At 38.8% G+C, this 137089-nt stretch overlaps 7 protein-coding genes across 7 annotated transcripts; 6 read left to right on the forward strand and 1 right to left on the reverse strand.

Moving 5' to 3' along the window:
* The first annotated feature begins 461 nt into the window (after nucleotides 1-461).
* On the forward strand, nucleotides 462-1427 carry LOC142858170 (olfactory receptor 6K2-like). The gene has a single exon (XM_075987364.1). It carries the CDS (start codon nucleotides 462-464, stop codon nucleotides 1425-1427), a length of 966 nt encoding a protein of 321 aa, XP_075843479.1.
* Nucleotides 1428-8247: 6820 nt separating this feature from the next.
* On the forward strand, nucleotides 8248-79919 carry Spta1 (spectrin alpha, erythrocytic 1). Its single transcript, XM_075989204.1, has 52 exons — nucleotides 8248-8368; nucleotides 9531-9767; nucleotides 11255-11380; nucleotides 13678-13818; nucleotides 14530-14676; nucleotides 15053-15186; nucleotides 16004-16148; nucleotides 19200-19354; nucleotides 20197-20332; nucleotides 20444-20545; nucleotides 21654-21791; nucleotides 23091-23201; nucleotides 24599-24676; nucleotides 25266-25421; nucleotides 27698-27902; nucleotides 29249-29430; nucleotides 29933-30176; nucleotides 30959-31081; nucleotides 33594-33811; nucleotides 34621-34713; nucleotides 36507-36644; nucleotides 38821-38972; nucleotides 40007-40193; nucleotides 41001-41102; nucleotides 41653-41744; nucleotides 42735-42879; nucleotides 43476-43657; nucleotides 44014-44113; nucleotides 44213-44410; nucleotides 45522-45665; nucleotides 48129-48232; nucleotides 48521-48683; nucleotides 48904-49035; nucleotides 49863-50000; nucleotides 50172-50276; nucleotides 51289-51497; nucleotides 51703-51823; nucleotides 52663-52784; nucleotides 54176-54308; nucleotides 64337-64435; nucleotides 64874-65036; nucleotides 65513-65589; nucleotides 68484-68693; nucleotides 70803-71099; nucleotides 71676-71788; nucleotides 72845-72862; nucleotides 73600-73651; nucleotides 74627-74814; nucleotides 76561-76614; nucleotides 77299-77445; nucleotides 78144-78288; nucleotides 79353-79919. Exons 1-52 carry the CDS (start codon nucleotides 8345-8347, stop codon nucleotides 79476-79478), a joined length of 7251 nt encoding a protein of 2416 aa, XP_075845319.1. The 5' UTR covers nucleotides 8248-8344; the 3' UTR covers nucleotides 79479-79919.
* A 2212-nt stretch (nucleotides 79920-82131) lies between these two features.
* On the reverse strand, nucleotides 82132-83079 carry Or10z1 (olfactory receptor family 10 subfamily Z member 1). The gene has a single exon (XM_075987365.1). It carries the CDS (start codon nucleotides 83077-83079, stop codon nucleotides 82132-82134), a length of 948 nt encoding a protein of 315 aa, XP_075843480.1.
* An 8561-nt stretch (nucleotides 83080-91640) lies between these two features.
* Nucleotides 91641-92597, forward strand: LOC142858172 (olfactory receptor 10X1-like). Its single transcript, XM_075987366.1, has one exon. The coding sequence runs from the start codon at nucleotides 91641-91643 to the stop codon at nucleotides 92595-92597; it is 957 nt and encodes a 318-aa protein (XP_075843481.1).
* Nucleotides 92598-103459: 10862 nt separating this feature from the next.
* LOC142858388 (olfactory receptor 10X1-like) lies at nucleotides 103460-104392 on the forward strand. Its single transcript, XM_075987575.1, has one exon. The coding sequence runs from the start codon at nucleotides 103460-103462 to the stop codon at nucleotides 104390-104392; it is 933 nt and encodes a 310-aa protein (XP_075843690.1).
* Nucleotides 104393-118065: 13673 nt separating this feature from the next.
* On the forward strand, nucleotides 118066-119019 carry Or6p1 (olfactory receptor family 6 subfamily P member 1). The gene has a single exon (XM_075987576.1). The coding sequence runs from the start codon at nucleotides 118066-118068 to the stop codon at nucleotides 119017-119019; it is 954 nt and encodes a 317-aa protein (XP_075843691.1).
* Nucleotides 119020-134834: 15815 nt separating this feature from the next.
* Nucleotides 134835-135812, forward strand: Or6y1 (olfactory receptor family 6 subfamily Y member 1). Its single transcript, XM_075987577.1, has one exon. The coding sequence runs from the start codon at nucleotides 134835-134837 to the stop codon at nucleotides 135810-135812; it is 978 nt and encodes a 325-aa protein (XP_075843692.1).
* The last annotated feature ends 1277 nt before the right edge of the window (nucleotides 135813-137089 follow it).

Raw genomic sequence — 137089 nt, forward strand, 5'->3', positions numbered from 1 at the left:
AATCAGTAAGGTTGGAATTCAGGAATGATCATCATTTTTATTCCTGTTTCTTCAAGTCCTCTTCATGATGGTTTTAAAATATATTTTACTGACCAGTGGATAAGCATTACCTGCAAATCTTCAGGCTCTATCTCGGACCTCCTAAATAAAACTTTCATTGAGGGCACTGGGAATCTAAGCTTTGCCAGCCCACTCACTGATTCTGAGCAGTGCTAGGACTTTGGAATTGCCAGGTATAAATATAGGTTTTGTTTTCTTTTCCCTTATGACAAGCTTAGTTGAAAGCCAGTGTGGAATACATATGATTTCATTCTTCATTTCTCTTCATCCACAGCCACAGTGTAGGTGACTTCTGAAAGGCTGGCGCTTGGTAAGTGTGTGTTCCCTCGGAATATAATATACACTTTCTAAAGAGTTTGAGGCCACTAGGACTTGCTGACACTTGCACTTCTTACTTGGAGATGGAGTTCTCTAATTGGACGGCTGCTCCGGAGTTCATTTTTTCTGCTTTCCCTTGCTCCTGGGGTGATTCTGTCATCTGCTTCATCCTACTGCTCTTCATCTATGCTTTCATTATTGGCGGAAACCTGGTTATCATCACAGTGGTCCAGAGAAATACGCACCTCCACACACCCATGTACTTCTTTATCAGTGCCCTTTCCTTCCTGGAGATTTGGTACACCACAGCTACCATCCCAAAGATGCTCTCTAGCCTGCTTAGTGAGCGAAGGAGTATTACTCTGAATGGTTGTGTCCTGCAGATGTATTTCTTCCACTCTACAGGCATCAGTGAGGTTTGCCTCTTGACAGCTATGGCCTTTGATCGCTACCTGGCCATCTGCAGCCCTCTTCATTATCCCACTATCATGACTCCTAGAATGTGTGCCCAACTGATCCTAGGTTGCTGTGTCTGTGGCTTTCTCACACCCCTCCCTGAGATTGCCTGGATTGCCACGCTGCCATTCTGTGGCTCGAATCACCTTGAGCACATCTTCTGTGACTTCCTCCCAGTGTTGCGCCTGGCCTGCACAGACACCCACACCATTGTCATGATCCAGGTGGTAGATATTATCCATGCTGTTGAGATCATCACAGCAGTCTTGCTCATTGTCATGTCCTATGTTGGTATTGTGGCTGTGATTCTGCGCATCCGGTCAGCTGAAGGCCGCCGCAAAGCATTTTCCACATGTGTCTCCCACCTGACGGTCTTTTTGCTCTTCTTTGGCAGTGTGGCTCTCATGTATCTTCGCTTCTCTGCTACCTACTCCTTGTTCTGGGACACTGCCATTGCTCTGGCCTTTGCTGTTCTATCCCCCTTCTTCAATCCCATCATCTATAGCCTGAGGAACAAGGAGATAAAAGAAGCCATAAAAAAGCACATAGGTCAAGTGAGCATCTTAATTCACAAGAGCAGGAACCTTACGTAACACGGAGTCTTTTGGAGGCCATATTGATTCTCTTTCATTCTCACCTCTCAGAAATCTTTTTATCAGCCTTTTACTGAAACGTGTTTCCCAAATGTCCCTGTTTCATGATACTTACAAACAACTAAATTAGAATTATCATTGATTTTCTTAGGTGCTCATGGATATGTGAACATGTATGGGAATGCATGTGTTCACGTGTGACAAGGCCAGAGGTAGATGTTAGATGTCTTATTCAATTGCTTCTCCACCACCATTTTTTAGACAGGATCTCTAACTGAATCAAGATCTTGCCCATTGGCTGAATTGTCTAGCCAGGAAGCCTAATCATCTCCACATGGCAGTTGATGGGCCCTGATTTGGTTTAATGGCAAGGATTTGACCACCTGAGCCATCTCCACAGCTCCTAAATTTGATAGCTTTTTTTAAATCTTCTCCAACCCTGCATATTTTGGGGTATAGACAGAGGTACCAAGAAAGGTCTTACATTTCAAACATCATCAATTGAACATTATGCCACTCAAGGTATATACAGTAACTTTATGTTGCTGAAGTTATCTTGATAAACACTTTAATTTGAACATAACCTGAACAGTTATTTTATGATTTGAAATGAAACTCTGCTGGTAAAGTGCTGATCTAACATGCATGAGGCCCTGAGGTTTATCCTCAATACAAATAAACAACAAAGAAGACATCAGGGCTGATGGGGTGGTGCACAACATTAACCCCAAAATTTGAGAGGCAGAGGCAGGTGCATCCCTGTGTGTTTGAGGCAAGCTTGTCTACTTAGAGAGTTCCAGAATAGTTGGGGCTACATAGAGAGACCCTGTCAAAAAAATTGCTTGTTGGACATCAAGTGTAGAGTCTTCATAAAATGAAGTGCCACTCTGTATAGAATCGAGGAACAACACTAACCTATAAATTGAGTATTTGAATTTAAATTAAGTTACACACCAAATGATCAGTCTCTCGTAATAAATTAAAATTTATGTTTTCAGTATACTCATGTGTGTCATGAATATTAAGCAATGTATATAATAATGTCTAACTACTAAACCAGCGTCACCACTCTAAGTTTAATGTTACAGCTAACAGGTCAACATACTGAATAGAAATCCATTTATTCTCTAGGCTTTCAAGATCCCATATTCTCTGTGGTTCAGTATTAAAGGCTCCCATTGCTAACATCTTGTGTGTTTCATTAGGAGCCATTTTCTCCAGTACCCATGCTTGAGTTTGGATAGAATAAGACTCATTACTCTGTATATATTGGTAAAACTTTATCCATCTTTCTTCCACTATCACAAATCCTGTAGCTGCCAGCCTACTTTCCTTGCTTCTGTATCACAATCTTTCATCTTCATTCCTAAAATCTGTAGAAAGACAGAGATAACAAGGAAGGTCTTACATTTCAATACCCAGAGCCATTTAATGCTGAGCTTGACTGGGGAAAAGGAGGAAAATGAAAAGAGCTTTATGTTGCGGGTAGAAGAAGTTAAAATAAGACTGCACAGGATACTTTATTTTTGAAATGAGAGAAAAACAACAATGGGATTCAGGCAATGCTGTTGGAACTTGTGATTATTTTTCCATCTGGGAATGTGTGACCTCCCTTAATATTATACATTCTAAGTCTTGAAATTTGCAATTTCACAAAATTTAAAGAAAAATGTTGTATTTTGATGCTCCTTTAGTACTTAACGAACACCATTCCCTTGTTTTTGGTAGTATCGTTATAAAAATGATGCTTATAATTAACTACTGTATGAAAAAATTATCTCATTTCTTTTTCTGACCATGACACCTTTAAATTTTGTATTACATAATTGTTTGTTTTCTAGACACAGTCAATGCCTTTAGAAATTAATATAGCTAATTAATTCTTACCTCCACACTTTCCAACATTGAAGCCAAGACTCCCACTTTCTACAGAATGTTTTTTTCTTGAAATGTAGATCTTAGTTGTACTCTGCCTAGAAACCTTCCACAGTCAAACACAATCACTGCAAATTATTATAGCCCGTTCATTAACTTGCTTGTGCATGTTTGTGTGTGTGTGTGCACATGCATTTGTGTGTGTGTGTGTGTGTGTGTGTGTGTGTGTGTGTTTAGTACAAACTATTCCAAGCTCATGGAAAAAAATAGAGAAAAGGGAGAAGTTAAAACTTGTTGTATGGTGACATTAATGGTACATTTCATTGTAAACATAATCTTCATAAGTATACAGAATTCAAGAAACATGCTTTCTGATTGGATATAATGGGAGCTACTAATACATTCTCTGTTGACTTTAAGTTATTGACATTTTTGTTTAACAAAAATTTCGCTACATTTATTAACCCAATATTATTGCAAAAATAAAATAAAATATGAATTCATACTTGTGTTTGTATTTTTTGAAACTAACAATGCAATTTTCTATTTATTGCACATTTCTATTTTAAGCACTCTATTAATTGTCTCCAATATAGTGTTTTAAAAAGTAATTTGTAATATTCATTTTTGTCATTCCTATTATAAAAGAGAAAATTGGTTTATAGCAGTAAAGTGACTTTTTACAAAAGGCTAAGCTATAATTCAAATCCGGAGGGTAGCCTTCTCCAAAGGCTTTGCTTTAACCATCCAGGAAGTATTTTCTAATACTGTTGCTTTGTGAAAATAGAGAAGTACTATATTACCTGGGCGATTAGTTGATTGGGGTTCTATTTGCTCTATCATCATGCAAATCACAAAAGCCAAGACATGGTTTTCAGAGGATTTTCCTGAGACCCATGATCTTGACTATGAGGTCCAAAGGTTTATAGCTTGCAATCTTAAGAACTAGAAATTTGCAGCTCCAATATCTAGCGTTCAGAATTTACAATACCTACTATTCAAGTTAGAGACTTCCTATAATGGTTCTTGACTGGCAGTGACCTGCACTCACTGAACCCATAGTTCATTAGCAGTTGGTGATGGCCAGTGAAAGAGATTTCAAATACTACATGTCAACTCAACTCTTGGGTTATGTGATGGCTATGCTTCGGCGTCAGTTTGACTTTATCTGAAATGAACTACAATCCAGAAATAGGGGCACACCTGTGGTCTAGAACTTGAGATCTTTAATCTGGATCTCTAGGCTAGAAGACACACCTTTAATCTGGGCCACACCTTTCACTGGAAGCCTATATGAGGGTGATGGAAGAAGGAAGCATTTTTTTCAGTCTCTGCTTGTTTGACTTCTCCTTGTCAATAATCCATTCCTTCACTGGCACTGGAGTCTACTTCTTCTAGATTCCAGCATCTAAAGAAGACCAGCTGAGACACCCAGTTTCGAGGGACTGAGCATCTACTGGATTTTTGGACTTTCGCTTCAGAGCTAGTCATCATTGGACTGCATTATGGAAATCATTCCAACAATCTCCCATATTAGCAGTGGTTAAGAAGAGACCAGCGTCATTGAGGTGAAATCTGGGAAGTGTTTTGAGAGTAGAGAGAAGCTATGTTCCAGCAGTGGCCAAGGTTGTGGGACCTGATAACATGTAAGAATCACCAGGTGGTCCTGGTTTTGAAGGCATGAAATGGCCATGAAGAGTAGCTGAGGCTTGGCACTGTGGGAAGCTAGGAGAGGTCACTGGTGAAGTGTACCCTCAGTGGCAGTAGAAGGTCAGGTACTGAAGGGGTCGTGTGAAGGAGTTGAAGCTTAACACATGAAGAAAGCCTGTGAAGGGCTGCTGAACAATATATTCTATTGTCTTAGCCCACTTAACAGTCAAAAATCAAAGAAAAATTTAAGTATGAAGTAGCTCCAGCAAAATAAAAGGTAAAATCTCAAGAGAATGGCTTAATAATTTTATTCTATTCTATGGGAAAATAGTTCACATTAAATTAGTCTATTTGTCTTTGTTGATGAATGAGTAGAGAAAAATTTGACTTGAAAATGAGTTTACAGAATAGAAAGTGTAAATTTTTGGCTATGAAGCTCTTGGATCCTCTGAGTCGAAGAGCAGAACATCAAACACCTCACTTTGTCCTGACGCCTAAGCCCAGCTGAAGCAAGCTGTTCAGGGCTGATTAATGCTGTATGAATATAGATATGGCCAAGGCTGATAACCAAGACCCAGAAAGATAGTCCTCCAAATTACCCCACCCATGCACCAAAGACTTCTCTTGTAAAAAAATCATTCATTTTATAATTTTCCTAAGGTTTGATTAAAAAATGAGTCAAAACAGTAAACAATTTAAAATTTTTTAATTTTAAAATTTAAAATTTTAAATTTACTTTTTAAATTAAAATCTCCTTTTGAAGTTCAGGTTTAACTTTGACTCTTGATCATTGCAGGTCTTCGAAGTCTGTTTTCTTGTAACTATATCTGAACATACGTGCATTACTCTAATTACTGTTTTTTAATTAGATAATTCCCTTCCTGGGCCTTCTCTTTAACCCAGATGTACATGATCCATTCTCAGTTTTTTATTAAAAATTAATATACCCTTATGTATCTCACTTACTGAACACAGTTTTTGACCATATATTCTTTCTGTGGGATCTGCCAAGCATTACCTTTTTAAAAAGATTTTTATAAATTTTGAGATTATAGTTACAACTTTTCTTCTCCTCCCTTTTCTCACTCCAAATGTTCCCATATCACCTTGATTGCTTATTTTTAAATTAATGGCTTCTTTTATCATTAACTTTTGCTACATGCATATATGTATATACATATTCATACCTAAATATAATCTTGCTCATTTTGTATAATATTACCTGTGTGTATTTTCTGGGAAGACTATTTTTCCCACTCTCAACATTCCTTAGTTGTCTGTAATTCTTTGGTAGGGTGAGGCTTTGTGAGTTTCCCATCCACTTTGGCGTGACTATTGGTACCATTCTTGACCATCTCATGTATAGGCAGTCATATTGGTACGACTTTATGGTTTTGTCAAATATATTTTAATTCATTTCTTTGTTTCCTTTGGATTTTGTTTATTGTTTTCTTGACTGTACAGAGGCTTTTCAACTTGATTACCACTTGTCTTTTGTGGTTCCTGAAGTTTTTTTTTTTTTCAGACTCAAGAAGTCATTACTTAGAAGTTTCACGAAGCCCCTTCATATTTTCTTCTAGGGATTTTATTTAGTTTTAATATATTCAAATAAAAGTTGATAGGAAATACAAAGGCAGCAATTGAGAAAATATGTTGTATCACAATGCTCAGGAACCACTACCTAGAGTTAAAATGAGAAAGAAAATATTTTATTTTTATTCAAGGGGTTTGTTGAGTATCTACCATATATATTGATATGATTAATTCATATTAACTTTATAGGATTCTGGAATGGATGTGTGGAAGCATAATAGGAGACTGAAATATAAAGTTACATCTTGTAGTTATGGTTGAGGTCACTTAATAAGTCATGACCACACCAACATGAATATCATGGCATTCTGCTCCTCCTTGATTTTAGACAGCCTTCTCATAGTTCATCAACATTTATTGTTCTGGTCTCTACATTCTGTGTCCATCTTGCCATAAGTATAAAAAGTTTAATAACTTATAGTGGCACACACATGCACCATGTAGCGTGGCCTAATTGACTGGACTGGGTGTCATTAAAAAACAGTTCTTCAATAGAGAGTGCTATGAAAATTGAATATCAACACAAAAACATTAAAAAAGTGGATGCATATTTCTATATATGTCTAGAAATTTATCCAATTCTTTTAGGCTTTCCAGCCTAATGGGCTATTGCTTTTTAAAATGTCTCCTCTTACTATTTTGAATTTTTTGATGTCTACTTTTTATAAATAAAATTTTTATAAATAAAAAAATTGGATGCATCCTAAATTACATTAAAATTCAGTTCATTATATGAAAGACTTAAGTGTAATATAAAACTGTTAGAAGAAAGCCTAGAGAAAGCTTTATGACACAGGTTTTGACAATGATTTCAAAGAAAAAGAAGCAATAACATGAACAACAAGAGCAAATGGGATAAAGGTGGAGCTGGCTAGCACATTTGTGCTTTGTCATGGAGTAATAAACATTGTATGATCATATTTTGTTTTCTTATTTTTCTTTAGTAAAGTAACCTAAAGGAACTATACATAGGAAGGAAGTTCTACCACCTTAAATATATGTAAAATAATTTGGTTTCTGACTCATTGGCTTGTTTAAATGTGCTATAAATAGTTTCTATATATTTCTCAACAATAATTATTATTTAATTAACTTTAAAATAAACACACTCATAGATCTTACTATCCTGTACTTTCTATTTGAATGATTAAAGGTACATTTAGATCTAATTTTTTAAAGAATCTAATCTGTGAGATCATAAATAAAATTTCTCAATTTTCAGAAAGACCCTAGAGCAAAATTTGAAATAAATTATTTAGTAAAAGGTAGTTAAATACTTGAAGCTGGGTCTTGACAAAGTTGTTTTGTGTACTTCCTAGAAAGATCAGAACAAGAAATCCATGTCTTTGAACTCCCTCAGCTCTCCTCTGTGGAGTCCAAGAAGCAACCTGAAATTCCTTCCTGATTTACAAATTCTCCTACCTTAAAAGATCACTGAATATAACACAGTCCAACACAGCCCCTTGCCTTTCATTGGTCACTCTTGCATCTGTACTTTTGCATCTGAAAACTTTGTTTTCTTTTCTTTTGTAAATTCCTGTTGAGGTCATGAGAGCCACAGCTCCCCAAAACTGCTGAGTCACCTTGTCTGTGGAAGTCAGCCACAGCCTCAACAGAAACTGTCCCCTGGAGATAATGCTGATTGTCTGTGCTTGGCGGGATTCTAAAACTTTTTTTCTCTTGCTCTTTGCCACATTTATGTTTCCAACATTTGTATGTGCGGTGGACTAGACGTTCAAAGAACAATTTTTCTCTCTTCACTACATTTCATATAGCAGAATTTTAGACTTTGGGGAGAGATGGAGCACCCTCCAAAGGAAGCCGTGAGTACAATGAATTCTCATCCCTGATGCAATTAGGAAAGCCATTTCCTCTGAACTTTCTATTCCATCTTTACCATTAAAGGGTCATTAAAAATAACATTTTTTGACTCTACAGGAGGAGAAAAGTTTGATTTTAATTATTTTGTGAATGTTTCACTTTTAAAAATGACCTAGAACTTTACACTTAATAATAATAAAAACTCAACAATTACTTGCTAAAGTCAGATATATCATATACAAAACAACTAGGTAATTTGAAACCAAATGATACCTTTAATAGTTTGTGTCTCTGTGGAATGACTATAATTACTGGCCATGGAAAACTATTTATGAAAAATAAAAAAACATTAAAATATAAACTCTGTGCTGCATGTTTTAGAGCTAAGAAAAAAGGGAAGAAGTGTCTTCTAGAAATGGCCCTATGAAAATTTTCCTGGATATTGTTACACATAAACTTCAGTTCTTTAAATTAAAACATAATTTTGTCTTGATAATAATATAACATTTTATATTCCAAAAACCAATTGCTGAAACAGTAATTATTTACAGTTGTGACAAGTGAGGAGAAAACTGATGGAATTTAGATTTTCTTTTGCTTTTAAAATTTCCTTAGTAAATCAAATAAGAAGAGTATATAATACATAATCTATACTTTTGAATATGAAGAAAAATATTCACGGTTGTGTGTGTGATTCATTAAATTAATTACAAACTATCCCTGACTATTCCTTAAATTTACAGTATGGTTAGTACTTACTAATTATTTATGTTGTTTAGCCTTACAAGGGAACAAAATATTTCTTTTTTTCTATCTGAAATTCTGTGATGTTGCTCCATCAGTCCAAATTTGTTCTTTATATAGGATATTTTGGATGATTAAGAGCTATTAATTTAAGCAATAGCTATTTTTAGTTAAAAATTATAGGTTATATTACAGCCCCTCCAACAGTATAAATTAACAGGCTTAAGAATGTGTAAACAGATTCAATGTGGGTCAATGTCTTGGAATATATAAGAAGGATAGGGTTATAAATATGAGAAGTAGCAGCAGAAGCATTATTATTTTTCTTCTTATAATCTTTATTTGACATAATTACCACACATATGTATCTTGGAATACACAACAATATTTGAAAACATGAAGAGACTTTCTAACTTCTAGGCTGTGGAAAGCAGTGGACCAAAGGTTTTGGAAACAGCAGAAGAAATCCAGCACAGAAGACAGGAGGTGTTAGACCAGTACCACAGGTTCAAGCAGCGTGTTGCTGAGAGGGGTCAGAAGCTTGAAGAGTCCTATCACTATCAAGTTTTCAGGAGAGATGCAGATGACCTGGAGAAATGGATCTTGGAGAAGCTTGACATTGCAAAGGATAAGAGCTATGAACCCACGAACATACAGGTGACTTAGTACCAGGAATGTTCCCCCAAACTGACCCTACGTTCTCTAGAGAATGAAATGAGCTTTTCTTTAGGTTAATGTTGAGGGGTGGGTGTTAGCATTCATAATTCAGGGTCCCAAGGCTGGTCTCAGGAGGGGCAGTGGCAGAAGGCCTGAATCTGCCTGCCTGGGAAACAGACAGCTATGCCATGCCGAGAGAGCTTGGGTATAGAGTTTATTTAATGGGTAAGGGTATTATGGAGTTGGGGTGGGGGTTGGAGAGGAGGCTGGAGATACTCTTGCCTCCTCCATGGGGCTGGCAATTGGGAGTGGGCGGGGCTTGTCTCTTAAAGGGACAGGGTACCTAGGTGGCAGGACAGGACAGAAGATTGCAATGGATAAGCACAACCTAATTCTATGTACAGAACATAGCCAAAGTGGTGGGATGGGAAGTTTACAAATTCAGCTAGGAAAAGGATTTGTATATGTTGGACATATGAGACAGAAGAAAGAAAATAGACACCAAAGAAATGACCGGATATCAGCTGTTGAAAATACAGAATCATACTGCATCACATTGAAGTCTCAAAACTCAGAACTCACATTCTTATAATTAAGCATGTAGATGTCATAGAAAGCTTAGACCACTTACGAGAGACAAAAGTTCTACTTCTACATGATGGCCACTTCTACTTTTTAACTTTTAGAACCCTACCTACAAATAATACTCAAACACATCAGCATTTTTCGAGAGCTTCCTACACAAAATAGTGGCTGAAAGCTCAAGAAACTTGACATACCCTGTGCTTTCAGTATTGTGACATTAATGATGAATCAATTGACTTTCTTTTAAGAGAGTGAAAATTCACTAGTGCTTCGAAAGCATCTGCTGTCCGTTCTCCTCAGCAGTGGGGACTTTTCTAACTTCCCTCAAAATAGTCCTTCATGGCTGTTGTTATGTTCAAACTAAAGGGTGTAGAACAAGTTTGGTGGAAAGTTCCACATTGGTCTACTGACATACTGCAAAGCAAGATCATAACTGGTGATTAGTATTAAAAAGGGAATAATGCAGCAACATCCGGGTTATCTATATGTGCAGCATTAATTCATATAAGACAAGAGCAAAGCTCACTGTGAGCTGTTAATGGATAATTTCATTATCGTGGCTGCACTTTTTAAAAGCGAATGCAGTGACGCCATGTATTACATGGTTTTATTCACATAGGAGTCTATGGAGCCTTGAGTAGAGTATTGTTTTATTGATGACTTTACAAAAGAAAAGACCATCTGTGTGGCCTCTGGTTGAGGGGTTGTGTTCAGCTGTTCTCCCTTGAGTGCATACTTGTTTGTTTCAGGATGTGTGGTTGTTTCTACTATGGCCGAGGGAAATTGCTGAGTACAGGTCTGGGTGTGAGAAGTCTGCTTAAAATAGAGAGGAGGAACAAAAAGTATTTGGTGTTCCCATGAGATTGCATTCCGTTACTCAAATCTCTGATTTATAAATGCAGGGGAAGTATCAGAAGCACGAATCCTTTGTAGCGGAGCTGCAAGCCAAATCAAGGGTGCTTCCTGAACTGGAAGAAATCAGGGAAACCAGATTTGCAGAAGATCATTTTGCCCATGAAGACACCAAGGTAAAGGAGTTGTAGGGTCTCAAAGTCAAGCCACTTGCCACGTGTATCATCAGGGTTTCAGGGGATTATGCTAGGTAAACTTTGATGTAGCTGCCTTAGAAAAAGGGTGCAAAGCATTTGTTTTTTTATTGAAATGGAGGCCGGAGAAATAACAGATCACTCTTGTGTATCATAGGTGGAGAAAGAAATATGATTTGGCAGTTATTATACTTGTCTTTGGGTCAAGATCAAGCCCACTTTACCCTATCCCACATTGAAGGCGTAAGTCACAAAACAATTCCAAATAAGTTTAGAATTATGATTAATAAAAAGGTTATTTATTTAAGGTGAAAAACGTACAGATCACTGCCCTAGACAACAGTACTCTGCGTGAGCAGGAATAGCCGGAAATGGAAGCTGGAAGCAAGAGAGCAAGTGCACAGCCACCACTGCTTTTTAAAGCAAAAGACACCAGGCCCTAGTGGGCTGGTATATTGGCTGAAGGAGCAGAATGTGCTCCCTCCCATAGTACCACATTTCTCAGATAAAATGACTTTCAAAAAGACTCTCATAATTATTAATTCTGACTTCAAAGTGATGTTTTCCCATTTGAATCTTTGAATTCTTATTTGCCAGTGAAGGTTTGCTTTTTCCCACACATCATGCCCCATTTCTGACAGTAAACTTTTTTATACATTCCTTTCTATTTACAAAAAAAAAAACAAAAACCCTTAAAACCTAACAACTTCAGAAAATTTCTTGGTTGTCAAAACGTGAACATCATAGTCACTTAAATAATTACTTACCACTGTGTGCCTTTTCTTAAGGTCGTAGCTACTTTCTGACTAATTCATATTTTTTGTTTTGTGTGCATAAAATTTTATCTTATGCATTTTTAAATTACATCACCAATATGCATTGCATAACTTTCAATTGAGGCTAGTCTTTTTATATGCATTATAAATATTCTAGCCCATGCTAGTGTTAGCAAAATAGAAAAATGATTTTAACTAGAAAAATAATCTGATTAGAAAGTATTAACAAGAAAATCTCAGGTCTTGTCGTTTTACTTAAAATAGAACTTTTCTATTACAATGTTCTTGCTAAATGCTTAAATTATTTAAAATATTTAAAACTGGATATGATGTATATGTCTATAACCCCAGAGAGAAGAGGTGAAGGCAGAAGTGTGGTAAGTTCAAGCCTAGTCTGGGCTACATAGTGAGATTCTGTTTTCCAAAAACCTATAATGCTAAACAAAATCAAAATGCCTGAGGTGTTTAAAACAACTGTCCATTATCAACACTGAGGTGATACTGGACACTACAGTAGGGCTCAGAGAAAAGTGTTTTATAGCAAAAATTTTTTTGTTTGTTTTTGTTTATTTGTTTGAGACAGGGTTTCTCTGTGAAGCTTTGGAGCCTATACTGGAACTAGCTCTTGTAGACCAGGCTGGCCTTGAACTCACAGAGATCTACCTGCCTCTGCCTCCTGAGTTCTGGAATTAAAGGTGTGTGCCACCACTGTAGGGCTGAAAGTACGAGATTTTTGAAGGGTGGTACAATGCTAACCAGTTTCCCATGATTGGTCGAACATGATGTTCTAGTCTAATCTGGCATTTGAATTCTTCTACGTGTTGTCAAAACTATATAGTCTCCAAATAACCTTTCTGTTTTAATGAAAGAGTTTGCCAGTTACTCAGCAGAATTGTAGCTTTTAAACTTTCTGAAAAGAGTTCAAATGTTTCTCCTATGATGTTATTATGGCTATTTGATGTACGTAGAACATTCTCTACTTTTTGTCTATACACCAGGAATCTTTCTGTCCTCAAGACTCGTCAAAATGAGTACTCTTCTGTTCACCCTTTTCCTCTTTGTCAAGACATTTTAACAAAATTTCCTCCCATGGAAGATTATACCTGGTTTAGCTTAGTAATTATGTGTGTGGTGTGTGTATTCTCTTGTTAGATATTTGTTGAAAAATTAGTATTTGAATGAATAGGAGGGGCTATTATCAATCCAGTCATTTTTCTACAAAAGTGTCTTATTCTTCACCTATTCCATATTTCTGCACTTCATTGATTATTTTTAAATCATATTTTATTTATCACTGTATGTGGGCATACTTTTGTGTGTGTGTGTGTGTGTGTGGTGTGTGTGTTTATGGTATGTAGCATGGCGTGCTTGCAGAGAAATCAGAGGGTTCTCTCATTCCACCATGGTTTTCAGGACTCAAACTCGCTGCAGGTTTGCAAGGCAAATGCTTTTCCCCCACTGAGTTATTTGCCAGTCCAGCTACTTTGCCTCTCTCCCTTAAAGGCCCATCTGAAGCAACTTCACCACCTGTGGGATTTGCTCTGGGAGCTGACTCAAGAGAAGAGCAATGTTCTGCTTCAGGCATTGAAATTCTACCAATACTCACAAGACTGTGAAGATATCTTGGAGTGGATCAAAGAAAAGGTAATGGCACACATACTCTTGGGTGTTCTGATGGCTGTGTCCAAGCACTCCATAGTAACTCTTTACAGTGCCCTAGGTAGTCTTGAATAGTTGAAGAATCTGTTTCTGAACTTCATTCTTTGGGGGAAAAGTAAATTTTGGCAAAGATTTGGGAGAAATTCTGAAGATCAATGCCGTAACCTAAATCTATGGGTGTGTTTATGGCGAAGACAAGACCTAACACTGTGCTTCCAGTATGCTCTAGACTCATTCCCCTTCTCTCCCCATGCTGCTGAACTGCCCCACTTCAAAGACACTCTGGGGCTTGGCTCAATTAATTTCCACTCTTGCTTCTCAGTACCTACAACTATTTCAAGCATAGTCCACATTTGGGGCTGAAGTCTGATATACACAAGAGCTCAGTGCTGGGCTTTTGGCAGATGCTTGATTCAAAAGGAGGCAGAGTAGGAAGAATTGTCCACTTGTCTTCTAACACATAGGAAGAACTTTCAGAGACTCTCCCAACAATCTCACCAAGAGATTATTCCAGAAGGCACTAATCCCCAGATCAAGTTGTCATCCCCAGACTTACTCCTGCTTCTGGCTTTTTTCAGAAAGGGTCTCCATATGAGTTATCCTGAAAAATCAACAGGGTCCTGGGACTTTGGATCTTCAAAAATAACTTTGGATTATTTTTACTGGTGAATCTGTGTATGTTTTTCATACTTACAGGAAGCTATTGTGACATTAGTGGAGCTGGGCGATGACTGGGAAAGAACTGAAGTCCTGCATAAGAAGTTCGAAGAGTTCCAGGAAGAACTGACAGCTCGGAAGGGAAAAGTGGACAAAGTGAACCAGTATGCTAATGAGTGTGTCCAGGTGAGGTGGAAACAAAAGAGACATTCCAAGAAAAAAGATTGTGGTCTGAAAGAACTCATGCTCACTCATGGTGGGTTATGAGAGGAATGTGACATTGTAAGAAAATAAAGGGATGCACCTGCATGCACTAACATGCCATGAGCAGCTTTTTCTCTCCTCTGATTACATTCTCCCCTTTCTGATCCATGAAAATGGTAGTGTGTGTGTGTGTGTGTGTGTGTGTGTGTGTGTGCGCACACACACGTCATGGCAATGGTCCGTCATTGCTTATGAAGCCATGCTTCTTTATATGACAGTGTGACAGGGTGTGATGTCTAACTTTGGTGTTAAAGTAATTTTTTGGTATGATATCATCTCTGTTGGTTTCTTTTCTTAGGAGAAACATCCTAAGTTACCTGAGATCGAGGCAAAACAGGATGAGGTCAATGCTGCCTGGGATCGTCTCTGGAACCTGGCTCTCAAGAGACGAGAAAATCTGTCAAAGGCTGCAGACCTCCAAAGGTTCAAAAGGTAGGATGTTGGAGGTATAGCCCAGTGGGAAAGGCATGTGCACCAGAGGCCCTAGCTGGGGTCCCCATCGCCATCTAAAGTAAGGTAGCAGAGGCAAACAGACTATAATCCTAGTCATTTCTCAAGTGGAAACTGCTGAATAAGTACTTCAAAAAGTATGAGCTTGGGCCCTGTTGATGGCCATGCATCAGATTTATTTGTATTAGCCTCTGTCTACTCCTGTCAGCAATTACTTATGAACATCTCAAAGGCCAAAGATCTTCCTTTCATTGCCTTTGAGGTAGCAAATGACTTAAGAACACAAAGATCAACTTGATATCCAATATTTAGACTTTGGTATTTAAACAATAAAAAAATATAGCACTACTGTATAGGTACTACAGAAGCTGAAAGGGTATGTAAGAATTAGATGAGTTGGAGAGGAAGAATTTGTGAATAGCTTCTCATGGGAAGTGTCTCTGACAGCTCAATAGCCATGAACCCCTAGAGTTGAACGTGTCATTGAAAAAAAAATATCTGAGCCAGGCGTTGGTGGCGCATGCCTTTAATCCCAGCACTCGGGAGGCAGAGGCAGGCCTCTGAGTTCAAGGCCAGCCTGGTCTACAAAGGGAGTTCCAGGACAGGCTCCCAAGCTACAGAGAAACCCTGTCTCGAAAAAAAAAAATCTGACAAGCAAGTGCTTTTTAAATCAATTTATGCTCGCCTCTTGAAAAATAGAGCAGTAGCTACTTTAGAAAAGTATGTTGGTCCTGTGGGTCTGTTTGCCCTGTCATTCCCGCCATCTTGGATTCTTGATGCTCATGACACTGTCTGGTAGGGATGTCACCGAAGCCATCCAGTGGATGGAAGAGAAAGAGCCTCTACTCACCTCTGAGGACTATGGCAAAGATCTTGTTAGTTCTGAGGCACTATTTCACAGTCACAAGGGGCTTGAGAGGAATCTCGCTGTCATGGATGACAAGGTAAGCCTTTGATGGAGAAATGGCTGGCTTTTGGCTTATAAAAGGTACGTGGTGATCCTCCTGCCTAGCACAATACTCAAGAAGACACAGTAATGTCACATTTTCAATAAAAGATGGATTCTTCTGTGGCATTACAGTCTGTCTCCTCATTCTAATTCATATTTGTTCAGTGGTCCCGCAAGTCCTTATTTTTTATTCATACTACTTTTATTTAAACATACACATCTGTTTCATATGCTTTCATATTTTGTCATATATTTTGGAACTAAATAAAATGCCTCCAAGAATAATTTATTATCCTCTCCTCAGTAAAATACCTTGGGACTAGAGTTATCCCTCTTAACACATTTTCTTCTGTGGCAGTTGGCTCCTAGATTGGCCCTTTATACTGTAAATCAGGGAAAGAATTTTCTTTTTTCACAACAAACTGAGAGATTTTAAAATCTAAATCTATCTTCTTACTCCCTTCTTTTTAAAAAAATGTTTTTAACAATTTTACATACCAGCCACAGTTTCCCTCTCTCCCCTCCTTCCACCCTCTTACCTTCCCTACTCACCACTCATTAACTCCTCATAAAGGATAAGATCTCCCATGGGTAGTCAACAAAGTCTGGCATATCAAGTTGAGGCATGACTAAGCCCCTCCCTGCTTCATCAAGGCTGATATAGGCATCCCACCATAGGGAATGGGCTCCAAAAAGCCAGATCATGCACAATGGAGAGATCCTGGTCCCGCTCTCATCAACTGGACTCTCAGAGCTTAGTCCAGTGCTTGGTTGTGGATCTCTGTATCTGCTTCTATCAGTTACTGAAAGAAGGTTCTATAATGACATTTAGGGTGGTTATCACCTGATTATAGAAGGTCACTTAAGGCACCCTCTTCACTATTGCTAGGAGTCTTAGCTGGAGTTATCCTTGTGGTTTGGGAGGCATTTCCCTAGCACCGGGTTTCTTCCTAACCCCATAATAGCTCCCTCGATCAAGATATCTCTTATTATTCCTCTTCTCTGCCGGTTCCCCACTCTCCCATCTCTTCTTTCATGCTCTCATTCCCAGTCCCCTCTTCTGTACCCCCTTGCCCCCAGTTTACCCAAGAGATCTCATCTCTTTCCCCCTTCCCAGGGCGATCCATGTGTCCTTCTTAGGTTCCTCCTTGTTATCTAGGTTCTCTGGAGCTTTGGAGTGTATCCTTTGCTTTACATCTGGTATCCACTTATGAGTGAATACATACCATGGTTGTCTTTCTGGGTCTGTGCTACCTCACTTAAGATGATTTTTTTCTAATTCTATCCATTTACCAGTAAATTTCATGATATCATATTGTTTTTTTTTTTACAGCTGAGTAAATACTCCATTGTGTAAATGTACCACATTGTTTTTATCTTTTCTTCTTTTAAGGTTCATCTGGGTTGTTTCCAGGTTCTTTTTATTATGAATATTGCTACTACGAACATAGTTGAGCAAGTTTCCTTGTGGTATGATTGAGCATCCTTTGGGTACATTCCCATGTTCACTCCCTTCTAAAATCTGAAAAAGCTCTCATTTCTATGTCTAGAGAAACAAACCCAGACACACTAGAACTCAGAGCAAGCCTACATTCCTGGACAGTTTCCATCCTTTGTTTTTTCCACTGTTATTGATATTCCTGCCACTGTGGCCACAGTATTCAGCAGAAACTATTTAAGGGTAGACACACTTTGGCTTACAATTCTGGAGATTTCAGTCTATTGGTCCTCCGACTCATGTGTTTTGGAAGAACTTCATAGTGATGGAAAATCAGTGGAGGACAGTTGTTCACTTCATGACTGATTAAGAAGTAGAGAGGAGAATACAGGAAAAGAATAGAGCTAAATAGAATTCCCAAGAACATGCCTTCTTTGAACTGCTTCCTCAAACTAGACCCAACTTCCTACCTTTTATGACCCTACAAGACACACACACACGGTACCAGATTATAAATCCATCGAGAGATTGATTCACTGACGAGTTAGAGCTCTAGTTGTCTCTAGAATCACTTTGTTCTCACAGACACCAGAGAAGTGCTTTATTAGGTTAGGCATTTGTTAGTTGATCATGTTGGTAATCAAAACTTACCATAATATTCTATTTCACAACTTCAGTTTCAACTAAGGCAGACACCCATAGGTTTTTAAAAAAGAGGCAGCGTACAAAAAGATCAAATCTGCTTGCTCTGAATAAAGCCTGTCCCTGGGACAATTTCCACTGTCCCACTTCCATTGTTCTTCATTTCTTGTTTTGTTGTTGGTCTATTTCCACTATAGGATTTAATCTGTCATGGTAACCAGATCTCAAACTCTCAACAATATCTGGTTACGTTTGAGAATAACTAAAGAAATACCAATGGCATGTGAAAAGTTACTGTTGTCTGCATTTTACTATAGTATCCCTGGCCTAAAACGCTAAAGGAGTTCTGTGGTTTTCTTAAGGTTTGGGGCAAACGGGTCCTTTCTGACTTTATAGATTTATAACATCTACAGAGGTATCATAGAGAGATGGTGAGGGATAACCATTGTTCCAAATTTTGCTTCAGACATGAACAGAATGACTGCATGAGTAAAACAGTACTTCTCTTTTGTCACTCATATAACATAGAAATAAGAATAATTTCTCCAAAAAAGAAAAGAATGTTTCATATGATATGATTAAATGAACAACATAATATGAAAAATGCTTGTAGAGTGTGAAACATAGTATGGATAATAAGGATTTAAAAATTGTCATTAACATAGGATATATTTGTATTATATATTGTTAATATGAATATACATATTAATTATTACTATTCATGTGATTGTTTTTATTACCTTCTCTCCAATAAAGCTTTGCCAGGAGTCACAGTGCTTGAACTTTTTTTTTTTTTTAAAGTTTTTTATTGATAAAAGGAGGATAAAGAAAAGAAAAAAAAAACAAATTTCCACCTCCTCCCACCAGCCTCCCATTTCCCTCCCCCTCCTCCCACTCTTCTCCCCCTCCTCCCACCCCTCTCCCACAGTGCTTGAACTTTTAAAAGGTTCCCTTCTTATTCCACAGGTGAAGGAACTGGGTGCCAAAGCAGACAAGCTGATGATTTCCCATCCTGCAGATGCAGCTCAGATCCAGCAGATGAAAGTGGAGCTGGTCTCCAACTGGGAACGCATCCGTGCCTTGGCCACTAACAGATATGCAAAGCTGAAGGCTTCTTATGGGTCAGAAATTGCTCCTCTTCTTCTACTTCTTCCAGGGAGTCCCAAAGCAGAAGAGGGTTGAAAGGACTCTCAGTTAATCTGCCTGCTCTGTAGAGGCAAAGGAAATTTTAATTTGGCAAAGGAAGCCCTTTTGCAAACTGGTATAATATTCAGTATCAAACATCCCCTCAATTACACCCTTTTTCTTTCCTGTCTGGGTAGTTGTAAGATATTATAAAGTAGCCTATAAAACTGGAAAGATCTTGACTCCAGCAAAAGTTGTAAATAAAGTTTTAAGCTAAAGAGTCAAAATGACCCCAGAATTGTATCCTGGCTACCAGCTAAAAGTTTTAAAAATCTGTGATAAGAAGGCTTAAATTTAACATTTAATTATCAGAGATAGTAATCCAACCATCAGGAGATAGAATATAGTATTCAAGTTATCATTATGATTTACAACCAAATGATGAATATTTAACTTTTTGAATAGATAATGATCTTACAAGTTTTCTTGATTAGTAAAGTAGATATTAGCTAAGATACTTTTGAGAAAAACCAATTCTATTTCCACTGATACTTGCATGATATGTATCCATTTTCTGACTGCATCATGAGACTTCACTCTGAGATAGGTATGACCTTAAGGTGACAGAATTGTAACCCACACAAGGACACACCTACTTTAGGATCTACCACCCTGAGTAGAAATGCTTCATAACCTATTCCACTGAAGGGGTAGGGAACACATGGTATTAGGACAAAGTGAGCCTTACATTTCATTGGTTATGCCACCCATAACCTTTGATCATAGTCGTTACAAATCAGACATCTACTCCCTGTCTTTTATCCTATTTTTCTCACAGATACCATCGGTTCCTATCTGACTATGATGAGCTCTCAGGCTGGATGAAGGAAAAGACTGCTCTGATCAATGCTGATGAGCTGCCCACAGATGTAGCCAGCGGTGAAGCCCTACTAGCCAGACACCAACAACATAAGGTAAGGATCTAAGGCTTCCCAAGTATGAGAAAGGATAGTGGGATTTTGTTCAACATTGAGAAGTCCTGGCAGTTCTTGCTGCATTTGGGACATTCTGTTTTGTGACCACAGCATGAGATTGACTCCTATGATGACCGATTTCAATCCGCGGATGTAACTGGTCAAGATCTGCTGGATGGCAATCACGAAGCTTCTGAAGAAATTCGTGAGAAGGTAAACTGCTTACATGCAGTGTGTGAAATTTCAATAATATATTCCGTCTTCATCTACCTTATGCTTATATGGTAATCTCTCTTTGGAAAGGAGACACTTAAGCCTGTTAATGGTGTGTCTGGAGTCCACCTAGTCCTTATCACATTGACTGTGCTGAGTCGCATGAAATCCTTAAGCAATTGCTCTGCTTTGGGCATGACTTCATCAATTCTCTGACTTACACCTAATTTGAAACCTTTATACCATCTTACGTCATTGCTTTATTTTATCACATCTTGACACTCAATTCTAGATGGTAAATTCAGTGACGCATGTTCTTTGATAATTGTTGGGTCTCCTAAATGCCTAGACCAGTGATACCATTTTTGCTCTCCTCTATACAACCTCAAATTAAGTTGATTTTTCAACACTGATGAGGATCATCAAAAGTCCACCTATTTTAGCCATTCCATTTTTCTTCAAAGTGCAAAGTATAACCTAAGTGTTCATGTCCTGACAATATAATTTTCTTATGGTCTAATGTAATTTTTTTATTTTATGATTCTTTTTATATGTTTAAAACAATCATATTTTACATACCAATCCCAGTCACCACTCTCTCCTGTCATTCCCGCTCCTCCCATCTTTGCTCCACCCCATCCCACATCTACTCCTCAGAGAGGGTGAGGTCTCCGGTGGAAAGTCAACAAAGTCTGTCACATCTCTTGAGGCAAGAGCAAGCCCACACCCCCCATATCTAGGTGGAGCAATGTATCCCTCCATAGGGAATGCTATTCTTCATCTCTGATGCTGCTCATTAACTCTGCAAATTTCTTAGTATAGCAGTCCTTATACCTCCTGTACTTTCATTCCCTAGCTCTCCCTATCTGAATTAATACCTTCTTTTTGTTTTAACCATATAAAGCACGATACATCTCTTTTATGGTATTTATCCTATTTTTCCTATACTGCACTTATCTGCTTGAATCTTGGGACCTTAGAAAAGTAGCTTACTTCTTACTCACTTTTGCAATTTTCTAATGGCATTGCATTTATTGACTGCTCAGTAAATGAAGGATAAAATGTATTAGCTAATTTTTTCTGATCCAACGTCCCTACCTTTTCTAAGATGACAAGACTAGCCAATGACTGGGCCGCCCTGCTGGAACTGTGGGACAAATGTCAGCATCAGTACCGTCAGTCCCTGGATTTCCACCTCTTCTACCGAGACAGTGAACAAGTGGATAGTTGGATGAGCAGACAGGAGGTAACAGGAGGCACCGGATCTGTCTTCAGATATCACTTCTTCCATTCTTTATCTACCTCTTTGACTACTATGAGCACCCTCAAAGTCATTTCTTTAGTACAAAGTTTTCTTAGGAACTGGAGGATGATCCATGGCAAAAAGTGAGCAAGCTGTCTAAGATTGCTGCTCCAATCCTATTTCATGTGCAAAGGTGTATAAAAATATTTTAGTACAAGCTGGGTATAGTGGGCACACATGTGAAGGCGTAAGTCACAAACAATCCCACACCAGTTTGGAATTATGATTAATAAAATGGTTCTTTATTTAAAGGGAAAAAACTTACAGATCACCCTCCCAGAAAACAGCCCTCTGTGCGATCAGGAAAGGAGTCTAGTAGCTGGAAGAGAAAGTGAGAGGGAGAGAGAGAGAGAGAGAGAGAGAGAGAGAGAGAGAGAGAGAGAGAGAGAGAACACAGCTACCACTGCTTTTTAAAGCAAATGAGACCACGCCCAAGTGAGCTGGTATCTTAAAGGCTATTGGTTGAAGGAGCAAAAGGAGCTCCCACAACACACATGCAATCCCAACCCTCAGGATGCTGAGTATGCAGGAGAATCAGATGTTTAAAAACTTCTGACGCTATCTCAAAAGCTGCATTTAAGTATGTGGCACAGAGATTTTGACTTTTATAGTTAAAGAAAAATAAAACTGGCTTTGTGGGAGCCTAGCCAGTTTGGATGTTCACCTTCTTAGACCACGATGGAGGGGGGAGGACTTTGGACTTTCCACAGGGCAGGGAACCCTGACTGCTCTTCAGATTGGAGAGGGAGGGGGAGAGGAGTGGGGGGAGGGGGAGAGGAATGGGAGGAGGGGGAGGGAAATGGGAGGCTGGGAGGAGGCGGAATTTTTTTTTCAATAAAAAAATAAAAAAAAAGAAAAAGAAAATAATTATCAAATTGGTACTGGCTTAGAAAGAAAAATTTATAATAAGTCAGACAGTGTTAATGAGCAACTTCTTAAAGGAAGAAATTAGTCCTCTTGAGGTAGTTTTGAGAACTCTTAATAATATTTAGTTAGTTGACAGATTTCATGTAAACAGACTTAGAGATAAAGGTGAGAAAGTTGAGTGCAAGTATTAAAGATGATGAGTCTAAGTTCAGTGTATTTGAAGTTAACTTCTGCATAATATTCTTATCTGTGCTGATTCTCACCTTGCTCTCCAGTTCCCTAGACTCCTCTCTTTGTCCTTGTCTCTAAGAAGTTCTGAAAAGAAAGGGTCTTGCCAATGAGGAAATCTGAGAAGTGTCTTTCTGTCTTCTACAGGCCTTCCTGGAAAACGAGGACCTGGGGAACTCAGTGGGCAGTGTAGATGCCCTGCTTGAGAAGCATGATGACTTCGAAGAAGCATTTGTTGCCCAGGAAGAAAAGATTATAGTAAGTAATGGCTCTGGTTGGACACGTGTTTCCTATTTACATGTACTGTTTCTGTGTATGCCTCTAAACAGAATCTCTGTTGTTACTATAGGACCTAATATCAGGGCCATTCCTTGTAAATGGCCACCCCTTCCTTTGTTATTGATAATATCTGCTCACATGTCTTCAAACACTATGCTTATAATGTAAAAGTGAAAACCAAATCAAGATTTATCTTTTGAAAAAATACAGGGAGAATATCCAAAGAAATAATAATAATACCCATTTTATCATTAAATTTCTTGATCTACAAAGTATATTTAGAAAGAGGTTTCAAGGTGATAGAATATCATTTCTTCTAATGGAGTACATACTTTGTATTATGTATTTTGACACAAATAAAAACAGTAGGTCTATTTTTAATATAGACTCTACATTTAAATGTTTAAAATGTGTTTTTTCTTTTCAATAATATTTTAATGTACTTTCTTCTTGGAAAGTTTATGTGTTTGATCATATTCATTTTTTCCCAAAGGAATAATTTGTTATAATATATTTTAATTTTAATTTTTACCTAATGCTATTATAAATTTTCTGTGAAACTTATAATATTATATAAATTTATCAATATAGGAGAAGGAATTCAAGAGCATGATGAAATACACTGTATTTTTAATTGTCTCTTAGGGTAGTATACATATAGATGCACACACACACACTATCTATATATATATGTATATATATATATATACATATATATATATATACCCTCAACACTAGCACATAAAACAATAGTTGAATTATAAGTTTTCTAAGTCTCCTCTATTAATATCACACATAAAGTGACACTTTATTAATTCATGTACTTGGTGTAGGTACTCACTGGTAAAAAGTTGCATATAGGGTAATTCATTTTCTTGTTTTATCACATGTTCTATAGCTTCCTATCCCAATTAATAAATCCATTCTAAGATTTAGCAGTTTGAGGGAGGGATGAATGAATATGGATAAAATTTCATTTCAGCACTTCTTGTCTCCTTATCCCAGTGTAACTATAAACAGAGATGTAGCTACAGAAGAATATAATAGATTACAGGATGGGATAGACAGAAGAGCTGGTAAGAAAATGATATTGGCTCTATCCTTGGGAGTACCTTCTTCTGTGTTTACTTACAGTGATGTCTGAATTCATGTACTGTAACATAGACTGGTAAAATTATAGTGCAGAAAAAATTATCATCAAGCCTAAGTATACATTTGGAAGTACAGGTCTATCAGAATTCACCACTAAGATCCAGGCCTTCTGACTGTAAGCTTGTTGGACTTACTCATTGGTATTCTTTATCTTAAAGGGATACTCAAACTGGGGCCACTCATTTAGGTGTTGCTGAGGAAAAGTCAATGTATTCTTTTTCCAGACCTTGGATGAGACTGCAACCAAGCTTATCGACAATGACCACTATGACTCTGAGAACATTGCTACTATTCGTGATGGGGTATGCCCAAGGCCCAGAGCCTTTGTCTGTCTGTCCTTCTCTGATGCTGCGATGAAACGGTGACAAACAGCAACTTAGGGGAGGAAAGGGTTTATTTGGTTTTCAAGTTTCAATACACTGGAAAGGAAAACCAAGGTAGGAACCTGGAGGCAGGAAGAGAAGCAGAGATCATTGCAAAATGCTTCTTACTCACTTACTCTTTCTGGCTTGCTCAGGCCGCTTATTTACAACACTGAAGATCACTTGACCAAGGGTGGCCCTGCCCACAATAGGCACATGAATTATTAATCAAGAAAATGTCTTTACAAATATGCTCACAGGGTCAGTCTTATAGAGGTAATTCCTAAAGTTTGAACTTCCCAGATGACTCTAATAACTCTAGTTTGTACAAATTGACCAAAACTAGCAATATTTTGCTTGGGCACTGGGATCCAGAAAAGCTTGGGGGGAAAGATAGTCAGAGTGGGCAATAATCTCACGTTTCTATGTATGCTTTTGTTGACTGTGAGTTTGTTCCCAGATTAAAGGGTGTGTGTGTGTGTGTGTGTGTGTGTGTGTGTGTGTGTGTGTGTGTGTGTGTGCTTTTCAGCTGCTGGCTAGGCGAGACGCTCTGCGTGAAAGGGCTGCCACTCGACGAAAATTGCTGGTAGATTCCCTGAATCTCCAACAACTGTACCAAGACTCGGATGACCTAAAGACCTGGATCAATAAGAAGAAAAAGTTGGCTGATGATGAAGATTACAAGGTAGGGAGATTTGTTCAACCTTGTTTATACATATTGACAGTTTGTTTCTTAGACTGTAGGTTAGAGCCAAAGGCAACTGACTTTTCATTTACAAATGACAAACAGAGCTTGAAAAAAAGTGATGGCTCCCTGGAAATGTACACTTATGGTATGGGAGGTCCTTCTGTCTATGTGTTGGTTTTTTTTTGGTTAATGGATAAAGAACCTGTTTGGGGCCTATAGAGGAGCTATAGGGGAACAGAGCTAGGTAGAGGAAAACTAAACAGAATTCTGGGAGAAAGAAGGGTGATCAGAGAGATACACCATGTAGCCCTGCTGGAGAAAGATGCTGGAACTTTAGCCGGTAAACCACAGCCACATGGCCATATGCAGATTAATAGAAATGAGTAGAATTAATATGTAAGAGTTAGCCAATATGAAGCTAGAGCTAATGGGCTAAGCAGTGATTTAATTAATACTGTTTCTGTGTGATTATTTTGGGGGTCTGGGTGGCCAGGAAATGAACAAGCGACCAAACAGCCTCCTTCAACACACTTAGATAAAATCCAAAGGTCAGGATTCTGGTTTATCTCATACCATATTTCTTTCTCTTTTCTCAACTGGACCTCCTTCTAGTGTCCTTAACAGGATGAGGGACAGGGATGCTCCTTACTTCGATGCTCATAGTTCCTCTAGGACACCTTCTGCTTCTCTCCACACCTCTCTCATTTGTAATAATTTAAGATAAAGTCAGCTCAGAAGTAACTTAAGCATTTGGGTAATGTAGACTTATGACCTCAGCTCTGTGACTAGAAGGAATGAACCCTTTATTGCACGAATGAAGAAGACAGCTTCTGAACTGGAATGTGTCCAAAGATAGCTAGTTATTTAGAGCATGTTACCACAAAGATTGAAAGCATTTGGACTCTCAAGTGCAACATGGGCTTGAAATTTTGACCTGTAGTCTTAGTTTCTGTGACTGTGAAAATTGCTGGGGAATCTTTGGGCTGCTGATTTCTCTTCCTTAGGGTTGTGCCATGGATGCTTTCACTCACATATGTAATTAAATAACTTTTATTGAATTTGTTCTTCAACAATTCATAGATGGATAAAATGCATTTTCCTTATTTTATTATTATAAATTCCACCCTCCCTTATCTTCTCCCACCACTATTAGTCCACCTCTTTCCCCTACAAACTCCTGAGGTTTATGTTCCTTAGATGTGTGTGTGTGTGTGTGTGTGTGTGTGTGTGTGTGTGTGTGTGTGTGTGTACATGTACGTGCACATGCACACACATGCAGACATGTGCCACTGAGTTTATTAACCTGGATCGTCTGTGTGAACATGGATTTGGAACTATGTATTCATTGGAGACTAGTAAACTCCTCACTAGATGAACTACTGAAGACAATAAATAATCTTCCCCTAGGACCCATCAGTAGCCAGTAGTTAAGCAGTGAACGGTAAGGCCCCATATGTCCCTGCTGATCTGCGACTGATTGTTGATTGGCTCTGTTTAATGCAGCCCCATTACAGTCAGTCACACTTTCTGTCAGATCATGGCTGCATTGGTTGTGTCATGCCCAGCATTTCACAGCCCCTCTCCCTATCCTTCAGTTCATATATTCTTTCTACTTTCTCTTTTGAGATGGTCCCTGAGCCTTATAGGCAGTTTAGGGCTAAACTCTCAAAATGTATTTGTTATCCACATCTTCAATAACTATCTATATCTATATTCACCATCATTTATTGCACAGATATGCTTCTCTGTTTAATGCTGGGAATAACATTTGTCTACAGGTATAAACATAAGTATATATAGATATATGTATGTTTAATGTATATTTATATCAAGACAGTTTGACACCATAGCAATTTACAAGAATACTAAATATACACCTAGCGACTGAGACTCCCTCTGCCAAGAGCTTTGGATTAGCTTTACAGCACCAAATGTGAGTTCCTTTTGGGAGAACAATCTTCAGGTCCAAACAGAGAGTAGTTGTTTACCCCTATGGCAGTCCTCCCTCTAGTTCACTATTAGGAACATTTATCTTGCAGGTTAGTGTTATTTGTTGTGGGATTTATAGCTGAGTAAGACCGTCAGTGCCTTCTCTCTATTAGGCTGATTGGTACCTTCTGGTGCAGTGAAAGATCGTGAACATGGAGATAATCTTCCAGTTCAGTTCCACCTTGATTTTTATAGCATCTCATCATCTAGTTCTGGTTTTCCTAAAACTCTCTGTCCCTCCTTCCTCAAGAAATGATATCCTTTATTTTCTTGTCTTTTCTCAGGATGTGCAGAACTTGAAGAGCCGGGTTCAGAAGCAAATGGACTTTGAAGAGGAACTGGCAGCTAATAGGATTATGCTCAACAACCTGGAGAAAACTGGCCAGGAGATGATCGAGAATGGTCACTACGCCTCTGAAGCTGTGGCTGCCCGCATGAGTGAGGTTGCCAACCTCTGGAAGGAGTTGTTGGAGGCAACAGCACAAAAAGGTTAGAAACAAACCTTTGGATAAAAGATAATTAAATTCTTAAATTATAAAATCTACTAATTCTGTCCTTACCTTGTTGTTTGGTGAACTGTTTGAAATGGGACCCTAGCCATTTGCTTCCCTGTGTCATGTGATCATCAACATTTAAAATCTAGTCTAAATATATCACATTATATATTTAATTTTTTAAATGCTTCCTTTATTTAAATTGGAATTTTGTTGTCATTGAAACTTCTTTTTTTCGTTCAATTTTCTCCTAGATTTTTTTCTTACATAAATGTTGAAATATTGAAAGCCATGAATTCAGTTTTGGCTTTGTATCTAACCCTAGTATACTTGAGTTATTTTTAACATATTTTGATTATATAAACTAGACTATAAATGGGTCATAATATAAAATCTTAAAATGGACATTAAGGGTTTAGAAATGAAAATATTATTGATATCACACCCAATGGTTCTATGTATTTTGTTCTTATAGAGTTTGATAAAATGCTTCTTTTTTGCCTATGAAAACTGATCAGACCCTATTATAAGTTTTCAAATACATATCTCTCACCTATTTTTATCTTGCCTCTTACATTTGGAAATTAAGCTTTTGTCTGTCAGTAATTTTTACGAGTGATGTTTTCTCTGTTGGTATGTTATTGGTACTTTTTATGACTCTCATCTGAAGACAGGATTTTGACCTGGGTACAAAAAAAGGGTATAGAAGAAGTCATATTGATTTTGGGGGATGTCATCCTGATTAAGGGAAAAATATAATCTTCCTTAATAATAAGCTGTCATGGCTACTATTATGCTTTGAAGAATAATAATGCAGATAGCTACAAGGTAATAGAATAAAGAATTGGCCAAACATAATGGGAATCACCAAGGTATTCTAGAAAATAAAATGATGAACTATGGTGTGCGATGAAAGACATTCACTAATTACAAGGCCAGCCATACTACAAACAACCTCAGAATTTCACACATACCAGCTCCATGACTGAGCAAATGTGATGTCTGAATTTAAATCTCATCCAAAGAAGGGTCTGTACACTGTTTACCAAATGGCACTTGAAAATACTCAAAAGAGTTGAAAACTAGCAAGTAGAACTACATTCACCAGAGAATGTAACTTATCGTTTGTGCTTTGTTAGCAAGTCTGTATTTAAAACCAAATACCACCAGAATTCCAACATATGATGGCTTCTTCTATAGTTGAATGTGAGCTGGTTTTCTTAATTTTTTTTCTCTTTGGAATATCCAAATATATTCCTCCTTAAACTGAGGGATGGGTCTTACATTGTGCAGAGAAAAAGCCTTAGTTTTCTCTGTCTTCCGCCCAATGCCCTCCCCTAGGGACCGAGCTGCATGAAGCTAACCAGCTGCTGCAGTTTGATAACAACGCAGAAGACTTGAAGAACTGGCTAGAGGACATGGAATGGCAGGTTACCTCTGAGGACTATGGGAAAGGCCTGGCAGATGTGCAGAATCTCCTGAGGAAACACAGCCTTCTGGAGTCAGCTGTGGCCGCTCGTCAGGTTCGTTTTTAGCTTTTTTGCTAATTATAGAATACCGAACATATACTCAGCAGATATTTATAATCTGTAATTATTATTATTCCTATTAAGTGATCAGGAAACCAAAGGATATTTTTCAAATATTTAGTTGGCAAACTGCCTCTCCCCATTACCTCCCGAGTCCTCTCATTCTTCTGAGCAAGTCATACTGGAAACTGATGACTAGCGTAAACAATTATTAACTCTTCTAAATATCACACCACTCTCTCAGTCTAGAATCCTAGGATGTTTTAGACACCCTTGACATCTACTTTGCATTTGCTCAATTGTAGCTAATCTCACATTACTCTGTATCAATACTAACTATCGCGTATAACTAAGAGCTTCCTATTTTGATATTCTCCATCCAAGCGATCTTACCAGTCCTTTTAAAAAATATCACAGGGATATTCAGCACATGGGAATCTCATCTAATTCTTAACAAATTCTATAATTTCCTAACACACATTGTTTTCTCCAACAGAATCAAGTGGATACCCTCACAGACATGGCTGCACATTTTGAAGAAATAGGTCATCCCGACTCTGGGAACATACGTGCAAGGCAGGAGTCTTTGGTGACCCGCTTTGAAGCTCTGAAAGAGCCGCTGACCACCAGGAAGAAGAAACTCATAGACCTACTCAAGTTACAGCAGATTTGCAGGGACTCAGAAGATGAGGAGGCCTGGATCCAGGAGACTGAGCCCTCAGCAGCTTCCACCCAACTCGGTCAGTTCTGCATCATCAGAGTGAGCAGGCAGGAAAGGACCAAGGTCTCCAGGTTGAGAGAACAAGATGCAACAGTGAGGGGATAGAAGGTTCCTCTTGGTTCTTTCATACCAAACTCATGAATTTTTTTCTGGCCTCCAGCAAGCTTTAATACTTAAAAATTGTGTCAACAAATTTGCCTTATAAGATAGCCATGAACCATGACATGAATTCAGTCCTATAGAAAGATCTGGGGTGCTTAGCTTTCTAAAGATTGAGCTAAAATTTATTTGCTGATACTTTTTTTCTAAGAAGTAATGATTAATGTTTGAAGTAGTGAATGTATTTGTCTGGGTGATCCTTTAAGAACTATGTGACCTACTACAGAGATTCAAAAGTGAAATATAGCTGTACAATTGTTTTATACTTTAGAACTTATTAATTCATAAGTGTAACTTCCAGGATAGTTGCCTTGATGTACAAGAAAAAGCACACACAAATATTACACAACTTTATCAGATATACTGGGAGCTTCAATGAAAGGCCATAGAGAGATTTGTCTACAAAACCTTCAGAAATAGCATGGAGAGTGCCTGGAGAGTAGCTTAGTGCCAACTACAGGAAAGAGAGTCTGGAAACTAGAGGGTTTAAGCATGTTGAGTATTCAGGGATGGTAGAGATGGATTAAATTCTCAGTGGTCATATTTGTGTGATATTACTACTGGGCAACAGATAAAACATGTATTATGAGTAAGATCTATTCACAAGGACAATATTAAACCTTGAATTATTTTTCTCTGTAGGCAAGGATTTGGTTGCAGCCAAGAATCTTCTGAACAGACATGAAGTCATCTTGGCAGACATTTCTAGCCATGAGCCACGCATTCGAGTGATAACAGAGAGGGGGAACAAAATGGTAGAGGAAGGTACGTGTGACACTGACTGATTTGCCCAAACTCCACGATGATAGACTTTGGAAAGAAGTTTAGATAATCTTAGTACCTAAAGTGAGTTTAAAACTAGATTACATCACTTTCCAATTTAATGAAGAAATTCCCTTTGAGTGTTTGTGACAAAGCAGTATACATTATGTTTTTTATAATCCTGCTGTAGCAGAAGATGTTCAAATACATTATTAAATCTTTACTGCTGTAAATCCAAAATCATTAAAATAAATCAAGGTTAGCCTAATTATCAATGCGCTTCTTTGGAGAAGATACAGAATTCAAATCTATGTTTCAAAGCCTTATAAAACACAAGACTCTTCCCTATGTAAGACTTTCCAAATATCTAAAAGCCTTGCTTCTCATTATATGAATATAGTAGAAAGGTCATTCCTTTAAATTTCTCTTTTTATGAAACTTTACTGACTATTTGTGTGCTTATTGTCCATACATAGAAAGCTCTACTCTCTAAATAAGATGTTAGATTTGAGCATCTTATGCCAGGTATGGACAAGCAATCCAGGTTACACTAAAATATTTTCTCTCTGTTAACTAATCAATTATTAGTATCTAGTTTTAAAAAGTTTAGGTTGAATTAAATTTTGCTGAAAATTTTCAGTTGTGAACTAAGTTATGTAGACCAATGAAATTTATTTTCCTTTTTTGTTGCTTAATCATTTGTTTGTTTTTTAATTATATCTTTCCATGGACAGTAAATTTTTGTTTCTCTAATTCTCTGACTACAGGTGTTAATATTTTTCTATATCTTATTATAAGATCATCAATTTTGTTTTAGAATGTTTGAAAGCTTACTAGGATATGCAAATATAGCTGAGGTATTTGTCCTTTTGATCAATTGTTATTTCTACAAAATGAAATATCCATCTTTGTTCCCAGAAATATTACTTTTTCTGAAATCTATTCATGTTTTTAATGTAATCATTTGGTTTGTCTTTTAATTAGTTTTTACCTCAAAATTTCATGTTTACCTTCTTGTATGGTAACTACTAGTAAATATAATCATATGTATGGCAGCTTATTAGGGGTACTACACGTTGTTTAAGTTTTTATAGATATTCTGAGAGCAAAGCACAGGGAGCTATTATTCTAGGGTTTAAAATACATATTTTAATTTATGACATTTAACCTCAGATAGTATAGCATTTCATTTGTAAAGAAACATCCTTTAGTGCATTCTTCCTATTCTCTCTTTTTCCTACTATTATGCATTTTAATTTTGTTACATCATAAATCTTTCAATGTTATAACATCATTTTTACTTTAGATTTCAATTATCTTTGAATAACATTGAGAAATACGAAAGTTCTCTCCATATATTTACTGCTTCTGCTGTTCTTTGTTTCTTTGTGCTGATTGGGATTACTATCTGTACTGCTTTCTTCCTACTTGATGAGCTTCCTCTGTCGGTCCTTGCAGCTAACCATAAATCCCTTTGCTTCTGTTCATATGACTATCTTAATTTATTTTACATTCATTTTTTCAAGTGTATTTTCATTACATGTCAAAGTAGCTTCCTTAAAGATGCAAGTACGCTACCCTCAGATTCACAGTTTCTGATCTGAAATCTGATGTTGTCCACTGTCTGCCATGAATCTTCTTTTCCAAACTCCTTAAACTTTCCTCTTTATTACTCATACTTGTTTCTTCAGTTTGATAGTCATAGCACTTCTTGGGTCTTCATTGTGATTTCTCAGACAGACTGTATTATTGGACTATTTTAGAGATAATCTAGTACTACAATACTGTTCTAATGACCCTACTTTGTGTTTATCCTTTCTGTTTATCGGGTCCTAGTTTTAACTATCTGCAATTTAGATGAGTCCTAAGGATGGTATTATGGCTGCCTTCGAATCATTTTTCATCATTTCTTTGCATGTGTACAAATGAGGCATCAATCCAACATCCAAATGGACCTGAATGTCTTTGAAGCCACGACTCTGTGAAGACCTTATCTCTTGTGTTCTCTTTCTCACATATTCTTGAATTTCCCATTCTCTATCTCAACAACTCAGGTTTAGCTTAGATTAGTGTTCTAGCAAAGAATCTCCAAATGATTCAGGGTATAAGCTATATCCTTAGGGCATGTCTCAGCTTTTTCCTTTTCTTTTATTAATGCTCTAAAAATCATTATACTCCCCATATTGGCCTGTTTTCTACTTTTAAAGGAGAGTGGAGATCTGCTAGTCCGTCTGCTGAATTTAGAGAAGAAATGGTTTTCACCCTGAGTCTTACAGCACTTGTGGGTGTTTTGTTTTTGTGTCTGTATTTGTCAGCTCATACCTACTCACTCCCCATCACATACATACATCGATACCCCACCTATAAGACATCCCAGATCCCAGAAATTCTATTGTGATCCTGACTAAATTCAGCATCATCTTGCCTATTTTCTTTTCTCCAAGGTTTGATGAGGATTAGAACATGGCAGCTATGAACGAGGGTCATACTCACTATATCTGTACCTACTCCATAGGACACTTTGCTGCAGAAGACATAGCATCTAGGGTTGAGAGCTTGAACAAAAATATGGAGTCTCTCCATGCACGAGCTGTTAGACGGGAGAATGATCTCAAGGCCAATGTCCAGCTCCAACAGTACCTGGCGGATCTGCATGAAGCAGAAGCATGGATTAAGGAGAAAGAACCAATCGTAGACAACAAAAACTATGGAGCTGATGAGGAAGCAGCTGGGGTAAGGAGGGGTGGAATGGCCATGGTTTAGTGAAAGCTCATCAAATTCCATCAAATGCTAGATTATCTGATGTTTCGGCAGCGATTATTTTCCTTTTGCCTTGATCTGCTGTGATATACCCAAAGTTAGCAAAGATACCAAAGGAACATCACATTTTTCCCTAATGTCATAGAAATTTATAGATCCTATAAAGAGTACCTAAATCCAAAGTCTGTGATCAAAGATCTACACCTGTCTTGGTCCTATTCTGAACTTTTCAAAGTCACCCTGAACTTCTGTAAGTTAACTAGTCCTTTAAAATGGAAATATGAATTTCTTTATTGAAATGAATTCAGACAGACAAGTTGGGATAGGAAAAATCTAAAGGATCATAAATTACTTTCTGTCCATCTTACATCCACCACTATGATTTGTTCAGTTTCATATAGAAAGCCTTTATAGACTTCATTAGCCTTAGAAACAGTGTGTGTTTTAAGTTTTTCTGATATGAGTCCTGCAAAGCAACATTACCCATATATTATTGTCCACAGTTGCACCCTGTAACCATTGTGATATGTCTTGGTTAAAAAGTATGTAAATCTTAGTTAATTTCGACTTGATCAAATACATTGAAATTGTTATTCACTTGTTTGCTGAAATTTCCTTGAGTCTTGCAAATGCTATATGAAAAGGCGTTTTCTAGTATAGAAGTAAGCGATTTAACCCAATCACATAATCCATTAACAAATAATAGTAGTGGAAGCACCTCCCTGGCAATCTTGCTGTTTCTCTGATATTTGCTCTAATTATTTTTCCATCAAAAAATGCAGGCCCTTCTCAAGAAGCATGAGGCCTTCCTGGTGGATCTCAATGCATTTGGGAACAGCATAACGGCTCTGAGGGATCAGGCAGAAGCCTGCCAGGTAAGAAGTGCTGGGTTCTTATGGTAGCCACCTCCCTCACTGTAAATGGAAAGGAATTCTCTTCTAACTATAGATGTAAAGGAGTTCGCTTTTCACTATAGATGTAAAGGAATTTTCTTACTATATATGTAAAGGAATTCTCTTCTTACTATAGAGTAAAGCAATTCTCTTCTTACTATGATGAAAAGGAATTCTCTTGCTTACTCCTCTTATTTTTTCCCTTTCAACAAGTCAGGAAAGAATGGCAAAGAAAATACTAGCTCTGTAATTATTTTAGGTAAGAATTCTAAACTCTGTGTAGCATCTCTAAAGATATATGCCAAAAGAACTTTTCAGTAACTATGAAGTTTGGTCAATATACATCTTGACTTTCTCTTTCACTCCTTTTGATCTTCTTTATCCGTACCTTTCATTTGCATCCTCTTAATCTCCTTGCTTTGTGACTTGGCATTTATTTGAACATCAAGAGTTATTAAATATAAAGATGCAGGTTTTGATTAAAATAATCATATCAGAAAATTAGTTTGTTAAGGGGTATTTTTAAAGCCTATGTAATACATGCCTAAGCAGAAAATGAAAATGGGACCACAGTAGAAAAGAACCTCTGTTCACATGGAACGTATGTGCCAGGAAAAGAATATTGTTTTATAATCAAGATATGGAAAGGCTACTTTATAGCCTATAATCTATGAGAATTGATGCTCTACAACACAGGCCATTCAAGTATATGTGAGAAATGAGATGAAAGAGGTGATCAAAAGTGATAAGCTTGGAATTAACTAAATAATAAAAACAGCTTGCTGTGTACAAGGAAAAGAGAAATATATATTCCATATATACATGGATATGGAATTATTCTAAGGAGAGATTGAGAGTTCACACGCTCAGACTCCACACACTGAGCATGGCAAGTCAACATAGGTTTACAGCCCTCCTGCTTGCCCCTGTATCTGGCTATATCCAGTGGGTGCCTGGATATAAACAGATAGATGTGTCATATATCATGAGGAAATGCAACAGGTAAGGGGCAATAAGTCAAAGAATCTATAACAGGAGATTCGCCTTTAACATCAACCCGCAGGGAACATGCTCAGGAGACAACAACACTGAACAGAATTTAAAACAGAATATGTATCCTGGAACAGAGTGATCTCTGTAAAGATAGAGACATTTTAATAATATGCTATGCTTATATTCACAGTTTTTAAATTTCTGTCAATTTCTGTGTGCTGCAGGTTATAAATCTCTAAAGTAAAAATTTCGTGATTCCTTAACAAAATGAATGCAAGACCAAGCAGGTGGGGAAACCTGTTAGTGAAGATTAAGGGAAAGTAGGAAGTGAGAAGGGTTTGTCATGTTCTCAGGCTTCTGATATGTGGTCATGTGTGGTCCTTTTGAATCTGCACAGAGAAATACATTGTCCCTCCCACTAAAGAACAATTGTACATTGCTGTTCCCAATAAAGAACAGTATACTGCTCCTCCCAATAAGAACAGTAGTATATTCCCCTCCCATTAAAGAGCAGTCATTTATTGCCCCTCCCACTAAGGGAGTGCTTCTGACAGCATGCCTATGTACTGGTGATTGTGTCCGTGTTTTCCAATCTTCCAGTTTTCTGATAGGTGCTTCAGTGGCGCAGCGTCCCTGAGGATCACCTATGTCAGATTGAGCAGCCACATCAGAACTCCAGCTACCCTCTCATGGGAGGGGCTGGGAACTGCCCACTACTGGTGAGCTGTATGGGAAAAGACTTTGAGTGTGTAAATGATGTCTGGTTTGTTTATTTACTCCAGGAACTGCAGGCAGCACCAGTGGATGAGGCTGGTCGAGAAGCTAGAGTCATAGCTCTATATGACTTCGAAGCCCGAAGCCGTAGAGAGGTCAGCATGAAGAAGAATGATGTCTTAACTCTGCTCAGTTCCATCAACAAGGTGATTTTTTATTTTAACTTTTTACCATGTGCAACATGGCTTTGACTCTTCTGTAGCTCTCTCCTAATTCCACCAGATAGGTGGGGTTTTGTTTGTTTGTTTGTTTGTTTATTTGGTGGGTTTTGTGGTTTTGTTTGTTTGGCCTTTTGCCTTTTGGTTTTTAAAGACAAGTTTTCTCTTATAACCTTGGTTGTTCTAGAACTTGCTCTGTAGACCAGGCTGTCCTCCTAGGCACAAAGATCCATCTCTGCCTCCGCCTCCTAAGGGCTGGTATTAAAGGCATGTGCCACCAGCACATGGCTCAGAGAGGTATTTTAATGCCCAACATTTAATCCTCTTTCTCTTAATAATTTATTAAGTAGTATTTTTCTTAAAGTACTGTGCAAGAACAGAGAGATGATTAGATAGATAGATAGATAGATAGATAGATAGATAGATAGATAGATAGATAGATAGATATTAGATATACCTTTGGAAATTTTTAAATTCTAATCTTAATTTTAGCATTAATGAAACAATGAATCAAAAAAACTTAGGGAGTTAACATAAAGATCTATAAGGGTTAAGCAACCTTATGTTGTAGGAGCCCACTTATTTGTCCCTGGCTGCTCAGTCCCAAAATAATCACACAAAAACTGTATTAATTAAATCACTGCTTGGCCCCTTAGTTCTAGCTTCTTTTTTTTTTTTTTTTTTTTTTTGGTTTTTCGAGACAGGGTTTCCCTGTGGCTTTGGAGCCTATCCTGGAACTAGCTCTGTAGACCAGGCTGGTCTTGAACTCCCAGAGATCTGCCCCGCCTGCCTCTGCCTCCCAAGTGCTGGGATTAAAGGCATGCACCACCATCACCCAGCTAGTTCTAGCTTCTTATTGGCTAACTCTTACATCTTAGTTTAACCCATATCTATTAATCTGTGTATCGCCATGAGACTGTGTCTTACCAAGTAAAGTTCCAGTGTCTATCTCCGACAGGGTTACATGGCCTCTCTCTGACTCTGCCCTTCTTTCTCCCAGCATTCAGTTTAGTTTTCCCCACCTACCTCTGTTCTACCATATCAGGCCAAGCCAGTTTCTTTATTAACCAATGGTATTTACAGCATACAGAGGGGAATCCCACATCAACCTTATGTTATTATTGTCCTTGCAGAACTAAGTTAATCTTTTCTTTCCATATCCTTGCTCATTCCTCTTCTGTGACAGGATTTCTATTTGATAAAACAACATCTTTAGGGTTGGGAGAAGTCCTGATAAAAGATGATGTGCACCTTAGTCCTAGGCACCTGTAGGAATGAGACAGAAGACTCACTCAAACACAAACATTTGAGGTCAGCCTGAGCAACAAAGAGATACACCATGTTTAAAGAGGAAGAAGAAAGAAATAAACGAAGGAAGAAAGAAAGGAAGGAAGGAAGGAGAAAGAAAGAAAAAGAAAGGAAGGAGAAAGATGGAAGGAAGGAAAGAGAAAGAAAGAAATTTATCTTTAATTGACTTGAATTCTTATATGCATATAAAGTCAGTGCTAAAACAATGAATGGAATTTTACAGTATGTGTCTCTTATAAAAATATTCAACATGTAACCATTTTCCTAAAGATCTTTATAAGAAAAGCAGAACTTTTATTTTTGTTACAATTATCAAAAATAAATAAACGTTTTAGAGAGGCAAGATATTTTCATATCAGAAACTCTAAGTAAATTCCACTTCCTCTTCGCCTGGGTCACAGTTCAGAGCATTTTCTCTAAGAAACGAGACTTCAGAGTGGTTAGTGCGCAAGTACTTGAAGAACTTGTATTAATGAATTTCGGTGAAATTGCTATATTTTAGTGCCTTGGAAGTGGGATGTGAGGAATCAGCTCCTATGCACTGCTATCAAACATAGAGGCCATCACCCCAAGAAGGCCCAATTCCTGAGGAGCAGAGTGGCCCAGCCCTGGCTTTTGCGAGCCATGCCCATCTGACATCATTAGATATGTTAAGTTCAGGAGCAGACCTTCAAATTCCTGCAACTCCTCCTCGACCCTTTCTGTAATACATGGAAATTATGTGCCATCTATGAGTGATATTTAGCCCTTAACAGCCAGCTGATCCTGTTCCTGGGGATGTGGTGAGAGTTGAAGCCTCTATGGTTTGTGACTTTGGAAGGATTAAGAAAGGAGTGTGAATCTTTTTTCCCTTTAGGACTGGTGGAAGGTTGAAGCTGATGATCACCAGGGATTTGTGCCAGCAGTCTACGTCAGGAAACTGGCCCACGATGAACTACCAGGGTTCCCGCAGCAAAGACGAGAAGAGCCAATCAACATCCCCCAGCTCCAGCAGCAGATAGAGGACCAGTAAGTTTGTGGGATGGAGGCTTTCATGGAGGCCGACAAATATTCCCTGCTTTTCTCTCATGGTCCTGCCGCTTTCAGTTTAGAGATGTAAATTCACACTTTAGTTTGTATATGAAGAAAGGAAACCCCAGGAGCATTAATTGTCTCAGTATCAGACCTTTAATGAAGCCATGTCTTCCGACTCCTCTGTCAGCTTCCTTCTAAGTCTCCAGACATCCATAAGAATGTTGTATACTCCCATATCTATCTAGCTGGCATGTAAAACTTCTCTCTTCTATAACAAGAAAGTGATGGCAAAAGACATTTTCCTCATCCATCGATATTTTAAAGATACACAATTAAAATATAATTACACAGTTTCTTTCCCTTTCCCCTCTACCTCTCCCATGTCTCCTCCCTCTAACTTCTCTATGTCCTCCTATTCGCCCCTCAAATTGATGGCCTCTCTTTCTTTGATTATTGATATATAGATGATAGATAGATGTGAAGGCTTGTAAGTAAAATCTGTTGCATATATTTTTGCCGTGTGTGTATGATTTCATGGCCAATCATTTTGGACTGAATAGCCGATGAAGAGGCTTTTCCCTGGAAGAGGCTAATTCTTCCTCTCTAAGTTGTCATGAGTTGATGTGGTTCTTTGTCTAAGGGTGTGTGACTCCATGGGTTTTTTTTTCCTTTCTGTATTAGCTTGTCTGTTGATAGTGTCATTGTTCTAGAATGCAATTTCTAGAAGATACATTCTCAGAGAAGGCTTCCAAGACCTCTGACTCTTACAGTGTTTCTGCCATCTCTTCCAGGATGTTCCCTGAGCCTTGGGTGCAGGAGACACTTCTATTTTTAAGTATAATATTCTTCATCTTAATGTCTGTTTTACTCCCATTTTATTTCTCTGCTGTTTTACTGACCTCATTTTGATTTGGTCTTCTTTTCCTTTCTATCCATTTCCTCTTCTAGTTTTCTCACCCTGACTCTCATTTGTTATGCTTTCTGTATTTTTCAACCCATTATTTTCCCTTCTTAATTCCTCCACTCAGATATGACTCCCTCCTGGACCGAGCAGAAGAACGAAGACGACGCCTGCTGCAACGCTACAATGAATTTCTGCTGGCCTATGAGGCAGGAGACATGCTGGAGTGGATCCTAGAGAAAAAGGCGGAGAACACTGGGGTGGAAATGGATGATGTCTGGGAGCTGCAGAAGAAATTTGACGAGTTTCAGAGAGTAAGCAAGAGGACTTAGTTTAAATGGTTTATTTATTTATTTTTTGGAGGTTTTTGCATCATTTTTGTTAGATATCCTCCATGGTGTTTGAGACCTCCACAGTTAATACTCTCACTGATTGTTAATAACTAGAAAGCAAGGGCATCTGAAACTACTCAAGTTAACTTTTCAGCCCCAGTTCCTGGCTCTCCAAAATTTCCTAGGGAGTGCAGAGACCTCCCATGGTTCTTCAAAATTTGCCCTGTGACATACTGTACTAATGAATCCCAGACTGAGATGGGATGTCACAAGACTCATGTGGAGTTGAGGTAAAAAGAGATGTGACCTAATTTCACAGCCAGAAAATTACTATTTACCTCCTGAGAACCCTTTCATCGATTTTTCTTCACTCATATTTATTCTATTATCTCAAATAGCATAAGTATAAATCATCTTCTTCCTGTCTCTTTCTTTTGTTATTCTTCATGTGGAGATATGCATATATATTGGCATGTAGGCATATACCTGGGGTTTAAAATGTTTTGATAATAGAAATTAATATATGGAAAATAACTTAAGGAAGTTAAGATAAATATATACACTTCATACTCCAAAAACTAAAGGTTCTGGCAAGTATTGGAAAGCTGCCTGGTATCAGAGTGTTTATGGGCACAGTGCGGTGCCAAATGACAGAGTAGTATGTGTATCACAAATGATGTTAATCATTTGCTTTAGTAGCATTTAATTAAATGTGAGCCCAGGTAGCAGGCATGAATGGCAAGTTGAAGAAAAAGAGTTCTAGTACTTTGGATGCATTTTCTTCTCCAGGATCTAAAGAGCAATGAGCCTCGGCTAAACGATATCAACAAGGTAGCTGATGAACTGCTGATTGAAAAGCTCCTGACACCAGAAGGTGCTCACATACGACAGGTAATCACAGGCTCCCTCCATTCCTGCTCAAGGCCAGACTGCGTTCTGGAGTCCTCGTTTTACATTGGTCGATTTAATTTCTTATTCCAAAGACCAGAGTGTAAAGGCAGTGTGAAACTGGTTGTAGAAAAGACCAATGAGAGGAGACCATAAATGGTCCATTATTTTTATTTGTCTCAGAGAACTTTAATAACGCAGATCTACTTAGTGTTTACTTCTTTGTTTTCACACATAGTTGTTGGAGTGTGAAGGACAAAAATTCTGAAATAATAAACTCTTAGTATCTTCAAAAGGCAGTATCAGCATACTTAGAGGCTACAGAGGTGTTCTGTTGGTAATGGGTTATTGAACAAATTATGAAGAGCTAATTTTGGATCCCCAGAACACATTTAACAAGCAAGCACCAAAGAACATGGTTTTCTATCTTAAAACCATGCAAGGGAGAAACAGAGCTGTGTGCATTCTAAAGGGCTAACAGGAAAGCTGGAAGTGACTTGTCAGCACTAAGCTGTCTGAAGAAGCTCTCTGACTAAAGCCACATGTCTTTAAGGAGCTGAACACCCGCTGGGATTCCTTGAAGAGGCTGGCGGATGAGCAGCATCAGCTGCTAAGCAGTGCCCATGCTGTTGAGATGTTCCACAGGTAAGATCCTTCACACGTGGACGGTACTGCTCTGCTGCAGCCCCCGCAGCGTGCCTTTAAGTCTGGTCCCTGTGGGGAAGAGCTGGTAGTAGATAGGTCTCTTCTTCCAAAAGAGATAGTCTGCTAATAGACCAGATTTGTCTTCAGCAAATTTTCCTCACTGGACACACTAGACACCTCAAGATAATCGAGTTCAGTATTCAATTGGGCATAACATATAATTTGAGATTTAGCTATCATTCCATAATAGAGAATCAAGTTTGAAGGATAAATTGGGTTTAAGTCATTATGTTCTTGAGAAACGGAAAGAGAATGGCAGAAGATATAACACCTCTTTTGCTATATTTTTCTTTTTATTTACTCCTCTCTCATTCAGTACATTATGACATCAGCCTCGCTTCCCTCCACTCCTCCCAGCTCCTCCCACCTCCCTTCCTCCTCAGATCTATGGCTCCACCATTTTTCCTTCAAAAAAACAGCAGGTCTCGTCAACCACTCAAGCTACTCCTGCAACTTTTGTAATGCTTTGTTCTCACATCCACATCTGTACTAAGAAACACACACTTACAAGTAAATGATAAAGCAAACTAAAAAGAAAACAAATACTTTCATGCATATGAATGTGATTTTGATGATGCCAAAAGAAAACAGAGACAAGGATGGTTATGGCTATTTAAAATGGCTTACAATGCAAAAGTATGAAATGTATTGTTTAACCATGTGGTTCTGCAGTTAGTATACTAGGTTCAAACTTGCGCTCCACCATCTGGTAGTGATAGCATCTTGAGAAATCTTTAAACTCCTGTGTTCTGATACATAGAATGGAAATAACAACAGCATCTATGTCTCTTGATCAAAGCAGCCTAAGTGCCAGTATGTCACGAAGGAAGAGAATGATTTGAAGGTGGTGGTGGTACTGGCTTCCTTGTGAGCCAGCCCTCTAGGAGAAGTACATCATTCTCCTATGTCCTTCCCTCTTTTGTGTTCCAGAGAAGCAGATGATATCAAGGAACAGATTGATAAGAAGTGTCAGGCTCTTAGTGCTGCTGACCCTGGTTCTGACCTGCTCAGTGTCCAGGCCCTTCAAAGGCAGCATGAGGTCTTTGAGAGAGACATCATCCCCCTGGGAGAAAAGGTGATATATATGTTTTCAATCCTTCTCGATACTTTCTCCAAGTTGATACCTGTAGCAATGTGCCTTTCTTTGGCTCTCTTGACAAATCCATTATACTTATACACTTTTAAAATCTTGCATTATACTAATTTTTGTACACTCTCCCTCAGGGAAAAACATTAAAATATCATGCCCTCTGTGCATCAACACAGGAAAAACTATTGAACTTTTACTGTCTAAATGAAAACTTTAGAGAATGTTGAGTGAATAGACTTGCAACCAACCGTGGAAACAAATGCCAAGGAGAAAATGAATATTCGTACCTAGTAGAATCAGACTATGTCTAGGTATTAGGGAGTTTTTCCTCGGTCATTAATTAAATAGGATTATTGCTACCTCAGAGCTGAAGAGGGAAGATTGAAACTTTCCATATACATTGGAGGCAACCTATAACTTGGCATCATCATACAGAGCACAAATGTTTTCATATGAAGAATTAAGACCCAGAAGTTTGCAGAATTGATTTAAAAGGCAACAACAATGACAGAACAGCGAAAGCAATTTTGTGTGGTTCAGAGAACCACCATGCTGCTATCAAAATTCTTCTGTTTGTCCAGGTGACCACACTGGGGGAGACAGCTGAGCGTCTCTGTGAGTCTCACCCAGATGCTACTGAGGACCTGCAGAAGCAGAGAAGAGAGCTGAATGAGGCCTGGGAGACCCTACAAGGTCTAACAAATGATCGAAAGGAGAGTCTGAATGAGGCCCATAAATTCTTCCTCTTCCTCAGCAAGGCCAGGTAAAGCTCAAAAGGCTGACATCCACCAGGCAAGACGGGCAGTTTCTACACATTGCCCTGTGTAGAGACCCTAGGAATAACCTGGATACACGTGTTATTCACTGATGGGTTACGAAGACTGTATCTAAGTGTCATCTCCAGTGAGGCACAGAAAAATCAGCTTTAATGCTTCAAGCCCTAAAATACCATTTTCTTTAAGGATGTGAGGTAAGCAGGCCAACTGAGTAACCATCTGTAAAGTGTATAATATATACTAGGTGTTGCCAGGAGATGAGTTTGGGGCATAGAGTTTCTTTCTGCTGAGGCAGAGAAAAATAAGGACAACCACAATTGATCCTAATTCTTTCCTTCTTCAGTGATCTGGAGAATTGGATCAAAGGCATTGGTGGCGTAATATCATCACCTGAGCTGGCTGAGGACCTAACTGGTACAGAGATCTTACTGGAACGTCACCAGGTACGGCTATTGACCACTGATGTAAAACTCTCTTCTTGCTTCAGAATTTCCTACAGTCTTCTCCATCACCTTCCCTCACATTTCCTCCTTTCCCCATAGGAGCATCACGATGACATGAAGGGAGAAGACCCCACCTTCCAGGCCTTAGAGGACTTCGGCACAGAACTTATAGATGGAGGCCACCGAAACAGCCCTGAAATTGAAAATACTCTTCATGATATTAAGTTAAAAAGAGACGAGTTGGAGAAGGGTTGGGAAAACCGCAAGAAGATGCTAGACCAGTGCTTAGAACTTCAGGTATAGAATTCTCCATATAGTGAGTGGTTTCCGATGCTGATTGCAGACATTCATTGTATTAGACTCTGTGAGCTGGAGACGCCAGCGTTTCTTGGTTGCACTCTGTGCTGTAGAACTGAGCATCCTTATGTTCTAGGCTCTTGTTTCTGTTAAAAGAGACAAACAAGTGTCTATGCAATAGCTCAGTGGGTAAAGCTATTTGCTGAACAACCTGATTAGCTGAATGACATTCTAGAAGACACGTAGAGGAGGAGCTACTCCACAAAATTGTCCACTGACTTTCCCATGCACAACCTCCCACAACCCTCTCTCTCATACATGCACAGATGCATTACGACTAATAATAATAAATAACTGAAGTTTTAAAAATTAAAAGCTTTTTTAAAAGAGTGTGCAAAAGAAAGCAATCAGTCTTGTACATAAAAGAGGTTATTGTCATTAAATACAATTAAGTAACTAGCTGAAGGATTAGTTTTCAATAAGAACTTCTGTGTTCAGGTCCTAGAACTACAAATATCCTTAGAGTGTGTTTCTTTACGTAAGAAGTACCGATAATTCTAATATAGGGGATTTTTACTAATAAAATAATGTATGAATATTTTGAGGATAAAGAGGAAGGGGTGATCATAATGTTTGAGGCAGTGTTTGGAAATATCGGACACATCTATGGGTAATATTTGACAAAGTTTTGAAGAAGTAACCAGCTGAAAGTTAGACACATGGGAAATCTCAGAACTTAGATCCTTCCTTCAAGGTTAATTTCAGCCGCATACTGAGTTCGATGATATCTGAGGCTACCGAAGAGTCTGTCTCCAATTTTAAGAGGTGGGGGGAGATAAAGGAGAGAGCCAGTCAGTAGTTACTAGATGTACCATATAGCGACAGTATTCTCACATGTACTTCATTTGCTATGACTTATAAAACATGTAAGCAAATAGTAAAGTAACAGTATATTTAAGACTCATTAAAAGAATGCTTCAAGGGGATATACCAGGTCTGGCAAAGATGCTCTGTGTCATCACCACTGAGGAGGAATAAAGTCACTTCCTTGGCCCCTGTAGAGTAACCAACCGTATGTTTGCCTATGATTTCACCTATTCACCCCCTATAGTTGTTCCGAGGGAACTGTGAGCAGCTGGAGAGCTGGATGGTGGCACGTGAGAATTCCCTAAGGTCCGACGACAGGGATCATTTAAGCAGTCTCCAAGCTTTGATGAAGAAACGGGATGATTTGGACAAAGCAATCGCTGCCCAGGTAATAATCAATATTAAAATTCCAGTACCAGGGGCTGGAGAGATGGCTCAGCGATGAAGAGCGCTGGCTGTTCTTTCAGAGGGCCTGGGTTCAGTTCCTGGCGCCTACATGGCAGCTCACAACTGCCTGTAACTCTGCCTCCAGGGGATCTGGCACCTTCACACAGACATGCACGTAGGCAAAATATCAACATGCATAAAATAAAAATAAATAAATCATTTTTAAAATTTCCAGTTCCAACTATTGTTGGGAGCCATGTGGCCTTGTTACAGATCAGCATATAAATGCTTGTCCAACAGGTCTCCAAGAGGCAAAGTCCGTGGAGATGGTCTCTCATTTAGCAAAGACCGGTAGCCCAAAACAGCACCGAATACTGCTAAGACCCCGCAGCCTGCAGCCATTCTTACGCCTCATAATGTTGGTGATGCTCTTGGCAGATTTTAGTTTTTCGTCAGTCGCTCATGGGACACAGATGGAAACATTCCCAGAAACCCCACTTTTTTTCTCAAATATTTTCCCTAAAATTCTTTGGTTACTGATTGTTCTCAGGTTCCTTATAGAAAGGCTTAAGCATTCATGACCCTTTTATATAAATAGGGAACAGTTAGAGAATTGCAACCCAGCTGTATGCAAGTAGTTCGTGGCAAATCACCCTCATGTCTGTAAACATGCTTTGTTGAGATTTGAATATTGTTGTTCTTGAAAATGCATGCCTATGTTTATCACCTTTTAGTTTTGTAAGGACAGGAGATGCTTGGCCCAATATTTAGCCAAGCTAACAAAATATTGAGCATTGTTTTTAGTTTAAAAGTTATTTTGATGTAAAAGTAAGAAAAAAAACATATTTATTTTTACCAGAGGTTAACCATAGAGGGTGAGGAAAACATGCATTTTTTTGAAGTAAAAGTAAATACGACTTGAGGTATTCATAGCCAGTCATTTGTGGGAAATTCATCTAATGGGCAGACACAATTGTTTTGCTGACACTCTTTCCCACTCTCAAGGAACCCAGACTGTAGTGAGACCACAGCAAACTATTATAATAATAACAACAGATACTATATGCCCTTACCTAGTTTTCTGATTTTTAAGGCATTTTACTTTGCATTTGTTTCTCTTTAAGCATTGTTTTTAGGCATGTTAATGGTATGTCATAGTGGGTTTCCTATGACGATCCATACATACACCACGTTTTGAGCATAGTCATCTCCTGTTACCTGTCCTTGTCCCCTGCCCACTCCTACACTTGCTGTCTTCCCGCTCAGCTCGCCCTTGTTCATTCTACTTCCATTTCTTTTTTTCTTTTCTTCTTTAATGGCCCGTGACATCCATGAGGTTGTTGACTGGAACATGGTGTAAGCTTGTTTATACGAAGAAGAGGCCCTCACCAGTAACTACACTATAGAAGCAGATACCTCTCCTTCACCCACAAAACTGTACACAAATCCTTAGGGATGGGCTGGGCTCCATCAGTCCTGTCTTAGACAAACGTCCTTTAGCAGCTTCTTCTCCTTCACCTTCTCCTCCTTCTCCTTCTCCTTCTCCTTCTCTTTCTCCTTCTCCTTCTTCTCTCCTTCTCCTCCTTCTCCTTCTCCTTCTCCTTCTCCTTCTCCTTCTTCTTTGGTTTTTTGAGACAGGGTTTCTCTGTAGCTTTGGAGCTTGTCATTGAACTAGCTCTTGTAGACCAGGCTGGCCTCGAACTCACAGAGATCCACCTGCTTCTGCCTCCAAAGTGCTGGGATTAAAGGAGTGAACCACCAGCGCCCAGCTGGGGACCCTAGCTTCTAGCTTTTGTACATGTGCTTTTGCATGGGTGTTGAACATTGCAGAACCAGAAAAGTAGAATGATGCCTATCAGAAAGGAAGGAAGATTCCTTAGGCACATGTAGATCACATGTGATGTGAAAGTAAGCAGGAATAAATACTGGGGGTAGAAAGCCTGAAAGACACAGAGAAATTACAGGGATATGTGAAAGAGAAAGGGATTAGAATAAGCGTCAACCAAAACTAAACATGTATAAAACAGCCACAGGAAAATTTGATACTTGATAAGCTGATCAAAAACTAAAGTAAAATAAAATAGTTTGAATGGGTGTCACCTGTGTGGGTAGATGGCATTAATCTCAGCAGTCTCGTAATCCCCAAGTCACCCTTGATTCTTACATACAATGATGGAGCAGGAAGAAGAGGTTGAAAAATTATGTCTGGACATTTGGCTTTCTCATATTAAGGTCTCCATTATTATAAAACACAGGTTTTAGAATTAAAGGTGACTTCATGTTACTCTCTATTTTAGCATCTTACATAACACAGGATTCATCTTTACAATAACCATGAGAAAAGTTTGGTATATAGGGAAGTTAGTACTACACACACACAATGTTTATCTTTAGGGTAGATCCTGGAATTATATAAAAAACCTACTCACCAGGCACCTGTGTTTTTTCACTTCCTTTTTTGCAGGAAGGAAAGATTGATGACCTAGAGCATGTTGCCACAAGGCTCATAGATGATGACCACTATGCCAAAAAAGAGATTGCTGCTCGCCTCCAAAGAGTGCTAGACAGGTCCGGCCTGCAAAGTCCCCGCTCGGCATCAGCATCATGATAAGGAGATACCTTTAAATTCTTGTCCTCTGGGCATTTATTTCTTAGGAAACCTCCTGTTCTAGACTTGCAGCATGAAAAGCATAAAAGATATTTGATAGGTTACTTTACTTAACCACTGGGTTATATGCCTGAAAAAGTGAGTCTATGAAAGGTCAAGGGTCAGGTTGGAAGATGGAAAATGTTATATATGTAGCATTGGAGCAAAAATAAATGCTGGGTAAAAAATGATCTGACCTCAACTTTTAGATGGAAATCTCTCAAAGAACAGCTGCTTGCTGAACTGGGAAAGCTCGGGAACTATGCTGACCTGAAACAGTTCTATCGTGACTATGAGGATATAGAGGAATGGATTGATGAGATGCTGCCCACAGCATGTGATGAATCCTATAAAGACGCAACTAACATTCAGGCAAGTTCAAAATAGAAATCGTGAAAAATCTCTTCACTCTCACTGATGTTTGAATGATCACACATAGTAGGTGGCTGGTTTAGTTGTATTGTTTGCTGTTGTTGAGGAGGGAGGCACAGTAGTTGTTTTGTCCCATTGGTCTAATCATGCTTTTCTTGATGAGTCTCCAATAATGCTTCTCTAGATGAGCAGCTGATGTAGTTTTTCCCTTTGCCTTTAGAGGAAGTATCTGAAACATCAGGCCTTCGAAAATGAAGTCAATGGTCGTGCAGAGCAGGTTGATGGGGTCATCAGTCTTGGGAACTCCCTGATTGAGCGGGGCGTATGTGATGGGGATGAAGAGAACATGAAGGTAAAGTGTGTGCTGAGCTAAGTTTGGTCTTCAGAGGCCTGTGAAGAGAAGTCCTTCACGCCTTCAGTATTTCCTGGGTAGAAGTAGAAATATAGGCACATTTCCTGGAATTCCAACAAGGGTTCCGGCTTAACCATGCCTGTTTGACATTTTCTCTTTTCTGCCAAGTACCTTTTGGCATTCAAACACCAGCCAATGAATGAAGTTCAGCATCCTGGTTTCTAACTTCTCCTTTCACCTCACACCGGCTGTTTCCCAGATTCATATTACTAGTCTGAAATGGATGACATTCAACTATCACCATTGCACTTAGACTCTCCCCTACATTATCCCTGTTGGCAGAGGCCAATAGTTCATTTTCTGACTGCCCTGGCTCAAAATAATCACACGGAAACTATATTATTTGCAATACTGTTTGGCCAATAGCTTAAGCTTATTTTTAGCTAGCTCTTATATCCTAAACTAACCCATCTCCACTAATCTGTGCATCACCATGAGGTTGTGGCCTACCAGTAAAGCTTCAGCAGACTCTGGCAGAGGCATCTGTCTCCTGATGTGGCTATATGGCTTCTTCCTGACTCTGCCTACTCGATAGATAGATAGATAGATAGATAGATAGATAGATAGATAGATAGATAGATATAGAGATAGAGATCTCTTTCTCTACGTTACTCCATTAAGCCATTGGATGAAAGCAGCTTCTTTATTAACCCATGGTAATAAAACATATTCACAGCAAACACCACTTCCCACATCAAATCCCTTCAAGTTCTTATAGGGTCCAGAATTCCAAGGACTATAATGAGTTCTCACTCTCTTGGACCTAGGAGCAACTGGACAAGCTAAAAGAAAAATGGGACCTTCTCCTAGAGAGAACAACTGACAAAGGGCAGAAGCTCAATGAGGCTAGTCGCCAGCAAAGGTTCAACACCAGCATCCGGGACTTTGAGTTCTGGCTTTCAGAGGTAACTGTACCTGAGAATGATATGAACATTAGAACTTAATAAATATCCTTTAAGTAATTTAATTTATATGTGAATTATTTTCTTGACCCTTCTTGGTAAATATCTGAGAACATTCCTTAAATAAACATAGTTTTCACCTAGAATCTTTGCTTCCCATTTCTCTGGTCCCAGGCAGAAGGCTTGTTGGCCATGAAAGACCAGGCCAGGGACTTAACCTCAGCAGGAAACCTACTTAAGAAGCATCAGCTACTGGAAGCAGAGATGTTGGCGCGAGAGGTAAGAAGCGGTGGAATCTCACTCCTCTGGACAGGGTGGAAATATTTACGACCTCCTATCTTAGGAGAGTACTTGAGAATACAGCCTTGACATCACTGACCAGCAGCCATTGCAGTCAGGTTAAATCCATGGGAGGCAGAGTCATCGTGACAGTCATTATCACCTACCACTGAAGCCACTGAAATATAGGCTTCAGACTCTGGGAAGTGGATCCTGAAAGTTATCTTATTTATCATTTTGCTAATGAATAAACTTACTACTTTCTGAAATTACACACTTGAGCTGAAGGAAAAGAGAAGTCAGCATTATAAAGGAAAGGAAAGAAATAAAGCCAGATGAGAGAATGCAATAAGAATGAAACACATCAATAAATACATATGTATATTCTATGGAGGATTCCAGTTACAGCCTGACCTGTGGCAGTAAAAAAAATTCTGACAAGATTAACTATTGACTACATGCCAGATACTTATATAAAATTAGTTTTACTTAGTAACAAAGATACACATTAAGAAGTCAAAAAGCCAAAAGTTTTCTGGTTTTGTTGTGTCAGAACCTTGTAATATTTTCCATTACATAATTATTGGGCTGCACTAGCATGAACACACGCATAAAGGCATTGGATGTATTGTGGGGTCAGCCCAAAAATACTACAAAAGAGGGCACTGTTGAATACTTTGACCAGTTGCTTAGTAACTATCAAGTGTAGCACTGTGAAGACGGTTGTGTGTGGGGAAGATTATTCTTGGTGGTGAGAACAGGAGAGAATATAGATAAGCTAGTTTGACTAGAAATAAATGTGACCTGGAGTAATATAGGCATGATATCTATATTGATGATGCACCTCTTACCCAATTACTTTGTGTGAAACCCTTAGTCAGGTATATCAAAATCAGTGTCTTCAAAAGCCATCTTTTCAATCTAGTTTAGGAAATAGAACCACTATTGACTGAAGTATAGAGTCTATATAATTACATACTCCTTCATTCACTAAGCATGCTGGATTTTCTAGGACCCTCTCAAAGATCTGAATAATCTGGCTAAGGAGCTGATCTCCAGTGGGACTTTCAACATTGACCAGATAGAAGAGAAAATTAATGGTGTCAATGAGCGCTTCAAAAATGTCCAGAGCTTGGCAGCTGCACACCATGAAAAGCTGAAAGAGACCTATGCCTTGTTCCAGTTCTTCCAGGACCTGGATGATGAGGAAGCCTGGATAGAGTATGTATCGCCTCTTCCCTGGGTAATCCCCAAACAGATTTAATTTATTCTAAAGTCAATACATAATTAATTTTTATGTCAATAATTCTTTTAAACCTTTGCCTCACTGAAAATAAACATTAGTTTCAGTTTTCATCTTCAGTGTGTGCAGGCAAGAAATCCAGTGCAGAGGGAGATTTTTTTCCATTTTCTTTCTGGATCTCAGGGAGAAGTTGTTGCGAGTGAGCTCCCAAGACTATGGGAGAGACCTTCAGAGTGTTCAGAACTTACTGAAGAAACACAAACGCCTAGAGGGAGAGCTCGTGGCACATGAACCTGCTGTCCAGGTAGGAATTGAATGTCAGACCTAAAGAGACACAAATCACTTAAATGAAGTTCTTCATATCATAGTTAGATAAATCCATACAGTAAAATGCAAAAGCAGTGTTCAGACATAGCTATTCCTTATTCAGTTCATAGAAATTCTTCTCTTGGGCATATTTTATGTTCTCTGAATAGAAGATTCTAGACAGGATGCCAAGATCTTGCATAGAATGTTTAATTCTGACACTGATAAACAGTCACTGACATTTGGGATGTGGATTGAGAAGCCTGTAAAAGATAACTCTGATTCTGAACTGTCAAGCAGAGTCCCACGTGACTGTGAATAACAATGGCACTGGGTTTTGATTCTACTGCATGGACGGCCTTTGTGGGAACCTAGTCTGTTTGGATGCTCACCTTCCTGAACCTAGGGGAGGGGGAAGGACCTTAGACTTCCCATAGGGTAGGGAACCCTGACTGCTCTTTGGACTGGAGAGGGAGGGGGATAGGGAGTGGGGGGAAGGGAGGGAAGTGAGAGGAGGGGAGGAGGTAGAAATTTTTTATTTAAAAAAAAAAGAATTGTAATAAAAAAAAGAGAAAGAAAAAATAACCCATAAGGAATAACAAGTAGAGTAGCCTACTGGGTTTCTTGGATGTTTGTCAATATATTTGGAAACATTTAGCATAGAAGATATTGCTTTAGCTTTCTTCATTTTACCAGTATCCCAGGACCAAATCAATCCCCAGGAGCACATGGATAATCTGGCATTAGGAAAGAAAGACTAGATCCCTTGCCATGAATTATGACCAAATGAGAGGAGGAGATTATGGGATAACATAGTGTGGAATATGTGTTCTTTAGAATGTCCTGGATACAGCAGAGAGCCTGAGAGACAAGGCTGCTGTGGGGAAGGAGGAGATCCAGGAGCGGCTGGCTCAGTTTGTTCAACATTGGGAAAAGCTCAAAGAGTTGGCCAAGACCAGGTAAGGTGGACCATAGATATCCCAGTGAGGCTCCTGTGTTGGGGGAATTAGACTGGTGTTTGGAAGACACTTATGTTCCAGCCCAACATGGTCTATAGACCCAAATCTATTTTATTAATTCTGGAACAAACACCAAGTTCCTCATGAACCTGTCCTCTGGTGGCTATGGGCAGACATTTCTTTCTGGGGAATAAGAGGAATTTACCAGAATGGAGAGATGGCTCAGCGGTTAAGAACACTTGATGCTCCTGCAGACAACCCAAATTCATTCTCAGCACCTATAATTGGATGCTTGACAACCATTTGTAATTCCAGTTCCAGGGACTACAAAACTGTCTACTGGCTGACAGTCACCAGCATGTGTGTGGTGACTTAGTTAATATTTCTACTGCCATCATAAAGCAAAGCAACTTGGAGTAGAAAGAGTTTATTTTGGCTTGCAGTTCCATGTCACATTCCATCACTAAGGGAAATAAAAGCAGGAACTCAAGCAGTGCAGGAACCTGATGCAGAGGCTATAGGAGATGCGGCTTACTAGCTTTCTCCTCATGATTTGCTCAGCATGCTTTTCTATAGCACCTTGAACCACCAGCCTAGCATTAGTACTCAGGCATATATGTTGCGCTGAGTCCACTTGTTGGTTCGCGGCTGCTCAACCCTGAAATAATCACACAGAAACCATATCATTTAAATCACTGCTTGACCCATTATCTCTAGCTTCATATTTGCTAACTCTTACTATTAATTTAACCCATCTCCATTAATCTGTACATCACCATGAGGTCTTGGCCTACCAGCAAAGTTTCAGCACATCTGTCTCTGGCAACAGCTCCATGACTTCTCTTCACTCTGCCTCCTTTCTCCCAGCATTCAGCTTAGTTTTTCCTGTCTAGCTCTGTTCCCCTACAGTTCTGCTATAGGCCCAAAGCAGTTCCTTTATTTATAAATGATAATCACAGCATACACAGGGAAATCCCACATCACATATACACATGCATATAACTTTTAAAAAAAATACGTATTTTTAAAAGCAAGGATCTTTTCTGGATCTTATCCTTCATCAAATAAGAGGAAAGATGGTGCTTGATATAGAGCCACTGCCTCACTGTGGAGTGTTCATGGTCCTGAAACTTTTGTTTGGGTGGAATTTCCTTCTTTTTGTCAAAGTTTCAATGCTATTGCAAAATAAAATTCAAGAGCACTAGTCTCTCCTGTGTCATGGGAGATCAGCACCACTGACCAATAGGGATGTAGACTGTGTTCTTGTCCAGTTAAACTGTGTCTGTCCTTAGAACCAGTGATTTTTCTGGAGTGGAATTATGCTACCCCACTGTAGCTCCACAGTTTACCTGTCCCTTCCTACTTCTGTTGGGATGACCACCTTGTTACAGAGGGGCCCAGTTGGAAGAGTCTCTTCAGTATCTGCAATTCATGGAGAACGCAGAGGAAGAGGAAGCATGGCTGAGTGAAAAGGATGCCATGGTCAGCAGAGGGGATTCTGGAGACACACTGGCTGCTACTCAGGTAAAGAAGAGGCAGAATGAGTCAACTGTTTCATCTCTTTCATTTGGATCTCTCCTTAAGAAGATGGCATTTTCACCTGTAAAAATTAGAGCCTGTGTCCTGGGTTAGAGAAATGTGAAGGCTTCTGTTAATTTTAAATATGATAGAGTAAGATCTGATTTGTCTCAAGTTATGGAGCCAAACAGGGATGAAAATAGAATTCAGAACTTAGCCTGTGAACTGTCTACATAGAAGATATGGTGAAAGACCTTTCCTTATAGGCATGAGTCTTTACAGTGAGTCCATAGAAAGATAGATAGATGATAGATAGATAGATAGATAGATAGATAGATAGATAGATAGATAGATAGATAGATGATAGACAGGTAGATATATAAATGATAGATAGATAGAGATAGTAGATATATAGATGATAGATAGATAGATAGATAGATAGATAAAAGATAGATGATAGATAGATAGATAGATAATAGGTAGATAGATAGATAGATAGATAGATAGATAGATAGATAGATAGATAATAGGTAGATAGATTCTAAAGTTTCTCTCAGATAGCAATGCTCCATTAATCTGAAAAAAAATTAATACTCATTTGTCTGGAATTGGTTACAGATTCCAAAATATATAATTTTAGGGGAAGAAGAATTTTAGAATGCTTCTTAACAGAATAGTTCCACGTTTAGAGACATCCTTTTAAGTTACGTTTATTGAGCTTTTTGAATAAAGAAATTAATGAGTTCTGGGTGTGATCTTTAGTGAATGTATATTTTGGCAACTGTAGAGAAAGCCTTCACAGAACAATAAGGTTCTCATGATTTTGAGTGTGTTTCATAGCCTTACGTACACAGACTTTGCTAAAAGCTCTGTGTGCAGATGTTCACGTCTACGTGAGGTCATAAAGGAAGACTTAGAATTGCAGGAAAGCATTTAAATTCTGAGGGGCAAATGAGTCAAATTATCAGCATTTTAGTTCAAAACATATTTTGTAACATGTTTTGTGCAAGCTCTAGCATTTTAATGTTCCATATCCAATACTCCCAAAGGCTTCTCTTTTTAAAACTTAAGCTTTATTAATTGTTTTGGGGTTTGGGTTCTGTGAGACAGAGACTGTTCATGTAACAGTGGCTGCCCCAAACTCACGTCAGTCTTCTACACTGCCTCCCAAGTGCTTAGCGCCTGACTGTGCACTGTCAAAGTCTGATATTGAAAACCAAAGATTGACATACTCTAGAATTAATAATTCAGAGAAACTATATATTGTTTTTTGAACATCATCTAATTGTGTATAACATTTTAAAATAGCTGCAATATAGTATCATAATATTTACATTTTCAAGATGACCATCACAAAGTTCCCTCTTCTATAACTCTTACCAATTCTTTCCACCTCAAACTGCTATTCTTGTTGTTTTGGTTATGAGTCTAGCTTTTAATAGCTGACCTATCTCTTCACCCCTCAAACTGATATTCTTAACTCTTTCGATCTTCTCTCTAGAAAAACAGGTGGGTAGATAGCTACATAAATGATAGATGGATAGATAGCTAGAGAAATAATAGATATAGATGATATCGATGTAGATAACTTTTTCATCTTGGAAATTAAAAATAGGGCCTAACACTTACTTGGAATGTGCTCTATCACAACTGTAGTCCCAAACATTTTATTTTAATTTTGAGACAAGTTTTTATAAAGTTGCCCATGTTGGTATTAAATTCACTGTTAGCCCAAGAAGGCCTTCAACATATAATCGACCTGCCTAGACTTCCAAGTAGCTGGAAGAACAGTCTCATGACACCATATCTGACCCTCTATTACATTTGCATAGTTTTGTCATTTCAAGAATGCCTCAACATTGTGGTTCACATCTGCAATTTCAGCTCTTGGAAGGCTGAGGCATAATAAGCATGATGAGTTCAAATCCATCTCGGGCTAGGTGAGCTGCTGTTTTGATACAGCAACAAAAGGATGGATGTGGAGCCATAGGCTGAAGAGTTGCTGTTTTAAAACAAGAACAGAATGGATGTGAAAACATAGGAGATACATATTCATAACTTTTGAAGATGTTTGAAGTTTTTATACAGCATATTTTAGAGATTAGTTCAGGTTGCTATGTGCAACAAATCTCATTCCTTTTATTCCTGAGTAGCTTTAATATAGCAATGTACTACAGCTTAACCACTCTTCTGGGCTGTTGTACTTTTTGCCTATTTTGAAAAGCTCTATTTTAAAAACTGTTGCACAATTTTTGAGCACATCTAAGTAAATGTTTTCAGAGACAAATGTTCAGGGGTTGGATGGCTGGACTCTGTGAGTGTCAACACCTGCTTAGTTTTGCAACAACAACAAATTAAGCTCAGCTGTTTTCCAGCATGGTTGATCATTTAACACTCTTATCACCCATACATAAGTGAGGCAGCATCTCCATGTACTCACCAGCATTGTATGTCGTCATTGTTTTTACTTTACTCTAGGCAGTGGACAATGATATCGTGCTGAGGTTTTAATGGGCATTTCCTTAACGGTAGTTTTTTGTTTGAGAACTACGTATTTTCCACAGTGAAATGTCTCTTCCCACCTGTATCCATTTCTACATGGATGACTTCCTTGTTTTGGTAATAGCATTTCATATGAAATATGTCATCTTAATAAAACTATACAGACACAAAATATTATTGGAGAATATAGGTGCAGTGTGTATCAAAACTCTTATTCTCTTTGTTTGATGGGAAGTTGTGATGAATCATTAGCAGCAGGATATTTTACCTTCCTAGCTCCTGGTAACTGCCATCCTACTCTGAGTCTGGCATTTTCCCCTACACATTAAGTCATGCAGAACGCCTTTAAATAACTGGCTGACTTATCTTACTTGGCACAATTACACAATGTTGATCTTTTGCCATTATGAATTATAAAGACTTCTCTCTCATAATTTCATAAGGATAAACTGTTTTATATGTATATCAAAATCTGTACTACATTTTTATGTCTACATCGAACTTGTGGTTCTCAATCTTCCTAATGCTGCCACCCTTTAATGCAATTTTTCATTTTGTGATGACGCCAACCATAAAATTATTTTTATTTCGTTGCTATTTTGTAACTATAATTTTGCTACTGTTACAAATCATGATGTAATTATTTTATTATGCAGGATATCTGATATGCAACCTCTGTGGAAGGGTTGTTCGGCTTCAAGGCGGTTGCCACCCACAGGTTGAGAATCACTACTCTAGACATTCAGATTGCTTTTCACACATAAATGTGTGAGTTGCGATGAACGCTGCACCAAACATAAAAAGGCCAATGTCTTTTCAAAGTCCTGGTGATATACAATAAATGTACTTCTGAATGATATGGACATTTTACTTAAATTTTCTTGAGTAGTATCAATAACATTTCTCAAAGCAGTTTAGTCTACATCTCTGCCAATATCATATCATGGCTCCAAGGCTCCAAATCCTTGGTAACACGTGTTGCCTTTTGCTTTTGTCAGTCACCATCCTCCTAGGCATGAGGCAATAGATACCCCATGTGCTTTAAATTCCATTCCTTCCTGAACAGTCATCATGAATAGATATGCTATACACCTGTGAGCTGTTTATGTCTTCTTTGAAGATCTTTTATTCAGATTGTTATCTTATTTTTAAACCATTGAGCATTTCTTTTTAATATTCCTGTCATTTTATTTCTCTACTTACTTATTTCAGTGGGGAGTTAAAGCAGTTCGTTGGATATTTTGGAAATTAACCCCCATAAGATAAATGGTTTATCATCATTCTGCAGGTGTTGCTTAAGCTCTGTTGATTGGTCCCTTGGCTGCACAGAGCTTTGGAGTTTGATGAGGTTTTTCATACTTCTCTACGTGTGGCTCCTGTGTCTCTGCTTTTGTTGTAAAACGCATGCAGCAACTGCCAAAGCAAGTGTTTGTATGTGTTTTCTCGGGTGTGGGTGAAGTTCTTTTCATCATTATATTTAAGTCTTTAATAGATTTGACCTAAATTTTTAAGAATATTATTTAAAATAATGAACTGATCTATTTCTTTTTTACTGTGAAAATGGGTTTTTTAGGGCTTACAAATATAAGTACATTACCATTAATATTCTGTCTTAAAAGTGGAATTTCTTTTTTTCCCTGGAACTAGCTCTTGTAGACCAGGCTGGCCTCGAACTCACAGAGATCCACCTGCCTCTGCCTCCTGAGTGCTGGGATTAAAGGCATGCACCACCACCGCCCAGCAAAAAGTGGATTTTTCCAGTTAGAATCTTTTAGAGCTTATCTGTTTCTTATGCAGTGGTAGATACTGGATTACAATTAACATTTGTTGAAGAGACTATACTTTCTTTGTGGTGTATTTTTGAGACTACTACAGACTAGTTGACTGCATGTTTTATTTCTGTTCTGCGGACTTATGTCTTTCCTCTTGCCAGTATCATATTGTTTTCATTACTATAGTTTTGTGACATGCTTTTGAATCATGGCATTTGATCTCCAGTACTAGTCTTCTTCTGAGGCTTGGTTTGAATCTTGCTAGTCTTTACTAGTTCCATCTGAGTGTTAGAATTGATTTTATTATTTCTGTAAAACCAGAATTCCTAAGAATTTTGATAAGGATTATATTGAATCTGTAGATCTCCTCATATTATATGTGGATTTAACAATTTTTATTCTTCTAATGTAAAAAAAAGTGGGAATTTAATTTATTTATTTTCATTGTTTATAAGTTTTTCATCAGTGTTATCTAAATTTCAATGTATACATTTTTGATTTTATTGGTTCAATTTATGATCAGGAATTTCCTTGTTTTTCTATGAGATTTATATAAGAAATAATTTCTAAATTCATCTTTCATGTAGTTCATTATTAATATATAGAAATGAGGTGTTTGTGTGTTACTTTCTATTTTGATTTTTTCTATTAGATTTGTTGGTTTCACAGTTTCTATGAAGTGTAGAGTTTTTAACATATTACAGCTTCTGAGTTTTCAAACAAACTATTTTCATTATTCTCTTCTTATTTAGATCATCTTATTTCTTTTTGTAGTAATAGGGGGCAGCGGGCTATTTTCCCGGCACCCGGCCGCCCCCACGGCTAGCTTATGCCCCAAATAATTACACGGACACTGTATTCTTTTAAACACTGCTCTGGCCCATTTCTAATAATCTATGTAGCGCCCCTAGGTGCGCTTACCGGGAAGATTCTAGCCTAAGTCCATCCTGGGTCGGAGCTGGGGCATGGTGTGCGTCTTCCCTGGAGCAGGTAGCATGGCGTCTCTCCTGCGTCTGCTCCGGAGAGCAGAGCTGCGGAGTCTGACCTCACTTCCTCTTCCTCCCGGCATTCTGTTCTGTTTACTCCACCCACCTAAGGGTGGGCCTATCCAATGGGCCTAGCAGTTTCTTTATTGCTTAACCAAGGAAATCAACAGATTGATATATGACACTCCCCCATCACTTCCCCTTTTTCTGTTTAAACAAAAAAGAAAGGCTTTAACTTTAACATAGTAAAATTACATATAGCAAAACAGTTATCAAGCAAGAATTACATCAGAAACATTCATACATATAACAAAATTGACCGTAAATCTCTATCAATAAAGCAAAATCTATACTAATACAAATTATTCATATCTATATCATATCCCCCTTTAAATGTAAAAGAACATTTATAAACTATATTTGGGAACATGGGCGCAGTTTTTTCTCTCCAAACTGCTTCCTGCTGAATGGGGGCGTCGTTAATGATTTTAGGGTGTAACCTGTGTGCCAGGTTTATCTCAGTTGGCAGTTGAGCAAGGCAATTTTCTGAAGATGTTCACAGCAACCCTTCAGGAGGACGTGGTCCATCATACCAAATCGGAATAGAAGAAATCCATAGAGTCTCATCCTCTGTGAAAACAAAAGAAGAATCTCTTTTCCAAAGTATCATATCCTTAGATCCAAATTCTGAAATCATACCCTCATGATATCCGTTCTGGTTCCACTTGGCAGCCCATATAATGAAATGTCTCTCTGTACTTAGCTCCTTCACAGTCAAAAATTTTAAAGAAAACACAATGTACATAATCCAGACTCTTTGTGAAATTTTCATTTTTACGCGGCTTAGTTTTACTCTATCACTTTACTTTATTCTGTCTCTTTAAAGACTTTACTTTTACTTTTTTTTTTTTAACCATTAACTTTATTCTCTATATTCTTTTTCTTCTCTCTCCCAAGCCAACGTACATTCATCCAACAGTGTGACTCGTTTAGCGGTCTGAATCTGTCCTATTGTGAATCTGCAATTTTTTACTATTCAGGAGCACTTTTGATTTGTGCCTTTAAATCACTAGGCGCTTAAGAATCTAAGATGTGACATTCCTAGGTTAACTTTTGCTTTTTGAGCGTACATCTGTAGACCAGGCTGTCTTTGAACTCTCAGAGATCCGCCTGTCTCTGCCTCCCAGGCATTGGGATTAAAGGCGTACACTACTACACCTTGAACTCACAGAGATCTGTTTGTCTCTGCCTTCTAGGCATTGGGATTAAAGGCGTGTGCTGCCACACCTTGAAGTCACAGAGGTTTACTTTAAGAATTTTAACTTTTAGTCTGCATATATTTTTAACACACTTTAAACCATTCAGAAATTTTCTTTGTCTTTGAATCTCTCTTTACTGTATATCACTCTTTTTCTGACCACATGAGTCCTTAAATTACTGAGCAATATCAGTAGGACTAAAGGCGTGGCTTTGCCGGCTGGATCCTTAGCTTTCCAGCCTCATGGCTGAGGTACTGGCTGCAAGGTCCCTGCCAGCCAGCAAGCTACAACAGACAACACTCAAGTCCTCTCTCAGTAGCCGGCCCTCCTGCCTCAAACAGTCAGAGTTTTCCCTGGCAGGATGGCCCAGAAAGCTGGCATTTTTAAACAGCGCAGCTTTTTTCCTGCTACGGCTGAAAACCGAAAAGCATGCGTTCAGCTTTTCGCCAACACCGTTTAAGTGTTTCGTGGCAGGACCTCTTAATGAGCTGCAGGGTTTTGCAGCTGAAGCTGAGTCAGGAAGCCTCTTGGGGCTACCAGGTAGGAGCGGCACTCAGCACTTTAATTCTGAGACTGAGCGTGCAGCACAGAAATTCTTTTCATCCAAGTAACATCCAAATCTGACAGGCAGAGCACTGCGCAGTCTAAAAACACGTCTCTGTATGGCGGCAGGAATCCGCCATGCTCTTCCGCCTGCCTAAGCCTGATTCTGCCTTCTGCCCAGGAGCAGGCGGGAAGCTCTGAGTCATCGCACCGTCTCAGAGCACTCTCCTTCCGATCCCAAGTGGGAACACAAACATAAAGCCAGAGTTTGCACTGGCGGCAAAGCCCCAGGAAGCCGCGCTTTAAAATAACGCAGCTTTTTTTTTCTGCTGCTGTCGCTGAATCAGGAAATCTCTCTACAGCACGCCACCAACAAACAGCAAAAATCTGTGTTAAACGCTCTCTTCCTTATTTTTAAGCCTTCTCAGGTTTTTTAAGTAGGTTTAGTTAGCCACACGTCTGGGCGTCATTTGTAGTAATAGGGGGGCGGCGGGGCTGCGTCCCCAAACACCCCAGCCGCCTGCCCTGCCCGGCTAGCTTATGCCCCGAAATAATTACACGGACACTGTATTCTTTTAAACACTGCTCTGGCCCATTTCTAATAATCTATGTAGCGCCCCTAGGTGCACTTACCGGGAAGATTCTAGCCTAAGTCCATCCTGGGTCGGAGCTGGGGCATGGTGTGCGTCTTCCCTGGAGCAGGTAGCATGGCGTCTCTCCTGCGTCTGCTCCGGAGAGCAGAGCTGCGGAGTCTGACCTCACTTCCTCTTCCTCCCGGCATTCTGTTCTGTTTACTCCACCCACCTAAGGGTGGGCCTATCCAATGGGCCTAGCAGTTTCTTTATTGCTTAACCAAGGAAATCAACAGATTGATATATGACACTCCCCCATCACTTTTTCCTAATTGTATTGGTTATTACTTCCAGAATTGTGTTGGATAAAAGTACCACAAGTGAATATTCTTATCTTGTTCCTGATCTTAAAGGGAAAGTTTGTTTTGATTTTTATAAACTCTTTGGTACAATATTAGCTGTGTACACTTTAATATGTGGAATTTATTGTGTTGAGGTAATACATTGTTTCTATTTTGTCAAAAATTTTTATAGTGGAAAATTGTGGAATTTTGTCAAGAAAGGTTTTTTGGCACTGATTGAGATCTGATGTGATTTTTCATTTCTTTTCTTAATATGATGTATCCATTTGTTTATCTGTGTACCTGAGACATTGACATCTAAGGCGTGAATTCCACTTGTCCTCCTGTAAAAGCCTTTTGATTCCCCAGCATATTCAGTTTGCAGGCATTCTTTTGAAGAGTCTGCCTCTCAGTTAATCAAGAGTGTGCACGACATCTCATAGGTGGATGGATTACTAGAGATGTAAACCTACCGGGAGTAAGTCATTAAGAAATACAAAGTCTGGTCAGTAGTCAGAAATGGGAAAACGTCAGCACAGCAAAAGCCTCTCGGTTCTTCAAGAACCTTGGCCTGTAACTTTCTTTTGTTGTGGTGTTTTCATCTGACCCTGACAGCTGTAAGGCCTTCCTCATAGAAGAGGGGGAGACGTCCTTTTTCCTTAAATTTTCAACAGTTTAGGAATGGTTTGCATTATTTATTTTAGTGTTTGGTTGAATTAGTCAGTGAAGACATCTGGTCCCAGGATTTGCAATGCTGACATTTTCTGATTTCTGACTGCTGTCCAGACTTTGTATTTCTTAATGTCTTACTCCCGGTAGGTTTACATTCCAAGGAATCATCTATCTATTCAATGGTTTGTGTTTTATTTTCATCTAATTGTTGGTAGTTATTTTGGAGATCCTTTCTCTTTTGTGACATCAGTTTTATTTTTCTTTATTGTATTTATATTTTAGTTTCTTACATGTCATTTGGAAATAGAAATGAAAATGTTAAAGAGTCTTTATTTGAAGCAATATTCATGGTATACACACACACAATTCAAAGTTAAAAAAGCATTCAGTTTTACAATATGAGTTAACTTTCAAATCTCCATTATATTTTTTTATAAATGATATAAAAATCACAATGTAACCTATATTATTTGAAAAGGAATAAGCATCTATTCTGATGTATAAGCACTTCATATGTTGAAATTTATTTTGAGGTTAGGAAATAGAAAAAGTATAGACATTATGTTTGTTTAATTAGCTTGCATTACTATGCTATATAGGAAAAATAAGTATTAATAAGTTGCCTATATGACAAGAGGTAGAAGTGGTAAATGGAGGTGATGAGGGCCAGCATGAATATTTTGAGGAAATTTCATAAGAAGATAGAAGCACTATTCAGGCCCCCATCCTCACTTCTCTTTCTGTAATTTCTGAGAGAACTGTGTTCTCTTTAACTCCTGCCTTTAGGAAGAATTCTTAGTTTAAGATGTTCTTAATATTTAATATTTTTCAAAGCTGGAGAGCTGTGTGAATCTAAATGTAGAGAAATCCTCATTTTTCACCCCAATCATTTGATTCCAAAATAAAAAGAGAACAATTCTTAGAACCATGTGGGATATGAGAAACAGTATCCCTGAAATCAGTCACTCCTTCCAGTGAGATTACCCTGTTTGACAGGGAAGAGTTTTTTGTTTTGTTGGTTTTTTTTGTTTTTGTTTTTGTTTTTGTTTTTGTTTTTTTTTTTTGGTTTTTCCAGACAGGGTTTCTCTGTGGCTTTGGAGCCTGTCCTGGAACTAGCTCTTGTAGACCAGGCTGGTCTCGAACTCACAGAGATTCACCTGCCTCTGCCTCCCAAGTGCTGGGATTAAAGGCGTGCACCACCACCGCCCAGCTGACAGGGAAGAGTTTTTAAGAGGAACTTAATAGAGCTGTTGCAGAGGAAGTGCACCCTCAACAAATTTATTAATTGAACTGGGCCAGCTCCATCGAATAACATACTGTGGACTTGCATATGAATGGAGGTTGGCCATTCTTGAACATTATTGTCTTTGCTGATTTGTTCATGCAGAGTTTGCTAAAGAAGCATGAAGCTGTGGAGAACGATTTTGCTGTGCATAAGACCCGAGTACAAAATGTGTGTGCACAAGGAGAGGATATCATTAGTAAGGTGAGTTCTGAGGGGTTTGCGACCTTTTCTCAAAGCACTTGGTCCAAATACAGAAACAAGAATAGTGATGAAATTACCTATAGAAAGTAATAAGAAAAGAATTATATAGAGATTCTTTTGAAATTACGTGTAACTGTGTAGCTCATGGATGGCTTTGCACATGCTGTGTAGACCAGGATGGCCTTAAACCCACAGAGCTCTGCCTGGCTCTGTTTCTGTCTCTGCCTCTGCTTCCTAAATGCTGGACTTGTGCAAATGCTAGAATGGAAATATCATTCTTGAATACATACCAGGGATGGAATAATTGCAATAGACCTAGAGTATAGTAATTGGGTATTTTGGAAAAGGAATTGAGAGCTTTTTACTGGTACCAAAGAATCACGTTTCTAGCCCCTCAGCATGTCTGCCTAACTCCTTCTTTCAACCTTGGTATCGCAGGAAGAAACTCAAAACAAGGATAAGGTTTCTACTAAGATCCAAATTTTGAATGAAAACACAACTTCTCTGGCCAAGGCATTAGATGCTTGGAAGTCACAACTGGACGATGACCATGCCTTCCAGCAGTTTAACTGGAAGGCAGATGTGGTGGAATCATGGATAGGTATGAGATGCTGGGGCTATCATCCTTGGTTCAAAGAATACTATTTGAAGAATGGTCTCTGGATTTTTTCTTTATCTCTGGAAATGAGATAAATTACTCATTTTTAGTTGTTTTGGACACAATTACAAATACACAGTGATGTTAGAGAATTAAGTGTTATAAACCCAGAGAACACAGTTGTTAGGGAATGGTAAATTCATGTATGATTCAAGAAGGAAAATCCTCCACAAAATCTCCTAGGAAAGAAATGGCAGTATATGTTGATTTGTTAGTAATTCATGTTCAGTCTTCAACTTTTCTTCATTCCATGATTCAGTGTTTCTTCTGCACTTAGCAGTCTCAGTTTTATCCTAAGGACAGAAGCCATTCTTCCCACTGCTTGTGTATTCCAGAGTCACCTGTTCTGAGGAGAGAGCATTCTCACTGACTACTACAAATAATCATTTAATATTCACTCCTGACTCCCTGTTTTCTAGGTGAGAAGGAAGCATTTCTGAAGACCAAGAGCAACGGTGCAGACCTCACTGCCTTCCTCACACTCCTGGCAAAGCATGTAAGAGAAAGATGCTATGTCAATGGGGCCAGAGGGGGGCCAATATTTATAATTCAATTTGCATATAATATGCTCTATCTATCTATCTATCTATCTATCTATCTATCTATCATCTATCTATCTCCATCCCCTCGAGGCCTTGCTCAAGGTGTTTGTCATCTTGAATTTTGTCAAGAGTCAACTTTTGACTTTTCTGATTATCTCCATTTGTGTATCCTACTAATTTCTGTAATTAGGCCATTTTGTTGCCATAATTAACTGTTCGATTAGGGCTGAGGTGATGTCTCAGTGGGTAAAGTACTTGCTTCACAAACATGAAGACCTGAGATCAGACCCAGCACCAGCCATGGGAGGCAGAAAGAAAGATCTAGGAAATGTATGCTTCTGCATTCAACAAGAGAATCTTCTCTCAGAAAAGACAATGTAGAGAAACGAGGAAAACACCTAATGCCAACCTATAGCCTCAGCATGGACACAGGCACACACACATATAAACACTCCCACACAGACAGAAAACAAGAGTTCAACCTTCCAATAAGTGCACATATAGCTTGTTTTAAAAAGAGTATTTTGTTCATAGTATAATGCTGTTAGTTCAAACAGTACAAGAAACAACAAGGTTTCTTGGCAAATGGGAAGATCATGGGAGGAAGGATGAGGTCATAAAGGAAGTAGGAAAGATACTGGAGCAATGCAAATCTCTCCAGTGCACATTGGTTCAAGTGGTCTAAGGACCTCTTGTTCAGTACTATCTCTTAAAGAACCCACAACATCATTATTGCATAGAGGATGAAGCCTTTCACATGGTGTCTTTAATAAATACTATATTTTTGAATACCATGCTACTTTCTGATTTATTGCTTTCTTGGAAAGGTAAATCTGATTACATTCAAGGGAATTAATTCACAAATTTCATTTGATGCTTAACACCTGCTCCACCAAACTCTCTACTTTTTGATCATGAATTAAAAGGATACAAAATATATCCTCTGAGTAAAGATTTCCACACCTCATTTGCTCCTTTTCCTAAGCACTTTAAGTAGAACATCTGCTTGGTAGATCCTGAAGTCAGCTCTCGGACATCACAAGAAATCATGCCTAGCATCTGAGGTTATTCATATAATTTCTGCTTGACTTCTAGGACACCACCTGCTCAGTTTTGGAATCTAAAGTGCTTTGAAATTAAAATGCAAAAGAATAATGACTCTACAATCTTGCAGTTCTCTTTCTATAGCATCTGCCAAACTGGATGCCCCAATTCCCCAGAATGGCTATTTCTGTCCTTTTAATGGCATGTGATTGCCAAAGGCTCAGAGGTGCTGTCCTCTGAATGTCTCACCCTGCTCAGATTATTCATGGCAGGGAAAAGTGGAGTGAATATTGGCATCGCTGCAATACTCTTCCTTTCAGGTATCATAAGCCCTCCATTTGTAACTACTTCAGTTGCATTCTGAATCTACTCAAACAATAAATGTATTGATAATTTTAAAATTGTTCTCAGAAGGGCTGGAGAGATGGCTCAGCAGTTAAAAGTACTGACTACCCTTCCAGATGACCTGGGTTTAATTGCCAGCACCCACATGGTGGTAACAATTATTTGAAATTCCAGTTCAAAAAGACCTAATGTCTTTTTCAGGTCTCTGCAGGCATCCATGCAGATAAAATACCACACACATAAATAATAAAATCAAATTTTTAATTATTCTCAAAGGGGGAATTAGTCTAAGATGCTAGGCTTTAATCCCAGCACTTGAGAGACATAGACAGAAATAGGCAGAGGGAGGCAGATGAGGGCACATTGTTGACAGAGATTTCTGTCCCACTCAGTCCCGCAGCCATTCAATCCCAAAGAAACACACAGAGGCTTACCTTAATTATAAACTGGTTGGCCTATTAGCTCAAGCTTCCTATTAACTCTTATATCTTACATTAACTCATAATTCTTTCCTGTGTTAGCTACATGGCTTGGTACTTTTTGTCAGGGTGCCATCCTCATCATGCTTCCTCTGTGTCTCGACTGCAGACTGACTCTTTCCTCTTCCCAGAATTCTCCTGTTCTCTTTGTCCCACCTCTACTTCCTGCCTGGTTGTCCTGCCTATACTTCCTGCCTGGCTACTGGCCAATTGCCGTTTTAGTAAAACAATACAACTCACAGGGTACAAGACCACTGTTCCACAGCAGCACATGTCTGTTAGTTTGAGGCCAGCCTGATATTCATAGTGACACACTCCAGCCAATAAGTGCTGCCTAGTGAGAACTTGTATAAAAAAAGAGACAAGAAGAGGAGGAGGAGGAGAAGGAGGAGGAAGATAGAAGTGTTCTGATGCAAGTCACTCTGTTAAAACTCACTTAGCAGTCCTGAATTTCGTAACTTTGATATTAACATTTCTGCAAAAATTTAATTTCTGTAACCAGTACGTACAGAGCTTTTTTGAGTTTATGTACCCAAGGCCCCTAACAGAGTACTGCCTCTACTCTAAGAGTAGAGTGTGACAATGTAAGAAATTCTTAGAACATATGTGTGTTATAAGAAGAATCTCATTATTTTAATTGTAAATATTTGAAATATCTCATCATGTTCCATCCCCTTAACAATTTTATTCCTACTATATAATCATACATATGTATATATATACACACATGTGTGCATACACACACACACACACACACACACACACACACTAGTACTTAACCATAATTCCAAATTCAGATATTTATTCTCAAAATTACAATTTTTCTCCTCAGACCACTTTCTAACCACATTTTTTTAAACATACCCTATTAAGTTAACAATTGCCATTAACCATGATAAAAGTCTGTTAGGACACAGATGTGTGTGGTCCTTTGGATGCATCACTGAGCCTGTTCATTGCTTCTGTTTTTATCTTCTAAGGACACGCTGGATGCCAGTCTTCAGAGCTTCCAGCAAGAACGACTTTCTGAAATCACCGATCTGAAGGACCAGCTTGTGGCTGTTGAGCACAGCCAAAGCAAAGCCATTGAGGAGCGACACGAAGCCTTGGTGAAGCGCTGGGAGCAACTGCTGGAAGCCTCTAAAGTTCACAGGCAGAAACTACTAGAAAAGCAACTGCCTTTACAGAACGTGAGAAAGGGGGGAAGGGAACAAAAACAGAGTAAGGTGAAAAGGAAGTGCAATAAAGTTTGATAGGGTCTCAATTATCTGGTTATTAGCCAGAGAATTCAGACATGATGACTAGAAACTTAATTTGAAAAATTTATAAACATTTCAGGACAAAGAAAACGATCAACAAAACATTATTATTGAGCCAAAAGGAATTAATTTTCTTAGAATGAATAGAAGGTCTTTTTGTTTGGTTTTCAATGGGTTAAGAGATTTTATAGTTGACTTAGGCTGGAAGCCAGCCACATACAGTGGGAGAGGTGGATAGAACCAGAGTGTGGAAAGCCTTTATACACAAAACTAAAACTATCACAAAACCAAGTTCTGTATGTTTGTCTAACCTAGATAAAAGGGTCACTGGAAAGGTAGCTGTAAAACATGTTCTCAGGGTATCTCCTTGACTAGGAGGGCGTCCTTGAGTGTGTTACCTTGTTCTGCCCTTTTAAAAGACAGGAAGATGTTTTCATCCCCATCTGCTTTTCTGAGTTCTTCCTATTAGATGAGATAATGGATCTAGGAATGCAGTGGTCTGGTAGATCTGAGTCTATAAAGTGTTCTTTCCAATGGTAACTTCCAAGGCATATTAAATGACAATCATAAGGCATATCAACAATAAAAAAAATGCCGAGCTGGATGTGGTTGTGCATGCCGAAAATTCCAGATTTCTTACTCAGGCAGAAGCAAAAGGATCAAGAGTTCTAGGCCAAACTGGATTGTATAGCAAGATTCTGTCAAAGAATTTAAAGACTGGTAGTGAATTCCAGTGCATAAGTCAGTGGTAGGACACTAGCCCAGTATGCACAAACCCCTGGTTTTGATCTTCAGCACCACAGAAAAACTGGTTCAGAAGAGTCAGTGATGTTACTAGTTCTAGATGAGAGAAGCAACTGGACTTAAATAATTTAATGCAGGGAAACTCACGAAGTCTCAACCTCTAGTTAATCCCTACTCTATTAAACAATATACATACAGCAGAAATAAATCCTAGGTGAAAATATAAAACAATTATATTGGCATCTTTCTGTGCATATATACATTCAACAAAGAAAGTTACTTGACTTTCTTACTCAGTTTTCCTTAATTTTGAATAACAAAACATGTTTTAAGTTTTTATTATAAATATTCAATCAATCTATACTACTCCTAATAAAATATGAAATGGTCTATAAATCTTATTCATTTTCTTTGTGTTTACTTTAACATATGAATTACTGAAATTAGTTCAGGATAATCACCTTCTCTAGTTAGAAAATTTTTTTTCTAACTAGTTTAAATTGAAAGAAAAAAATTTATTTTCATAATTGCTCAGACAAGTCATGCAGACAATTCAATCACTTGAGTTAAAAACCCATAGTGTACTTTTGATCTGGAATTATTCCTTATCATTTCTTGTTAGGAGCTGTCTATGATTTTTCTGTCTCCCAGTCATATAAATTTAGTATCCTTTGAGCATGTGGGTAACTCTGGGCAACAGTGTAGGAGCATGGAGGTCATGCATGGGGCATAGGTCAATGTGTAGAAGATGGGTTTAATCCATGACTTTTAAAATTTAAAGGCATCATATGAGATCACAAGGTTTGGAAAGGAATGTGGGAAAGGGACTTGGTGCTGTCAAAGAATTGTATTGGTAAACCATCTACAAAAGTTGAAGGGAAGAAGAGGGAGTGGGTAAAGGATAGAACAGAGATGTTTGGTTTGTGTCATTCATTCTCTTTGATTCTCATTTATCACTTGTTTCTAAGAGTGATAAAGACTTTCAAAAAGAAATAAGGTGATTGAAACTACCATTGCTTCCCTCAGAGTCACGAAGGTAAAAGAACATTGTGAGCCAGCCACTCTCTTCATCTGTACATTGTGGGAAGATTAGAGAATTTCACAATGAGAAAAGGCTAAACCCTGGTAGTTCCTCTAACTTATATTCATCTCACCTTATCACAGCATCCCTGCTAATTTCAGTCTCACAAGTTCAGATTGCTGCCTGCAAGTATTTAAAGACACTATTTTTATCCTCAATAGTCTCTTCTCTTGAGGGACACTATCAGAAGCAATGAGGGTGTCTTTTTTCTGCAGGCTGAGGAGCTATTCATGGAATTTGCACACAAGGCTTCAGCCTTCAACAACTGGTGTGAGAATGCTGAAGAGGACTTGTCAGAGCCTGTGCACTGTGTCTCCCTGAATGAGATTCGGCAGTTGCAAAAGGAACACGAGGCCTTCTTGGCCTCTCTAGCTGGGGCTCAAGAAGACTTCAACCATTTAGTGAAGCTAGACCAGCAGATTAAAGCCTTAAATCAACCAAGCAGTCCTTATACCTGGTTAACAGTGGAGGTGCTGGACAGGATCTGGAAGCACCTGCCTGACATCATCAAGGTATCTTGGGGGACAACCCAGGCTTCTTCTGCTATAGGAAACATGACCAGTGAACCCATATGGAAGTTGGGGGGTCTTAGGGGAAAGAGGGGAATGGTTTCATTAATTACACTGTGGCAGAAGTCAAGAATCAAAACTATCTAAGGAAAACTGGGAAGTATATATATATACATATCTCTGTCACAATAAATATATCTTATGGTTTGTTGTCTTGGAGTTTGTGGAAAAATGACTGAAGTAAACAAAGAATAATAGATAGATAGATAGATAGATAGATAGATAGATAGATAGATAGATAGATAGATAGATAGATGTGTATAAATAGATGATTGAAAGATAGATGACATAGAGATAAATGATAGATAGATAGATAGATAGATAGATAGATAGATAGATAGATAGATAGATAGATAGATAGATAGACAGACAGACAGACAGTTAGGGCACGTCAATGTGCACCTGTGGAAGACAGGTTCACTTTGGGATAGAGATGTGTACCTATACCTACAAAGTGATTCTATTATAATAAAAATTATTCCTTCCATGTGAATCGGCTCTGTTCTTTGTTGCTTGTAGGAGCGGGAACAGGAGTTAAAGAAAGAAGAGGCTAGGCAGATCCAGAACTTTGAAATGTGCCAGGAGTTTGAGCAGAGAGCCAGTGACTTCCTTAAGTGGATCCAGGAGACCAGGTCTGCTGTGCTTTCTTCAAACCAAGACCCCCACATATACTGTTTTCAACAGGGATAACATATGTGGCAGAAGGAAGTAGTATGACCCCTGTCCCTATGGCCATATTTTGATTCTGTTTATCTGCTTTTCATAATCCCATATTTTGTCCATTATTCTCACCCACCCTTTTTATTTTCTTCTTGATACTCATACTTCCCCTCCTATTGTGTATGCTTATTCTTCAACACAATAGTATGCCACATTGCACTTTATAAAGTACTTCAAGAGCCATTATGTACTTAACTGTCAGACCAACCTTGAAAAGTGCAGAATGTATCTTATTTCCTCTGTTTAAAGTGTGGAAAGTTCAAGTAGAAAAATTGTCTCACTCAAGGTCACCGATGTACTTATTGACAAGACCAAAAACAGAACCTACGGTGAACATCTAATACCAAGCCATTACTTTGCCTGCCAACTAAAGCCATAATGAAAATGGAGTAGTATAATATAGCCTAATTTCATTTATTATGTGCAAGATGTATGTAAAGATGATGTGTATCACATCTTTTGAGTAAATGACCTGGAAAAGGGGATACATAAAAAAGTACACTATGCTAGAACAAATGGCCAAAGTACGAAGACTGTGCCCATTAAGTAGGTCAGTAATGTGATATTTTGAGGTATAGTGTTTTGGATGGATGATCCATAATTAATGCTTCTACACAAAAGAAGAAGAAAAACTGCATTTTATCTAAAAAACATACATCTGGCTGAGGCTGTATGAATCAAAGCATCCCCCTTTGCTCCTGGTTTTGGTTCCTACATTACCCTGTAGTGTGTGCTAGAGATTTAGCATACTGATTGCTTTGTCCCAAAAGGGAGAACTTTACAAAGTCTCTGAGTTTCCCAAAGTACCAGAGGTTTTGGAAGCAGCATATAGATGGATGGGTTCCTATTATGTGACCAAAACAGACCTAAAATGTTTCATCAACATGAAGAAATAGAATTATTATGTGTGCTAATGTATGTTTTCCTTCTTTCTTCTCATGATTCATCCTCCGGTCCATCATGTCCAGGGCTTACTTTCTGGATGGGTCAGTATTTTTCTGTAATTGTGTTTATTTTATTATGTTGTCCTACAATAATTAGTTAGGGAAACTTGGGGCTGAAGTATCCTATCTCATCATAATCTGGCAGTTCCTAGTTAAAGATGGAGGGGCAGAATAAAAAGTCATATTTTCTCCTAGTCCTGCACCCATAGTAGGTGGTACCTCTCTCACACGTCTTACATGTAAAACCTTCATATCCATGGAGAACTGTGTCTATATGTTCAACCAACTATGGACTGAAAATGCTCAGAAAAACTCTCTCTACTGAATATATAAACATTATTTTTTGTCATCTTTCTCTTTAAAGTACATAACAACTATTTAAATTGCAGCAAGTATTATAAGCTATAAAGATTATATACACATACTGCATGCCACATTTCCATTTTGTAACTGCAACATCCATTATGTTGATCACCATAGAGCCCCCTCAAGGATACCAAGGGATAAGTACATTTGAGAGCAGAACTAAGAAAGACATGTGACACCTTCTTGTAAACCCAGAAAACTAGGGCTGGCTTTACGTTCCTTTTCAACTATCTAGAAAGATAGACAGATAGAGGCTTGTTTATTAAAATCGAGCTCCGTGAAACTTTATTTTATGGAGCCTGTGTAATTTTAAAGAAACAGAAGCAATGAACTGCAGAGGCTTTGAGCTAATGGGTCTGTGAATTATGGATTTCTGTTATAACAAATAATGTTTTCTTTTGATTCTTAATTAGATCATTGCTCAAGGAAACAGGAACTCTGGAATCCCAGCTCGAGGCAAATAAAGTGAGTAATGTTTTGCTAGCTAGCAGAAGACATGGCTTGAATTGTAAAAAGCACAGGGAAAAGCACGTAGAAGCAACCCGGTGATATTTTAGGTAGAGGTTACCTAAGGTTAAAACCAAGGTTCGAGTCCTACTCATGCCCATTTGCATTTTAACTCTAGGCCACCACATTATTGATACAGAGTGTCAATTTCTGCAACAATAAAACCGAGCTAATATATACATTAAATATTGCGGATATACTTATCTAAACGAGCAAATGTACATCTTTCTAGCCCATAACCTGGCACATCAATACATTTCTGTTATTTGATGTAGCCAGATGATATAACTAAATGTAAATCTCCCCCCTTCCAACTGAGGGAAGCAGTGATTTTAAAGAGTATTTCTCAGTCTTGTATGCTTTATTGCCTCTTTCCAGAATAAAAAATAGTTAAATATGACTTTTTCGCAATGAGAGAAAAATAAGATGTCAGGTAGCATTGATCTGCTTTATAACATTGAAGTTTTCACCCATCCCTGGGAGTCACTTTTTTCATTGACTCCTTGCTGAACATTTCCCCTTTGTTAGAATGCTCTGGGAAAATGTAGAAAATTTTTACATAATGTGCTTAGATGGTAACATCAAGCCATCATCGCTGATGATGAGGGAGTCTAGGAAGAGGATACACTGAGAGCATTAGATGAACCAGAGAGCTCAGCCCCAGTGAATGATGGAGAGAATTCATAGTACAGTGACTAGACCTGGTGGTGTCTGAGTTCCAGGATGACAGACATCATCTCTTATAGATTCCCTACTGTTTAACAAAGGGATGATTGTGGACGTGAAGCAGTTTTTCTGAGTTGCTCATGCTTCATAGAGAATAAGAAGAACTTTGAAGACGAACAAATTTGGGAAATTCAGTCCCTTTTCCCTACCTTTTAGGTTGTAACTGCTGGCATGATTGACTGCCTCCCTTCTTTGTCTTTTTCCCAGAGGAAGCAAAAAGAGATCCAGGCAATGAAGCGACATCTGACTACGATTGAAAATCTCGGGGACAACATGGAAGAGGCCTTGATCCTTGACATCAAATACAGCACCATTGGTCTGGCCCAGCAGTGGGATCAGCTGCACCAGCTGGGGATGCGAATGCAACACAATCTGGAGCAACAGATCCAGGCCAAGTAATTAATGATGGTTTGAACCCAGGGCAAGGCGAGGGGCAGGTGGTTTTAGATGCTGCAGCTTAACTAGGTTGGGCTTAGGACACTTCCGAGATGCTAGGCTTACCTACCATCCCAATATTCTCTCTTTTCTGTTCCACAACTGGGCCAATTGTCTTTGTACCAGGCTCTACTATGAAATAAGAGATGTACCCCTCCCTGCATGTGTACACATTGTCTTTCTAGACGTTCATGTCCTCCATCCAGTTTTCAGGGTTCCTTTAACATCTTATGATCTTTCAAAAACCATTCCGTTTTATAAACTTATGCTGAAGATATAATATCTGGGATGGAAGTTTCAAATTGTGAACTAATGGACGCAAGGGAAGAAATTAATCTTTCCTAGATAAATTAAACCTATCATCACAGGTTTATGTCTGAATAGTTTTTGGAATTTTTTTTTGTACATTAGAAATTGACAGTCATTTTCTGTAAATTGCCTCATTATAAATAATTAAGTCTTTTCGAACTATTAAATTTCTGTTGAAGCTTTTCAATTTTGCTAATGTACTGAAAAGCAGCCAAAGAAAATTCGTAACTGAATTAGCATGGCTGTATTCCAATAAAACTTTATTTGTAGATATTGAAATTTGAATTTTACCTGTTTTTCATGCTTCATGAAATATTTTTGTTTTGATTGCGTTCAACTATAAAGAAATGCTAAAAACATTCTTTTTTTAAAAGAAAAACTATCATTTTTCATTTTACATACCAATCCCAGTTCCCACTCCCCTCTTCTCATCCCCTCAAACTTCCTCCCCCAACCCCACCCCATTCACTCCTCAGAGTGAATATTGCTCCAAGGAAGGACCAAGGCCCTTCCCACTATATCCAGACTGAGTAATGTGTACATCCAAAGAGAATGGGTTCCGAAAAGCCAGTACAAGCAGCAGGGACAAGTTCTGATGCCACTTCCAGTGGCCCCGCAGTCTGGCCCAGTTATACAACTGTCACCTACATTCAGAAGATCTAGCTTGGTCCTATCCTAGTTCCTTCCCTGTCTGACAGGAGCTGATGAGCTCCCATTAGCTCCATCATGGACTTGACCTCTTTGCTCATATTCTTAGTCCTCCCATTCCTCAATTGTACTTCGGAAGCTCAGCCCAGTGCTCCTATGCAGGTCTCTGTCCCTATCTCCATCAGTTGTCGGATGAAGGTTCTATGGTGACATTTAAGATAGTCATCAATCTGACTATGGGGCAAGGCCAGTTTGGGCACCTTCTCCACTATTGCTTAGGGTCTTAACTGGGGTCATTCTTGTGGATTCCTGGGAATTTATCTAGTGCCAGATTTCTTAGCCCCGTAATGGCTCCCTCAATCAAACTATGTCTTTCCTTTTTCTCAATTTCTGTCCTTCCCCCATCTCAAATATCCCAGTCCTTCAAGTTCTCCTCCCCTTCCTTTTCTTTCCTCCTCCTCCCTTTCTGCACTCTCCTCTTCCCCACCCTCATGCTCCTAATTTTGTCTGTAGATATTGTCTATTTCTCCTTCCCAGGGGGAACTATATATAATTAAAGTAGTTCTAGATATATAGATTGTTTATAAACAAGAGGAGGCCAAACTTGGCTCCTGGAGCATAGCTTGGCAACCCCTGAACTAGATCACTCAAATGATACATTGCTCATTACAATCCCTCTACCTTTCATATGGCAGTCCTTTGACATTTCCTGTTTCATTTCCAGAGTTAACTTATATTTTTCCTTCTAGGGACACCATAGGTGTGAGTGAAGAGACACTGAAAGAATTTAGCACCACATATAAGTGAGTATAAATTCATAGTTGGTTGATCTTTTGTATTCTAGAAAGTTCAGAGTAAGTTTGCAAATAATAACTTCCCCCTCTATGTGTCTTGATGGTATCTTCAGTAAAGATCTAGTCTAGGTACATTAATTAGCATCAGTATTAGTTTTTAATATCTGATTTTAATAATCTGTGAGATCCTGGATTTTGAAAGTAAAACATATCTTTAAAACATTATTCAACTAGTGAATACATTTTCTCTGTGAATTTGAGTTGTTTATAGGGGTAAAACTTGAGAGATGACTATTCAATGGTTTATGTTAGTACTTCCTTTACTGGGTTTAACAAAACACTCAGAAACAGATAGATTCTCTGCTCTGTGTTACAGCAATCTTATGGCATGCATTAAAGATCTAGTCAATAGGGGCTGGAGAGATGGCTCAGAGGTTAAGAACACTGATTGTTCTTCCAGAGGTCGTGAGTTCAAGTCCCAGCAACCACATGGTGGCTCACAACCACCTGTAATGAAATCTGGTGCCCTCTTCTGGCCTGCAGGCATACATGCAGACAGAACACTGTAAACAAAAACTAAATAAATAAATCTTTAAAAAAAAAAAAAGATCTAGTCAATATAACAGGACTTGATCTTTTTTGTTCTATTGTGGATCTTTTTAGAGCTTGAAAAAAAATGTTTTTGTTCTTTAGACACTTTGATGAGAATTTGACAGGGCGTTTGACTCATAAAGAGTTCAGGTCCTGCTTGAGAGGACTCAATTACTACCTGCCTATGGTAGAGGAAGGTGAACCGGAGCCCAAGTTTGAGAAATTCCTGAATGCTGTGGATCCAGGGAGGTAAGAAGAAGAGGTTAAGGGTTGGGTTGGGACTTGACTGGAGATGAACAAAGAGTGAAATGGTCTATGGAACACTAAATTAATTTACTTGAAAATAAGCAAATAAGACAACTGGAAAGCTTGCTTGCTTTGTTTGTTTGTTTATTTATTTACTTACTTACTTACTTATTGGGGTAGCTCAGAAGTAAATGGCGCTGACCTCAACTTAGTCCCAAGCTCTACTCTTTTCTCAACTGATGATTATGTTTATTCTGTAAATCCCAGCTGTTTCTGAGAGAGGGTCTAGAAAATAATTATCCTCTCTTTTCTGTAAGGAGAAATTAGTAATTCGAAGCCCACAGTTTATGGTGGAGCAAGGGTGCCAATGGTAGATGTAACAGAACCAGCTTGCAGTAAGAAGCTAATTCTTTCTGATTCTAAAGATGGAAGTGGAAAGGGGATTATTATTTGGGCACTGATAGGAAATGAAACAAAAACCATGGCTGATAAGCCGTGTAGACACTTCTGGGGTCTCAGAGATTTTGTAGAAGGTAATAAGAGATCAAAGTGGAGACAAGAACCCATGTGTCAGGGAGACTGCTTGAAAGAGAACTACAGAGGCTCTGACTTCCCTCTGGCCCTGAAATACTGCACAGGATGGAAGGAATACACATGGCTTGCCTTCAGAAGGCTCAGCTCCTGCTCTCTTTCTCCTACAGGAAAGGCTATGTCTCTCTGGAGGACTATACATCATTCCTGATTGACAAGGAGTCAGAAAACATCAAGACCAGTGATGACATAGAAAGTGGATTCCAAGCCCTGGCAGAGGGCAAGGCCTATATTACCAAAGAGGACATGAAACAGGTGAGATTTCTGCTTCTTCTTTGCTAACCCTGTAACCTTGGTTTGAGTCACCTTAGCCTTGGCTATTTCCTCTATAAACTCCCACCCACATACCCACTACATTGCCACAGACCTTCTCTTTAACAAAGTAGCACTTGTTTCAGTTAAATCTTTTACCTTACTCCAGATCAAAAACCACTAAAGGTTTTCTACTGACTATTATAGTCAGTTCAAATCCTGCAACTCAATTTTTCAACAAGTTATTATCATTTCTACCTAATAAGCCTAACTTAGATAATAGAAAGATTTAAGTTTCTGATGCCCATGGATTATTGAATAGATAATGAGAAAATATGATATATATGTATTTATGTACTTACCTTTATCTATTATCCATTTTCAGATATAGATATAGTAGAGTGTGTGTGTGTGTGTGTGTGTATGTGTGTGTGCGTGAAATTTATTGGGTCATATGGGTCATAAGAAAAAATCCAAAGCTTGCAAGAAAATTAATGTATTTAAAAATTATTGTGTTAAGTGTGGCAATCAGGAGTCAGAAAGGCTAGTCTGAGTAATAGTCTGTCTCACCCTGGAGCCCTAGATGATGTTGTCTGTAAGCATGTTTATAGATGGGTATGAATAGAAATAGACCAAGAAACTAGAAGGAGAACCACAGAGGGGAAAAGAGGGTTTGAGGCAGAATTGGGGCCTGACAGAGCACATGCGACATGTAAAATGAACAGAGGACTTCTGAGAATAGAAGGGCACTGGACAGGCAGGAAGGTAGAGGAAAAGAATGGGGGATGAGATCAACAATATTAAACTGTGTTTGAAAGACCATAATGAAATACAATGCAGCATATATTCATTTTTATCAAAAACGATTAAAGAAGGAGATAAGAAAAAGACTCAGGTAGAAATATGAATCATTTTTATTCATTGGAGGTAATAAATTTATGAGAGAGGGGAGTGATCGGAACAAGGCTACTTCTCCTGAAGACTCTCCATCTCCTGTGTTTAGGATTGTTCTGGAGCCCACACAGAGAACTAGTGTTGGATTTCTGTAACTGTCTTTCTCTTTCCAGGCTCTCACACCAGAACAAGTGTCATTCTGCACCATACATATGCAGCAATATATGGATCCACGAGGTCGAAGTCAACCTGCTGGCTACGACTATGTCGGCTTCACCAATTCATTCTTTGGCAACTGATAGAGATATTTTTATGCTTCATAAATCATAGTGCATCAGGAAATGTTGTGGGAGAAGAAGCAGACAAGTGTGGAAGGAAAGAAGATGATGCTCTGTGTGCATGTGTGTTTTGTGTGTATGTGTGTGTATGTGTGTTTTACATTTATTAAAATATCTAAAATTTTGTCAAATTGAAGAGGATGTTGCAGAGAGAGGACAGACACCTACCTATATGATTATTTGAATGTGCCTAGCCTCTAACTAGGGTGATAAGGTTTTAGTGTGTGTGTATGTGTGTTCTGCACACCTTTAGGATTTTTCTGCATTCTGATTAGAGAAGTATTTCTTTTTAAAGAGGAAATTTAACTAAAATTGTGCTTCTGCATTTGGGGAACATATTATTATTAAATACAAATAGTTAATTATACATGAAGAAAGATGATAATAAAGTAGCAAATAAAATTCAAGGTGATTTAAAGTTTGGAGCTTTGGAGTATGTGTAAATTCTTACAGTTTGAAAATAAAAATATGTATCATTATATCTTTTTCTGTGAAGCAGAACCACATAAAGATAACACAAAACTTCCCTTCCTGTTTTCACATTTTACCCTTAGAGTGGGTGTTTCTGCTCTGAGAAAGACACAATTCTGGCATATCAGGATATCCTCTTGTTTTCTAAGTTCCCGAATACTCTCTTACACTTTCATATGATACAAATAATGCTTGTATTTATTTATTTCTATCTTCTCCTAAGAGTAAGGGAAATTGTTCAGAATTTATGAATTAAGGAGAAGGAAAATCCAAGAGCATATGGTACTATATGTAGATATTTTCAGGACAGATAAATTTTTTAGGAAACTTTTATGTAAAACTGTTACATTTTATTCAAAGAGTCCCTCACCCATGAATATTGACCCTTAATTACCATAATAAGTCTCAATTCTTTTACGTGCATAGAAATTAACCCCTCCTCAATCTTTAGAAAAACATCTTACCATAAGAGCCAGTTAAAATAATCTTGGTTACAAGCCCTAGGCCAAGCTCTGGGAGTCCAGTTGAAAAGAGGGAGGAGAGAATGTATGAGCAAGGGGGTTTCAAGATCATAGCAGGGGAACTCACAGACACAGCTGACCTGAGCTTATGGGAGTACACGGACTCTAGACTGACAGCTGAGGTGTCTGCATGGGGCTGACGTAGGCCCTACACATGTGGGTGACAGTTGTATAGCTTGATCTATTTGTGGGGCCCCCAGCAATGGGATCAGGACCTGTTCCTGGTGCATGAGCTGCCTTTTTGGAACCTGTTCCCCACACTGGGATGCTTGGCTCAGCCTTGATACAGGGGGAGGAGCTTGGTCCTGCCTCAGCTTGATAAGCCATGCTTAACTCCCATGGGAGGCCTACCCCTTTCTTAACAGAGGAGTGGATGTAGAGGTAGATGGGAGGTGGGAAGGGAACAGAAAAGGATGAGGGCTGATAGGGTAGAACAGAACCAGGTGAGGAAAATGAAACTGAATGCTGGGAGAAAGTAGGTGGAATCAAGAGAAGCCATAGAGCTGCCTCCTGAGACAGATGTGCTGAAACTTTGCTGGTAGGCCATGACCTCGTGGTGATGCACAGATTAGTGGGGATGGGTTAAATTATGATGTAAGAGTTAGCCAGTAAAAAACTAGAGCTAATGGGCCAAGCAGTGATTTAATTAATACAATATCTGTGTGATTAGCAGCCAGGAACCAACAAGTGGCCCTCTTACAACGCAGGGTCATGTGCTTCCTTAGGCATGAAGCCTTCGCAGGTCCTTACCTAGAGAAACATTTCCATGGACCAAAAACCAACATTCCTCTCCATACTACATTACTAAAATTGACAGTTTACATTTATTAAAAAATGACTATAACTTGAGCATATTGATAAATTTTTTATCTATGTGTAACATGTTTAGCCACCAACAAAAAAGTATGAGGATGCCAAAGCTGAAAACATTAAGTGACTTACCCAGCTAGGTGAGAGGCTTGTGTTCACACTCCTGCCGGGGCACCATGAGAAGTCACTTTTATTTATCCCTAACAACCCCCAGCAGAACATGTAGCATATATATAATGCTACAGGTAGAAGGTAGAGCAGGCAAAATAAACAGTTCAAGAACAAAGTCAGAAAGATGATGGCTAGGTTGAGGGGTGAGAAACAAATCCAACAGCAGGGCTTCTGTCTGCCTTGAAGTTCCTGGACTGTTGCATGCTGAGTTTCAGACATTAGAAGAACATTATTGGTCAAATACTCTCATTGTGTAATTATGTTAAAGTTCTCTCCAATGTACCTGGATTCTGACAATTCAGCCTTGAACTTAAACACTCTGAAGTTCCCTCGCCTTTTTAGCTCAGCTGGGAAATTTGTAATTATCTTAATGAATAAATAAAATTCATATGTCTTGTTGAATTTTGATAATTGGGAGTGACGTTCATGAGACGGAAGGTGAATATTAAGATTTTGAGCTCATCAAGTCGAGCACAGTGACCAGAGCAGGAAATCCTGTCTTATTCTTTCAGGTATCCTAGGAGGAAAGGCAGAGGAGAGATGCGGGCTTTGAGATACAGTGGTTTTGCCAAAATTTTGGAATATCTGGCCCCTTGGATTGAACCTGGTCTAGGACTTGCTTACACAAAGGGCAGTGTCTTTTATTTTCTTCCTTTACCTAGTAAACTCCCTCGGAGAGCATTTTTCAGAGCTGATTGCACAGCTCGGTTCCTCAGACTATAAACAATAGGATTGAGGAGAGGAGTTGCCACAGTGTAGGTGACGGCAATAAGCTGGTCCCTCTCAAGAGAGTAGCTGGCTTTGGGCCTCAGGTACATGAAGGAGGCACAGCCATAGTGAATAACGACCACTGTGAGATGTGAGGCACAAGTAGAGAAAGCTTTCCTCCGCCCCTCCGCGGAAGGGATCCTCAGGATGGCCACCAGAATGTAAGCATAGGAGACGGTAATTAAGAAGAAGGAAACCAAGAGCACCAGCAGGCTAAGAATGAGGATTCCCAGCTCGCTAAGTCTTGTATCCCCACAGGCGAGGCTTAGCACCGGGGGTGTATCACAGAAAAAGTGCTGGATCGCATGCGAGCTACAGAACGAGAGGCGAAAAATGACTAGTGTCATTCCTAATCCAAAAAGGTATCCACTCAAGAAGGAGGTGCCCACTAGCTGGCCACAGAGGGTGGGGTTCATACGGCTGGTATAATGTAGTGGGGCACAAATGGCCACATACCTGTCAAAGCCCATAACAGACAGGAGGAAGCAGTTGGTACAAGCCCATGAAGCAGAGAAAAACATCTGGGTAGCACATCCCATAAAGGAAATAGCCTGTCCCCCCATAACCAGACCAGAGAGCATCCTCGGGATGATTCCCAGTGTGTAACAGGTCTCAGAGAAGGACAGGAAAGAAAGGAAGAGATACATGGGTGTGTGCAGATGGCTGTCCAGCCTGATCACTATGATGATGAAGATGTTGCTGGTGATGGTGACAAGATACAAAGAGAGGAATAAGACAAACAGCAGAACTTGAAGGTCCCCAAAGCTAGAGAAGCCCAGGAAGACAAAGCCCCTCCAGCAGGTGACATTGTGCTGTGCCATTCTGACTGATAGTCCTGCTATTTCTGTTGATTTCTTCCACCATGCCAGAAGATGTCTGGCCTCTTTAGATGTAGGTGAGATGGATTCTTTCCTCTCTGTGCCTATTGGGAACACACACACAAAAGAATCTCTGATTTATACTGTAATTAAACTTCAGAAAAATATGTACTGCACTAGACACAAACATATATAGGTACAGCCTATGCATGCCTGTGTATGTTATGGATAGCCAATCATTACATTCAAATTAACATAATATCCTATATGTCTAAGTACATTTAGGCAAATATAGGAAAACACACACACACATATATGCACTTCACACTCAAACTATGTTATGTCTCTTCAATTAATTACCACACTGCAAATAAATTGTACTTTTTTGTAATGAATGCACATGTATTCACATATAGGAACATTTGAAAATACATGCATCATGTATTCATTCATCCTGACCGTCTACCTGGGAATATACATTTAGACAAACACAAATATTTTGCCTACTAAAGTGTACAATAAAGGGGAAAGGATTTTAAATGTTCTTTATATTCAGCAAGAAAGGTTAACAGAGGTAACTTTTTTGAAGTCAAAGCAAAGCAGAACTAGAAAACAGATTTTCTGTTTTATACTTCAACATTGCTATCTCACACAATGATTGATCTCTTCAGACACAGTGGGATAATTATGTTTAGTAAGTGTAGATTAAGTAACTTGCACACTCTAAATTGATTGTATCTATACAATTACTCCCCCCAAGACATTCTGCTCCTGTGCAACCCCCCCCCTGAGTGGAGCAGGTTTCTTTTTCATGTCACCAACATGCAAAGCACTGGAGGAAGAACGGGGTAAAGCCAAGGTTGTGCATCAGTCGTCTATCAACCGAAGATCAGCCATCATCAGCCGTCTATCAACCGATGATCAGCCATCAAGCACCACTTCATTTCCCACCCCCAGATTTGCTGTGAGCCAAGGCATGAATGAGAGCAGGCTGTGTTGTGGGAGAAAGGGGGGTCTTCACTCACATGAAGAAGTTCACAGTGGGACCGAATCCTGCTTTTTGGTAGCCATGCCATAGACAGCTCTCAGAAGACTGCTCTTCAAGAATAAGACTTGTGGTCCAGCTCAGAAGTTCCTACTCTGAGCATCGTGATGTCTCCAAGTGATACCAGGAAGCTTCTTTCCTCAACTTCAGCCCCAGGTGGTGAATTGTATCTGCTTCTCTCCAAAGAGCTTGTCTCGGAGGGTTCTAAGGTCCCAGTGGTTGCTGTTTCAGGAAACACATCTAATTGTGCTGCTTATTATCATTTGGGGTGATCCTTTCTGGGAAAGCTGTGAAGGGCGATGTGAACAAAGAAGAGTTAGGTCATGATTCAAGCCACAATAATTTGTGTATCTAGGATACAATAAATATATTATTTTTTACATACTAAAACTCTTTTAAAATTTAGAATAATGAAGAGAAGGTTAAGTTATATTTTCTGGACAGGAAAATGAGTCCTGTAAAGTTGAAATGACTCATCCAAGATCCAAGTACTTGGAAATTGTGCTTTCAAATTCACAGATAAAATGTATAATTTATAAAAATATAAGAAAACAGAAATTCACATTTTCTTATTGTGGACTGCGGAGTTTGTTTCAACTGTGTCATACTGTGTTCAGCCTCTAGGCCATTGGGAAGATGACCCTGATCTCTAAGTGTTAATACATTCCTTTACCCCCATCTTTCCCTTGCTCATTGCTACTCTTTTTTTTAAAAGTAACATTGCCTATTTTCATCTTCTTTCTTTTTCTACAAAGCTGAAAGGTCTATATCCAGATTTCAACATAATAAAGATATTTTTTAAAAAGTATTCTTTCTACTTCAGTTCTATTCCTGATAACCTTCCACCAGTTATAAACATGCAAAAGATGAGAAATATTTGAAATGAAGTTAAGTATTAGCATAAATTCAAGTTTTATGACTGTTTTTCTTGACAGTTTTAGTTGGTGATCTTGGAATTTTAGCAAGCATTTTAATCCCATGCCAGTTGAAGTTATTATGGAATTATTTATAGCAATGTTTATAAACATGAATCATTACAAACAAAATAAGAGAGAATATATAATTGCACACAATGCCCATCATTTCTGCAGTCTACACGCCTTTCTGTAACAAGTTCTCATGGGCGAGCTCCTCTCTGGCTCAAAGAATATATTTTAGCATTTCTTTGCTTTTTTGAATTATATTTTCATTTTTTGATATTCTATTCTTAATGAAAATATAATCATTAAGAAGAAAACAGAGCTGGACAGTGGTGGTGTGCGCCTTTAATCCTAGTACTCAGGAGGCAAGAGGCAGAGAGATCTCCGAGTTAGCGACCAACCTGATCTGCATAGTGAGTTCCAGGACAGCCAGGGCTGTTACACAGAGAAAGCCTGTCTCAAAACAAACAAACAAATAAACTTCGTTGCTTTTCTTATGGCTTATTTTTATATATGGGTGTAAGTATACTTGAATGAATGGCACGAATATGCAGGTGACTATGGAGGCTGGAAGAGGGCATCACATCCTTTAGAGCTAGAGCTATGAGCAGTTGTGAGCCCTCTAGTGTGGGTGATGACAACTGAACTCTGGTCCTGAGCAAGCACTCTCCACCAGCAAATCAATCCTGTTCCCCTCATTTTGCTGTATGCAAATAAAAACTGAACTTTAAAACAGTATTGATTTAATGATGCAAAATGTACATAATGAAGCTCAACAATGTCTTCTTGGATCACTGAAGAGAGAATGGAAGAAATCCTTGCAGTTTAGAGACAATATACGTTATAAAATTAACATTATCGAGTTATTATTTTACATTTTAATGTGGTATCCAGTTTGACTGAGTGTTAAGTCTCCTTACTTCTGTTTTATGATGAATAAGTTTTTAACCAAACAAAACATTAGATTTGGCAGTTCTAAAATAAGACAGGCTTTTTAAGACAAGACAATTGTGTTGTGCTGTGGTGTCAGTAATCTTCCACTGATGTGTTCATTATCTCCACTATTAAAAGCTTAAAATGAAATCAGTGTCAAAGTTAAACTATTTATATCTAATATTAAAGGAATTAGTAAGATGAAGATGTTTCTTAATTTAAAAATCCAAATTTTCTATAATGATCATGCCTTATTAATCTGAAAATATGTCACTTATCAATTGAAAAAACAATTATCTCTGCAAAATCAGATCACATCCTTAGTTCTTTATGAGAAATCTGTGATGCTTCAATTTAGTTTATCTCTTATGTTATTTCTCTTGTAGCTGAGACAAAAAAAAAACATTCCTGGGAAAGTCTACTGAAAGAAGGGGTTATTTCAGCTACAGTTTGAAGGTGCAGTCCATTGAAGGTGGAAAGGCATAGAGGCACATGCCTGGAATTGCTGTCATATTGTACCCAAAGTCATGAAACACATAATAGACAAGAAGTGAGGTTGTGCTATTAAACCAAGCCCTGCCAACACTCACTTCCTCCAGCAGTGCTCTGTCTCCACTAGGTTCCACAAACTTTCCTAACAGCCCCAGCAACAGTGAACCGGTACTCAGACACAAAGACCTGTGGGCACATTCTACAGTCGAACCACAATCCTGTCTTTTTCTTCGTGATTTTAAGGTGATTGTGTTTGGTTCCAATGTGTTAGGGGGTGTTTCTTTAGGTTTATGCATTTGAGATATACTCAGCAAATAAAAAATGTCACCAAAGAAATGGGAGATTTAAAACAGTGACTGAAGATTTTCTGGTTCATATTATGAGTGACTGGAAACCTGATAATCATATCATGACAATTCCAATTTTACTTAAATCTCTCATTTTATCTCACACCCCCCCCCCGTACCACTCCATGGGAACGTGGGAAATCAGAATTTCACTACCAGTTGATCCTGGAAGTCTAGTTCCACACTCAAGCTCTGTTCACACTGGAGGTGGAAAGAGACTTCTCCTCAGAATCTCCTCAGAATTTCCGTTTCCCATCGTGTTTCTGTTTATAGCATCCTAGCCATCCTGGAAGTGTTCTTATGTGAGACTCCAAAAGCCTCCAGTTCACCAGGCACTTCTGGGAGTGGGGAATTCCAACTTCCCTTGAGCAACTTATGACAAGAAAAGGCCACATAAGGAGGCTAACCCACCCCTATGAGTCTGTAACTAAGTGCTACAAGGCTCTTGTTGGAGTAGTATTAAGTACAGATTACTATGAACTGAAGATTCCTGCAGGTAAGTCATTTCTCTTTCTGATTTTCTCTACAAGAAGTCTGGTGGAAACTGGTATTCCATTTAAACTTGGAAAGACTCAAGGCTCTACCGGCAGTCATTTAGGGTGGAGAGGGATGAGCTCAGGCTACTTCACCACTCATCCCTCATATCACACAACTCAGGAGCCACAGAAAAAGTAAAGCTACACCAACTCAGAAAACTCCATCCTTGCCAACTGCAGATATTCAAATGCAAAAGGTACAGCAACTTTTCTTAAGGTCACTAAACAAACAGCAATAAAAGAATCCAGACTCTTCAACCAGTGGTTTTTATAACTCAGTCTTTATTTCTTAGGAGTGGAGGCAACAGATGATGACACAGAAACTGTGAAGAATATCTTCCAGAAGAATACATCCATGGCAGTGACTTCACTTTGGAATTTAATTAAATGAAAGGTAGAAAAGTATTTTAGATCTGCTGGCTCTCTTTGATTCATAATTACTTGTAACCACAGAAAGAAAGTATCCGTGGGACAGCACTAAGTCCCTCCTCATTACTTCCGTTTGTCATTGAAGAGTGTATGTAATTCTCTTCACCGCAGACTGATAACCCAAACTGAACTGTGGACAGTAGATTTAGTGAAGACTTCAAAATATGAAGATGAGGTGGGATCCAATAACTGGAGCTGGAGTTAGTGTCGTTTGTGGGCTTTCTTATGTGGCTGGGGAGTTCGAGCTACGGTCCCTAGGAAATGCACCAAGTGTTCTTAACTTCTGAGTGATCTTCCCAGGTTTTCCAAAAAGAAATAATAATAAACAATACATGATATTATACATTAACCAATGTTGGCCTCCAACTTACTGTTTAGCCCGGGGAGATGTTGAGCTCATACAACCCTCCTGCTTCAACCTTTTTTGTGCTAAAATTACAGGATAAGAGGCCTGAGCCAACACACCAGTGTTAGCAATTGAAAATGCTTCTAATAGTAATGACAAATTTGCAAACAACCCCTATTCTGTGGTTGTTTTTTTAGGGACCTAACTTCTCTGGGAGGAAAGAGTGAAAGCCCAGAATGCTATAGAAAAGTAATCCTATCAGTAAATGGAGAAATACTGTGTAGGTAAATTTTGAGACCTGGAAGACTTAGGGTGTACTCAGATCCTAAGAGGCATACACTGAAAGACTCATGAAGAAGGCCAGGGTTTCAATACAAGCCTCTGTAAAATATCTATGAGGAGAACATGAACTCCCTACCTTCCAACTGAGAAACGATTATTTATAGATAGGAAGGTACTGAGATGGCAAGACGAAGGGAAAACAGGAGGGAAAAGATTAGGGAATGTTGTTCATACATGGCATGGGAAGAAAGATAACTGAAGCAGGTGTAATAAGACAAAAGAATGAAAGAAACATGTGAGGTGGAGTCCACAGGGTTGCATATCATCACTGGATAACTTAGACGTTTACATTATTTTTCTGTGCCTCTTCTGACAATGGTAAGACAGATTCTGCCATAAGAAGCTTAATCTGAACTGAACAAATGTAAAGACTATGGAAACTCTGTGTTTTACATGTTCAAAACTCACAGTACTGAAAAAGTAAAATAGACACTTTCTGATTCTTAATTTATCCATCCAACACTCACTAAGAATTCCTGTCTTCTTAAAGTGTTCTGCAGAATCACCTTGAGAAACACAGAAATGATGACCATGTCACATCCTTGAAAGGAAAACAATAGGGGGTGGAAAGAATGGAGAGTTGGAGTCAAAACAGTGTGTTTCCTGTTACAAATATGCCTCTTCCTAGATACAATTATTTCCAAAGTAAGGTCATCTCGGCTGTCCTACACAGATCACAGCTGTCTTATGCACTTCATATTTATGCAGTGAAGTGAAAAAACAATGAACATTTGAAAATATTTGGAAAATGGAGACTCTGTAAATGCTACTTATAAAATACATTGACGTGCAAGACAGGAAAATGAGCTCTGCGTAATAGAAAAGTTGAATATATTAATAATATAGACAGGCATCATGTTGGGGAAGTCAGGGGAGAATAAGATTAAGTACATCAGAGTTACTGAAGAATCCACACAGAGACTCCACAGCATCTCTCTCATTCTTTTTAGTGATGATACGAGCACTCAGAAAGTGAGCACAATCTCATTATCTTCTGTGTTGGACTTACATACTGAGTTTGTCAATATCACATAATCTAATCATTAATCCCGAATACCCTGGGTGTTCTTTTTATTTCCTTTCTCATTTCTTGAAAATTGCATATATATATATATATATATATATATATATATATATATGTGTGTGTGTGTGTGTGTGTGTGTGTGTGTGTAATATATATGTAATATGTATGTATATATATGCAATGAAGTATAATGAAGTATGAATATGAACACTGTCCCACATCTTCCTTTTTTTATAGTTTAATAAGCCTAATTAGAGCTACCCATATGAGCATGCGTGTTTCCACTAGAGTATGGGTAACCTACTAGTGGCCAAATAATCATCGAAGGTTAATTTTTTTCTCTCTTCCAGAAACAATCCACTGCCAATGGACAATCAGAATGTAAACAGGTCTGGAGACCATCAGGTCTACATGCTAGGATTTGGGCTGCCTCAGTCCTGTGCAGGTGTAAGATTATGATTGGAGTCACCAGATAATGTCCCTAAGACATTGAGTTGCTACTCAAAACATCCTCCCCATCGTCCGGCTCTTGCATTATTTCTGCCTCCTTTTCTGTGCTGTATCTAGAGTCTTGACGGTGGGGCAATGCTAACTATATATGTATATATCTCCTATATAGAACTGCGCTGTTTTATGATAAATAACTCTTTTCAAATCGAATGCTAAGATACTTTTTAATAAATTTACTTTTATTTTACATCCCAGGGAAACTTCCCCACCCTCCTTTCCTCCCAGTCCCTCACCCAAATCCCCTCTCTATCTCCATCCTAACCACTCCCCCGCCATTTCTGTTTACAAAAGGGCAGATCTCCCACATTGAAACCTTAGGCAGAGTTCAGGAAGTCTTGCAGAAAAGGAGGAGAAAGAATTGTAGGAGCCAAAGGCCTCAAGGACACCACAAGAAAACTTTCAGAATCAAATAAGCTGGGCTCGTAGGGGCTCATAGTGAGTGAACCAACAACCAGGGAGCTGGCATGGGACTGACCTAGGCTGTTGCATATATGTTACACTCGTGTAGCTTAGTCCTCTTGTGGGACTCTTAACAGTGGGAATGGGGACTGTTTCCAACACTTTTACATGTTTTGAGACCTACCCCTCCTACTCGGTCTCCTTGCCCAGCCTTAATACATAGGAAGGTACTTAGTGCAACTTGATATGCCATGTTTTGTTGAATGCTGTGATATTTTAACTTCCATGCTTCCTTCCTCTCAGAGTATCAAAGGCAAAACAACTTTTAAAGCATTTTTTAATAATTTATGACCTAGGTGACTTCTTCAAAAAGAAAGATCACTTCAGGTTTCTCCAACAGCTGTAACCCACAGCACTTAGAAATCCCTCTCAGTCTCTATTCAGTCAATGCTTAGAGGGTATTTATTATTTATGAGTGTCTGTGTTATACCTAAATGTCCCTTTATCTTTCAGTATGTTTTTTTATTTTATATCACTACTTTTATGTTTATGTGTGAGTATGCATTTTTGCATACATTTACGGGTACACATGAGTGCCCATATACAAGAAGGCCCAAAGTTGACACTGTGTGTCTTCTCATTTATTCTCTTCTTCAATTGCTGAGGCGGGTCTCTGCTGAAGTCAGAGATTCCCAGCTCCATATACCCTGATGTCCAATTACCCCAGATATTCTGTCTCTGCATCTCCAGTGCTGGGATACAGGCTTGCCCAATTTTTATTTGGATGCTGTATTTTGAACTACCATCCTCGTGATTGTTCAGCAAATGCATTATCCACTGAGTAGGTTTCCCAGGCTGAGTCCTCACTCACTCAGCATTTTTTTTATTGTCGAGAGTTTTACCTAAATATAGCTCAGCTAATGTATCTGAGCAACTTTTGTCTGAATACCAATTGGACTATTTAACCTATGTTAAATTACCAGGCAACGAAGTACTTTAACAGACCAAAATGATCCCACAGGACATAGTCATATCATTAATAATTTATTGATCAAGAAATGACTGGATGATTAGAAAATCATGGCATCTACATGCATAGCTAAGTTTTTACTGAACAGGTTATATGTTGTAAGTCTAAAGATTTTTCTTATACACATCATTTATTTCATTTGAAAATATTAAAGAATGAGGAGGATTGAAGGTTTGTCCATTCCTTCTTTCACATTTCAGGAACCCAAGCAATGGCGATCAACCAAACAATCCTGACGGAATTCATTCTCATAGGCTTCTCCGCTTACCCACATATACAGACCTTCCTCTTTGTGATCTTCTTCTGCCTCTATCTTCTCACTCTTGCGGGCAACCTGACCATCATGGGATTGACGTGGGTGGACAGATCTCTCCACACCCCTATGTACCTCTTCCTCAGTGCACTCTCCTTCTCTGAGACCTGCTACACCCTGACTATCATCCCCAAGATGCTGGCAGACCTCCTGGACAGGGACAGACGCATTTCGGTCACTGGCTGCGGCTTGCAGATGTGCTTTTTCCTGGGCCTTGGTGGAACAAATTGTGTCATTCTCACCTTGATGGGGTATGACCGCTTCCTGGCCATCTGCAACCCCCTCCGATATCCTCTTCTTATGACCAATGTTGCATGTGGACAGCTTGTGGCCTCTGCTTGGGCTGGAGGCTTCTTGGTCTCTTTTATACAAATTGCACTAACATTCAGGTTGTCTTTCTGCATACCCAACCTCATCAGACACTTCTTCTGCAACATGAGGGCAGTTGTGCGATTGTCCTGCATAGACAGTGACCTCACAGAATTCATTGTAACGCTAATGTCGATGTTAGGCTTAGTGGGTACATTCTTGCTCATCTCCTTGACTTATGTCTTCATCCTTTCTTCTGTACTCAAGATCCCTTCAGCTGAGGGTAAGCAAAAGGCATTTTCCACCTGTGCCTCACACCTCACTGTGGTCATCATTCACTTTGGTTTTGCATCCATTGCTTATCTGAAGCCAGAAGCCTCTGGGGGAGATGATTCCCTTATCGCAGTTCCTTACACCATCATTACCCCTTTCCTCAGTCCCATCATATTCAGCCTCAGGAATAAGGATATGAAGAATGCTTTTAGAAAGATCACGAGAAAGACAGTATTCTTGAAAAATAACCTTGGACTATTGTTTCTGGTTTAATGTATGTTTAGCTTCCTCCAGGAGTCAATGAAGCATTCACTCTGTGACTTCTATGGAAAGGTGAAATCCAGGAGCACACAACTCAGACTTTCACCTATCCTGTCCCGGGCATTTTTCTAAGCATAATCAGGACATTATCCAATCCCTCTTCTTTCCACTACCATGAGAAGAATAATGTCCTGGATAAGAAGACTCTGCCAATTTCTGGGCATTCTGTACCTCTCATAAGTGAGGAAAGAGCAGAAGCAAAAGCAGTAGTGTGACCACTGCACTGAGTGATGTTTTTAATTTCTAAAGATGCAAATAGTAAATATTTCTGAAATGATTTTCATGCACCTGCCACGCACCGCGCCCCCGTGTCTGCGCTCTATGCGATGTTACCCAGTTCGCGAGCTTCGGGCAAGGGGGCTGGAGGTTAAAATACACAGACAGAGAGACAGCGACAGGGGCCTTCCTTGAATTTCCCAAGAATGCCCCCTTTATTGTGTTCAGGGGCAGATTATATAGAGACAGCCACGCCCCAGCCAAACCCACCAGAAACCACTCTCCTGCCTCCCGAACTCCTGAAGGTCTCGAGCTCAGAGCAGCTGTAGGCACTCAGATCAGGGGATTACAAGAAATTCAGGATCTGGGGTCTCACTGTTCCCAACATGTACCAAGTTGGACTTCCCATGATAAAAGCTATTTCTAAATTCCTGATGGGAGATATATATTGTAAAAAATCAACGGCTGTTTGTTTGTGAAAGCACACACACACATATATGTATATGTGCACATACACACACATATACATACACAAACAAAAAACCCATTTGTTAAATATTCACACCATACTAATCACTGTTTACTAATTTATTTTTGCATTTTAACTTCATTTTTCAAGAACTTGTAGAATTAGCAGTTTGTTGCGTTGTATTTTTATCATACTTAGCCTTTACCCCACTACTGATTGTTTTAACAATAACATATGTGTTGCTTCTCAATGATTTCAACCTTTGGAGAATAGAGGAAACCATTCAACACCTTTCATATAAATAAACAAGCAATTAATAACTATACATTTTATCATTTTGTTAAAGTTGAATATAAAGAATGTGCTTCTGTTATCTTCGTAGTGAGAATATTCAAAAGCAAGTGTTGATGGCTTATGGAATTTCACCAAAAATGCACTTAGCAAAGATTTTTAAGAGTAAGCAAAATGTAAAACAGGAAATAAGATGAACATACCTTCATTTGTTTAACACCAAGAACAAAACAGAAATACTGTGTAATGTATGTAAAAGAAGAATAGTGACAGATCTTGCAAAATATTCAGTCATGAAAATCTAGAAAATTTTCTGAAACTTTTCCTCAGTTATTTTCTGTCAAAGAGCTCTGTGACTTCCAGGTAAAGACTCAACACAAACGGGAAATAGTTCTCCCTTTTTTGGCAGTTACCTGAAGTTTTTTCTCTGGTCATAGAGTCTATGAGATTCCCCTTTCTGAAGTAGCAGGCTTATTGGTATTGTCATTGTTCAGTTCTTGTTTAGGCAGCCATAGAGTTGAGGTACCATAGGTAAGTTTCCCTGTCATTTCTAGGAGACACAGTCTAACTATGGACTTCCTGCTCTTCTGGATCTTACAGTCTTTCCCCTCCCTTTTCAATGAAGTACCCTGAGCCTCAGGAGCAGGACTGGTGTTGTAGATAGCCCCAACTGTGGCTACCCCAAATTCATTGACACAGCAACAATAATAAATACATTTATCAGGCTGTTTTTATACATTTATGTGTTTATATACAATATGTAACAATAATGCTCAAAGAAAAGGGGGCTATGAATTTGAGAGGTAAGTTTTGGAAATGGAAACACTGAGAGAGTGGGCCTGAGAGGTTATGGAGGAAGAAAAGTGGAGGGGGAATGTGACATAAATATATTTTGATTAAATTTCTAATAATTTAAAAAGACAACCATAGGTCATACCACTAACATAGATGAAAATAATTTTCCACAAAATACTCACAAATTAGGAGCTGAAGAAATGGCTCAGAGGTTAAGAACTCTTGCTCTCACAGAGTTCCTGGGTTTAGTTCCCAGATCCCAAAGTGCCTCACAAAGATCCCCTCCAGTCACAATGCCTCTTCTAACCTCAGCAGTCACCAAGTATACATGCAGTGACTATAAGTACATGAAGGCAAAGGATTCATACACATAAAATAAGTAACACATTGAAAACTAGTTAAAATAGTTGTAAACAAAAGGCACACATATATAAAAGGATCACCTACAACAATCAAGATATATGTAACAATGACCTGAAGATAGAAAGCATATGATCTTACTAATAGATGCAGAAAAGGACATTAGTAAGATTCAATATAGCATCATGATAAAAGTATTAGACAAAATTGGGCCGAAGGGAACATACTTCAATATAACAATGATTATATATGACAAAAGCACAACCAACAATATCATAAGTAGTAAAAAACGTGAAATAAACCTATTAAAATGAGGTGTAAGACAGGGCTGTCCATGGTGTCTACTCCTTTTCGGTCAGTGCTTGAAACCTTCCACAGAGTAACAAAATGAGAGAAAGGACTTAAAGAAATAAAACTGGAAAAGAAGAACTCAAATTACCTTTATTTGCAAACAAAATGGTATTATATAAAAGATTCCAAAAATTCTACCAGAAAAAAATTCTAAATATGATCAACAATTTCATCAAAGTGTCAGAATTCAATATCAACTTAGAGGAAAAAACATGGTAGCTTTTCTATAAACCCAGAACAAAAATGCCGAGAAAGAGATCATGGAAACACTGCCATTCACAGCCTCAAAATACATCCAAGAATGAACCTAACAAAGAAAATGACAGAGTTCTCCAAAGAAAACTTTAAATTCGTGACTAAAGAAATTGAGATAAATACTAGAAGACAGAAATGTAACCTATGCTTGTGCATTGGAAGAATTAATATTGGGGAAACTATCATCTTACCCAAAGCAGTTTACAGATTCAATGCAATCCCAATCAAATTATATGTGACATCATTCAAAGACTGGGGGCAAACTGAAATTCTTAAGGAAGAACAAAATTTCTAGGTCAGCTTCAGCAATCCTAACCAAAAAAAAATAGTGCTGAAAGGAGCGGCATGCTACTGATCTGGAAAAAAACTTCTCAAAATAAGAAGTAAAAATGGCTAAATTATTTATTTTAATGTGTTCCACATCCTTAGCAACCAGGGAAACTTAAGTTAAATTTTTCAGAAATTTTGTAAATGTGCTACATTGTCTTTATTGTTCTTCAGCTATACTAATTTCTGAACTGGCTGCACAAGTTTGTACTCCCACCAGAGTGGAGGAGTGTTCCCAGACTCCACATCCTCTCCAACATAAACTGTTCTCGGTCCTTTTGATCTTAGTCATTCTGACAGGTTTACGATGGTCTCTCAGAGTTGTTTGATTTGCATTTCCCTGATGATTAAGGATGTTGAGTGATTCCTTAAATCTCTTTTGACCATTTGAAATCCTTCTGCTGAGAATTCTCTGTTTAGCTCTATATCCCATTTTATTAGTTGGATTGTTTTGTATTTTAGTATCTAGTTTATTGAGTTCTTCATATATTTTGAATATTAGCCCTTTGTCAGATGTGGATATTTTCCCTCTCTGTAGGCTGTTGTTTTGTTTTATTTACCATCTCCTTTACCTTACAGAATTTTTCAGTTTCAGGAAGTTCCATTTATTGATTGTTATTCTCAATTTCTGTGCTACTGGTGTTATATGTAGGAAGTGTCCTCCTGTACTAATATGTTCAAGGCTACTTCCCACTTTCTCTTCTATCAGGTTCAATGTAACTGGGATTTATTTTGAGGTCCTTTGATCCATTTGAACTTGAGTTTTGTGCATGGTGATACCGAAAAACAAACAAACAAAAACAAAACAGGGACATCATGAAATTTGCAGGCAAATGAATGGAACTAGAAAAATAAACATCCTGAGTGAGATAACCCAGACTCAAAAACACAAGCACAGTATGTGCTCAGTAACAAGTGGATATTAGACATAAAGCAAAGGAAAACCAGACAATAATTCACAGCTTCAGAGAAACTAGGTAGCAAGGAAGACCCTAAGAAAGACACATGGATCCTGAGAAAGGGAAATAGATAAGATCTCTTAGGTAAACTGGAGGCAAGTGGGCCCATAAAAGGAAGGGGATGGGAGATGGGAACATGAAGGAATGGGATGGTCAAGAGGGGAGAAGAACAGAGTGAAGAGTAATGAAAGAGAGATCTTGATAAAGGGAATCACTATGGGTTTAGGGAGAAACCTAGTGCTAGGGAAATTTCCAAGAATCTACAAGGATGACCCCAGCTAAGACTCGTAGCAACTGTAGAGAAGGTACCTGGACTGGCCTTTCCCTGTAATCAGATTAGGGAATACCCCAACTATCATCATAGAGTCTTCATCTAGCAACTAACAGAACCAGATAGAAAAATGTACTACCAAGCACCAGGCTAAACTTTGGGATTCCAATTAAAGAGAGGGAATAAGGAATATATGAGCAAGGGAGGTCAAGATCATGATAGAGAAATCTATAGAAACAGCTGAACCAAGCTTGTGGAAACTCATGAACTGTAGACAAACAGCTGTGGAGTCTCCATGGGACGAACTAGGTCCTCCATATGTGGTGAAGCTTGGACTACAGGAGGGGCCCCTGGCAGTAGGAGCAGAATCTATCACTAGTGCATGAGCTGCTTGTTGGGGCCCCTTCCCTACAGAGATAGACCATACTCAGCCTTAATGCAGGGAGAAGGTGCTTGAACCTGTCCCAACTTAATGTGCCAGACTTTGTTGACTCTCCTTGAGAGCCCTTTCGCATTGGGAAGAGTGGATAGGTTGGGGCGGAGGCAGGTGGGAAGTCGGTGGAGGGATGGAAAAGAAAACTCTAGTTAAAATGTAAAATAAAATTTTTATTTTTTTTAAGTTTCTGCATTTTCTTTTTTTTTATTGAGAAAAGGAAAAAAAACAAGCTTCCCCCTCCTCCCAGCCTCCCATTTCCCTCCCCCTCCTCCCACCCTTCTCCCCCTTCCCCCACTACTCTCCCCCTCCCTCTCCAGTCCAAAGAGCAGTCAGGGTTCCCTGCCCTGTGGTAAGTCCTAGGTCCTCCCCCCTCCGTCCATGTCTAGGAAGGTGAACATCCAAACTGGTTAGCCTCCCACAAAGCCAGCACATTAAGTAGGATCAAAACCCCATGCCATTGTCCTTGGCTTCTCATCAGCCCTCATTGTCCGCCATGTTCAGAGAGTCCAGTTTTATCCCATGCTTTTTCAGTCACAGTCCAGCTGGCTTTGGTGAGCTCCCAATAGATCAGCCCCACTGTCTCCGTGGGTGGGTGCACCCCTCGTGGTCCTGACTTCTTTGCTAATCTTCTCCCTCCTTCTGCTCCTCATTGGGACCTTGGGAGCTCAGTCCAGTGCTCCAGTGTGGGTCTCTGTCTCTATCTCCATCCATCACCAGATGAAGGTTCTTGGGTTCACCTTCTTACTTAGCTTCTAAAAAATGAGTAAATAAAAGTTAATATTTCTTAGAAATTTTATCTTACTCCAGTCAGAAAGGCTAAGACTAAGGAAACAACTGACAACAGGTACTGATGAGGCGGTGGGCAAAGGGAAGCCTGATTCACTGTTTATGCTACAATACTGGTGCAGTCGCTATGGAAACAGGTATGAACGCTCAAAAAACTAAAAAATAGATCTACCATATGACAAGATTGTATCACTCTTTGGCCTATACCCAAAGGACTCAACACCCTACAGCAGAGATAGCTACTCTCGTCACAATTGCAAGAAATGGAAGCAGCCTAGAGAGCCTTCAACTGAGGAACAGATGGTTAAAATGTGTGCACACCATTTTATTTACCTTAGCCATTCACATAGTCATTTAGTACAGTCACATTGTTAAATTTTCATTTAGCTAGTGGATGATAATGCTGAAGGTCCTTTCAAGGACTTACATTCCGGAAGTGTTTTTAAAGTCTTGTCATAAAGTTTGGTTCAGGGCAGCATTTTTTTTTTTTGCAATCTAATCACCTTAATTGAATCAGAGAAACAAATTTTTACATAGCAACTTGTGTATTGCTTATAGATATCAAATCTAATCATAACCAGTCAGGGCAGCATTTTTGTCAATGAAAGTGAACTCAGTTAGAACGAACATTCTACCTCTCATTTAGGCTTTCTGCCAAAACAAAATTTACAGGCAGCTGAAAGTTTATTTTTTATGAGCATGATGAATTCTGCATACCTTAAACCCCAGAGGATTTGCAGAAATATTTCAGAAGTTGCATGTTACACAAAGCCCTAAAACTAATGAGATCAAATTATAAAGTTGAGGAAGAAAAGTTTACTTCCTTCTCTGATGAAAAGCAACAGGGATCTCCAGGGCTCTCCTAACCAGAACCACACAAACCTCAAGAGCTGGGGAGCCTCAACCTTTGATAATAATCACACAGCGACAGAAAGCAAGGCTCTACCCGCAGTCATTTAGTGGGTGGAGAGGGATGAGCTCAGGCTACTTTACCACTCGGCCCTCATATCACACAACTCGGGAGCCACAGAAAAAGTAAAGCTGCACCAACTCAGAAAACTCCATCCTTGCCAAGTGCAGATATTCAAATGCAAAAGGTACAGCAACTTTCTTAAGGTCACCAAACAATTGGTAATAAAAGAATCCAGAGCCTGAGATCAGTTTTTATAACTCAGTTTTTCTTTCTTTTGAGTGAAGAACAGCGTGTGTTTCTACAAATGCCATGAAGTGGAAGTGACTTGCTTAGTAACCTAATGAAGCACCAAGGTAGGACACGACTCACATCCTGTGCCTCTCTTTTGTTAATAATGCCTCTTTGAAGCTGGAAAAAAAAATATGTGATTCTTTTGTCTATAGATTGGTAACACAATTAAAATGGGCACATGTTGATTAACTTCAGAGAGAGATGAAGATGAGGTGGGAACCAGCAGCCACATCCTAATTCGACTATGCCTGGAGTCGAGAACAAATCTGAAAGCCACACTGCAGTATCAATGATTTGCGCAGAAAACATCTAGCATGAAGTTAGATAATGACCAGATATGGAAAACACCTTTGTGGAATATGTATCCGTCATTCTTTACATTGCAAAATATTTCAAAATACTTATTTTTCTTTCTTATTTCTTATTTTTCAGATTTTTTTATTTTTATTTTATTTATATGTAATGTGTTGTACCATGGTATGTGACTTGCCCTGAGGGAGACAGAAGTAAGAATAAGATCTCCTGAAGAAAGAGTTACAGGAATTTGTGAGCTGTATTGTATGGACGATAGAAACATAACTCTGGTCCCTTGGAATAGCAGCAAATGCCCATAAGCACTGAGCAGTCTATTAAGCTACAGTTAGAAAGGAAAAAAAGAAAAGGAAAGGAAAAAAAGAAAAGTCTGGACAATGATGTTGCATTCCTTTAATCCCAGCACTCGGGAGGCAGAGGCAGGTGAATCTCTGTGAGTTCGAGGCCAACTGGTGTACAGAGTGAATTCTAGGATAGCCAAGGTTACACAAAGAAATCCTGTCTTAAAAAACAAAAAGAAAGAAAGGAGGGATGGAGGGAGGGGGGAGAGCGAGAGGAAGGGATGGAGGGAGGAAAGGCAGGATTTCATACTGCAGTGCTTTCTATCCATTCTACCCTGGAATTTACTTTGTAACCCAAGTTGGCACTGAACTCATGTAACCCCTGGGTTGGTTTCCTAAGTTCTATGATTAGTGGCACATACTACCATGCCTGGCTTTTCATCTCAAAATTCTAAAATTAATGATGGCTTTGCAAACAACACCCATCCCCTGATTGTGTTGGAAGGGAATTATATATGTTGAATGAAATCTAACATTTACTTGTACATAGTATGTTATAGAATAATCACAGAGTTTGTCCTAAATACACAAGAAACTAAATCAGATTCTTGTTCTGTTAATACATTCTCGTATATCTTCTGTACTTCGTATTTATGCAACGAAGTGAAAAATCAATAAACATTTGAAAGAATTTGGGGAAATGTAGACTCCATAAATGCTAGTTATCAAGTATGTTGACATGTGAGACAGGAAAAATATCTCTGCCTAATAAGAAGCTGAATATCTTAATTGTATAGACCGGAAGCTTGTTGTGGAAGTTAGGAAATGAGAGTAAATAGATGAAGAGTTATTGAAAAATCCACACAGTGACATCACAACATTTGTCTTTGGGCTTATCTTACTGTTAGAAAATCAGCATAATCTCTGTTGCCTCCTATTTTACATATAGTCTTTATCAATAAGTCTTACACATTCAGCTAATTACTATGAATCCTAAAAATACTAGGGTCCTCTAATGTCTACCCTTCTCTCCCCTCAAAGAATCAAAAGAAATGTGCTTTGTTTGGTTTTCATTTTTTTTTTTTGGTGTTTTAGTGCCTGGTTGCTAAAGAATGATGATTGATGAAGAATGATGATTTCAGGTTTCTCCAACAATTTTAAGTCATTATCCAAGATTAGTCCTAAAATTACCAGGAAACGGTTACAATGTTTCCTCAACAGACATAGGATTATATAGCACACAGGAATGGCTATCTTAGACTACTTCTGTCTTTTTCACTGTTTAGGTTGGTGTTTGTTAACTTGACATAAACCTACATGTATCTGGGAAGAGAGAATTTTAATTGAGAAAAACGCCTTCGTAAGACTAGCCTGTGGGTAAATGTGTTTGATATTTTCTTGGGTAGTGATTGATGTGGGAAGAGCCACCTCACAGTGGTATGATGTATTTGTGCATTGTGTGGTGTAGTGTGATGTGTGATGTATGTGTACATGTGTTTGACATGTTCTATTTTGTATCTGTATACATGTATGGTATGTTGTGTATTGTATGTGTACATGTGTGTGATAAGTTGTGTGTCATATGTATACAGGTGTGGTATGTTGTATGTGTCTATATGTGTGGTATGGTGTGTATTGTGTGTAGTGTTTTGGTATGTTGTGTTGCCTGGGTATGAGTGTGTGGTATGTTGACATACCTGTGGGCACATGTGTGTGCATCCATGTGGAGATCTGAAATTGACACTGAGTGTCTTTATCCATTTCTTTTTTTTTTAAAGAAGGCTATCTGTCAAATCAAGTGCTTGCCAATTCCAAATGGTCTTACTAGACAGTTGTCCTCATGATCCCCATCTCTGATTCCTGAGTGCTGGAATAACAGACAGACAATAATGCCTTCACAACCTGCATGCAGGTGCTGGAATCTGAACTCAGGTCTTCATGCCTGTGAGGCAAATGCTTTATTCACTGAGCTATCTCCCCAGGCTCCCACAGTTCAGTGCTGAGAGTTTTATCCAAAGGTGGATCCATTAATGTATCTAAGTCTACTTCTTCTGACCACCAGTAGCAGTATCACATTGTTAATACATGAAATGAATTCTGCAATTTGAAATGTATGCCCTGGCAATGCTGAAGTATGCATGAGCAGCCCGTACATGGCAGTTCTCCTGAACTTGTGTTTATTGGGTTTCAAGGTCTAAGTTGATAAGGATGACTGACAAGGCCTTTTCCTCAAGAGGGCACCAAATCTCATTACAGATGGTTATGAGTCACCATGTGGTTTCTGGAAATTGAACACAGGACCTTCAGAAGAGCAGGCAGTGCTCTTAACCACTGAGCCATCTCTACATGACCAGTCAATAAAATCCCCTTTTAGGTAAATTACTCTCCTTTTAAGAAAGATAAATATTTTTATTTACGTATCCCACATATTTTTCTTTACTTTTATTAATGTTTATTGTTAGAGAATCTCCATTCATATGTTCAAACAATGATTTGATCAAGTCTCCTATCCCCCTATGACTACTTTTCCATCCCAACACCTGTCAACTGCCACTAGCTTCTCAGCTTAAGAAGGCACTTCATGAGCACAAACCATGTCCACCCTGGGATTTTTGGTTGGCTTGATCTTGTCAACCTTGTGCTTGCAGTAGCCACTATGAGGTCAAGTCGAGCAAATACTTCTTCTCTTGTTGCACACATCTCCAACCTCCAGCTCTTAAAGGCTTATAACCCGCTCTTCTTCAATGATCCCTGAACCCTCTGGGGAAGCAGTGTGACACAGATGTCTCAATTAGAGCTGCGCATGCCACAGACTCTAACTCTCTGCATATTGACCAGTCTTTGTATTAACCACAATCTGTGACAGTAAGAAGCCTCTCCTTTGAGGGTTAAGAGATGCACTAAGCTATGGGTATAAAGACTAGAACTTAGGGAGTAGGCACTTACCATGCCTTCATGCCGGAATTCAATTTTCCCTTATTGTCTATAACTCATCCTGTCAATGAGTTTGGGCCTACTTACTGGTACCAGGCATAAATTTCATCTTGTGAAGCAAGATTTAAATCTCATTTATGTGGTGTTTTTAGCAATAGGGTCTTGCCGTCAAGTTCTGGATGTTCACCAAGAGCAATGGCGATAGCCTGCAATGTTTTGGAGGTCTCTGTGTCCCCAGGAACCAACGGCTCAAGAGAGGTCACCCATACATGGCTTTAGGCTTTTTAATTGATATTCAACCTTCTTTAAGGTCAGAATAAATAAACGTTCTGATGACATAGTAAGTCATAATTAAGATATTGTTGAAGACATAAATGAATGCATAATTAGGAAATCACATCTTCTACATACATGGCTGAGTTTTACTAAACTAAATGGAAAATTGGTTGTATGTTGTAAGTCTGATGGATTCTCTTATCCACACTGTGCATTTCATTTGAAAATAATAATGAATAAGGAGGATTAAGGTTTTGTCTGTTTCCTTTTTATATTTCAGTAACCAAAGAAATGACAATCAACCAAACAATCCTGAAGGAATTCATTCTTGTAGGCTTCTCCGCTTACCCACATATACAGACCTTCCTCTTTGTGGCCTTCTTCTGCCTCTATCTTCTCACTCTTGCGGGCAACCTGACCATCATGGGATTGACGTGGGCGGACAGATCTCTCCACACCCCTATGTACCTCTTCCTCAGTGCACTCTCCTTCTCTGAGACCTGCTACACCCTGACTATCATCCCCAAGATGCTAGCAGACCTCCTGGACAGGGACAGACGCATTTCGGTCACTGGCTGTGGCTTGCAGATGTGCTTTTTCCTGGGCCTTGGTGGAACAAACTGCATCATTCTCACCTTGATGGGGTATGACCGCTTCCTGGCCATCTGCAACCCCCTCCGATATCCTCTTCTTATGACCAATGTTGCATGTGGACAGCTTGTGGCCTCTGCTTGGGCTGGAGGCTTCTTGATTTCTCTAATAGAGACTGCACTGATATTCAGGGTGTCTTTCTGCATACCCAACCTCATCAGACACTTCTTTTGCCACATGAGGGCAGTTGTGCGACTGTCCTGCACAGATAGTGACCTCACAGAATTCATTGTAACACTAATGTCAGTGTCAGGTTTGCTGGGTACATTCTTGCTCATCTCCTTGACTTATGTCTTCATCCTCTCTTCTGTACTCAAGATCCCTTCAGCTGAGGGTAAGCAAAAGGCATTTTCCACCTGTGCCTCACACCTCACTGTGGTCATCATCCACTTTGGGTTTGCATCTATTGTTTATCTGAAGCCAGAAACCTCCGGGGGAGATGATACACTCATAGCAGTTCCTTATACCATCATTACCCCTTTCCTCAGTCCCATCATATTCAGCCTCAGGAATAAGGATATGAAGAATGCTTTTAGAAAGATCATTAGGAAGATAGTAGTACTGAAAAAATAATCTTATTATTGTTAAAATATGGTTGTTCATTAATCCATGGAGCATTTGCTCTGTGACGGCCATAGAATGGCTTGGATATAGGAGCAAGTGATTGGGACTTTCACCTAGGGTTTCCCAGGTATTTTCTAAGTTTGTTCAGGAAGCTCTCTATCCCTGGCCCTGCTGCTCTGAGTATTCTGCCAATCAATTTCTGGGTATACAGTATCTTTCCCAAGTGAGAAAGGAAATGCAGCAACATGCTAAGCAGCAATATGATCACTGCACAAACAGGTGTATTTATTATCTAATGATTAAGTCTTAATTTTTTTCTGGCACAGTAAGACATTTGGTTAGACTTTCCAGTAGAACAGCTATTTCTAGTAGGAGATATATGTTGTAAAACCCAACAACTGGCCATTTGTGCAAACATAGATATGCATATGGACACACACATTCTCAAATACACAAACCCACTTGTTGAGTGTCACACCACACTGATCACAGATTGATTAATAAATACTTTGTTTGTTGGTGTGGAAGGTCCTTCTGTCTAGGTGTTGTTTTTATTGGTTAATGAATAAAGAACTTGATTGGACTGTAACATGGGAGGAGGAAGGTGGTGTTAGAGAGGATGCCATGGAGCCACTGACAGAATCAGACATGCTGAAACTTTGCCGGTAAGTCACTGCCAAATGGCAATAACAGATTTTTGGAAATGGGTTAAAAAATATAAGAGTTAGCCAATAAGAAGTTAGAACTAATGGGCCAAGCCGTGGTTTAAATAATACAGTTTCTGTGTGATTATTTCAGGGGTCTGGGTGGCCAGAAAACAAACAAGCAGCCAAGTGGCCTTCTCCAACTGTGGCATCACAACTTCCAAATAATAACTTTTAAGTATGGGAGAACTCTTTTAATACATTTAATGTGAATAAATATGATACCAGTACCTGGATATTCTGTCACTTGAAAAACATTTGATATTTAAATGTATTTTTATTCTCTATTGCCAAAATAAATAAATGTTCAAATAAAGTTTCTGTGATACTGAGATATTTGATGCCCCCCAAAAATTTTGATAATATCAACAAGGTAATAAATGCATAAAACTTCTAATATGAGGTAAAGCTAGTCAGGAATAAAAAAAGAAACCCTGTACAAATTGTGCAATGGAAGAATAGTGAGACCTCTTACTCACAATTCAGGCCCAAAAATCTACAAAATTCCTTGAAAGCTTTTCTCAGCTTTTCAGTTAATTGACTGTGATGCCTATAAAATATATAAGTTATGTATAAGGACATGGTACATATATGATGTTTTAAGAAGACAAATGAAATAATGAATAAAAATCGTCACACATATAGGGTCATTGAGGTTGCTACTTGCCATGATGACTCTTCCTTTGCTTTGCGTGAACTGGTGTTTAGAACATATCTGCAGCCAGTCTGTGTTACCATCAATCTGCTAAAAACATTTAAGTATAAGTAATGTTCTTTTAATTTATCTCTACTTTTGAAACTATGTTTTCTCAATCCAAGGAAGGCAGATGTCTTGAAATAAATAGTATTTGTTCACTCATGATGTGGGTAGATGATGTTACATTTAAATATAGAATTGAAGCTGCAGGATTCTATTTTAAGTAAAATAGTATGCAAAAGACCAAAATGTGTATATTTACTCTTGTGTGTGGAAACTAAAAAAGATAATCTGAACCAGGGTCAGTTTTTACTAGAGCCTGAGAAAATTTAGCAAATAAGTAAAAAAAAAATTATATGCTATAATACTTAACTAAGAGGCAAGCTGTACCCACTGGTGCATTCTGCTGTGTGATAACTATGGGGCAACCAAGAACTTTCTAATTGGATTGAATTGGATTAGAGACTCATTGCAAAGGAGAGATTTCATTTTTAGTACTTTAAATCTTGCTAAAATGTGTTTTTAAGGAGGAGGTCATAGGACTTGGAAGGTGAAGGTTTACACTGTTGTTTGGCTAAATGCCCATGTTGCCAAACTGCTTTCTAAGTATTATGTTTACACCCATCGATAGAGATGCTCACTACCTTAATCAAAGAAGTTCCTTTTTAGAGTGAATAGTAGTTAATGTAGCGATTTACAATTGAGCAAATTTCTGAAACTGGAACTACAGCCAGGGAATCTGGTAGGCTAGCTGCAGATCTTCAGCTATTCCTTACAACACAATTCCCCAGTGTTATCTCCAGTGCTGTAGCAGACCATCTACTATAGCCTCCCTTCCACTCCCCTGCCTCCTTCTTCAGTGAATCATATAGATCTTCTCCCCAAAACTTCCCTTGCCTCACACATCGCTTTAATCCCATCCACTGACTCCAGCTGGTATTCCCTGGGAACCCACAGGTTATTCTGGCCAGTAAATCAGGTAAGCTAACTGCAAATATCCCTCCATCCTCCAAACCCAGTCCCCTAGTCTCATCCCCATCTCTTTAGAAGACCATCTGTTTTGGCCTCTCCCCACTCTCTGCCCTCATTTCCAGGGGACTAAGCATATACTGTTCTAAAAATAAGTAAATAAAAAGTCACAATAAAATGACTCCTGATGAGATTCTGCTATACTCACAGATCTGTGCATTGTGCAACTATCAACAGAGAAGCTTCCTCCTGCAGCAGATGGGAACAAATACAAAGACCCACGGCCAGATAATATTCAGAGAATGAGACACCTTGAAACACAAAACTCTAAAAGTGATGTCTCCATCAAATCCCTCCAGTCAGGATCCAGAGAACCCTGCTGAAAAGGAGGCAGAAAGACTGGAAAATCCAGAGGAGATGGAGAATCAAGCAAACAAAAAACCAACATGATCAAAACTTATATGAACTCACGAAGGTTGAGGGAGCATGTACAGTTGCTGGCATGGATCTGCCCCTGGTCCTTGGTTTGTATTTTATGCCTTCCACTTAGTATTTTTATGGGACTCCTGAATGTGAACGTGTGGGTCTCTGTTTCTTGTGCCCTCTCTAGGGCTCTTTCATTTCTGTTTACTAGTTTTGTCCAACCCTTATGTGTTATTTTTGTTTTAACTTATTATATTTTAACTTTATTATTATCTCTTAGAAGCCTATTTATTTTCTAATGTGAGACAGAAATAGAGTGGGTCTGGATGAGAAGGAAGATAGGGAAGAGTTGGGAGGAGTAGAAGAGGAAACTATTTAATCCAAATACATTATGTGAGAAAATGTGTTTTCAATAAAAGGAAGAAACAAACTACAGAAACTATATGGCGCTATTTGTTCAAGTTTAGATGGGTCATCTAACAACCTCCCTGATCCAAGGCTCGGAGTACATTGCAGAAGAGGAAACAAAATTAATTCAACAGCAAGGATGGGGAAACATGTTGTGAAATGCTACTATCTTGACATGGCATAGATATTGCACACATGAACTTTTAGGAGCTTGGTTTACCAGCACAAGATCAGAAGGCCTGCTCAAGACCAAGCCAATCAAAATTCCAACACAGATGGGTCAGGGCCTTCCAGGGCCTTACCTTTAACTAAGAAGTTGTCAGCTTATGGCTGCTAAGAGAAGGGTCACATTCCTTTAGGAGTGTCACCTCTTGTAGCTTGTTCAATTCCCAGTGGATAGCCCCCACCACACCCATGCCTATGTGGGCAGCACTAATTGGACATAATAGGTTATTAATTTAAAAGTGAAGGAAGGCATGATGTTTGGAGGGAAGACATGTTAGGAGGTCCCAGACAGCCTGGGAGGGAGTTAGTGGGAGGTGATATCAACATACATGGAATACATGTATGGAATTTTTAATAACCAATAAAATATCATTCAAAACTTACATAAAAGATATTATAGATAAAGACAACTATGAAAATTCAAAACACAAATATGGATAAATGCTTTATGTGTTTACTTCCATTTGCTGATCTTAAGGAGTGACTATATTAAAAATGTAAATCCAAAATAAAAAAGAGAATTAAATGCCCTGATGAAACAGTCTCCTATTATTTGGAAAAGACTTAGACCAATAGATTTATGCTCTAAAAGTTTATTCCCCTTTTTCAATATGTCAGAATTGATATGGAGGGATTTGCAGAGTTGTAACCTAGTGTAAATTAATTTAATCATGGAAGTTCTACTCCCATGAATGGATGAATCCTTTATCTTGCCAGAGTCATGTCCTATTGCAGTACAATAGTTCCATAAGCATAGTATAGCAATACCAATAGCAGTATCAGCTTCTCTCTAGTTTCCTATTTTCTGTATGTCCATGTGGCATCTATCTCTCTCTTTCATCCCTCACTTCACATATGTTCCTTCCATAGTGCTAGCCACCTTGGGGCAAATTTGATGGACCCTTCAATGCTGTTGTTATAGCCTCCAAAATGTGATGCTAGTACCCTCTTTACTTTATATGGTGATCATATAAAAGGTGGCCCGCCTTCCAGAAGTCCAGGCAGCGTGGCTAATGGTGAGTAGCTGACCACTGCAGTTATGTGAAAGAAAATAAAAATCTACCTTGCTTAAGCTATTGCCTACTGTCTTGTTATTTCAGACTGTAGATACGCTGTGTGGCAAAGGTTTACTTTTTTCTGGCCTCCTCTGGTACCAGGAACATATGTGGTATACACAAACATGCACACAGGCAAAATACCCATGCACATCAAAGAAAATAAAAGTAAATGAAAAATAATAAAATAAAGGCAATTAAAATTTAAAAAGAAATTTTCAGGAAAGAGCAGTCAAATAATATACATAGCAATAAATACCTTAAAATACAAATTTAAAACAATTTAGACTGATGACTGCATATTGCTTACATTATGTTAGAATTATAATCTTAGATGATTTTAATCATACAGGAAGGTGAGGAGAGGTCTATGGCAGACCACTAACACTATTTATTATATATAGGATCTAGGTAAGTACACATAGGTAATCTCTGGAAATCCTAGACTGAATCCAACAGTGGGAATCACAGAGCGGCATCATGAATGTCGAGTAAAATGGATCTGTGTGTTTTTTCCACCTCCAGGAAGAAGCTTCAAGTAGTTCTGCTGCTCCATTACTGAAGGCACTTTCTGCCATTTGCACACACTCCCACCTCTTGAAACATGTCGTTCCTTAACCTCCAGAGCACTGGACGGTTGTCCCTTCCTGAGTCTTGTGATCCCCCTCTTGGATAAATTCTGATCTTTTAATAATCCTTTGTGTCAGCCAAAATAGCTTTTTCAAAGTTTTCTTATTCATCCTTCACTGGTCCATTATCCCTCTTTCCTTTGTCCTCCTCATCTCCCTATCCTCTGTCATTGACTCTGTTCCTCTGTTAATCATATCAAACACGATCCTTTACATTTATTAAGGGATCAGAATTACATTATGAAATCTAAGACCCAAGTCAACATTTCTAAGCAACGATGGTGTGCATCAACCTCTTCCTCACACTCATGTCAGTACTGATTTTCTCTTGTGCTTTACCTGTGCCTTCCTGGAGTTATCATCATCTTTTCACATTTCTCAATCTGTGCGTCAAATCTCAATTTGAGGGTCAAATGACCCTTTGACAGGGGTCTTCTAAAGCAATCAGAAATCACAGGTATTTACATTACAGTTCATAGCATCAGCAATATTGCATTTATAAAGTAGCAACAAAAATAATTTTATGGCTGTAGGGTCACCACAAGACAAAGAACTGTATTAAAGGGCCACGGCATTGGGAAGGTTGTAAACCATTGGGCTATAGGCTCAGATAAAACTCTAAAGCTTTGGTTCTGTATAGTCCCATCTAATCTGTCGAAAAGTATGTAGTTGTGTATGATTTAACAAGGCCTTCATATTCTGATAAACATTCTATTAGGTAACTGTAAGTGTCTATGCAGGCCTAAATGGTATAGATCAATCAAAGACATTGTAAATACAAGCTATCTGGGGCTGCTGCAGATGCAATATGCATATTATTTATATAAAACTTGCTTTATTCACAAGTATAAAAAAAATCAAAAATAATAATGACTGGGGTGTAGCTTGGTGGTATAATGCAAGCTTAACATGTCTCAGGCCCTGAGTTCAATCTCCAGCACTGAAAATAAAATTGACAAAAAGTACAATATAAAACCACACAAACTCCACTGGCATGGTTGTTTATTATCATTATTAGCTTTAAAAGCATATAAAAGAAATATACTCTAGAGTTATGCTGAAGTAAATAATCCAGTAAGTCATTTATTGCCATTAAGAAGTATGCAATGCACACAATTTATGTTTCAGAATTTTGTGGAACTAGCAATGCCTTAAGATCACTTACACCAGCATCATAATAAACTCCCGAATAACACTGCTTCACTTCGCTTAACGATAAGAATTTTTCAGCTTCCTTATCATCAATGAGACCAATAGTGTATATGATTGTGTTAGCATCTCTACTGCATCTCTACCGTTCTGCAGTCACAGGAAGATCTCTTTTCTGCAGGGAAGATCAAGAACATGTGTTTATTGCAACTGACTCATCCCTTACTATGGCTTGATAAATGATTTTTACTTTTAGCATGAAAAGAGGTAACCTGTTTCATCTGGGACAGCCTAAACAGACCAAAAAACAAAAACAAGAAGCCACCTGCCTGTGAAGCCAGTGAGGACATCCAGATTGTGAGAGAGAAAGAATTCATAACATTCTTAAACTGTCTTGGCTGGGATCCGGGCATCAGCAGTCTGCAATTGCCCTTCTGCACCCTCACCACAGTTATTCTCAGGTCCATACCATGTGTCATCCTAGCACCGTTTCCTCTAGAAACAGGTCTGGGGGAAAGAGAAATATAATCAGGAAAGGACATCTTTTGTGTGAAGCTTATAACTATGGAAGGAAAAAAACGTGCATCTCCAACCAATAGGCACAAAAATGGTAAAGTGCAAAGACGGATGAGTTTGACAAACCATCATCTCCTTAAAAACCCAAACAGAGTTTCTGAGATATCATTCATCCGCAGCTCTGACTTCTTTATTCATTTCCTCAACAGAATTCTAGTCTTGAGTTTTCATATCGATTTGCCTCTCCAACCCCTTTGAGATCAGAGTTGGAAAAGCAGTACACTGGAAGGTTGTGCTCTATTTCACTGCACTTCTGTCTTCCTTTAGGTCTTACATTATCACCTGTTCCCTAGGAAAACAATTCTCCCTGAGGCATGAGACTTGGATCATCTTGAAGAAACATGGGTCACCATGACAATATGTCTTACGGGGCCATGTCCCTGATGAGGGACAGTTCTGCTGATAAGAGCTGGCTACTATCGCCCCTGTTGGCTTTGGGGCCCGAACTGCTCACGCTCTGCCCTATCCTGCCACAAACTATTCTAATTTCATCATTAATTGTCAGGTCTGCTGAAGGGGATGTGGAATAGGCCATGCCTGCCAAGAAGCAACAGGAAAACAGACTTAACGGATACCCAAAGATGAGAAGAAAGTGACTGTGGAACAGGGAACTGAAGGACCAGGTGAGCATCTCAAAGAAAACATGTCATTATGCAGGCCCCTCTTCATTCCTTACAGTAATCAGACCATTCATAAGGTTGCAAAGCTCTTGACTCTCCCTGGGTGTCCAGGTTGCTTAAGTTCTGGCAAATCTTAATTATTCAGCATCTCATAGTGAATGCCCTGCTGTGATTTCTTAGATCTATGTTTTACGATTATGAAAATGGTAAGCAATAAATGTTTTTTAAATGTTTGCTAGTGTAAGTATATTCTCAGGCATAGAAAAGCTTTCATCTCTTTTCTTTACAATTGAATACAATGGTGACATACGATGGAATATGGGGTGATACTTTAACCCATGTTTAAATGTGTTAAAAATTGACAAAAGAGGGATAATTAGCCTTTCCTTACCATGTCTTTGGGTCTGGAGACTTTGACCTCCTTTCTATAGTTTTTCATTAAATAAGAAATAAGTTGTTGCAAATGATAGTCAATTGTTCTGTAGAACATGAGATCCTAGTGCTTCTGTTAAACCACATTGGGTCCTCATCCAAACTCTCTCCTTCCCCCTTTCCCCTATACTTTCTCATCTCCAGCAAACACTATTTCATTCTCTTCTACTTTGGGATCAACATTTTTAGCTCCACATATGAAGGGGCACATACAGTGTCTGTCTTTCAGTGCTAGCTAATTTCTTCCATTTTGCTGAACTGGTAGTTTCCCTGTTTTATATAATTTAACAATATGCCATTGTGTGTGTGTGTGTGTGTGTGTGTGTGTGTGTGTGTGTGTGTATAAATGATTACATATATTATATATAGTCATAATTTCTCAGTCAATTATTACTTATATGCATGTGTGTGTGTGTGTACGCTTGTGCTTGTGTGTGTGTGACTATGAACGTAAGTATGCCAAAGGAAACCTCCTCTCTGATGCTGGTCCTCACCTTCCGCCTTGTTTGAGACAGAATTTGTCTCTCACTGCTGCAAACCCCGAACTAGCTCACCTATGAGCTTCTGGGGTGGTCCCTGTCTGCACTCACCTCTCTGAAGACACACCACTGAGATTGCAGAAGCACAGTGCTCTCCCAGCCTTCCATGGATCCTAGCGATTTGAACTTAAGTCCTTCTTCAAAAGCATGGTGCTCTCTCAGCTCTACATGGATCCTAGAGATTGAAACTCACATCCTTCTACTTGCTCCACATACACTTTACTCAGTGATCCATGTCCCTGTTCCCTATAGTCCTGTCTTGAAGAACAAAGGAACTGATTAAACACCGCAAATATTGTGTATATTTCAGCAAGAAACAAAAAGTATGCAAGCATGTCTTTCTGATGTGAACTTTATTTGCTTTTGAATATCCCCATGTAAGTCAGATAGCCTAATACATGGTGAATCTAGTTTTATCGCGATAAAGATCTCCACACTGTCTACCACAGTGGCTATACTATTTCTCATCCCAAAAACCACAATAAGATTTATTTCTTCCACATTATTGCCAGCATTTCTGGCTCAATACTGGATGTTCTAAGTGTAGTCATATGATACCTTATCATGGTTCCACATTCATTTCATAGAAATATGTTTAAGTAGGAATGTAATAAAACTCTGGAGGTCTGCAAATATATTGGACAGGGCAGAAATTTAAGGAAAAACTTAAAAAGCTAAGAAGTGGTAAGAGGTAGGAAATGACCTTGTTATGCTTAAGGGAAAACATTCCTGGGCCTAAAGCCAAAGCTACTATGTCTATATATGAACAGACGAAATTGAATGTGATTTTGAAATATAAACTGATAAACTCTGCCTTTCATCAGCTGTCAACACTTAACTTTTTGTCTCATTTCCCTGGATGATCTACAAGACAGAAGTAAAGCTTGCTACTACAGCAGGATTATTTGTGTTTAAACCAGGCCCACCATATCTCAGATGCATGCTCTTTAAAAGAAAATATTATCTTTCTATATTTGCTGTAAATAGAGATAAAGGTACTTTTGTTCATTGTGCTGTTGTGAGCACTGTCAGCACTCAACAAATATTCAGAGCCTGCTACAGGCTACCATGTTCCACTGGAATGTCTTCCTTACATGCCAGTGACTTCAGTCGTCCCCACATAAGGAACTACTATATCATTTGCTAGGGAGTTAATGTTCCTTTTGTGTTTATCCAAAGAAGAACTGAAAAAACCAGAACAAAGAGAACCAGGTGATCTTAGCTTTCTCTGGAAACTTTCTGTTGGAGAGCTTTGATAGTGTGTCTTCAGATGAAGGCCCTGTTACTTCCTGTGCAACAGCATCCTCACAGTCCCAGACATGGGGTGTGCAAGTTTCCCATCCGTAGCATGCAGGAATTTGGAGCTGATTAGGAATTCAGGCAGGTTTGCTGATGTAAATAACCAAATTGGATCAAGAGACACTTTTATATTTTCAGGTCCATATGCCCATGGAATCACAAAGTTATTACAAAATAATAAATTGTTTCACTCTGTGGACAAATTACCTTCAACAAGAAAATGTATTTGGAGGATTTCTCAAGACATACACACACACACACCACAATTCATTTCTACTTAAAATTTAAGTCACCAAGTAAGAAGAGTGCATTTTAAGATATTGTCAACATGTCGGTTAAAATGTCAGGCTCCTCTATCCTGTCACGTTCTGACAGCATGGTGAAGCCTAGATATCATGAAAGTTCTGGAGTACAAGCAGGAAGAAATAACGGGTTCCCAGAAGCGAGAGCAAACAGATTCGAAAAAAAAAAAAGCACAGCTAAACATGAGGTCAGCACCCATGGGGCCCAAACAGCCTGAAGCAAATGAAGCAAATTGAATCCTGTACTGGGGAGTCCACGTCGGGCAGTCTCATCACAAAGCAGGTTGCAGAGAAGGGAGGAAAACATGACCCAACTCATATCATGGGTCAGACTTGCCTTGACTGGAAGAAATGTCCTTGACCACGCTGGATAGCAGCAGGATTTTGTTGTCAGCCTCAGGAGAGGGTGAGGAGAAGTGACTCCAGGGAGGGGTGGGGAGTTGGGATGATAGCCACCTTTGAGCTCTGGATATGTAGATAATTTCAGTCATCGTGGGCTTCAGGGGGAAAGTGGCGTCAACCCATCTGAAGTGAAGGAGGGAATGGGTTTGCTGTGTCCCTTCCCACTCTCCTTTTAGTTCCAATGTTTCTGTTCCTTTGTGTTTTAAGAATAGCCTTGGACAAGTTGGAATTTTAATTCGGTTTCATATAGTGCCGCCACCAAATGTAATAAAAATTACATTTGTGTTTGCTTCAGTTTTTTTAATTTTATAAAACATATATCTGAATGAAGCTATGTAAGATGACTATAGATCCTCACATACAAACAAGACTGAGATCTACTGTACTGATGTGTGGTGGGAGCTTATTGCATCTTAGCCACTGCTACGTACAGTGTCTAACTGTCCACAGGGAACAGTGTGCGATGTTACATGGGGATGGGGCAATAACAGCGTGTTTTTGGTAAACCTCTCATCACTCCGGCTTCTTCAGCATCTGAGCTTACCCACCTCGCTCTGGAGGGCCTGCCAGCCTGTCCTAACTCTCGGGCAAGTATCTAGTTCATTATTTCACTGATTCCCGAATTGAGTTTAATGGATATTTGGGGGTACATTTTACCTCCAAGATTGAGGTAGGAATTAGTATGAACCTCATCATCCAACTTCCTCCGCAGTACTTCCTAAAATCAATCTGCTTCAGGAAGAGCTTTTTTTTTTCTTTCCAACTTTCCTGTTCAAAATCGATTTCTTCTTCTTGATTAGGACAGGCATAGCTTGAGTATTACAGTCTGAAAGGGCCCCAGAGTGTAAATTAGTGTCAGGGTCAATCAGAATTGAAACAATGAAGGACAGATAAGGAGGTAGCAAATTCTCCTGTGAGCTAATCGAGTTGTCAGCTAATAGATCAATACAAATAGTTCTGATGATAGATTACTGTGTAATTTCTGCATATAACTAATAAAAAGTTGAAACAATTTGGTGCTGTTCCCATAGCAAAGCAAATTTTATTCTCAGAGCCATTGGTGTCACTTTGGGGGATTTAATTTTTCTCAGTGTTTAGAGTTCCACAGTGAGATGCAAGAATAGAATTGTTGCTGGAATCTTTCTCATTTGGGATAGTATGTAGCCATGGTTGCATATAAGAATAAAAATATTCAATCCACATTAAAAGAAGATAGCTTTTCAATAAAATTTTAATATTGTAACAATACAATTTTCCAAACTTTAAAAGATATTATACTGTTAGGGCTAAATGTATACTAATTATGCAATATGTAGAGAAAATCTTTTATGAAGCGCTTGTAATTCTAAAAGCTCAAAAACAAACAAAAGAGCACATAGATAGATACAGAGAAATCAATAAAGGAATTGCACACACACAGACACATATATATAATCATGGATTGCCAATCCTGTGATATACTGGGTGTTGATATTACTATTTGCATTAATTTACATAATTTAAAGCAGGTATTAATGGATACCATAGCATCAATATTTAGATGCCTCAAATAGATGGAGAGGTGACATAGTGGTTTCATTTAGATTAGTATTTCCTGTGCGCTAGGATTAGGGTCCTTTATGTAAGTGTCTGGTTAAAATGTTTAGCAACCTGATGTATCACATTTTCAAATTTATTTGAAGAAGAAATGTGACACGCACAAATCCCTCTGATCACAGAAATGATTGTGTCAAGTATATGATGCTAACATAATCCAAATTTGTAACATTTCCAGCAGTCTCTTGGAGAAGTCAGGTCTCTGGCAGTGTTGATATGAGACCAGGGAAGCACAGTAGCATGGTTAACTTGAGCAAAATGAACTCTTACCTTGTAGGCTACCATTCTATTACATAGATTTGGTGGCTCAGGGTGATATTTATTTCTCAGAGTCCTTCATGTTAGAAGTCTGAAACCTGCACTACTTTTCTAAACACCAAGGTACTAGGAGAGTTGTGATCCTTTCAGAAGCTCTGGGACGATAGTTCCTTTGTCAGGTCTTCCAGCTTCTGGTAGCTGCTGCTGTTCCTTGGTCTTTAAGGCCAGTCACATCTTCAAATTCCTGAGTTCTGTCTTCATGCTATCTTCTCATCTGTAGGTCGGCCTCAGATTTCCTGCTTGTCTTCTTTAAAAGTCTCTTGTGATTGGATGTAAGGGCACCTAGTTAATTCAGAACAGTCTCTATATCTGGTAATTATTAATTTAAGTTATTTATTTCAATCACACGCTCAACACCTTTCAGTCGCAGGGAGCAAAGATTAGAACAGGAAAAGCATTTTTGTTTCAGTTTCCTAACAAGCTTAGCTATAGCAGTATTTCAGGGAGTGTGTGCACACTTGTGTATTCATGTATGTGTATTCATGTGTGTGTATGTGTGTGTGTGTTCATGTGGCCATGTGGATAGAACATGCAGAGTCGAAACATTTTTTGACACAAAATCTATGTTTTCTAACACAGTTTCTTGAACTCTTGACTTCAAGCTTCCTGCCTCACCCTCTTGCGTAGCTGGGAGAACAGGTATCGCCACTCTGTTTGGCATGGGCATCCAGTCACATTAGCTCTAGAAATGACAGACGATGATGCTGGCACAGGAAAGAAAGACTTTTTTTTTTTAACTGAAGCTCTTTCTAAAGATGCCTCGTCTGAAAACTGGGCTATTTTTCCATTTGCAGTGAATACATTTCAAACCACTACTTCCTGCTGTGCTGTCTTGAAATGCAGCTCCAGCAATCACTGAGTTCTCTCGACCTCCTAGTCACCTTCTCTTCAGTGACAAGCCCCAAGGATTCACCTTGGTGTCCTTTTATTATTCATTCATCAAACATTGTGAATCATTGTGTAAAGTGCTCTGGGGCTTGAGATCTTGCAATTTTTCCTGAGGAAAGACAAATAAGAGCATCTCATAGATTTTAAGTATTGTTGAAAACCAATATCCAAAATACCAAAGCTCCTTCTGAAGTCTCTCAGCAAGCCTTCGCTGAACACCTGATGTCGTTGAGCTCATTAGTTACCAACTAGTATCTTCAAGTCTGAGAACTTTTTCCTTGACACTCAGGAGTAAAGTAAGGTGGGAAATATATAACAAGAATTGGTGGTATGGGGAATTATTGAACGTCAGTGGGTTTATAATATTTTTGAGGATGTTCTGCGTTTGACACATCTATGCTTTAGTCTTGTTTTCCTGTTGCTTTTGCAGGCATCCAAGTGGACAGGCACTATGAGAAATTTAAGTGGAAGCCCTGTGGGGGAGTTTGTCTTGGTGGGCTTTCCTACCTCGCCACCCTTCCAGCTACTCCTCTTTGTCTTCTTCTTTGCAATTTATCTGTTGACATTGCTGGAGAATATACTCATTGTTTCTACAATCTGGCTCACCCCAAGCCTTCATCGCCCCATGTACTTCTTCCTTGGTCACCTCTCCTTCCTGGAACTATGGTATATCAACGTTACTATTCCCAGACTCTTGGGAGCCTTTCTTACCCAGGACGGCAGAGTCTCATACATAGGTTGCATGACCCAGCTCTACTTCTTTATTGCCTTAGCCTGCACTGAATGTGTCCTGTTGGCAGTAATGGCCTATGACCGCTACCTGGCCATCTGTGAACCCCTTCGTTATCCCAGCCTCATGCCTCCCAGCCTGTCCACTCGCCTTGCAGCTGCTTCCTGGGCAAGTGGTTTCTTCAGTTCCATGATGAAGCTACTTTTCATTTCTCGACTATCCTACTGTGGGCCCAATGTCATCAACCACTTTTTCTGTGATATTTCCCCACTGCTCAACCTCACCTGCTCAGACAAAGAACAAGCAGAGCTAGTAGACTTCCTGCTAGCACTGGTGATGATTCTGCTACCTCTGGTGGCTGTGGCTTCCTCATATGCTGCCATCATTGTAGCCATTCTGAGGATCCCTACTGCTCAGGGACGCCACAAAGCCTTCTCCACCTGTACCTCCCATCTGACAGTGGTTGTCATCTACTACTCCTCCACTCTCTTCACCTACGCACGGCCTCGAGCCATGTACACCTTCAACTATAACAAGATCATCTCTGTGCTCTACACTGTCATTGTACCGTTCCTCAACCCAGCCATCTACTGTTTAAGAAACAAAGAGGTGAAAGATGCCTTCAGGAAGACCATGCTGGAAAGATGCCACCATCCTAGGGAAGTTCCAGATTGACGCATGACAGATCCCAACAGAGGGGGAAAGAAGTCTTATTGAGGATTTGACTAGTCATCGCAGAATGGCCTTATAGGAAAGATCAACATCAATTAGTAAACACTTTAAATACTATCTGGGATTCTCCTAATACATGTGAAAATTAATAAATTATTGATTTTGTTCATCCATTTCCAAACTGTTCGGATTAAATATACAAGAGTTACTTAGATGGAAGGTTTCAAAGGGAGATTTCCTAATACCATGCTTTTCCATTTTGAATTTTTGTTTGGTTGGTTTGTTTTTTTTTCTTTTTCTCTTACCAGTTTTTGTATATTTTAATTTTGATTTTGTTTTGTTTTGTTTGGGAGACTTTTTAGAGAAAGACAGAGAAAAAGAGCATGAAGTTAGAGATGGTAGGGAAGTAGTAAGAATCTGAAGGAGGTTGGAGAGGGAAATTCATAATTAAAGCACATTGTATAAAAACTTTTTAACTAGTTCTTTTGTTTTTTATTGATTGTATTGAGCTATACTTTTTCTCTGCTCCCCTCCCTGCCTGTACCCTCCCCTTCAGTCCTCTCCCATGGTTCCCGTGCTCTCAATTTACTCAGGAGATCTTGTCTTTTTCTGCTTTCCATGTAGATTAGATGCATGTATGTCTCTCTTATGTTCCTCATTGTTTTCTAGGTTGTCTGGGATTGCAGATTGTAGGCTGGTTTTCTTTGCTTTATGTCTAAAAGCCACTTATTAGTGGGTATATATGATATTTGTCTTTCTGTGTCTGGCTTACCTCACTCAATATAAAGTATTCTAGATCCACCCATTTGCCTGCAAATTTCAACACGTCATTTTTTTCTGCTGTATAGTACTCCATTGTGTAAATATACCACATTTTTCTTATCCATTCTTCAGTTGAGGGGCATTTAGGTTGTTGCCAGGTTCTGGCTATGACATACAATGCTGCTATGACCATAGTTGAGCACATGTCCTTGTTGTACAATTGAGCATCAATGTATATACTCAAAAGTGGTATTGCTGGGTCTTGAGGAAGGTTGTTTCCTAATTATCAGAGAGATTACCATAATGATATCCAAGGGGGCTGTACCAGCTTGCATTCCCACCAGCAATGCATGAGTATTCCCTTTATCCCACATCCTCTCCAGCATAAGTTGGCATCAGTGTCTTTGATCTTGGCCATTCTTACGGGTGTAAGATGGAATCTCAGAGTTGTTTTGATTTGCATTTCTCTGATGACTAAGGATGTCGAGCATTTTCTTAAGTGTCTTTCAGTCATTTTTAGATTCCTCTGTTTAGAGTTCTATGTTTAGGTCTACACACCATTTTTATTGGATTATTTGTTATTTTGATGACCAATTTTTAGAGTTCTTTGTATATTTTGGAAGTCAGACCTCTGTCTGATGTGGGGTTTGTGAAGACCTTTTCCTATTCTGTAGGCTGTCGTTTTGTCTTGTTGACTGTGTCCTTTACTTTACAGAAGCTTTTCAGTTTCAAGAGGTCACATTTATTAATTGTTTCTCTCAGTGTCTGTGCTACTAGGGTTATATTTAGGAAGTTGTATCCTTTACCAATGAGTTCAAGTGTACTTCCCACTTTCTCTTCTATGAGGTTTAGTGTGGCTGACTTTATGTTGAGGTTTTTGATCCATTTGGACCTGAGTTTCATGCATGAATAGACATTAATCTATTTTTAATAAATTTTATTTAAAAACTGAAGATTCCCTAAAAATATGTGAAGATCCTGATCAAGTATATCTGAGTCATAATCCTGCCAACAATAATTTTAAGGTTTTCTAGGAATATTTATTTCACAACCAGTCTAAGATTCCTCCTTTAAGCCAGTTCATTATTTTAGAAGTACAAACATCTAAAATAATAGGACATTCAAAGATCTATATTCCCAAATTATAATTCTACACCAACAACAAAATATGTATCAAGAATAAATTTTATGAACTCATATCCTTAATTTCTACAGTTCTCAAACCCATCGAAAGTCAAGATCTATAGTGTAATTTTGGTATTCATTTAGTCATTCATATCAAGATGGCTAAACGTCCTTCTTATCTCTCCTTTTGAACTTCATGAGAATATGAAATTGATTTTCTCTGTGAATGCCAATTAAGTAGTAAACAAAATGTGTTAGGAAACCTTTACTTAAGGTCATCTAGTTACCACCTTTTTTTGTCCAACACTCTTAACTTCACCCCTAGACAAAGGATGAAAACAAAAAACAATATAATACAAGGAAATATTTGCTATCTAGAGACTAGATGAAAACGTTTCTGTTCTGAAAGGGCAGCACCTTAAATTGTAGATATTCTACCAAATTCCCTCAAATTTCAGAAAGCTGTTTGAACTACTTATAGATAATATCACAACTGTCTGCTTCCTATATCTGTTTACTCAAACTTCTGCACATCAAAGCAAATAAGTAACATAAGAAAGTATACTATAAATATGAAAGTGAACAAAGCCCAATAGAAGACAGATTATCCTTATACATTTCCCTATACTAGGTAAGGCTACGTTTGCTCAGGTAGGGGTAGGGATTGTCATTCATCAACAAAAACTACTTATGGGTTTTCTATTACATAAACTGAAAACAGCAAAGTAATAATAATAATAATAAAATGACCTTCCTGAAATAGCAGAATTGTCTCTATTTTATAAAAATTTGAAAGTAGTGTTTAACTCTTTTTTACATGTGACAGTCCCTTTTTCTGTCATAGAGTTACAGAATGTACAGAGTTTATGGTGAAGATTCCAGACCCTCGAAACAACAAATACAAGTTTGATGCGGGAGTTGCAATCCTAAGTAAAGAAATCTAATTCCCTGTCCATAGTTACTCTCCTTCATAATGAAAACAGCACCAACGACCTTTTGTGTTTGTTGTGAAAAAATAAATATATGTGGTATGTCTAAGTAATGTGTAAAAAATCAAACTTCTCTGTGGATAGGTTTCTTTATGGATACTAAGGATTAATTTTCTACCTGTGAAGGCTTGAAACCTGAGAAATATTGCTAGACAACACTCTTCATGGTACAGATCCATAAATGTCCTCCAGCTGGAGATGTGGTGATAGTTTGCTTATGCTTTAACGAATAAAGTTTGCCTGAAGATCAGAGTGCAGTGTTAGCCACACTAGTTAGCCATAGAGGCCAGGCAGTGATGGCACACACCTTTAATTCCAAGCTCAGGAAACAGAGGCAGAAGAATATCTGTGATTTTAAGGCCACCCTAGGCTTCATGAGATTGAATCAGCCTAACAGAAAAACAGAGTCAAGATGGGGTGACTACCACCTTTAATCCCAGCACTAGGGAGGTAGAGACTGGGAGTGATATGGCTGGGCAGAGACAGGAGTGCAAGGCAGGAGGGGACACGAGCCCAGGATTCAGTCTGAGGTTTCATAGAGGTGGCATTCAGTCTGAGGACTTGTAGAGACAGGATACCCCATTCTGTTTGAGGATTTCATAGAAGTAAGAACTAGTGGATAGCTGCACTGCTTCTCTGATCTTTTGGGTGTCACCCCCTAATATCTGACTCCGATTTTTATTATTAAGACCAATTATATTTGAGCTACAGGGGAGATTAAAACGAAAGAAAGAAATCCCAGCTTTTACTCTTGTCACTTTTTCTGTCATTTCTACGGAGGTCTGAAAGCTCTGCCTACACACGGATCTGTTCCTTAGCAGTGTTGGCTACTAAGTAGTTGAGGGTCTCAGGTCAAAGTGGATTCTACACTCCTTTGGACAGATCTTATATTTTCATTGCAAGATTTGAGTAGAAGTTTTGTCTGCTGGCTGCTTTCATTGCTCTTTATCTACAGGACAAACTCTTCCTCCTCCTCCTACTAGTACTGTGTTGAGTAGTTTGGTTTACTATTCTCTATGTTTCTCCAGGTATTCTTGATGCCAAGCCCAGGATTGTGTGTATATTGGGATATGTTGCAGATACTAAAAAGATTGGAGATTTATCAGAGTTTACAGTAAACACTCACTAGATATTTAAGGTTCATTATTATCACAATTTTATCATTATTAATACCAATATATGTTTTTAACAGATATTCCTGTCTTGTTACCTGTGTACTAAACTCACTCAAACATAAAAAAGTTGGGCTTTTGTAAGAAATTTGTGCACAGAAAAGATCCAGGAATCCTTGTAACTATTTGTAAGGGTAACAAGATGATTAGAAAGTTTAGTATTTCCAGTTATAGAAAACGCCGTTGTGGCAAGGTGTCATTGATTCGAGTAAAGGAGGTTTTCCCTCTTTATTTTTTCTGTTATTGAAAACAGATTTTGTTTTATAAATAACAAATATAATTTGTTACTGTTTCCCCTTCTACTCCTTTAAGTTTCTCCTCACCCCCCTCCCATCTGGTTCTACTCCCTTTCTGTCTCTCATTAGGGAATAAAGAGGCATCTAAGGGATAATAACTAATAAGATAAAACAAAAACACACCAGAATAGGATAACACAAACAGGGATTAGAAAACAGTGCATCTAGCTACATCCAAAAAAAATACAGCTTAACATCAGTGATAGAAATCACCTCTGCCTAAAAGGATAGAAAAATATATTCCAAGTGAATGGGCCTAAGAAGAAAACCGATGTAGCTGTTTTAATATCTGAAAATATCGACTTCAAACTCAAACTAATTGGAAGAGACAGAGAAGGACACTACATACTCATCAAGGAAAAATCCACCATTGTAATTCTTAACATCTATGTACCAAACACAAGGACAACCAAGTTCACAAAATATAAAAAATAAATCATAAGTCTTTGTTAGAATATCAAACACAAAACATGATTCTTTCCTTAGCCATTTTAGCCTAGTTTCCATACTTGCTACTCATATATATTTGCTCTCATTAAACAAGAGGAAGAGCCAGACAATGTGATCTGATATAAAACTGCTCTTCTCGTGTGATTATTCATTCCTATTGTCTGATGAGAATATTCTCATTACTTTGCTTCAGCAATGAGAGGTTTTTACCATGTATTAATTGGTGTTAATAGGCTTCTTACTATTTTTTCAGGTTTTTTTCCAAATAGTCTATGTTATTTTACCAATTGTACATTTAACTGAAATGTACCGTGCAAATGGCTTGCTGTTAATTCCCTTTCAATTTATAAAAGAAATAACGAACAGAAATATGGCTCAGGAGAGGACCCAAGTTCAATACCCAGAATGCACACACACAGCTCAATCTTGTCTTTTAACTAAGTTGTGAATACCTTCTGGGCTAGGGGTGGAACCTTGTATGCACTTCTCCTTCTCGATGCTGAGTTTTTTGTTTTCGTTCTCTGTCTTGTCCAAACCTTGGGCATGCTGTCATATCTTCTGTGCATTCATATGTGCATTTTCCCTGTTATGGCTGGAAAATGCTGTTTCCTGGAAGTCATATGCCACATCTCTGATTCTTATGAAATTTCCACATGTTCTGCATAGATCTCTGAGCCTTGATGAGAGGAGTATAATGTAGACACCCCATTTAGAACAGATCACTCAAGTGACCGACTCCTGGTATGGAGGTTTTATTTAACAGTGTACATTGTATAGCACATGCACACACACACACACACACACACACACACATACACACACACTATAGGTAAAACCATTTAAACTCCTTTTTTATAAGTACACATTCTAAGAAGCTTCTACAGTAGTAGATTCACATGTAACTTTTTGTTCTTATAAATTAAATGCTTGCCAAGCTCCCAAGAGAAACCTGTGAAATTTGCAAACCTCAGGTCCCGTTTTCCTGGTCACTGTCTAAGTCTGCAATTCACAAGAGGAGACAGACACGGGTGTGACTTCCATAGGACACTGTGCTTGCAGCTCCAGTGGCCACTGCTGAGATTATTTGATTTCACTTTGCTTTACACTTGATGTTGCTCTGTTTCATTCTTGTTGAATGTAGGCTGAGGGAGGCTCCCTGAGATAAGAGAGAAGTAAAAAGGCAGAGCAGAAGGAAGTAACACACCCTCCAGGAAGTCTTCTTTAGAGCAATGACACTTCTCATCATGACTGACTATAAAAGAATTTACATTAGCAAGAAAATATGGATTGTATGATGTTTATTCCTTACAGAAAGAGCAGACATGTTCATCTACTTCAAAAAGAGAAAATAGATAATATACAATTTTCAGAGAGAGTTGTCAAACACAAATACAATGATAGTGATGGGTTTCTAAACATTATTTCATTCATTTAAAAGGTATTCTGCCTTTTCTTGCCAAATCTGAAGGAACATGCAACCAGAATATTTTCTCACAACCAGACTTGTTATACTCTAAAATTTTATAAAGTTGCTCACTCAACTCAAATGTATGTTTTACATATTAGTGGCTTAATTTTATTACTTTAAGCCTTAATTTACTTTATTTTCTTTCATGGCAGAAAGTAATGAAAGAAAAATGACCATTTTTGTCTGAAAGTACCCAGTTCTAGATCTTCTTTCACAAGAAATTGTCATAAATTTTACCAAAGGAACAGAATGACCATGTGTTGTTGAGATCCATCTTCAGTTCTGCATAGTAGCTGACATTTAATAGTCTGAAATAGAAACTGCAGCTTTTTCACAAGTCCCTGCTCCATGTTGCTGCTACTCAGTTGTGTCTTACTTTTCTCTACATTTAAGTTATGCATTAATGAACTCAAACAATATAAACTTCATTTCATTTCATTTCAAGAATTTCAGGTCTCCACTGAACATTGTATTAAAAAAAGAAATGAACTGTAAAGCCCCTGCCCTTCAAACTCTTAGTCAAAGGGTGTTGGCGAACTGATTTTAGGAGGTTTACTCTTCCTAGTTTCCACCACAAATAATCAGAAGCTCATTTAAGAATCAGGGTGCCCCAAATCAGAGACAGGACAATGAGGACTACTGAGAACTCAAGAACAATGGCAATGGGTTTCTGATCCTACTGCACGCACTGGCTTTGTGGGAGCCTAGGCAGTTTGGATGCTCAACTTACTAGACCTGGATGGAGGTGGGGGTTCCTTGGACTTCCCACAGGTCAGGGAACCCTGATTGCTTTTCGGGCTGGGGGGAGACTTAATTGGGGGAGGGGGAGGGAAATGGGAGGCGGTGGCGGGGAAGAGACAGAAATCTTTAATAAATAAATAAATTTTAAAAAAAAGGCAAAAAAAAAAAAAAGAATCAGGGTGCCGCATACTCTGCATAGATGTAAAGAAAGACTGCAGAGGGGAAAACACCTCGAGGGAGAAGCCTCTTAACAAAAGTAGCCCTGTCAGAAGTATTTCCACTATGCCATTTCCAGACATGAGAAATTCCAGAGCTGTCTAGAACTCTCATGGTCAAATGTAGCTATTTTGATATTGGCATGTGAAAGAATGCCAATGGATCCATATCTATCATCCTGCATAAAACTCAAGTTCAAGTGGATCAAAGACCTCAACATAAATCCAGAAATGCAGAACCTGATAGAAGAGAAAGTGGGGAATAGCCTTGAGTGCATAAACACAGGAGACGACTTCCTGAACAGGACACCAATAATGCAGACACTAAGATAAACACTTAATAAATAGGCCCTCATGAAACTGAAGTTTCTGTAAGGCAAAAGACACCTACAATAGAACAAAACAGCATCCCTACAGAATGGGAAGAGATCTTCACCAGCCCAACCTCTGACAGAGGGCTAATCTTCAAAATATATAAAGAACTCAAGAAGCTAAACACCAAAATACCAAATAATCCAATTTTAAAATGGGGTACAATCTAAACAGAGAATTCTTTTTCAAGACAGAGCTTTGAGTGTCCTGGAACTTACTCTATAGACCAAGTTGTCTTTGAACTTAGAGCTCTGCTTGCCTCTGCCTCCTAAGTGCTGGGATTAAAAGCATGCGCCACTGGGCAACTTGAATTGAAATTTTTGAAATATATTATCTTTTACTGATTATTTGGAAATTTCACATCATGCACCCAATCCCACTCATTTCCCAGTCCATCCATATCTACCCTTGAAGTATTTCCTCCTCCAAAGAAAACTTTAAAGAATAAATGTGTTAATAAAAAACAATACTTCACTTCTCAGTTTTTCTGCCTCTCCATCACCTCTTCATTTGTCTTAGAGACACTGGGAGCTGTAAACCCTTTTGTCCAAACAGCTTGACTTGCAAATGTTCATTGTAATGAGTTGTTGGTCTGGCTCAAGGTACACCATTCATGCTGGACCATTACCAGCAATCCTCTTGGATATCCTGCTGTTGCCGTGAGTCATAAAGATCCTGCATCTCTAGTTCACAGGGCCAGTCTTTCCATGTGCCCCAGCAGGTCATAGATGGTGTAGACGTTGGGTTGTGCCAACTCACAGCACTGGATGTCGGCCTGGGTGTAGCTCAGTTGGTCAAGCCAGGCTTCTACTTGGAGACTTCCTCTGTCAAATGAGGATCAGGGCCAGCTCTCCTGCACCCCCACCATCACGGTCAGCTGTCCCATGGTTGTGGTGAGGTGTGGGGCCAGCTCTCCTGAATGTTGAGCCAGCTCTCTCAGGGCCGGGTCATCAGGGCCAGTGAGGGGTGAGGCCAGCTCTCTGATGAGGTGTAGGGCCAACACCACAACTGCAGCAGTCGGTGAAGGGCAGAGCCGGATCTCTCAGGGCCAGCAAAGGACTGGAACCTCTCAGTAGGGCACTTGGATTTCAATACACAAGATTCACATGGGCCCCCATGGTAAAACAGGCCACAGATATCAGCACAGACCCCAGCTGTAGCACAACCACAGGCCCAGACATGGCCCTTGGCAGCATCATGGGCTCAGATGTCGCCATGGACCCAGGTGACAGCACAAGCCACTCAGATCGGTATGTCTCCTGTGGAGGCATGAACTTCAGACACCAGCATCACCTCTGGTGGCAGTCTAGACCCCACATGTCACACTTTTTTAAATGGCTTCTATTATAGTCCTTTGTCCTTGGAAGACTTTATTATTTATAAAATTGTTTTCAGAAAGAGAACCGCACACATGTACACACACACACACACACACACACACACACACACATACACACACACACACATTTTTATTCCCACCTTTTCCCCCAGAGTCTGATTGGAAAGACAAGGCCATGTACTTCCACTCTAAGGTCCCTCTTGTGGCCTAAGGTCTCACTTAGCTTTTTCCTTACTATCCCCCCAGGATGCCCTTGAGTTCTGAAAGGGCCAAATACATTTTTTTAAGGCTTTGTCTCTTGAGAGGTCCCCTGTGGGTGGGAGGGAGTTGGTTTCTGTTCCTCCAGTAGCTTGGAGACAGAAAGGTGCACAAATAGCTTCATTCAGTGCCTTCTTCTAGCTCACCAGAAACCAGCCTTGGCCAGCAATTATCTAGGTTGAGGGATGGTGTCTTTCTTTCTGACTACATGATTTTGTCTCTTTTCTAGGCACAATCTGGAGATCCCTAACAAGGACAGAAAAAGAGTGACATCTGTAGAAAAATGGTAAGTTAACAATACATGTTTCAAAAAAAAAACAAGAATTTAATCAGATTTTAGTTGTTTTCTTGAAGAGAACCAGGGAATAATTGGAGACTTCTCTTCATAAACTAAGAATTGATCAGAATTTTTATTTCATATATTTTAAAGGACAGTTTGTCTTTGCTGAGCCCTTGATGAGCATTAAGGTAACATGACAAGGAGGAAACTTTGCACATACATAGAGCAGTTAAACTGAGATTTCTTTAGTCACTGTGTCAAGTCTTATGAAAAACATGAGGAACTAAGAACCATTAGGTGCTATTGAGTATTCTGTTATGTCAAGGGTCTCCTGTAAGAAACCACTCTAGGTGAAGCTGGCGCAAGGCTTTGCAAACTACCCTGTTGCCTGCTCTACTAAAGATCCATTTGTTGTATCTTGTAAAACCACTCACTGACCTGCAAAAAAAAAAAAATCCAAGTCCGTAGGTGTGCAGGAGAGAGAAAGAAAGGAGGCTGAAACATGTGACACCACCAGGGTGAATACATGTATGAGGAGGACCAGAGATGTGAGCATATACACATGCTTTTATATTGAATAAGGGCATCTGCTATCAAACAAGAAGCCACAGAACTTCTGGTTCACAGCTTCTTGGAAGATAATTACTTGTTGATATTTTTAGTATTGAAGGGATAGAAGGAAAGCCTGTCTTTTCCACTATATTGATTATTCAAAAATTCATTATGTGGTTGCATTTATATTTGACTAGAAATCCTAGGATATGCTACCAATTAATGTAGCTCAAAATGAGATCAATAGAATCTGACCATTTTCCCCTAGAGGAAAAAATAATTATTTCAAATACAGGCTGTGGTGTTGAAAAATTTATAAAGGACAGAGAAAAGCACAGGTGTTGGATATGCATATTTTCCCCTATAGTTTTGAAGCCTAACTCAGTAGAAGCCAAGCTACGCAGAGGAGATCACTCTATGACAGCTAATTGCTCTGCCCTGAGACACACTTAGGAACCGCTCTATTATAACCCTGAATCACAGGAGCTGCTAAGAATCCAATGAAAGGGAGCTGGACTGGAATTGCATCCCCTAAAACTGATTTAGAGGAACAGGAATTTTTTTCCTGTTGAAAATGTCTGGGCATTTAAATCTAAGATGGAGACATCTGCCTCTGACTGTCTTACACATTGTTCTTACTTCCCCACAGGAACTGGAGAAACACTAGATTGAGCATAGGAGATGATTGGGTCGTGACTCTCACTGGTTCTCTCCACTTTGGAGCTCCTGACCCACAGTTTCATAAATCCCGCCCCGACAGAGTTCACGCAGCAATTTTTAATATAATTGTTTTCTCAAGAACTTTGCCCAAATAAATTCATTCTCCACCCTTTCATCTCCTCACAAACAACAAAAACCAATCTCTTTCCAAGCGCATCATGACCTTGGCTTCCTCCTTAATTACCTGTGTGGGAGGACCTTTTGCCACCCTACTGGGAAATCAGAGACAGAACCTCTGCCTTTACTGGTGGAAGGCTCCAGAGCTGGTGTTAGTTCTTTCCCTGTTTTCAGAATAAAATCAAACCTTAAACCCCACAGGTGCTTTTCAAAACATTCTGGTCTTGGCCCCACGAATGTCCTGGGAGTCACGCAATGATCACAATCATTAAGAACCTAAAATCCTGACTCTATATGGAGATTGAGGGGTGTTCATATGTTGACCAGGGTAATGGGGCATTTAAGTGTTAGATAGACCTGATACTGATTTCACATGTAAAACCTCCTGCTTTGATGAAGAAACGACAGTTCAACTCCAGGACTTTGAACATAGACTCAGAAAGTTAGAATCTCTGGGTTTTAAAGAGAAAGCCTATAACCTCAAAACAGAGACTGACTTTGTTTTACGTGCTGCGGTCATTTTAGGTGCCAAATCTTCTATCCATGCTAGGATGGGTGAAAACATTGATCTTGCACTGAGATTCATAAATTAAGAAGAAATTTGAATCTTCTGAGCTAGCAGGTTCCCTGCAGTTCCCAAACCCTGTGTGTGTATATGCCTGTGTGCGTATATGCCTGTGTGTATATGCCTGTGTGTGTATATGCCTGTGTGTGTATATGCCTGTGTGTGTATATGCCTGTGTGTGTATATGCCTGTGTGTGTATATGCCTGTGTGTGTATATGCCTGTGTGAGTGTGCATACACACACACTTGTCATTATGCAGTAGAATCGCAACTGTAAAAGTTTTTTAAACACATTTTTAAGAAAAAAATTGTGCTTAAATTATTCCTATTAAAATTTTTAATTCTGTTGAAATAAAGATAAAAGTTAAGGTGACTTGTCGATCAAGATCTCATTGTGGTATACAATTAATTTAATTAAATTAAGTATAGAAGATAATCAGTATTAAAATTACTAGGGACTGGCATAAAATCACTAATAAGTAACTATTCTGCCAACATATAGCTGTTTAACTTTAGGAAAAATACTGTAACATAGAAAATCATCTAATTTGATTAAAAAAAAGTATTTTAAACTAAAATATCATTGATTTTAAAGTACTATTATTTTAGAATATCCCCTAGCTTTTGACTCTCATTTCAGCACTTCAGTGATTTTACTTCTTAAATTTTTATCTCATATAGAGATATACTAAAACCGAAAGTACAACTGTGGGTTCAGTATCAAAAAATAGAAAGACAGTGAAATGGTCATGAATGCCAAGTATAACAGCACTCAGAAGGCTAAGGTAGAAGGCTGAGGCAGGCAGTTTGAAGCTATCCTGAGTGTCTCTCTTTATCTTTCTCTCTTCATATATGTTGGCTGTGCTCCTCTTATACAGTATCGTGTGTGTGTGTGTGTGTGTGTATATATATATACATATGATATAATTTTCGATACAGCATCTTTCCTAAAGTTAAATAGCTGTATATTGGCAGAATAGCTACTTATTAATGATTATATGCAGTCCCTAATAATCTTTAACATTGATTATCTTACATACTTAATTTAATTATGTATATATGAAAAGCAATCACAATAAAAATGGAATTTGATTATTTAATTTCAATTCCATCACTGTAACAAGCAAGCAACTAGTGTGACTGTGAGGTAAAGATTTAATATTCCCTAGATAAAGTGGTCAGCATAGTATTTCTTCTTTCTGAGTCCCTGCTTGTGGAGCTGCTGGGAAGGACCCCAGAGCGCTTTGAGATATGCAGAGTGATGCAGCCCCAGAGTGATGCTGCCATGCACTGGACACACCCTCTGCAGGACTGGGCTGCAGGAGAAGGGCAGCTGTTGAGTATGCAAGCCTCTCTCTCTCTCTCTCTCTCTCTCTCTCTCTCTCTCTCTCTCTCTCTCTCTCTCTCTCTCTCTCTCCTGCCGAAAAGGCCGTCTAACCTGTTTTAGAAACTACCAGGATGTGACTCAAACAACCCAGGCCTAGAGATAAGGAGCTTAGGCTCCTTAGGCTAGCCACATGTGTGTGTGTTTGGTAAGACACTCTCTCGGTTTATGTATTTATTCTCTTGCTTAGCAAAATACAACAATTAGATATACATTATTTAATATTATAGTTTAATATCCATAGTTTATATCTGTATTTACTATCGTAGGTTCGAGTCCCCAATGTGACCATATTGTACTTCTAATTATTTGTTTTACTCAACTACTAAAAATCTCAGAGATAAATCACATGATCAGAGGATGAAATGAGCCTAGACAGATGCTCTGAATGTACAGTCTGATGCGGTCTTTTGTTTAATTTTTCCACTTTTTATGTTAATTTACCCCTGGTTCTGAACACTTGTTTGGACATTTGTTGGATTTCTATTGGATGTTGAGGAGGAAAGAATGGCTAAAACACAGTTCTAATAAAAATATTCCCTTTGTGTTTACTAATTGACTCTTCAAATCAATGGAAACGCTTTTGTTTCCATTCTCTTCTATTTTCTTAAAACTTTTAAGTTACGTATCCCAAGAACAACTGTATTCATTGCAAAGTTACTGAGACATGCGGAGGCATTCCTAGAGCCGTTCTTAGAGCTGTAGGGTCTGCTAAGATTCTTTAGAGGCCAGAGTAGATGCTAGCAGAGTGTAAGATACCGGGGTATAATTCACTGCCTGTCGTTTTCTGAAATTTAAAAATGCTTGCAGGAGCTGGCACAAGCTCATAGGTCTGGAACATGAAACATACAGCAGAGCAGCCCAGACCAAGAAGAGAAGGGATGGAAATGTGGCAGAAAAAAGCTGAGTAGCAATTAAGCTAGCTAGGTGGTAGTGGCACACCCCTTTAATCCCAGGAGGTTGAGGTAAGCAGATCTCTGTGAGTTTGAGGCCAGTCTGGTCTACAAAGTGAGTTCTAGGAAAGCCAGAGTTACACAGAGAAACCCCCTGTCTCAGAAAAAAAAATAAATAAAGGAAATAAAAGAAAAAAGAAAGTGAAATAAACTAACCTAAATGATATTGAATTGGTTTGCCTCTCGGATTTGGAAATTAGAAGGAAAGAAGATGAAGGAAAAATCTCAGGAGGATTCTTAAAGCTCCCTTTGTGTATACTCCTCACAGTTCTAGTAGTGACTATTAGGCTGTGGTCATCTAGACCAGTTCCGTGTTTGTGTGTGTGGGGGGAGGGGGGTATTGCATAAGAAACCTTATTCTAGGCCAATGAGACAGTTCTGTGAGTGAAAATGTGTGCCATCAAATCAGATGACCTAAGTTCCATTTCCAGAATCCGTGTAGTAAAAGATGGAACCAACTCATGAAAGTCTTCCTGACTTCAACATGCACACACACACACAAGCACACACATAAACAAATGTAAAAATAATTTTAAAAAATTATAATCCAGCAGAAAACAATGGTTAAATTTGCTGTGTTCTATGAGTTTTTTCCTTTTTTTATCACAATCTGTGTTTTCCTCCCTAAGCATGTATCATTTTGACATAAGCTTCTGTTTCTATCATCCTAAATCTGAAATGTAAATGAAAACAGAGGACTAGATAGAATAAACAGTTTTCTTGCTTTCTCCCTCCCTTTCTCTGTGTGTGTCTCTCCTCTCCCTACCTCCCTCCCCCACCCCTCTCTGCCCATTTCCTTAGCAAATAGCCTTTCGTGAGTCATTCTATATACTTAGACCTCAAAAACAAAGCTGTTGAGAAAGGAGGAACAGGAATCGCTATGGGAAAAAAAAAAACAATAAAAACACCAATAGGTCGAAAGAGGGATGGAAACAAGGAACTGTTTCCAATCCTAGAGCTTCTGGAGCAAGTCTCAGCCCATCCTAGAGAGAGCCTGTGCTTTGTTTAATTATGGGCTAAGAAGTGACAGTCACAGAAAAGGTTTTCTATAATATCACCGTCAAATGGCTGGTGAGTTCTTTATTTTAACAATCATAAAATGTCCAATTTCCTCCTCCTTTTCCATTAATGATAACTGACATTTTCACCGTCTTTTTCCCAGAGCTTTGTTATTGGTAGGACGGGGTGTATCCTTGGGAATGGAATTAAAAAGATGACAATGTGTGTTGAATGGAGGCTAAGAACAGTAGCTTGGGGAAAAAAAAAACATCAAACAACTTATGAGAACGTAAACTCTAAATCCTATTTGATGTTTACAAAATATGAATCTCTTCCTATGATTCTTACCTGAGAAATAATTTAACTAATATTTAGCTAGACAAAGACAAGGGTGAAATTTAAACATATTTTTGCCAAATTGCCCATCAAGATGGCTATACAGTGGATTCAGTTGAAGGAAGTGGCCTTCAAATTATTCATTCACCTTTATCCTTTGAGAAGATAGTGAATGTTCCTATCACCTCTATTGCTATTAACCTGGGAATTGCTCAATTTTTGCTTTATTAAAGCTTTGTAATATTTTTTGGATTAAACAAATATAATTGTCTTTATTTTAAGGATAAGTGGGGTCACAAAATTTGTCTGGCATCATACATTTACACCTAGAGAATAAGTAATTGAGTCTTCTGCCTTCTTTTTCCATGCTATAGATGGGAAAACTTTGCCCATAGTGAATGAGTGGTCTCAAGAGACTTCCCTATGCCCAATGGTGATGTATTGAAAAAGCACAGAGCTTGGCCATGGGAGGTCTGATTTCATTGCTGTGTGGTCTTGGGCAAGTAGGCCTTTTGGATTAATTTTTTAAAGCTTAAAATACAAACTCCCTCAAAGTGAATTGCTATTCAACAGTTTTAGTTTTAGTTCATTATTTGAGAGGAAATAAAGACATGAACGCAGGAAGCCTCTCACTATGATGAATTGCTAGAGGTGGGACATCAGTATAATCGATTTCAGGTTGTTACTTGTGACACAGAAGGAACTGACTTTGCCCACAGCAAGCCATGGTCATCAAGGTTCCGGATGCAGACAATCTTACTGCGACAACACATTTTATTCTTCTTGGGTTTCTAACCCGACCTGCCTTCCAGTTACTGCTCTTCTCTGTCTTCCTGGTAACTTACCTGCTGACCCTGGTAGAGAACCTTCTCATCATCCTGGCCATCCGCAGTGATGGGCAACTGCACAAGCCAATGTACTTCTTTCTAAGTCACCTTTCTTTCTTGGAGATGTGGTATGTCACTGTCATCAGTCCCAAGATGCTGGTCAACTTCCTCAGCAAGGACAAGAGCATCTCCTTCAATGGTTGCATGACACAACTTTACTTCTTTGTAACCTTCGTCTGCACCGAGTACATACTCCTCGCTGTCATGGCCTTTGATCGCTATGTAGCCATTTGCAATCCATTACGCTACCCTGTCATTATGACCAACCAGCTTTGTGGAATCTTGGCTGGGGGTTGCTGGTTCTGTGGGCTCATGACTGCCATGATTAAGATGGTGTTCATAGCTCGGTTGCGCTACTGCGGCACACCACGGATCAATCACTACTTCTGTGATATCTCTCCACTCCTCAATGTCTCCTGCGAGGATTCCTCTCAGGCTGAACTGGTAGACTTCTTCTTGGCCCTCATGGTCATTGCTGTACCTCTTTGTGTGGTAGTGACATCTTATGTCACCATCCTCATCGCTATCCTCAAGATCCCATCAGCTCAGGGGCGTCAAAAGGCTTTCTCCACCTGTGCCTCTCACCTGACAGTTGTAACTCTCTTTTACTCCACAACGCTTTTCACATACGCCCGTCCGAAGCTCATGTATGCCTACAATTCAAACAAAGTAGTGTCTGTCCTCTACACCGTCATTGTTCCCCTTCTCAATCCCATCATCTACTGTTTGAGGAACCGTGATGTGAAAATGGCCCTAAAAAAGACTATACTTTGCATTAGAAGTGGGCCCGGGGAAGATGGGGGTTTCAGTAGTTAAAAAAAGAAAACTTACACCATTACACTGGGAAGATGGCTCAGCAGTTAAGAGCACTAGATGCTCTTTCAGAGGACCTGAGTTGACTTCCCAACACCCATAAGGAAGCTCACAACCACCTGCTACTCTAGTTCCAGGGAGTGCAATGTCCTCTTCTGGCTTCCACTGGCTTGTTTGGGATCCACAGACATACACATAAAATAAAATACACATAAAACAAATCAGCCATACACATAAAATAAAAATAAAAAATTAAAACTTAGGGAATTCTTTCTGGCATAAATAAGTAGATGACCACCATCCATTTTCATCAGTCTGATTTATATTCATTCATCAACTACATAGTACTACTGTAAGACTTTTTTAAAATTATAGATAAAATTCAACTCAACATAACAAGGCAGAACATATTTACTTTGTATACAATAAGTTATTAAAAATCCTTTCAAATAAATTTGTGTGGGGGTAATATGATCATGTGTGCTTGTGTGTGGTGTTATGATCATGTGTGCTTGTGTGTGGTGTTATGATCATGTGTGCTTTGTACGGTGGCAGGACCATGTGTGCTTGTTGCTATGGTATGATCATTGTGTGGTGATGTATGCACAAGGACATTCATCCATGGAGACCAGAAGTCAGCATCAAATATCTTCCACTATCGCTATCTACCTGATCCTCCTACTTCCCGTCCCCGGCAGAGCCGGGATTAGAGACACCTGCCACTTGCCCCTACAGCTGGCTTTTTACAGGAGTGCTGGGGATCTGAACTCCGGCCCCCATGCTGGCACAAGTATTTTACCCATTGAGCCAATCTGCCCAGACCTTTCAAGTAAATTTTAAAGACTGAGTCATTAGCGGAAAAATAGATGAAGAATGTAAATAAAATAAATAAAAATTATTTAGATGGCAGTTATGGGTTGAATGGTGCCCTTCCAAAGAAGATATACTGAAGTTCTAATCCTTGATACCCTAGAATATGACTTTCCTTGGGATTTGGATTTATGTAATGAGCAACTGCAAATTTGGATTTCCATCATCATATCTCAGAGTTAGCAAACAATAAAAGCGCACACATAATTTGAACAGATGAAACTTATTAAGAATTTTAATTGTTTTTTCTGAAAATGTCTTATGAATAACTGGTTTTCCAACGTGGATGTTTTTTCTACTACAAACGACATCTCTTAATAAATGGTCAAGCTAGACTTCTCCATATATCGATGGATTCTTCGCAGTCCTGAAGACAACAGGGTGAAAACATAAGCGAGCTGTTGGGTTCT

This window comes from Microtus pennsylvanicus, chromosome 10 (genome assembly GCF_037038515.1).
Source record: "Microtus pennsylvanicus isolate mMicPen1 chromosome 10, mMicPen1.hap1, whole genome shotgun sequence".
NCBI classification, from domain to species: Eukaryota; Metazoa; Chordata; class Mammalia; order Rodentia; family Cricetidae; genus Microtus; species Microtus pennsylvanicus.

Coding starts and splice junctions, on each gene's coding strand:
- Spta1 (XM_075989204.1), top strand. CDS start 8,345: ATGGAGCACCCTCCAAAGGAAGCC. Junction 8,369..9,530: donor AGCACCCTCCAAAGGAAGCC/GTGAGTACAATG, acceptor TCTAACTTCTAG/GCTGTGGAAAGCAGTGGACC. Junction 21,792..23,090: donor GTTGGATGAGCAGACAGGAG/GTAACAGGAGGC, acceptor TGTCTTCTACAG/GCCTTCCTGGAAAACGAGGA.
- Or6y1 (XM_075987577.1), top strand. CDS start 134,835: ATGGTCATCAAGGTTCCGGATGCAGACAATCTTACTGCGACAACACAT.
- Or6p1 (XM_075987576.1), top strand. CDS start 118,066: ATGAGAAATTTAAGTGGAAGCCCTGTGGGGGAGTTTGTCTTGGTGGGC.
- Or10z1 (XM_075987365.1), bottom strand. CDS start 83,079: ATGGCACAGCACAATGTCACCTGCTGGAGGGGCTTTGTCTTCCTGGGC.
- LOC142858170 (XM_075987364.1), top strand. CDS start 462: ATGGAGTTCTCTAATTGGACGGCTGCTCCGGAGTTCATTTTTTCTGCT.
- LOC142858388 (XM_075987575.1), top strand. CDS start 103,460: ATGACAATCAACCAAACAATCCTGAAGGAATTCATTCTTGTAGGCTTC.
- LOC142858172 (XM_075987366.1), top strand. CDS start 91,641: ATGGCGATCAACCAAACAATCCTGACGGAATTCATTCTCATAGGCTTC.